The sequence below is a fragment of the Ciconia boyciana genome, chromosome 9, assembly GCF_034638445.1.
Source record: "Ciconia boyciana chromosome 9, ASM3463844v1, whole genome shotgun sequence".
Taxonomy (NCBI): domain Eukaryota; kingdom Metazoa; phylum Chordata; class Aves; order Ciconiiformes; family Ciconiidae; genus Ciconia; species Ciconia boyciana.
Genome location: NC_132942.1, coordinates 13315132 through 13437027, shown reverse-complemented (window position 1 = coordinate 13437027; position 121896 = coordinate 13315132). Strand labels below are relative to the sequence as shown.

Below are 121896 nucleotides of genomic sequence, written 5' to 3'. Positions count from 1 at the left end.
TAGAAAGGCAACATTGTGAATGAGCTGTGAGAACAGGGGCTGGGGTAGCCATACATCATACACCTTTTCATTAATACTGCAAAATATCAGAAGCCATTGGTCTCATCTTGGCTTAGTAAACTTGCTGCTGGCTGCAAATACCATGGCCTCAGCTGTATTTGAGCTTGGAGCAGGGACACACAAATACATTTGGGCACAGAGAGAACTGTCGCTTCAAGGGTAGGTCAGGGGCTGTAGCCGTAGGCAGTAAATCTGTCAGCTTCCAGCCTCCTCCTTTACCAAAGTTTCCAAATACTGCAGTTCCTCCTTCCTCAGGTAGAAAAGTGCCCCATGATGGAGCACCACAGCCAAATAAGCTAATGGAAATGTGTCAGTCTTCACCGAGATAAAGAAAGATGCACTTGTGAGAAGCTGTGCTCAAATGCAATTAGGCAAGCAGAGCCCACAGCCCTGCTGCCTCTCCAGGGACCCGTTCTATCGCTTGGCACTTGCCAGCACCACTCCAGGAATACATTTAGGAAGCTATTCCAGCAGCCAGGCACAAAGCTGCTGCCTAGACTAGATAATACCATTTCCCCCCCCTCTTCCTGACATCTCACTTCACCGATGCGTCAGTCTGCAGCGAGGGTGTTGCTTAGGAGCACCTCCCGCACTGCTGCGCAGGGGGCTGGACCAGAGACAGGCTGCATTTTATATGCCAGAGTTAGAAACGGAAAAGAAAAAAAACCTGTCCGACAATGCATATTTATCCCAGATGAACGGGCATGACTAATGCCTGAGCAGTTGAAGTCTCATTTACTGTGGCTGGTGGAGGGTCATGTTCTTGGTCAGCAGCTGTGGGGGACCCACATTCGTGCACCCACAGACCAGTGCCCGCCCAGTCACTGCAGGGAGCTGACTGATGCGGTGCAGGCAGTACTGGGAGCCAGGACCAGAGTAACAGTCTCAGTCAGGCTAGAATACCTCTTTCTGCTGCGTCCGCTTAAGGAATACTGGCTTTGTAAATGATCTTCGCAGAACTAGCGGATGAGAAACGGGCAGGTCTGGGGCCTCCAGGCTGGATTCCTAGCTGCAGATGGTGAGGTTTCCAACTGGGGGGGGATTACCACTGAACACACAGAATCAGAAAAATGTGGTTTATTTTAGTTTTCAGTTGTTTTAGAACCTTTAATCTATAAAGGACTTTGCTTTGTCAGGGTAGGCTGTAATGACTCTGGCTTAATGCCACAGCAGCAGAGAGCCTGACAATTTACTGCGCCTCGGCAGACAAACAGGCTAGCCAGAGCCTCTGCTGATAAAAGATACTCCCCAGCAATTACATCCTTTCGAGCAGGAGGCTGCACAGGTTTAAAAAAAATTAAGATGCTGAACAAGAAAATGCTGGGATTCTTCCAAACAGGGAAAGCTTGTGAATGAGCAACGTATTAATGCTGCACATTAAATGTGCCCCTACACATCTTTACCTACTGTTAAAAAGAGGTGGCACTTCGATATAATTGGTTCTTGGCTGCAGCAGCAGGCAACAGAGCTTGGCCGTTGCAATAATCCCTTGGGAATAACACAGCTAATTAAAGCCTAGGAACTGGTGACCAGCAGCTTCTCCTTTCTCTCCAGCTATGTCTGTGCTAATCAGAGGTAGGTAAATCTCAAGGAAGTTTTGTGCTGAAATGTGCTAATCAAGGAAGGAAGGATTCAGTGTCGAATGTTGGTGCTCTATCAGATCCTAAATATCCCAATGCAATGAGCTGAGAGAGATTTCAGATTCCTGCTTAATAGCTGGGTGGGAGGGGATTGGCAGCACTGCGCTTATGGTAAGTCATGGGCATGGCATATGTCAGTCCCAAGGCCTCTTTTTTTCAAGTATTGCCTCCTGCTGCCTCACTTGGGGCTGGTGTTTTGGGAGACAGATCTTATGATGAGAATGGAGAGCTGCTTTTTTCTGTTTGTTTCTTTTAAGAGATGCTAAATACCCCAAATCTTTGGTGAGGTTGAGGGAACTACAGGTGTTCAGCTCCTCTGAAGGCCAGGCCTTGGGACGCTCGCAGTCAGAATCCAGAATTAGCTGGAAAAAAACTGCTTTCGCCCAAGCAGCCTTTTGCAGAAGCACCACGCTCCCAGGGGTTCGGCAGAGCCTGTGCAGGTCAGGTCACCGATGTTTTATGTCCCTTGAGAGTGCCCTGCAAGCTGAGCTCATTTTGTGGACCTGATTTTATTCTTTTCCTAGGGGAAACTGATGGACTTTGCTTTGCTGGTTACTCCTGATTTGGAACGCGTTGGGCTGTCCTGTGTTTTATAGCACCTGCCTCAGAGCTGGGTGCTCTGGTAATGCCAGTTAAGGGCAGGCAGCTGTGCTGGACGCAGTGCAGCCAAGCTGCCTGCCAGTCTGCCGCTGAGGGTACAAGTGGTCTGAAGCGACAGTTCATTGCTCCGTGGAGCCAGGTTAATTTGCTAGCAGGGGCGCTGGTCCTAGAGGAGACCTGGGAGGAGAAGCAGCGAGAGGCGAGATGGGACACGCTGCCCGGGACACTCGGTGGTGGCCGCAGAGCAGCAGGGTGCGCAGCCGGCACAGCCCGCGCGGGTTGGCAGCCGCAGCTGAGGGAGCCCACCCGAGTTTGTGGTTTAATGCCGGGGGCTGAGGGAAGGCGAGAGCGTGCAGAGGTGGGCAGCAGCACGGCTGCGCCACGTACACGGGGGAAAGGGACAGATCCGGTGCATCTCCTCATTGAGGAGCCAAAAGGCAAGAGCAGGCGGGAAGGAGCAAGGTGGTGGTAGAAAGAGGGGATGAGGCCTTGCACACTGCCAAGGGCAGAAAGAGCCAAAAGCAAAAGGGCGTCCACTGCACGGTAACAGAAACGACCCTGGGTTTGTTCCTCTGCCAACCTGGTCGTGATGTTCTGTCAGGTTTGCTCGCAAGGGTATGTGGTGAGGTGTGGCCTTGGGGCCAAGGGGGAGAGACCTTCTCAGGGCATCCCACCTGCTGCTGCAGCAAAGTGATGTCAAATAAAAACAAACAGGATTTTAACAAGGTTTGTGGAGCCCTTCTCTGTAGCTGGGCGGATAGCTGCACTTTGCTGAGGAGACAGTAAGATAAGGCTTTCTCTGGGGATAAGTGAGTGTTTGCTTTCTCAGGAACCCACGTATACACCTTAGAGCTTTGTGGAATGTCAATTTCAGAAGCCCTGCGAGTCGGCCACCACTGAGCATGGAAGTGCAAGGCTGGCTGGGTTACAGAGACCCAGCAAGGGTCTGCTACTGGGGATAACCACAGAAAGGAGAACAGATTGAATTACTGAGTATGGGACACTACAGGGACCCTGTAAAGTTATTTATAAAACCTCAGCGATTCTTCCGATCCCTTGAATAAATGAAGACAGACGCTGGAAACGGCTGTAGTTCACTGCATGTCTTGGGTTTATGGCATGGAGAGCTCCATCATGGGGAAGGTCATCTTGACTGGGCTGAGTCCAGCATGCAAGCCCTGCTGGGGCAGCTCACCTGCTGGATTTTTAGTAATTTAGGTTTTGTGCTAACTCAAACACCCACTCTGAACTCTGTGTCCAGGTCTGACTCAGGAGGTGGAGCTGGCTTGAGTGGCAGCAGAGAAGTGGAGGGTGAAGATGGCGCTCTTGAGTATCCTGCTCCTATCACATATGAAGAGGAAGAGGTAGCAGTAACAAAAGTAATATAACCTGAAATTTAGCATTGTAAATAACCAGTACTGAATTATCAGAGAGCACATAGAGGTTTCTAGTTCCTCATTCTTACTCCTAATATTTCTGTACAGTAAGAACATTTGCACAGTTTCACAACTGAGAAAAAATAATGATATAAGCTTTAGAATATGGCAATGCAGTGGAATGACTTAAATGACTGGACTGGCAATTACCTATTCAGGAAGGGTAAGTGAAGGAAGAAGCAGCAGCAATTTTAAATACTGTAGACTAAAATGGCTACCAAATATCAACAAGTGTGATGATGAAGCTCAGGAAACAGGACTAACGGGCCCACCAGAAAACAGATGAGCTACTTTTCAAGCACCCTTGTAATGAAAAGATAAACTGCTGGAGACATACTGGGCACTCTGAGTTTCCTAGAATTATTTCTAGAAAGGCTTTCTAATATGAGATCCTGGATATGTTACTTTGAGCGATATTATAATGTCTAGAGAAAAAAATCAGTGTCCTGGAAGTTGGTGGTTATAGACAGAGAGTCTGGAGTTACCCACAGATCTATGCACTTCTACCCACATATAAATGTACATATTTTTTTCCATTTCTACCCCTGCTTAAAAAAAATGTAAAACTAGAAGGAAAAACTGGGTAAACTTGACTAGAAATAAGAAAATTAAAAAGAAAAATGTAAGTTTCTAAGATGCTAGACAAAGGAAATATAAAATGTTTTTAAGACTATAAAATGAGGTAATCTTTGGCTATATGACCAGGAGATTCAACAGTGATAGGAAGGCAGCAATTAAAAAATAAAAACAATGCATATGGGAAGACAAAACAGGTAGTGGCTATAAACTTGATGTAAGAGAATACAACCTTGATAAGGAAAGCTTAAAAAAGACATGACTAACAAAGATAAGGATGATACAAGAGAAATTTTAATCTATTAGGAACAAAAGCAGTGCTCAAAATGCAGTGGTGGCTGTTGCAGACCATAGAAGTACTGGTGTTTGGTATTTCTCACTTTAAAGCAAGTGGGATGATGTATTTGCCATTCTGTTAGCAACCAGGCAGAACAGTAACGGGACTGAAAATAAGCCCAGATATTTCACCTAAAATGGCCAACTGGCTCACCCACTTCGCCTTTAATGTGTGCTGGATACAGAGACAGGTCAGTGGAGCAACAGAGGGCAAAGATGACACCCCAGGTAAATATAGGCTGGTTAATCTGACATCAGGGATAGGAATCTGAAAACAGGATCAGAAATCCATTAATAAAGAATTAAAGGCAAACATGCAATTAAAGTCCATCAAATATAGACCTTGTCATTCAACCAGGCTTAGTAAGTCTAATTATAAAGATGCATCACCTGGCCTGGCACTCCACAGTATAGGCAGTATTTCAGATAACGATCTACAATATAAAATAAATGATGCACACGTGGATTAAGATTGTCTCCCTGACAGATCTCAAACAGTTTGCCACTGTCCTTCAAACAGGGATGTTTCCTGTGAGATTCTGCTCAGATCACTGCTAGACCTCATACTATTTGACACTTTCATCACTGATTGAGAAGCAAATCTAAAGTCACTCCTCAAAACACTGGTAAGCAACAGCATGGTGGGGAAACACACAGAAAAACATATATTGCTTAGTAAGCCAGGCCTGCCAAACAACGTGTGACTTAATTTTGCATTTAGCTGCATTAACACAAGGAAGAAAATGTCCACAGCTGTGGGAAAGGGGAGTCTGTATCTCAGCTATCCCAGAAAAGGCTGAGTGGAAGTCTAAAAATTAGCTCATCTGTTGCCAAAAGGGTTAAGACAGTCTTTGAGGGCATAAACAAGGAAGAAGAAAGAATGTCATGCCTTGTGTGTAGAGCAGAAGGGAGACAAATCTCAGTGTCAGTTCTGATGTCCCTTCCTAATGTCAAACAAAGGAAGGTCCGAGACACAAACATTATGGAAATGCTGGAGAAAGTTCTTTGTAGGGAGAGACTTAAAGCAGCTCTGTCTCTTCAGCTTATGGAGAAGACCAGCAGGCCCCTTCGTTACTATGTAAACATGTTCAGGGAGAAAAGGCCAGGTACTAAAAGGTTTTTTATTTTGCAGGCAGAGTAAGAAGGAACAACGGCTGGGAGCTGAGGACAGACAAAGTGGAAAAAAGACACATGCTTGTTACAATAAGGGTGAGTAACTATTGGAACAAATTAGCAAGGAACTCGTTGGTTTAAGAGCACTTATACTTAAAAGATTATGTTTCATAAAACATTTTTTTCCCTATTAGAGGTTGTAAGCCCAACATGTGTGACTCAAAACACCCTGGCACTGTGGTGGAATTGTGGCCAATTATACCAGAAGGAAGTACCAATTACCTTTCTGGTGGCAGCTGTGATGACTACTTTAGACATAAAAAAAAGAATCCCTTAAAAATAAAGAGCAAAACAAATACAATTGTTCAGGATTTGGACAATGCAAAATGACTTTTCAGGCAATTAATTGGAATTCTACCTAGAGGAGAACTTGCTGTAATGGCAGATAACGCATTTTAGAGGTTTCTGTTTTAGCTAGAGAGTGGTACTTTAAGTAGGTATGACCTATACATTTGAGTCCTCAGTAATAGTTTGCCCAATTTCTAGTGACACTAACCCCCTCTTTCACACAATGCAATTTAATTGCAAATAGAAGTGTGGAAAGCAAATCAGCTGCAATCCTTCAGCTTCATTTGTTCTTCCCTTCATTTTAAAACTATAGGTACACACCAGGCATCCAGCAGGGAAGCTGCACACTTATTTGATGTTGTGTTTGCACAGCAGGTAGTAATTTCAAAAGTTCTGTTGTGCTTTTATTTTCCAGAATAAGTTAACCAGCCTCCACCCAAGAAGGCATATTTGCAGCCCTCCAGCCCTTTAAAGTTGTGAAGCAGGAACAGAATGGAAGCAAGAAAATTTGTCACTGAACTCATTTGTAAGACAAGTACCAGGTTGCTAAAAGCCACTGCTTGTAACTTTGCACAACAGCCATACACTGGTAAATAATAAATATACACACACAGTGTGTGTAAAGATAGCAATTACTTGGTAATAACAAAGATATATAGAAAATTTAAAGTATCCATAGTAGCTTCAAAGTGGTTCCATTTATGTATGTTCTAAGGGTGTGTATGTATGTTGCAGTTGAGTGAAATCCAGGACATAGACCTAAGCTGTTTCACATTCAGTGATGCAGGACTAGTGCTAATGTTGGTAAATGAAAAAAAAGCCTAGATGAACTCCTTTCCTCACCCTTCAGCCCCTGTGGAAAGTTAGCTACTGTAACTCAAGTGTCAGTGAACTGCCTGGCTCTAGGTGCAAACAGATTGTACTGCTTCCAGGCCCAGCCACTTTTTCCACTCTCAGGCAGCATGGAGCCTGCCACAGCAAGAACTGACATCTCTACCTGGCCCGTGCTGAACTAGGAGCTCTAGGGAAGCAGGATTCAGACATACTTGAGTGTCTTGGTCTGGGCACAAGCCAAGCTTAGGAGCTCCAGCACTCCTTTGAAGCAGCTTGGACATCTTTGCTCTGTAGCATTCCAGGTTTCAGGAAAGATTATTAACATTTATACTAGTCCCAACACTCTGCCCAACCCAATAAGTGTTCCTGACTCTGAAGAGCTCAGTTCAGAAAGCAGAGTGGTTTCACAGCTAATTAGTCTATCTAGACCTGCACAGCCTCTTGGGTGTGAGCACACTTCTCCTCCCAGCAGTCTCCCTCATATCCACAGTGCCTCTGGCTGGCAAACCCTGCTCCAGCCACTGCTGCCCTGTGGCTGCTCTGAGGAGCAAAATCTTTCTTTAAAACCTCCCATCCACACTCCTACCTGTTTGCCCAAACTTTTTTAGTAGAGGAAAGTCAGCCTTGCACATTAGAAACTTTACTCCAGTAAAAGCACGGCACAGTTACAGTTTCAGCATGTGGAAATCCTAGAGGCTGTTTGCTCTTATTTACTTAAGTGACATTTTAATTATGCAGAAGATGTTAAAGGCTGCACAGGCCTCACTCTGAATTAGGGCTTCTCTCTTCTTTTGCCAATGACATTTTAATTCCCATAGACTTAATACACACTCACTGCAGACTTGAGATAGTTTACAAACAGGTAACCACAAAGTCGAAAATGCAGCAGGACAGAGTTAAACAACAATCAAAAAACCCCTCCACAGCTGCAGAGACAAAATGAAAATAAAGCACCAAGAACACCTTAGCTTGAGAGACTATTCCTTTCAGGCATATCAGTGTAAAGACTGGAGCTCTATAACTTCAGTCCTTAAGTACACACAAAGAGACTTCCTGAAATAAATTTAAGACAACTACTAATAGCCAACAGGCAGCTACCACTAATTATTTAATTAATCATGTATTGAAATCTGCATGGACACAACTGAAAAAATCTGCCTCCAATGTAAACATTTCAGCATCAATATACAGAACAGTAAGTAGTAATTACAGAAGACACCCCTTCTCCAAAATCTGAATGAACTACTTCAACAGTACCTATATAGATAGATAGATAGATACTTCAAAGTCTTCAAGGTCTAGTACACTATGAAGATCCTTTGCAATCAACTTTAAGATCACTTATTTGTTTGCCATTATGGATATCTGTAATATGAATGAATCTCAGACAAGCAAGTTTAATTAATTTTATGGTAGCATTACAAAGTGTGTGTGTGTATATATATATACACACATATATATCTATACACACAGAGGCACAAAATTTCCTTGTTATGTTCAGAAAAATTAATAAAAAGTAAACAAACTGTGGTGTAAGAGTGACCTGAGGTTAATTTACTGATATTGCTATAAGCAAGACAAAAAAAAAAAATCAAATGCTTCAATTTAATGTCTTGCAAGTATGGTATTTGTGGGTGGCTATAAGCACTTTTAAAAACAATACCACCATGGGAAGGACTGAAATAAGGCAAGAACTCACAAACCAAACCGACAGAAATACCAAGCCTTTATTACAAAGAAAAATTATTCCACAGAAGAGGTTGGCTTGCTTCCATGCATGCTGTCAGTCATATCCACCTGCTGAGTGTGGAGAAGTGCTTCTGCTAGATTCATTAATTCCCCAAGACACCATTAGGCTTTGTTCTTGGCTACAGGTGCGTGGGCATTTTGATTCAACTGAATTGCTTGCTAGAATTTTGTTGCCAGCATTGAATGGGCCAAAATAATGAACCTGACTGTTGGACAAGCCAAACACTGCAAGGCAGGGGGGAAATAATCACACACTGGACACTTATCACTAAGAGAAGTCAAATGACTTACTTTACATCCACATTGTAAATAATTTCACAAGCAGGGAAATGAATATGCTTGAGTCTTATCTTCACTTGGGGAGCGTGAAGAATGTTTGCTGAATCCTTTTATTGGTACGTGCAAGCACACGGTCACAAAGCCTGAAAGCCAGCAGAACTAGACTTAATTAATGTTACCTATTGTTGTTTGGATTTTGAACAAAATTGATTGAGTATGAACCAGTTGATGAATCCTGTTTTATCTGGAAATTTTCTGTTGACAGGCCAAAGGGGCGGAGAACCAAATTCCCAAGATCCTTCAGTTTGCCTACAATGAAAAGGAGAGATAACATGTTAAGTATTAAGCAGAGCGAAAACTCCCATTGAATTATGCTCAACTACACAGTCCAGCTCTATTAATTTATGCACTAATTTAAGGCAGATGCTGTGGAAATCTCTGCAGTTTGTTGAATATTTAGGCTCTTACATGAATTAAAACATTCCCAATTGTGATATAGTTACTGTCAAAACTTTGGGGTTGAAAACAGATCACCATGCTGGTTCTGAATGGTTTGTCAGGCAACCCTGATGAAGAGCCAGTGGCTGTGGGCAGTCGTGGCTACGTGGTTACAGCTATCCAGAAGCACCTTACTTCCTCAGTTATAAGCTCTTCAGGCACGAGAGTTTAACAGCTGACAAAAAAGCACTGGTCTCCCCTGTACTTACGCTTTGATATAACTCTGATAGCTGCCAACATTCATTATTCTAATACAAGTTTTTCAGTTCTGGTCACTTTTGATGCAGCTACGGCTCTATAAACAATCAACCAACAAGCCAGTTTCCCAGACTACCAAAAGACACAATGAAAGCCAAAGTTCAAACCACTCCTTTGTAATTATTAAAAATACCTTTCTAAATGTGTATATTGATATAAAGAAAAACAAAACAAATTAATCCTTGCAACTGTGTTTGTACCTGCAAACTAAGCAGTTCCATTGGAAGCATACAACTTCACAGCCATTTTGCCTGCAAAAAACTCAGCATGATGTCATGTGACATGACATCATTAACTCACTTTCAAAACTACAGCTCTCCAGGACTAGTCTACCACTGCTAAGAGCAACTATTATTTAACAAGCATTGTTAAATATACATAGGGTATGACAGTTAATAAAATCTAAAGGCTTCTACCAATATATATGTATCATACATGCTTCCTGACTCTAGAAAATGAATCTTGCTACCACCTATAGAAGGGGAAGGGCAACAAAAGGACACCATTTTTAAAAAGTCGTATCTATACAGAGATGATAGAATAGATAAAATGCATAAAATTAAACAGGAAGCAGAGGTAACAACTTCAATGTTGACTAAAAGCAAGCTGAGTCCCTGGCATGACAAGACAAAGGAGGAAGATGGTCAGTTTTCTAAGAAAAACATTATTTTCCTCCTGGCTTCAATGCAGAATTGTAGAGTAACTTCCCAAAGAACAAACAGGAGAAGTTTTGACAAGTTTAAGCCTACCCTAGCTTTGCATCCACAGGCTACACACCACCTTTCAAAAAGCATTCTGCCTTTACTAGATCTTCAAAGCAATGGATTTTGTTTTGCTGGGAGTTTTGTGCATGCACACAGTGGGGAAAAAGTGACAACCACAGCAATAGCTGGCACACAGGAAATCCAGTTAAGCAACTGAAGTAGTCACAATCATGTAACTAAAACATGCAAATGCCACACCTATTCCTATTTGCATGTGTGTGCTTTCTGCAAGCCATCTTAAGTCATGAGAAATATCTCTCTTATTCTAGTCATCTTCACCTTTATTTCTATTTCTAAACTAACATCTAACTGCAAAGTCATACGAACACTTATAATTTAGTTTCTTTGCTTTTTCTAAGTTCTGTTTGTTCAAAACCCCTGTTTCTGCCCAGCAGTGCAATCATGACTACTGCTATTTAAGTAAGTTTCCTCACTACAATGCACCAGCTAGAATTTAGTTCAGGCTTTGTTGCTAAGCCATACTGAAGCGGTAACTTCACAGCAGTGATAAAGTAGTATAGAAACATAAAGAGCAAAGCCATATGTAAGTTATTTACACAAAGAGACAAGCAGTATTTAAGTTGCATAAATGGAGTACAAACAGATGAAGAGATTTGCCTTGCATGACACTGCAGGCCTGTGACCGTGCTCAAAACAGAAATCATATCCAAGTCTGAACTTATCCCATGGAAGTATGCCCCTTATCTCTTACAATCTGGCAACAGCTCAAGTCAGGCTGGACACCATCACCATAAACCAAAATATGCTATTTTTTCAATCACATTTCCAAAACTGAATTTGGGGCACGAGGCGCTTTTTTGAACACATTCACAGAAAACACAAAAAGAAACAATAGCCAGGGGAAAATGTAAACATTTTATTCTAAGGAACAACTAAGTCCTGCATAAAGAAACTAATAGCACTACTATGGTACTCCTAAATATGCCAAAGTAATTAAGATCTTGCATCAAAGTGCTGGTTCACAACTGGGTATCTTTCAGAGATCTGTGTAATTATTTTAAAGCAAGATTGGTCTTTGAGAGTCAACATGGAAATTCCGTGGCCTCACACAGGAAAAAAAGACAACCTTAGCCTACAAAAGCAGCTAGTTGGTGAGACAGAATTTTTCTTCAATTTGATTTTTTTTCTGTGTGGATTAACAGATGAGGTGGTTGAGTGATCTGGCTAAAGTCATTCCAGTGAGCGGCTCAGCTAGGATTAGCTTCTTTGTACTGGTGGTGTGGTTTTTTTTGTTGTTGTTTGTTTTTTTGTTTGTTTGGGGGAAAAAATAACAAAGCTACAGCCTGTTTAAGCTAAGTTAACTATTAAGTTCATAATTTTATACTGCATCGTAAAAGCATTTTGGTTATAAAACTATAAAGTTGTTCATAGCATCTCTATGACTGGGATGAATAGTTGCTATTGTACTTCTAGACAAACATTTGGTCATTGCTTAGCTTCAGGTTTGGGGTGAGAAGTATCTTTGTCTACTGGTGGAAGAATCCTGGCATAGTCTGGCATTGCTAGAGCCAGTTGTAAACAGTTCACAAGTTACCCAGGCACTGCAGCTGGCTCAGGAGCAGGCAGACGAGTTTGCCTGTTTCAGGAAACTGTGAAAGGTCTTTTCTAATTGGAGTTAGTACGATGGCTCTTTTCCGGTCATACTAGAGCCAATAAACACAGAACAACTGCCTTGGTATTCTTGCTTGTAGCTAGGCCAGCTCTTTGGGGGAAGCTAAAGACTATATGATAAATTTAATACTTTATTCTTCATCTCACTGGGATTGAATAATTAAAACAATACAGTCATAGGTCACCTTCCTGTTCTATCACTTTAAATCCACATACAGCAATGCCTTTTGGTGCAGCCACATTTAATAAATTGTTAATGAAGCAGAAGAAAGCCTTGCCTTTTCCGGGAACTCAAGCCCAAAGCACTGCTCCTGCTGTCTTGGCGCACATAAACCCATCATTGTAGGAAAGCACTGTTTCCTCCTCACCCACTCTCCTTTCATCCCTAAATTAAGATCTGTAGTTAAGTCCAACCTTCCCCTCCCCCCAAAGAAAAGCTCTCTTAAAACAGAGACTGTGTTTGAAGGAAGGAAAAAGGCATGTGGAGCTGTGACTCAGCTGCAAAGAGTTCTCAGCAGTGAAACACTCATTTGTCCCCAAGCAGGGTCACATTCTCCTCTCTCAGACCGTATTTTCATGGATGTTGTTACTCATATTTTAGAGAGCTTACATCTACTTTTCACCTGGAACTCCAGCATGTTAAGTTTCTTCGGCAAAGCAATATTCAGAGGTTAACAAGAAAACTAACTGGTAAAAATCAATTTAGGGCTCAGAAGCCTGTGATTCATTACTCACCTAAACTGCAATGTAACATCCTGTTGCAAAAGGCAGATGCACAAAAAAGATTTCTCACGATTTACATTAAGATGGAACTGCCAAAATTAATTGCTATTCAGTCTTTCTGGCAATAATTCTAGTATACTTGCTAGTGTTAATGTAGTGTTTGGAAGTTGAAAAGCTATATATTGTTTGTGTTAAGAATTTTTTTTTTTTAATAAAAGACAAATTTCCTGATGAGGTCTCATCTTCATATAACTTTCTGTATTACCAACATTTCTTAAGCAATTAAAAGAGCGAGGGCAAATCCTTGTCCCTTCCCTGGAAAAAATAGCTCATTAGTCCATTAGCTCTGGTTTGAACTATTTTAAAGTGACCTCCTTGTATACAGTATTGGGGTTTAGCAGCTTAGTTGCAAATACAACATATCCTTCAGTATTAAAAAAAAAAAAAACAACCAACCAAAAAAACCACAAAAAACCCCGAACCTAATTCTTTAGGCACTAAGCCTAATAAATACCTTCGCTGATCTCACATAGCTGGAAAAATCTCTTATTGGCAGAAAGGCCCAGGTGATATGCTCCGATAGGCCTTTCCATTAATCATTGGTAATCACTGATAATCAAGTACATTTCACTATTTTCTGGAATCCACTCATTGATAAATTAAGCTGAAAGTCCCAATAGTTTTTAATCAGATTTGATGAACTCTGTGTGTGTAAAATGGGTTACACAGATTGGCATATGTTCCATCCCATTTTTTTTACATCCAATATAATTGGCTCCCCTCTAGCCATGAAGAACACAGTATTGTTGTCACAGCCCCAAGCTGCTAAACCTTGCTAAAACTATTCCAAACTTCCCCTCTTCTCAGACCCTCTCCCCAGAGGAGCTGGTCCTAGTTATCACAATAATTATAGTTTCTCTAAACAAGACTAGCTTGTTGCACAACAGCTGGAAATCGTTGGCTTTAAAGTCAGAAGAGAAATAAAAAAGAACACAGAAAATGGTCAGTGTATGTTCATGTCCTGAGCAATTACTAAGGCAGTGGATGCTCACATTAAGAAAGCATAAAGGGAAAGAGCCACATGGATTTAAAAGCTACTTTCAAAGTGTGCTGTAAGTTAAGCTTTCATTAATGTGAAACTAAGAGGTTAGTTCATACTGAGCAAACTTCAGTGGCAAGTGGCAGCACCAACCTGCAAAGGTTGAATGGAAAATATGAAAATAATTTAAATACAAATGTCAGCTTTGGAAAAGTTAGACCCTTGCAGAACACATAGCAGAAATGGACTTGGTTTGGCAACAAAATGTTTTTTCTAGTGACATCAACTTCATCAGTCACATGCATTACCACTTGCACGCAAGAATTCATAGTTAGGTAGTCTGGAAGAAAAATCCAGCCAAGAATGTGTACTCTGATTTATTTACACCCAATCACTTAAGAAGTGGTTTCAGCTTCTGAGAAAACTATGTGGCAATGAGCTGTAGCACTGGAAAACAGGAAACACACTTGGGGAAGGAGGAAGATGCACTCCATTTATTTTGGTTTGTTTGTACACAACTCCAGTTTTCATGACAGTGTTAGTTGGTTATACCAGGACTTAGTTTTATTTGAAGAATAAAAGCCTAGAAAAATGACGTTACTGGCCAATTCACTGACTAAAATAAGAATTCAATTCAATATCCAAACTTCAAAGGAGCCAAAGCATGAAGTGTGACATTCTTTCTAAAGATTTTGTTGGTGATTAAGTTTAGTGTCAGTGCTCCTGGACCAGGCCTAGCCTGGAACTATTAGGATGCATCTGACTTGCTCTCCTGGAACCAAAAATCTGGGGTACAACCCGGACACCTGCGCTGACTCCCCTGTGAGAAGGTGGTGGAATGAATCCTTGCACACCTGGCACTGTTTAACCAGTAGTCAGATAATCTCCTAACAGATTACCACAAGACATTGTCTATTCTGGCACAGTACTCAGTTGGTAAATAGCATTAACAAAGTTCTTCAAAAAGAAAAGTTGAAACAGCTTAAAACAAATATATTGTACAACAAAAACAATGCAAAGAAATCTCTTAACCACCACACTATATCAAGTTTGTCTTCTTTCACTCCTTCCAGAACTCCCATCTAACCCCTCTTCTTCAATTGTAAGGGTTTTTCCTTGACCTCAGACAGAACAGCAGCATTTTGTAAACCTTGGGAAGTATTTCCTTCCCAGGCTCTTATTGTTAGATCCATGACATCACTGCTCTCTCTCTTACTGACAAGATACAGGGAATTTTATGACACTTAAAAAAAAATTAAGTCTGGTTGCTGCCCATATTCCTAACTTTATTTCAAGTGTTCTATTAAGCGAATGTATTACAGAAAAAAACCCTCAATTTGTGTTACACTAGTGATCATAAGCAGTGCTAAGAATAACCTGCCCAATTCACACTATATAATTTTAACGATATATGTGACAATTTATATGAATCCTCTCACACGCAAAGGTTGTGGATGAACATAGGGTTATACACTGTACTACTCCACTCTTAGTCTGGTTTTCCTGGCTGTTTACAACAGTAAACATCAATGTATCTCCTTGCATGTATGTAACATCATTGAGAAGGGATTCCTTTCTCGAGAATCCCTGTATAAACAGACTGAACTGGTTCCCGAAGACCAGTTCAGTTCTGAAATCCTAACTGCCACTTGATTAACACTTTTTAAAAAGATCACATCTAGTCTGAAGTCTAGGCAAAAATTAGCGGTACAGAACTAGGTTTGTAATGGCAATTTATAAAGCTGAATTTATTGTTTCAATATAGTCCCTTGTGATTAGTGAGGCCCTTCAGACATTGGTAACAATGGTACAAAGAGAGAGTTCAAAAAAGATCAGGAATTGTTTTCGTATTACTTTGTGTTGAAACCCATCCCATGTCCTACAAATGGGCATGATCCTTCTCGAGATTTTCTGCATTTGTCATTTATTTATAGCACTATCACACTTAACCTTCTTTATTTACAGCTTCTTCTAAGTACAATGGTGGAAACAGAATCTGATGATGTAAAGCTCTAGAGAAAGCCTCACTGCAACTTTACTAGGTCAAAACAGGTACAAAGCAAGAGCTAATGAGACTCCGTGCACAGCAAGGAAAAAGCATAAAGTATCAGCTTCAGCATAAGCCCTTAAAACATTCTCTTCCCAAATATTTTAAGAATTAGTGTTACAGTATACAAGACAGACTGAGTTTATTTAACCTGATTCTCTGCAGAATAGCAAAACAGTCTTCCCCTTTCCCATCCCAAACCCTCAAAGCCTACTCATCTTAAAATAGCATTTCATCTACTATTGTCACACCTAGAATGAGTAAACAGATAACTACTGAAAGCTCTTTCTGAAACAGGTTAGGTACAGTTAGTTTCTTTTTATCTTATACTGTCATTTGTCCTTGCTCTTTTGTGTGGATTTTCTAAACAGTACAAATGAAAAGATTATACAAAAACTCATTTTAAAAAGCACCAGAATGTCAGCGTGGCTTATGTAGTGTCTGAACCTGTAAGAATTAACAAACCCTATTAACTAGGAGACAGTAGACAATGTTGACAGCAGTCTTTTTTTGGGCAGGAGGCTCCCCCAAAAACTGTTAGTTTAACCATAACACTGAGTGGTGCAAGGAAGTGCTTTATACTTCACATTACACATGAAAACCAATCTTGCTTGGGCAATCTTAATTAAGTAGTTATCCTTTTGAAACACATCAATCCAGTTAAGATATTATCCAAGCGATACCATACAACATGATGATGGGGGCACATACATTCAAATCAGTTGTATTAATTAAATTATCTTTTTACAAACAAGTAAAGTCAATAGTATCCTTTGGTACAGAATTGTAAAAAGTCAAGAGCCAATGAGCTACACAGTTAGGAAATCTAATTCCACTCCTAGCAAGGCCAGATGCCTGTTTGTAACACTAGGTACGTCTAATTCAGCCTCCACACAAACAGAACTGAAATACTATATAAATCAAGGTAAACATGAAGACTTGCAGGTCTATAGGTTGGAAGTGCTACAAAAAGAACCAAATTTCTTTCTTCAGACACAAGATCAAACATGCTCAGTTATTACAGTTGGTTGACTTCTTTTACATAAAGGTTTAGTGAAAACCCTGTTTTATCCCTTTCATGGGAATGGTTCCTTTGAAGGTTTACTTGCAGAGAACAAGGGCAGAGTAGTTGGTCTGTTTCAAACCATTTTCCCCTGCTTTTACATGCATCAATATTAAATTGTTTTAGAAGGTCTTGAGTATTTCTTTCTTTAAATTTAACTAATAGCCTTTTCTGTATGGGAGAATTATTTGGCTAGAACTTACTGTGGGTGAAACCAAGCAACAGAGAACTACGAAGAAATCAGGAGTTTTGTTTAACACAGAACAAGTATTTCCTTTAAGATTTACCTTCTTTAAATTTTATACAAGAGATTCTACTCACACATTTTTATTTTTCTAGTAGACTATGAAGATTATAATGCAAGTTATATGTACACACTACTTACCTAACATTTCTTTCTTTAATTTTTCATTCCGTTCTTCAATTTGTCTAGGTAGTCGCTGTGGAGGGAGATAAAAATTGGAATCAGACCCATGCTTTCAATAAGACTGTAGGTTAAGCTTATGGAATTTTCATACACATACCCAGGATACACTGTTTATGGCTTAAAACGAATCCTTATGTCAAACCACACTTTCATCTTATTTTGGAAACCTGTAATTCATCAGTTCACATAAACAGTAAGTGTCGTAACTTGTAAGTGCAGGTTTCATACATTTTTACTGCTGAAGAACAGATCTGATCCGTTTGCTTGGGATTTTAACTAAAAAACTTACAGAATTTAAGAGACTTACAATTAAAGTATATTTTAGGCCTATCTCCTCTGCTGCGTGCATTAAATTTGGTAAGAGAGGCTAGAGGAACTAAGCAAGCACAGCACTTGACTTCTGAATATAAACACAGGTGTAATGAGGAAAACATCCATAAAGTCAGTTCTCAGTAGCATCACACTTCAGGGAAATCCACACTGTGAAAACATTAATATCTTCTAAATACAAATATTTTATCAGAAGATCACTGAATTAACTGTCTATGAACTTCAGGACATAGTTTAACTAGCAGCATCTTATTATGGAATACGTGGCAGAGTTCTAAGGAGGACAGGGTATTACAAATGAGGGTCTTGATTTGGCAATTGATCGGGGGGGAGGAGGGGGAACTCCAACAGTTCATCCTATTAGTCCAAGTAACAGTTCATTAACATGCTTTTTCCCTCCTCAGAACTGGCACCAGTGTTAAAATCTGTTGCACCATCACAGACCAACTTACCACGTTTCTAATGAGCATTATGTAGCTGCATGGACTATGCATTCCTAACGATTTGAGATTCCCATTTATGCCTAGAACACCTGTGACATCCTCCATCCTTACACAGTACTGGTGTTTTGCTATATGATTGTAATGATAATTTTTAATTAGAATTTTATATTCACTACAACTAAATTTTGCATTTTCTATAAATTCTTCAAATATTCCATTATTCTTTCTATAATTTCTTTAAGTTTTGCATTTTCTATACATCAGTTAAATACAATATTAAAACAAAATACATTACCAATGACAGTCACTTTTTATACATATTTTTCATATTTTCCAGAAGTACTATTTCAAGCTTTTATACTATGCTTATTACTGTATAATTCTGGCAGTTCTCCATGCAATTATATGCATAAGTATGCTGTCTCTTCTTGTGGAGTTCATAGCAAATAAGACAGATCTGCTGTAATGGTGCTATCAGTAAATTCATTACAGTTGCAGACTATGGTAACAGGTGTGGAATTCAGTCCTGATACACTTCCCTTGTGGTAACTGGCTTTTCAATGTAGTTAAAGAATTCATTTCCCTATCTTGTTCCTTCCTGTCATTTACAGGTCCAGTCATCATGGATAGGTTTGTCATCCTGATATCATTCCTACAGTGAAATAAGATGTTCACCTCAAGAAAAAGCCCATTGACAAGGCTCCCTGACTATTCCTCTCCTCTTCAATGCAGGATACACTGGTGGACGCAGGCAAATACAGTTCATTTTCTATAGTTATGAGGAAAAAAGGTGGTATACCCCAGAAAAAAAATAGAAAAACGAGTACTAGGGAATACAATGCAGATATATATGGATGGCTAAACTTGAAACCAGCCCAGGCCCGGCATCACCACCAGTGAGCCAGATCTAATTAGCCCAGTCAGACCTCATCTGACTCCTGCTGACCCAGAGGGGCTTATTAAGTTGGATGCAGATCTGGACCTAAGCTGCCTGCATGAAAACATGAGTGGATATCCCCAGGCTCTAAATTCAGTTTGCATTGTGGCTGTGAGATTTGCTGAATCTTGGATGAGTTTGGCATACACAGAGTGCGTCTTGCACATTTGGACATTAGGCTTTAGCAGGAAAGGAAGACACAAAACCTTGATCTGAAATACATACTCCATGTTTTGTCTGTTGGAATGCTACTATTCCAAAGACTTAGCATTTCTCACTCTGGAAATGTATTTGCAAGGTTAGTTATCTATAGAAAGTTGTCCGTAAGGACAGCTATTTATCTGGTGTCTATGATACTTATCTCAAAGTACAGCTTCTTTTGGTAAATAAGTTTATTGGCCTGCCAATCCCTCAAAAACTGTGTTGAAACTAGAATTCACACAACACTGTTACACACCTGCTAAAAAAACCTAAAGATTGATACCATATAATTAAACACATTCTGGAAAAGCATCAACAGGGATTATTTGACCACAAAACATTATAATTTCCAACTGTTTAATTTGGCATTGAAGATGTCAAAAGTAACTAAAGTGTGCAACACTAGGGTTTAAATCAAAACACTAGCACTGTACTCCTGAAATATAAACAGTACTGAAATTTTACAGCAGCTACCAAATCAGGAATCAAAGCAAAGAACTACAGTGTATTTAATATTTTTAAACTGTCATATAACAAGATCATGACATTCCCTAAAGCTGTATGTGAAATATTTCCTATGTACAGGAAGGAGAAAGATTTGCTCTAACAGTGAGTGAAGCTAATTTGCAGATTCTCTTGATGCATCATTTTCAATACCATTGAGGGTGAAAAAATGCTGCGGTATTTCTCCAAAGAGCAATGCACTTTACCTTACAATAAAGCAAAGCTTCTTGTCTCCCACATATTAGATATGTTAACCACATATGTGGAGTCAACATTACAGCTGGAATTGGTTTTTTTATTATGAAATTTAGAGATTTATTATTAATATTTTAAGAAGCATAAAACTAGCTATCAGTATATCCTTCGAATTTTTCAAGAGGGGAGTTTTAAGCTTCAGTCTCAAAAGATTGCTTCTACCCTGAAACTTGACAAAGAACAGGACCAACTCAGGGCAGAATGTCCTAAATCCCACTGCAGTGTAAATTGAGGGTATTTTGTACAAAGTGTTCTGTACCACATGTGAGCCTGAATCCTCTGCCTAGTAAAATGAGGTCAAGGAGCAGAAGGTGTATGAAACAGTCAACCTCTGACTGAACCAAGTTGACTGAACCAACTTCCCAGCTACAAAAATTAAGAATAAATTACTGATCGTTCTAAAACATTCCTGAAAGATGGCCAGGAAGAACAGCACTGTTTATGATTCTCATCTAACCCAAATGTCCACTGGTTACAGAGCAAGGGCTCTTTTGTGAGACTACTAGAGGCATACTCACTCAAAGAAAACTGTGGTTTTGCAAGAGGTATAAAGGACAGTTTCTATACTTTCAGGGGGTTCCAACCAGCCAAAATATATGTATTTTAAACTCCTTACATTTCGTAGCAACTACTTACAGTGTTCCCAAGTCTTAATCTGTGGAGTCCTGACTGGTGGTTCATAACAATCTGTCTGATCTTCACAGTTGTGCTTTGTATGATGAGCTGCTATAATGCACTCCTTATATACTAATACTATTTTACCAAGTAACTGGCTAGATTACACTAGGCCTCACTCTGGAGCTAGTCTAATGCTAAAAGACTACAAGCTACAAAAACTAAACCCCATCGTTTCCTTTAGAAATGTCAGCAGACTTCTTGGCTGAATTCCTGGATCAAATAAGCCATAGTCTCAGCTAGGAGACTATAAACAAGGCCAACACAAATACTCTTTTTCTAGTCTGTGATGGACCCATCACATTCACTACCCATGCAGTAATCATGTTTGACAACCTTGTCGTTTATTAAGCCATTGCCAAGAGATAGGTGATAAAGTGCTCTCCTGCTCTCAACCAGATGCATGCAAAAAGCATCAGGGGGTTGTTTCACAGTACAGTAAACTGACCTTGTCAGCGGGTGCTGCCAAAAGGGATGGCCCCAATTCCTGCACTGCCTTGACCACGTCTTCTTTCCTTCTCACTAGCATTTGCAGTAGGACTTGTCTGACTGCAAAAAGCCAAGGCAATATGAAAGTATTTACTTTGGGGCTTTTTGGATGCTGTCTTTTTTTGCTCACTTGTTGCTGTTTTTCCCTTTAGCAGATTAGTTGTCTGCCAGACTCATATATAGAACCAGCCATCCCCTAGGGTCAGACATGAGCTAGTACCAGCGCTAGCAAAAGGAAAGCAACTGGACAGCTTTCTAAGTAGCAGGCAGTTAGTAGATCAGTTTAGCTGTTTTGTGAAACCATACCCTTACAGGAGTTACAGAATTAAGCAGAATATTCTTCTGCCATCAGTGGAACTGATCCAGTCCCAAAGGAAGTAATTTCAGGCAGGGCTTCTTGTCTAATATGCTATAAAAGCAGTTTCTAATCTATCACTTAAAACACCGGGGGGGGGGCGGGAATCACTACTAATGATTTATTTTCCCAAATGGAGAGTTAAAACAGTTAAACCTAAGCCTTTCAAAAATATTTATCATCGACATATTCAAAGTGGTTTTAGAGATAATTTTGCAGGTGAAGCAAATGATTTTTTTTTCCTTTATGGGGCAGAATATGTTGCAGGTTCACTGATGGGAAGCTGAACTAAAATAATGATGCCCTTTGAAAATTTAACCAGATGTAATAAAGTCAAGTATTGGCGTTTGGGTGCCCAGCTAAGAATTATGTTTTAAAATTGCATCCATTTACCTTAAAATGGAAGTAAAGAATAGTTTGGCTATGTTTTGCATGCAGAAGATGGTCAGTTCTTTCCAGGCTCTCTGGTGCTTGCAAACCATTCACCTCCCATGACCTGAAGCTCCCACTTTGATAAAAAGTGACCACCATTGTACTTTTTGTAGTGGCTACCTTTCATTAGCACATGCTCCTTCAAAACCACAGGCTGTCTGGCCACATCTCTACCACATTTGCCCTTTCAACACAGCCTTCATAACCTCTTTTCAAAAATAATAACAGCAAGTAGCCTGTAAGAGGAGCTTTCTGCGCAAAATAAATTTCCGTTCTTGTTACCCTTGTGAAAAGAACCTCTGAACTTGTCAAATCCACAGCTATTTTCCACACTGAACATTAACATACTAAATATCAGTAGAAAAATCACTTCCTGCTAGTATGTGTAGCTTAGCTACACAAAGAGTTACTTAAAACCTCAAATCAGCAGGCTGTGGCAGTGACTTTAAATCCCCATTGAGTAGGGATTATTTACATGTTAGATTGGGGTTTCAGGAAGTGCTAGGGAGTTACCTTTTTCATCGAAGCTGACACATCCTAAAGGCCAAGGAAACTTTGAAAGCATTTCCTTACACTTTCAGAGATATGGCAAAGATTCTGCAAGAAATGTTTAATCCTGAAGTATTTGTAATTTGTTTGAAAGTGGACACTGGAACACAGTACTAAGCTGCAGAATTCTTTGGGTTTTTTTAGAATGAAGAAAGTAACTGAATCAGGAGAGAGTACTGTTTGCAACCACAAGGTGCCTTTTTCTTCAAGTGAAAGGCTAAGTTTTTGAAGATTAATAGCAGCCTTCAGTCACTATTAGTAAAATAACTCAAAGTGGCCAATATACACATAAGGCATAGCAAAAAAACCCAAGAATAGAAAACAGCTAAATCAAGAAACAAAAATATCAGCATTTTAAAGTAGATACAAACATAGATACAGACTGATAGAATCCTGTCTCTTTGCCATTCTCAAAGTTATATAATCAAGTCATCAAAAAGTAATTATTTTATAAGTATGCCATAAAGGCATTCAACTGCAAATTTAACAATCAGAAAAATAATTCTACTGAAAGAAAACCAGACTCCCACTAATTAAACAGCTAGCAAGAATGGTATTATAGGTTGCTTGTATTCTGATATCTAAATTGCAGATCCGTATTGAAGTGATGGCTACTAAAATGCAGCAGTGGTTCAGGCAACTGTTCAGTAGCACACGCATAAATACAATTCACAGCCTCAATCAGAAAACTAGAACGAAGTGTGTGCGTGCATACGCGTGCGCTATTCAACAGCTAAACACGTAATTACATGCTTATAGCTCAGAGCACACATTTACAAAGGTAAAAAGAGAACTATGCTTTATGGACCTGAGACTTGTCATGGAAGTTGTGGCAGTTCATGTAATCTTCCTTACATAAAACCAGATGAGAAAACCAGTACACTTTCAGACTCAAAAAAAAAAAGTTATCACCACTGCATATGAAGCTGCTTGCATAAACGGCATTGGATATTTAGAATAGGAAAGAAAAGACCTTGGTTTAAAGTTAGGCCAAAGTATACTAAAAAGGCTTACCATGCAAGCTTCTCTGGCTTGATGAACTGATGGATCTTTTTCTAGGACTGCCTTATAATCTTCCAGAGCTTCATCTAGTTTTTCTGTTTTTTCATATAGTTCTGCTCTCCTCAGCAAAGCTCTAATGTAGTTGGGATCTAATTCCACTGCTAGAAAACAAACACAAAGTACAGTATTTTACTTGAAACACTTCTACACCCCTCAAATGAATTCTTAAGTGTGTATTAAATTCTTAATAGTTATCTTTATAAAGTAGCTTAGAATCAGAGTCACAGTTTAAAAGCTAAGTCATAATTCAGAAAGGCATACGTCTGCCTATCAAACTCTAATGCAAATGATCATATTTCATTTAATGACTACAATCTATCACAGATCAAAATGATTTATAATGCACAAACATATAATTTTGCAATACCATATATGCAAAGATTCTAAGTGACATTTCAGAAATTTTAAGGACTTGTAAGATATTTTTCAGCTTTTGTATATTTAATAAGTGTATATTATTAGACCACAGCTAAAGTTAAATATACCTAAAGATACACGTAGCGGGGAAAATAACCATTTCCCTGCTTATCTCAGTTCAAGTTGAGATAAACTCCAGGAGAACTACTGGTGTTCTTCTGAATTTAATATCAAACAGTCAAAATTGGTTTGGGTATCCACAAACGGTTATATTAGCTCTACGAGTTAGCAGAGGGGCATACGGACTGAATTTAAGCTTTTCCTCTCCTTATTCCCTTGGCAGCCATGATCATGTTTACAGATGCAGTTAAGACTGAATGCTAAACTTAACAGTAACCTGCAAATACTAATCTCTCAATTAATTTCTTCATCCATTTTTCATCATAGAAAGAGGGAGTATGAAAGACTGCCCATTTTATAATTACTAGCCTATTAAAATGGTTATCAGGACAATTAAATCTAGGATAATCTAGCTAAATATTCTAGCTTATTTCTTCTGTAAGGACAAAGACAATGCTACAGTCAGCAAGTTGCAAGTTAGTGTGAATTGCTCTGCTGTGCTCCAAGTGTTGCATTGCAGTTTGTAAGCCAAGTCCCTGGGGAGCGTCAAGCGATGGTAGGTTTAAGTCTCACTGCTGCAAAGCAGACCAATTCCCTTTCAGCCACTACAAAATTAGCAGGAGTGTTTTTCAAAATGCACCACCACCAAAACAAGGCAAACCCCCAAACTGACAGAGGCCAACTAGAATTTGTTACCTTCAAGAATACTTTTAGCATGTACAAACTCATATTTACTGTACAAGCAGTACCGGCATGCAGCCACTGGATTAGTTTTCCGATTGGTAATTTGGACTTTTTTCCCCAGCTGTCAAGGGGAGTTTAACAAATATTCGAGCATGGGTGAGTGGGTGGAAGCAATAAAGCAATGCACAGCTGAAATGATTTCACCAGAAGTTGCAGAGAGAAAACTATGCAGGACAAGAACGGGAGAGTATAAGCTCTTGTGACAAAGCAAAAGCCTTGCATAAAAGGGACTTGATAATGCTTTTAATTCTATAAGGCCTCATGGTTCTTTGGGATTAAACCAAGATTTGCGGGGAAATGGTAGGTGGAAGTGGGTTTAAAATAGTCCATAATAAAAAGATTTTCCTATTAAAAAAGTACAAACAGCAGCCTTATTGGCACAAGAGAATAGAAAGTAAATTATTACAGACAGGAAAAGTTTGATAGACATTTTACAAAATAAATAATATAAATTATTCTAGATTCAGGTGTCTTCCACCACAGCTTTTCTATAAATTCTTTAAAGACCCTTATGCCCAAAATTACAGCTCTGCAGTAAGGCACTGACTGGCATAATTTATGTATGAAAGATCTGGCACAAGAGCAGCACACAGAAATAAAAGTCATACCTTTGCTGCAGTCACTTAGGGCAGCTTCCACCTTCTCCTAGAACACAAAATAATTTTGTTATATTTAAGTCGTATTTCTTGGGGAAAAAGATTATTTACAATTGCAAGCAAAAAGGTTTGCCTGGCATTCCAAGGAACTGGGATGTTCATGTAATCAAGGCTTTTCATACCATTGCTTGTGATGTAAAGCTCTTTACCAGTGATTAGCTTCCTCTCTGTGGAGGCTGCCAGTGTTCAAATTGCATGGCTGCCCCACTAATCGGTCTGCACTGAACAGCCGGCAGCAAGCTACAGTCAAAAGGCTGAGTCACATCTGCAGGCCTTGGCTTAACTGAGCTACAGCTTTTCTACCTTTGTCAAATAATTAAGGGGTTGGAATAGATGGTTTGGTTCCCAAGACTCCCAGATAAATTCTTGTCTGTACGAGCTAAGACATTTGGAAAGAAGATACTGCCTTTAGCATTAATACAGCTTTCTCTACAAGGGACAATGCATGAGAGTTCCAGACGTGGTAGGGACAAGATTTTAGTGCACCCAGACAACCATGGTTAGAAGACGAGAGACAGGCAATCTGCTTACAATGAGACAAGGGAAAAAAAAAACCAAAAACAAACAAACAAAAAAACCAAAAAAAACCAAAAGAGCTGAGACAGAGATCCTATTTTCATTCAAACTAGAAGGGCTTAAAAATACATACATACATACATACATAAATCAGGCTGTTCTGTACTTGTACTGTCAATCTGAGTAGCAGTAATCTTTCTACACCCAAGGAACTATTTTCTCCTCCATAAAACAGAAGCTGTCTCACAGAAGAACAGACCTTCTTCTTTAATGTAGTGCAAAGCAAATGGGTGCAGCAGGTATGGAAGAACAAACTTAATCGGGAAGTTATTAATAATAAGAATCTATTTTCAGAGTAATGTATTGGTCTGCCAGGTTCCCCTGATCTATACTGGTGAGATACAATAGTTTGCACACAGTTCTTCTATCATCTTGGGCTCCTTTGGGGACTACTGGATTAGTTTTCCAGTTATATGAATAGTTAACATCTGTATTATGAGGAGGTTTTTCAGTTTACAGCTTTCATATTTGAAAGGTTCCAGCATCTGTTACTACAGATTTTATTCCATTTTTTCCTTGTCTGCTCAAACAATTCAGTATCCCAACAGTGAGTTAGATAATTCTAGCTGAACAAGAATACACTATGATGAGTAAGAATTTATTTATTTATGCCTAAATATGGCTGCAAGGTACATTTCTAAACAGAGCTGCATCTGTCTCAATACTGGAGGAAAACTGCAAGAAAGTTCCCTTTGCAGGAAGGTGAACTGAGGATAGGAGTTACTGTGCTATCTTTCTATAATAATTTAATCTTAAAAACAAAGGCAAAAATAGGGAGTAATTTCCCCTGAATTCTTAGTACCTCCTCTTTCTAAAGAAGTGAAAGTTTCTGTTCAGACAGATTGTGTTCTATGCCTTCCATGCTACGTAACTGCATTGCAGATTCTGGTAACATCTGCACATTTGTCCCTGGTAAAGGAACAGAAAACATATGAAGAAAGCTGTAGCCATTCTATCCAGACCGTGCCCTACTACATAGATCTGTCCTACTATGTAGCAACTGTGGAGGAAGCAGACTAACTGAATTAATAAAGCCATAGTTAGGAAGTCCTGCTTATGCCTCAAAGCATTTGAGCCAATTAAATGAAGATAAGTGTATGACAGTCCAGACTTTTAGAAAAAAAACCTAACTAGCTACAATTCTAAACAATCTAATACATGGTCTGCATACACTAAACATGCTTAAAGACACCTGTTCCACATGAACTTTGAATTTCATTAAAACAGAGAGAATGAAAGAAAAATCAGTATGTTAAACATAATGCAGCAGAGCAACTTTGAACAGCTGTTCCAATTGTAACTTTCAGGTTTGTATTCATCCTCAGTAACACCAAGCGTACCAGCATTTCTACTGGGAGCATGAGAGACTGAGCAAGCAGCAAAACCTGCAAACAGCTTTATTCCTTTGCCCTCCTTTATGCACCCCTAATGACTTCATTATTGCATTTGTCATATAATCAATACATGGTGTTTCATAAAATAAAAAGAACATTCACCTGTTTCATTTTTGCAGCAGCTCTGTTTGAAAACAAAACAGCCCTATCTTTTTGGAAGCAGGCTGGACAAATCTGCAGAGCCTTCGTATAAGAGTCTTCCGCCTCTCCATAGCCTGCAGATGCAATAGGAAAAAAACCAAAACAGACCATTTATTTCAAATGCCAGTACAGTCAGTGAACCACATGGCTAAGATTTCTTTGGAAACATTTCTCAATACATGATGCAGTATTAAACCAGAATCAGTAGCTGCTCTCAGACAAAAGTGCATTACTAAGCAGTACATAGATCAATGACAATTAATTATTTTAAAATCAACACCCTTGTAAAAGCAGAAATATAGTCCTGAGCTTAATGTAACAAGTGCAGCATGATATGCATATAATTCTCATCCCTGAAATTGTTTCATTCTATTTGAGTACCAGCCTTAGAGGTAGAATCTCTTTAGATTAAGTGCATCCTTGATCTGAAAGAAAGCATGTGCTGAAACATGTCACTGCACTGATACCTGTTCAGAGCAGCTACGGAGATATTTTATTTGCCACATCATCTTCAATGACTGACTTAAAGGTCAGTTGCCACAAATCCATTATCACCCGGAGGTCATCCATCATCAGGTCTGGTCTAAAGCAAGGACCAGTGGTAAACCACATGGGATTATCAAGTTATTCATTTTCTAATAAAGGTAGAGTCAAGAGTGAACAACGCTCTGCCAGCTGACAAATGCATTGTCCTCAAAACAGAGCAACTCTTTCTGTGCACATTAGCTGGTGACCATCCAGGTGCTTAACAGGTTGTGTATTTCTGAATAGTAAGCACTTTGGCAGGCACAGGCACACTGAAAAGATCTGCCAAAGAATCTATCAAGAAGAGGCTATGGATGAGACTTCACAAGATGATTCAGCCAACATTACAAGCTTGCTGCTTTCATGGTCCAAGCAGCTCCCTTCTGCCTGCTCTGATGCTTGCCTGACTTGGTAAATCATTCCCCGAGAATCTTGCTCTCTTAGCACACAATAAGAGACCTCCAACAGGAAGGCCATTGTCTGGTTATCAGGGTATACTTCAGGGAAGGGGAAGTTAATTGTTTGTGTCCCTGTTGACTGAGGAAAGTATGAATCTACTTTTCCTGCTTTCTTTGTGAATCCTCTAGCCACCAGAACATTAAATGAAAGGTAGGTGTCAAAATCACTTCCCTCTTTATGTTTTTTAATTAAAAGCATTGTTACTGTTATTTATTATTGACCTCAACCCTGTTGTTATGTATTAACTATGTTCAGAACATGTCCAGTTCTGGCATAAGCTAGAAATTTACATAACATATTAAAAAAAAAATCTAGAGGTATGTGTGTGTACGTGTACATCTCTATATATACACATATACATGTGTGTATCTCTCTATATAAACATATACATGTATGTATATACATGTATGTATATAGATGTACATGTAAGTACATATAAATGTACATGTGTGTATATGTATATATAGATGTCTGTATGTATACATACACACACATTCATAAAGAAAATGTATAACAGAGTCAGTGGATAAAAAGAAACGTGCAAATGTACAAAGGTATGAGAGAGCACTGAGCCACTGTGTCCTGCATCAATTCTAAGCACATGCATTAGCAAAACTCTGACCCTAGTGGAAGCCTTTTTTGATTAGTAAAAGAAACCCTGGCACTTGGAAGGCAGTCAATTCTGTATCATGTTCTTGAATTTAAACACTTAGCTTTCATGAGAATCCTGCTTTAGTAATCCAAGTCTTTGTGATTTAAAACTTAACTCTTAAGGAGATCTGCTATCTCTTTCTGTTCTCTAGAGCTGGATGAAAAATTACATAGATGATAGATTTGAACAATGATAGGTGTGAGATCTTCCTATGGGTTTTCTGCAACATCACCATGATGGCGAAGTATTAATCTAAGATTCTCTAACATCCATATGGTGTTAAAAGATTATCAACCCACCTCCTTTCTTGAAGTGCTCATTTCCCTTCTCCTTCAGTGTTGTGCTCTCCTTTCTTCTTTTCTACAAAAGAAAAGACAATGTCTCAAAGTATTTAATTGAAATGAACAAGTAGGTCAGCTGCAGTTCCAAATAAAGTATGAATGGAAATCAGAATAAAATATAACCTGAAGAATTTTAACTAGTACCAAGACAGCTTGCGTGTAGTCACTGTGACATGATATACTTTATATATCCATGAAACACTGGAGTATAACAACAAGGCAATTAAAAAGCTCCCGTTCATGAACAACAGTATGCAGCAAGAGCATTCATAGTGAATTACATGGTTTAAACTAATACGTTAGCTCTTTAGCTGGCTGTTTGCTTCTCCTTTCCAACTCAGTTTAATTCAATCCATACAGGTCAACTACATAGAATATATTTTAGATGTAAAGTCTCAAAAGTTTTGCTTGAAATAATTCCACCTCAGAAATTCATAGTTACTTTACTTTCAGAGATGTACAAAGCACGTTGAGCTGACTGCACTAGAAATAGGTCCATGGATAATACTGCCCTGAAAGATTTCTTATGCAGAGTGACTAAACCATCAGACGCAGAGACAGGAAGATTGTTCTGTTATACAGTGAAAATTGCACATGCTGAGCAGAGTTGTGTTTTCAACCATGAATATCTTAACAGTACTCTTGGCACAAGCGAAGTTGACATGAATGCTCTTAGCCTCTGACACAGAAAATGCAGGATGTCATCAAGCCATCTCTTCAACCTATTTACAATGGAAGTCTTTCACATGCAGACCTACCTCACACAAGTAAAAACAAAGCAGTATAAGTAAAACAGTAACATCAAAAAGCAATGCTCATGTTCATGAATCATTTCTATGGTAGCAAAATGATCATTTGACCACTGATTTTGCCCCCAACACACATGCTTACACAAAGGATTTAAATCAAGGTGTCTATAAATTACAGGTCATTGAGCAATTAAAAAGCCAACACTAGGAAAAGGAGCAGTTTCCTCTCCTGCAGATTGTGTAAATCAAGGATTAATGCAATTATCAATATCGCACAGAACATCTCCTTGGAAACAGCTAAATATAGTACTCTTTGTGGAACGCTGCACCATCTCACAGCTATGCAAAGTAGCTGACAAACAATACAAAATCAGAGGTTCTCTCCTCTTGCTTTTATTGGTTTTGGAAAGTAATTCACCCGACCACTGTCACCATCTTAGTAATAATAGATCACAATGCTCTGAAAACTAGGCTCAGGGGAATGGCATTCAGTTGTGACACACAAAATTACACAGTAAAATATAATCTGACCCTTTAGATACATGCCTAGATCACTACTGCCTATTAAATATGTTTTCTAATACTCATTGCTCCTCACATTTAAAAAACCAAAAACACAGGTCAGACAAAACACGCACCACTATTTAGAAACTGGCTTTCCTCCAGGGTGGACTGACAAACCTGCACAAGTCCTTCCGCAATACCACTTGCGCCAATGTAGACAAGCCAGCCGGTGCTTTCTAAATATGAGCATACAAACAAATTTAAGCACTTAAGGCACAAGCTGCATTAAAAGCCCAGATTCTTTGTATATATGCAGGATTCTGCTGTTCAGCACAGGGAGTACGTAACTGCATTTGAAAGCTGTACCCAAACTTTCAAAGTGGCACACAGAACAGCTCCAGCAAGGTCACTGCTACAGGCACAGCTGGCACTCCACAGAACAAAATTTTTAAAACATCTTTAATGCATATAGAGTGAAAGCACAACAGAATTAATTTTCATACCAGTGAACAAAGCAGCCAGATTTCAGCACAGAATAGGTTTGGAGATGATGATCCTACTGGAAAACATGAAAGATCTACATAGACAACCCTCATTCAAGAAAAGAAATGCTTGAAACACTAGCCCTACTGACTTCATTGCTCATGACCTATTTAGAACTGGCCTTTAAGTGCCATTAACTGATTCACTGTTGCATAAGGTAGAATTACAACTCTACAATAATGAAAGAATTTTTTTCATATAAAATGAGAACTACAGCATGGTCACAGTACTCCTGATGCAGAAACCCTAAAATCAAGGAATACTGGATGAAAAGCTTCACCTGTATTATCATTATTTTGTTTTATTTTATTAAAATTGTTACAAAATATTACATGTTTACACCAGTTAAGTATTAAATACTAATATAAAAAGTGATTTGCAGCAAGAAGGCTTCAGGAGAACAAGCTTTATATAAAAAAAAAAAAAGTAAATGGAACAAAAAAATTCTTCAGTTGTGGGATTCCTTCTCAGGTAGCCAAGAGGATTGTGACCTCGAGTCTCAACAGCACAGAAGGAAGACCAAGGTGGCTGTGTGGCCATGTTCACTGGGGAAACACGGGCAGATGAAAGTTCTGAGCAATTGAACAGTTTAAGGACTGTCACACTGGGAAGCTGAGGATTCCAAACTGCACAAACTTGAAGGATGGAGAACTATTAGTCACATAACTGCTACAGACATACAGTGACAGTCTTGCAGTCACTTCTGAAAACTGTAGTCACCAGAAAAGCTGTTGTCTAAGCATGTTTCAGAAGCCATCAGCATTAAGAACACCGTATATGGTTTTGCAGCTTACTCGGCTCCCTGGAAAGCAGCAATGAAAGCAATGCAGTCCTGGTTCAAAACCAGTATTTCTGTTATAGCTTGACCAACATTTTCAAGATATCCCTGTATGACGGGTTTCAGGCTGTCCCCTAAGTTCCAAACTGTACAAGTTTTCGCAGTATTTTTCAAAAAGGTGAAGTCTATAGGGTACATCACGCATCATTCTGGATTTGCATTTCAAGTATGACCCATAAGCAATACATAGTAGCAGACTATCCCTAAAAGCAAATTCTTCTGGCTTTTCCACAAAAAGTAAAAGCATATGTATTAGCACATCACATCCTAAACGCACTGCCCTATAAAGCACACGATGTATTTGTGAAATAAATACATCATCTATTCCCCATATATAAATTTATTTAACAGAAAATCCTAACACAAAAGCAGTGGAAAGTCAACTATTTTGGATTAATTTACATTTAACCTGAAAGGGCTGCTCCAATGGATGCTGTTAGAATATATCTTCTATTCAAATTCAGGGTAAAAAAACCCAACAAAACAACCAAAAACTAAAGTGCTGTTAGAAGACATAACCTTTTCACTCAGTATGCTGCATTTCCAGCTTCGATGCACAATTGCAAATTGACTGGTCATCAGTTTGCTGTGATCATATCAGCCCAGAGTGAAAAAATTGCAAGTGACTTGTCCTTGGGACAAATTTTGCACAATGTCATTTCAGTGTCCCCACCCAGTAATTTTTCAGCAAAAGATTTAAGTAGCTGCAGGGCAGGCTACCCTTTCCTCAGTGAGGGAAGTAGGTCAGACTGAACTCCTAGAATGCTCTGCCTAAGGAAAAGATATCTTGACCCACTATGTTCCCTGAGGCTGCTCATATACACCATTGGGGTCAGGCACAACTTCCCCAACTTACACTCCATTATGATCTTCTGCTATTCAAAGTCAGCCAAATCTTAAGGTTTGTTTTTTTGCAAATTTTATTAACACAAAGATGGCAAATTCCAAGTGGCAGGCATTAGTTTTTGATGTACAAAGTAAAAAAAATTATTTTTTAAAGTCCAGAATAAATAACTGGGTTTAACAAGTAATATGATTCTTAAAGGATCTGATTAGGAATGTTTACAGATTTGGATACTGCATTACAATTGTCCCTATTCTGAAGAAATTAGGATCTTAACATAAACCTGCCTGGCAAGCAAGAGGTGCTGAAGATTAAGGCCTGATCTGAAGTAATGAGAAAAGACAGCTTGGCCTTCTGACCATTAAGTACAGCAATTCAAAAGAAGGGGCACCAAATACAGTCCCTGGACCTCAGGTACTCTGCCAAAAACCTCAGGGTTAAAAATAAAAGCATTAAAGCGTTATTCTACTGTCAGAGAAGAAAGCAACCTACACATTTTCACTGTTTGTTTTGGAAGTAACCAACACAATAAAAGTGCTGGAAGTGAAATCCTTAAATATAGCTGGTGAGAGCTGAAGGACAAACACCCTCAGTTTGTAATGCTTCCAACTATGCTTCTTCTGGCTGTTCCTATGCATTTTATTTGATCAATTGATTTAACTTTGCTAGGAAACTGGTTTTGGCTTCAGTTTTGTCAAGAGCACCAAATGTGTACTCTCTTCTCTGTAAGGCTATTTATACAGTGTGACAATGCACATCTGCATCTCATATACCCTTTTGTAAGGTCATCAAGTAGCAGTCAATTTAAAATTACTCGGGTTCAAAGGGTGCACAGAAGCAAGGAATTTAAACAGATAAAGAATGTATTTTTCAGCTTCAAATACCAGTTCTATTTCTAAGTCAGCCATTAGTAGGCATCTGCTTCCCCCTGCAGTTTTGTGAAGCTATTGCTGTATCATGCATTCAACGATTTGAATTCCAATTTAAGGTTGTAGTCACTCAAAAAATCCTTTTTCAAATCTTGCTAGAGTTGTCACTTGAAAACTGTGCCAAAGTTGCTCTCTACACTTAAGAGGTAGAGTAATAAGCACTCCTAAACTCTGGCCGATTTCTGCTCATTGTAACTCCATTGGGAAAGATGCATTAGTCTTTCTACTGCCAAATCACTACCTCTTCCTGAAATTGTAAGCAGCACTTCCAGAGACAATAGGTCACATACATCCTTGACAGTCAGTTTAAGTTAACATGCCAGACTAACTGTGACTATTCCTGAGCGACAATACACGCCATTCAGTCGTTCCTGTTCCAGAGGCAACAGCCTCAGGCAGAAAAGTGCAGCTGACCACTTAATCCATCACCACCACAATTCAAAAAGGTCTCAATTTGACAGTATCATCATCTTTGAGAGAAATGCAAAAATGAATATAAGACTAAAATCAGATAGCAGCACTGAAAGAAAGATGAAGGTATACTTTTTCACTCTATTAAACTGCCGTGCACCAAAAGCCCTTTTTTAGTTTAAAAATGTAACTCAAAGAACTATAAATCACATAGGGAGATTCTAACTCCAGATTTTACCAGGTTCTTCTTACCAGCACTTGGAATTAATTATTCTAGCAGATACAGAGATACTTCTCAAATGGAATTCTCCAAGCTTGGATTAATTCAGAAAATGTAACAGGATGTTTTGTTCTATTTTGCAAGCCGTAAGACAGGGCAGTTTTAGTCTGGCAATCCATCTTTTCCTCCAGTTTGACCCAAACAATAGCGTATTTACTATTGGTGCTGTATTGTATACAGGACTCAGGTTATTAAAGTAGGTCATTTGAATATGGGGATTACCTTTTATTATATTTCACAAGATTGCATTGCGACGCCCTCAAAATCCAATTGTCTTTCAAGTTTTATTGCTATACAAAATAATTTTGAATGCTGATGAGAATTGTTAACGAAAGATATATTCTTTATTGGTATTTGTCAGTAATTTATGTAATAAGTTTTACTGCTGTGCAGTTAGTTGGATTGTCTCCTGTATTAATACTCTGGTTTTTTTGGTCCAACCACATCATTCTTTCTGGAAAGAGTTCTGAGACCATCTCCAAGTGATGAACACCTGAGGACTGCTCCAAAATATGACTCGCTTCGTTGTACCCTATCTTCCAGTTTGTACCCTAGCTTTTGTTTTGTAAATACAAAAGCAGTAACTTTGACAGATTCAAGGTTACCATACTATATTGGAGAGATGGAACTAGGAAAACACCAAATGCTGAAATGAATGACTACACCTGAGAAGCCACCTCAGAAGAAATCCCAGATCAGTTCTTCAACCCCTGGAAAAGCAAATTCTATACAGAAGCTATAATTTATGGAAGAACAATGGGATCAGCATGAAGCATGGGGAAGAAAGGATGAGGAGAGCAGCAGCTTAAAGGAAATTTCTTGATTAAGACAACATTCTCTAACACATCCTAGAACTTCTGGATAAAATGGGGGGGGGGAGGGGAGGGAGTTTTACTGTTTAGCCCAGAACTGAAAAAAATCTCAGGTATAACTCAAAAACACTATTTCTCAAAGATCAGTTTCACTTAATTCTTACAGAGTTGCTAACAAGATACTAATCAAGAATCTCCTCTACTAGAGCTGTGTTCCTTGTCTTGCTGACACATTTCCTAGCGTTAAAATAAAAGTTGAGCATGATTACAGCCAGCTGTAGCTCTAATGCACATGCAACAGCCCAAAGAAGGGAACTGCTTTTGAGGAATATTAAATATTTATTCCAGGGTCTTACAGCAGCTAGAAAGGAGTGTTCTATATCCAAAATAAGAGCTTACTAGGCCCGGTGCTTAAGTCTTTGCTAGACAAGGTCCAAAGAACAAGACAACATCTGTCATGATAGAAGAGCATGAGGGATTCAGAATCTTGCTGCTGGATAAACTCATAATTAATGGGTGTCCCTCCAGAAGAGGACCGGGTCAGACTGAAACAATTACCATGTAACAGCTGTTGGGTGTCTTCTGATTAATTCTGCAGACTAGACCAATGTCAAAGCCATCACTGTCAATGACAACTAACCAGAAAAATCTGTTAGTAATGCATCAAAAGCAATTTACTGCTCAGTGCCTCCGCTGAGGCAGCAATCAGCATGCTTTTGAAACAGCAACAACAACAAAAATCTTATAAAAGTGAATTTTGTTTCAGGCTGCTTAATTCTTAAAAAGCTCAGAGCTGCAAGTCCAGGCAAGTAACCAGGCTCTATGCTACATCTATTTTTAAGAATACTTCTTGTAGGTTTGTGTCTTAATATCCCTTCAAGTTCTTATTTTGCTTCATTGTGCAGAGAAGACTTCTTACGGTATCAGTACTGGAAGTAATTCCTGTTGCTTAAAATTAGAAATCTCACTGTATGGGGCTCTCGAAATATAATTGAGAGAAGACAGACAACCACTTGCTCCTTCCTTTTGATCTCAGCAGCAGCTTCTGCACGGGTGAGAATTCCTACTCAGACCTGCTACCATGAAAGCTTGCACATAGGATATGCATAACTACACAGAGCAAGGACTAGAATCTGTCTTTGCATCTCCAGAATAAATTAGAGACTTTCTTTTCTACAGCCTAGTTATTGGAGAACATCACTCAAAAGAGCTGATTTATTAAAGCTGCTAAAACCTAACAATGGGCTTAATTAAAAAAAAAATACAACAAACCCAAAATTATTAAGGTGTAGCTCCATAAATTTGATTTGAGCAGGGCTAACATCCAGCTCTCCTTCTGACTTGAGTACATAGTTTACGGTTGGTGGTGCTGCAACCACAATTCATAGGAAGTTTTTCTTATTTAGGCAAGTAGTCTAATTGAAGAAAATCCATCTACCCCCGTACGCTATCACAAGGCTGCCATTTGATGTCTACTTCTACCAGCACTGCCCTTGATCTAAAAATACAGCATTATTTTTCATCTGAATCATTCCCTGTAACTGGTTCACTGCACATTCACACAGAGAGGTGTGCTGGCACAATGAAGGAGGCAGCAGGGGGCTGAGAATAACTGATCAAGGACTGCTTAAGTAGCAAACACAGCACTGCTGCTGAGTGTCTGGTCACAACCTAAACAGTCAAATAAACAAGTTCTGAATATTTCTTCCTCATTTTCTCCAGCTGAAAAAAAAAAATCATGTTGCTCTTCTTCTCAAAAATGACCTTTTGAGTAACTGGAAGGAGATTTAAAATGTTTGAAAAACTCTGAATAAATGGATGTACAGCAGCTGTTTTCAGACCATAACTGCAGTATTTTTTTCTTAAAAGCTGCATCATTAACAGATTCTTTTCATAATCAAAATATATAGCACATTTCACTTTCAAAAATTAAAATAAAATAAAATTTGTAGCCATCAATTCCAAATACTATGAGGCAAGTCGCAGTGGCAATTCAGGAATGACCCATCCCCGTGGTTTTACTACACAGAGAATGTAAGGTGATTCAGGGTAAGATCATGCAAAGGGGCTACTTCAATAGTTATAACAACTGCTGTAAGCTTCTAATTCATCTCTAGTTTCTGGATTTCTCAAGCTCTGCTTATAAGAGATACCAACAATATTTTGTTAGAGAAAAAAATAGGTATATTTTAAAGACTGCTTATATAATCCACTCAGAAAGCTCTCTATGGAACATAAATAAAGTTCACAATATAAGTATTGCCAATCTAATAGTTATGGTGATACTAAGAGATGCAATCCCTCCATTTCATTAGGTATAATCATAAACCAACCTGAAAGGCACAATTACTCAATACCACTGGAAATAAACCTACAGAAAGATGAGAACTGCAGCTGTCTCCATACTTTCTCTAAGGAAATATTTCCAGCTTTAAACAGTTATTATTCTGTACTCCCATAGCACCTTTCAATGGAGTTCCACAAAGCTGAATGCAAGTATTCAACATTCATGATTCTTTTGCTCACTTTAGGGACGGCAAAAATTGATGTGCAAAATTAAATGATTACCTAACAATAAAACAGAAACAAGAGCAGCACGAAAACTAAGACACCCAATTTCCAGGCCTGCTGCTCTTTCCAGAGTTTAATTCTATGACATAATTTCCTCCCAGCTTTTAGCATTTTGTCTATGAAACTCTCAAGCTGCCTTCCAAGTTATAGAAGCTGCAGAAGCCTCTTCATGACTCATGATGACAATGTTCCTTGCTGTACAAGCAATACATACAAGTAGAAAAAAGGGACTGTTTAGTCTAAACTGGAAAAGACACAAGGGCAACATGATAACGGTTTTTCTGTGTAGTGAGTAGGTCAAGAAGAGTCATTATTGCCCTCTGCTCAGCACCTGAGAGAATGCATTTGGAGAGTGCCCAGTTTTGGTGTCCTCTCCACACAAAAAACAACGAAAAAAAGACATCGACTTCCCAGAGGGAGTCCAGCAGAGGGCCCCCAAGATGGTCGGGGCAGTGGAGAGCGTAACCTAACCAGATAGCCTAGAAGAACTGAGTTTGTTCAGCCTTAGGAAAAGGCGGCTCAGGGGAGACCTAACTGCTAGAGATAATGGAGATGGACTCTTCCTGGAGGTATGCAGAAAAAGAAGAGCCAGTGGTCACAATTTGCAACAAATGAGATTCTAATTAAATATGAGGAAAAAAGTTTCCACCATGAGGGTAGTTAAACACTAGAACAGGGGCCCAGAGAAGCTGTGCAATCTCTAGGCTCCAAGATGTTTGCATGCCTCTGGGCAGGCTGATCTATTTTATCTAACTTTGAGCAGGGCGTTAGACTAGATGACCTCTCCAGAGGCCCTTGCACCAGTTAACGTCTTGAGATTCCCCCTCACCCCCATTATTCCTTATTAGATCTCAAAGTATTACAACTGGCAAGCATCATTACACCCATTTTACAGATATCAAAACTGAGAGACAGAGAGAGAGATATTAAGTGATTTCCACAAGATGAAGCAGCAGACAAGTGTTACATTTGGTCTCATTCCTACTTCAAAGAGATTATATTCCATGTTCCACTTCCCCACTAGTCCCATATTGCTTTTCCACCTGAAGGAACTTCTATATTAACATGACAATCTGTACTACAGATTAAAAACTACCTTTTTTGTCTTCACTGATGTATTTTGGTCAGAAATCCCACCCTACCAGCAAGCGAACTATTTGAGTCACAACTTGATTAAATTTCTCTATACTGGTTTGTAACAAACAATTTAGATGTTTGGTTGCCTCTGGCATCTTAGCTCTGCATGTTTCTGGTCCTCATTCTCTATTTATAGTAGATGGCAGTAAGACCATGGCATAGTCAAGTTACTGCCAAGCCCCTCCCTCTTTCCAACTTTTTTGGGCAATGTATAGCCAGCAATTATTCACTTACACAACACAGATGGGGCTAGCCAACAGTTAAGAAAGTGTGGTCCAGCTTTACCAAGTCAGTTGAATTTGAAAAGATCAGCCTGCCTGTACAAAAGAGTAATAAGCTCCTATAAATTCACTGAAACATTAATAATATTTTAAGCACTTTCAAAAAAATTAATTTGATATGACCATTCATTTATTTTTCATCAAATGCCTCATTTTACTAGTACTTGTCCATTACAGTAGTAATTTCTTCTACTGCTCCTGATGATTTGGGAGTTTCCGGAATAATAACTATACAGCTATACAATACACTATCTTCCGTTATGAAGTAATGCTTTCCTAAGATGCTGCCTACCTTCTCTTGTCAGCTGCCATTCCTTTCTCCACTTTCTCCTTCCCTCATCATAACCAGTTACTCACTGTTACCTATGATCCAAATTGTGCAGCTAACCTTTCAGTAAGGACTTTATTTCCTTTATTAAAATAAGATCTAATTCATGCCTACAGGACTACAAGATAAAGTTTGCTGAAGTATTCCCTTCACGTAAGTTACAATACATCAGAAGTCCATCTTTTCCCCAACTGCCAAAGAATATAGTAGTACTTTTTGTCACTATTTCAATTTTCAGTAAAAGTAACTGCTCATTTGCATAATTCAATCAGATTTTAAGAGGCTGGATCAGTTCTTTGAAACGTGATCTGTTCAAGAGGCCAAGCTATATAACTTGTCAAAAATAGAGTGTTCAAAAAAAAAAGTTTACAAGAGTTTTATGTTGTGACACAGATTTTAGTTTAATATCTTTACCCCCCCACCATTTGCAAACTAAAGTTGAAAAAAATTAGGGGGGAAAAAAAATTTTCCATAAATCAGTAGAAAGCCTTCCACCATTTGCTACGAGAACATAATTACCAGCAGAAACCACCGCATTACTCAAGTGAACAGAGTTTAATTCGGAAAGTGATTTAACGAGTTTTCTCAAAGTTAGAAAAAACCCCCTCTATCTTTTTATCCAACTACTTGATGACCATAATATCTTAGAACCCTGAAAACTAACTGCTGTCAAGCGACACCACTGACTGAGGGTCAAAAAAACTTGTTCACACAGACTTACAGGGGAGTAAACACCATTACAGAAGCTGTTAGACTTCCCCCCAAGACCTATTTCGTTATTCCCCACCACATTATCCAGTTTGTTACCGAAACATTTTGTCCCATGTAACCATACTGAAAGTAAACAAAACCACACATTCAATGTGTTTTGTTTGTTTAAAGCTTAAGGAATCTATAGGGATACTTTCAAATTTAATCCCAATTAGTTGTATTACATAAACCAGCTTTTCAGATATGAAAACTGTCCTGAAACTTGCTCTGAGTTTTGGAAAAGCACCTTGCAGCTAATCAGGTGAAAACAATGAATGCACACAACCAAGTAACATGAAACAGGGAGATTTTTGTTTCTTGTAATCTCTCTGAGTCACAGTAACCTTACACAGTGGTGAAAGTAGACAAAAATCTGCAATGGAATGTGATGATTAAGAACAGCAAGGAAAGCTAACAAAAGTATTTGTTACCTAACAGAAGACATTAAGAACAGTAAAAGTAGACACATAAGAGTTTTAAAGGTCCATTTGCATGCTGGTCACAAACCATTCAGAAATGTGACACCTGAAAATATATCTTTTTATATTCAACACTGTTACCTGTTTTTCTTCCTCTGGCATATCTTTTTCTAGTTCTAGTAAGTATTCTTCATCTAGTTCTGTCTGCCTCCTTGAGCTATTCTCATCATTCTGTAAATTCCCTTCATCATCCAGCATAGGTTCTTTTGCCTCAAAGGAGTCATGACAGTCATGGAAACACTCATCTGCTGTTGTGGGATCTTTGGCTGAAGATGGAGTATATCCACTTTCAACGTTTTTGGGATTCTGTGCATCTTTGGGGCCAGTCTCTGCAGACTTCTGAGCAGAAAGCTTTAAGTGATCAAGTAATTCTTCAGGTGGACTTGCATCTTTAAACTCTTCCATGCTGGACTCCTTGGAGGGGTTACAATTTTAGAAATGAGAAAGAAATAACTCTCAATAAGCATAATATAAATGCCTTGTCAGCAAACGAATCTCTAAAGTACTTAAGAGTACTCTTGACAACACCTGAGGGAAACTATTATCCCTCAGGGGAGGGAGCAACTTATACATGCTTCTTCTATGCACTGTACAGCGACATGGGGCCACTACACTCTTCCCATAAAAAAGTTAATTCACAAGCTCAGGTTCCCAGGACCGGCACGGCACAGCACTATGCTACGGCTTTTCCTTTGCAGTGGGACTGAAGTCGCACACACTTGCCCACCCTCAGGCCTCAGCACCCCGTCGCCCACCCCGGCCCCCTGCGGGCCGCGTGCAGCGAGCCCGCCGCCGCCCCAGGCCCTGCACCGCTCTCCCCTTCAGCCCCGTCACGACCCCCCAGAGCCAGGCCCCAGGCAGCCGTTCCCGGCTCTGTCATCAGCCCTATCCCGCCCCCTGAGATAAGGGGCCGGGCTGCAGCCAGCGCCCCCCATGACGACGACAACGACGACACCGCCGCTGCTGCCGCTTCCCCCCTGGCTGGGCCGCGCCCACCCCCGAGCGCCCTCCCGGCCCCGGGCAGAGACCTGCGCCTTGCCTTGCCTTGCCTTGCCTTGCCTTGCCTTGCTTTCCCTTCCCTTCCGGCCGCCGCTCCTCACCCTTCACCCCGCAGATCGCTTCCTGCCGGCGCCAGCCAATGGGAGGAGGCCGCGCGCAGGCTGCTGGGATTTGCAGTCTTGCGAGGGCGCGTGGCTCGGAGCGCGCGCGGGTCGGGGGTCTCGCGGCGGTGGGGCGCGAGCCCTCCTCAGGCAGGGGCCGGGGTGGGCGGCGGCCGTCCCCGGCAGGAACGGAGCTGAGGGGCCTCGGCCTCGCCCTTGGCCTCGGCCCCGGCCCCTCTCTCTCCCCGAGGCCGCGCTCTGGTGTGCGCGGGGCGCTGAGGTCGAGTTTTTCAGCGCGGTCCGGTTGCGCCGCCCTTTTGCGCACCTGGAAGGGGGTCTCTTGCGGGTATTTGGGCTCACGGCGAGGTTAGAAGTTACACCTTGAAACCACCCCTGCGGTAGCATTGGGGTAGGCCCCTCTTGGACTGGGTGCAGGGTAGCCCTGAGGAGACGGGGAGGCTGGGGGCTGCCGCCCCAGAGGCTGCTCAAGGGATCAGGCGCAGTTAAAGCTACGGGCAGTCCCTGGGATGGTAGAGCCCTGCTCCAGTTCTCCCCATCCGCGGTGAGGGCGCGGCTCGGGCTCACCGGGAAGCGGTTAAGGGATGGGGGTGGTGGTAGATGAAGCACAGGGCATAGCTAGGGATGATGCGGGTGGACACTGGGAGAGGTGCGGTTTCGGGAAAGCACCGCCTGGCTTGAAAGGATAAATCGGGGTGAAACCGTGATGAGCTGAAAAAAAAAAGTGAGAAGATAATAGGAAAGTCTTGGTAGATGGGCAAAAAGAGGGATGATATCTACAGCAGCAGATTAGTGATGTTGGTTCAGGTTCTGTTGCCTGCACTTCTTTAGCCTAGTGGTTCGTTTATCTAGTGAGTGACTATTTAGCATGCATGTGATAGCTGTATAACATCTAAGGCACCATGAATTGGTTGTTTCCAGTATGGAATTCGTTTTTGTTTGGTTTTTTTTATTCCAGTGACATGTGAAAACTGAGTTCTGTGTAATCAAGCACTGGAATAAAACTCCCTTTCATCTTGTTTTGTATGCATTCCTTGTGTACCCCACAAATGTTAATCCCTAAATTTTGAAACAAAACTGAATTTTCACAAGTTTTGAAATCAAAGGCCTGTGAAGCAATGCCTTTTTATTGAAAATCACTGCCAAGCCATGAGGCAGTTAAGGCATATCCTTACGAGGTTTTCCTTGCTCTAAACAGCTTTTCAGTAAGCATGGTCTGATGAAAGATAAAGTTCAAAATGTTCCTCTAAATAAATTATTAAATGCTCTAATTTAAGAAAAAAAAGCCAATATCAAAACCCAACAATAATCAAAAAGCCCCTGCACTATATAGACTGTTCCAGATTTGGGTTAGGTAGAATCTGTTCTGATCAGTAGGACATGGTCAAGGATTATCCTCAGAGAACATGGGTTCTTAAAAACAGAAGGTAATGAATCTTTTATTGAGAGAGTGATTCTTTTTTCCCTGTCATACTGTGAGGAAATAACACTGTTAAAGTCATATCAGCTCTTTTGGGGTTACCAGCCAGCATTGTTAAAATACCAAGAAAGTATTAGATCTGGCAGAACTCTGTTAGTGGACTGAAGTGTACCTATCCCATATGAGGGTGCCAAGGCAGAGGTGCATCTTTAGAAATATTTTGAGATGTGTTCTGACTTCTGAACTTCTTGTAACTGATGTCACCAGGCTTTGATTCCAGCCTGAAGGGCCTGGGAGATGTTTGGCATTTCAAAGTTGGGGTAAAAATTGAAGATTCAGATGCCAGATTCATTTTTGGTCTTAATTTGTTTGATGACTGCTTCTGAATGAACATTTCTAATGACTGAGTCTGTTGGTGCCAGTGGTGGATGTGGGTATTAACGAGAGACTGGAACACTTTGCAGTAAGTTGGCAAGAGCATGGCTAGTTACAATGAAAGCAAACAGGAGCTCTATGGCTGATTTTTCTCCCTCTCTCTCTGGATAAAAAGGTGGATTCAGCACTCTGCAACATCCCAGCTGCAATGATTTAGCCCACAAAAATGTGCCTTTCTACTGTTCTGCTAGCACCGTGTAATTTATTTTGACTTACAGAAAATATTTCTGAACCTTCACATTGTCCTGTTAAATATGTCATTTAGGGAGAAAGGAAATGACAGCTGTGGTACAAAATCAATCCATGCAGTTTTGAATTTCCTGAATTGCTATTTAAATCTCCTCTGGCTGTGCAAAGAGCACAGGGGTTTGAATAAGTTACGGTGTTTCATCCCCAGAAGGAAGTGAACTGGTAAGAATAATACTGGATATCAGGGATCAGCAACCCATCCAGGGTGGTGTGCCAGCCTTATTTTAACTTTTCCAAAAGAGAGTTTATTTGCCAGAAAAAACTCTACAGGAATTGGACCTGCTTAGAAGTTTTGAGCTGCTGCTGATCAGTGGCAAGATACTACCTTGCCTCTGTGTGAGGCAAGGGTTTCTAGTTTCCACACAGCTCTGAACTTAGTGGGAGCCAGGGCTCAGAACATTTGCTTTTCAGGAATGCCATGGTTCCCAATTCCAGTCCCTGGCCAGCCCTGTTACGCACCATCCAAAATCTATCTGCCGCCTTTGGCCCTATCCTATGGGGTTACTATTCCAAAGTGACTGACAATTTTTCCTTATCATCACATTTTAAAATAGAGTTGATGAAACATACCATCATATTGACTCCATAGGAAGAAGTGTGAGAAAAATTAGCAAATTTTACCACACAAATTTTCTGCCTGCATCTTGTCTGATCTGGAGACACTTTGAGCCTGCCTGAACTTTATAACTGGAGTGTATTCAGCATTTTGTTCACACAACATAGGGGAAAAGATGCAACTCCCCAGAACCCCAGTTCCCTGCTGTCATTTAGGGGTGATTATTCCTTTATGAATCTTTACCCTAGATCTAGCAAGAAGGGCAAGCTTTCCTGTGGTCCTACTTTATTAAAGATGGGGATTTCCCCAGGAGTCCTTTTTAGCAGAGTGACCTTTGAGCCTCATGGCTGCTGTTTAGGATTGTTCAGTTCCCCCTGAGGTTAGCTCTGAGCAAGCTGCAGCTCAATGAAAGTCTCTGAATCTCTCTCCTGTGGAACTGCTCCTCAGTGCCACTATGAAGTAAAATCCCAAAGGCTTCACTGCTATTCAAGGAATAGACACCCTCCAGGAGAACCAGGGGCTCTCTGCCCAGCATCAGGGGACCAATCCTCCAGCTAGAAAATGAAGAGGCAGAGACTTTCTAACCCCTCATTAGGTATCAACGTAGTCAATGCATATGACTTCTGTCTTTAAGGTTTCCAAGTGCTGACTTACTGTCTGTATGTCTCACTTTCTCTTCTTTACACTGTAACTTTGCTTACAGGAGCATTGTGTTCGTAGGTTACTTTATGTTTGGAAAATACAAGAACAAGTTGTCTTGTAGTATTTTCAAACATACACATCTTAGTAAGAAACACTTACCCCGGAGGTTATAGGGCAGTTGCCAGTTTTTACCACTAAATCTTACTTGTTCAAACAGAGAACATGTTACTGCTTTAATCAGTCTTTTAGAACCTCTAATTCATTGCTGTAAGTGGAAGTGTATGAATAGCTGAAGATTGTATATATACAAAAAATGAAAACTCGGTATCATTTGTTTAATCTTCTTGGTGCTAAGGGATTTTTCAGAGCATTGGTGTTTGTTTAAGTGAACACCTGTTGAAAAAATCGAGAACATATTATCCTGAATAAGTAGATATGTTTGGATAAGAATTCAGGGATGGAAGTCTTAGCTTGTATTGTTGAGATTTACTCCCTGTTTCGAATGGGCTTACCTCTCCGGGTAGGCACGCAGCAGAATCCAGGGTCACTGAGTACCTCAAGAGAATCACTTTAATACTACAACACTTATGGAGCCAGGCGTAAGTTGAAGAGGTAAAGTCAGAGAAAGAGTCTATATCTCAATACTTTCCTCCAGCAAGAACTTCTTTAGCCTTCCAAATTTTTTCCTGTTTCTTCCCAAACTGACAGGGTGATGATGGTGATGTTATCGGGTGTGATCAACAGACTGAAGTACAATGTAGAGTGCCAAAAGAAAAGCTGGAGGAAGTAAATAATGTGTTGACTCTAGCTTTCTCAGTAGTGCTGAAAGAAATATAAAGAGGACCAAAGTGAAAGAAAATTTGTATTCTTTTGTTATTGACATGGAAGTTTTCTACTAGATTATATAGAAATACTTTTTCTTACTGCTTTATAGATAAACTTAGATTTTGCCTACCTTTTATAACTATTAATACTATTGTAGAAGACAAGAGGGCAACTGGGAGGAGTAGAGCATTTTACTTAGATTGTTAAAAACACATATTTTAAAAATTCCTAACAGTTACTCCCTATTTTGCAGCAATGCCTAATTGGCAGTTGGTGAAATGACTCTGCTCTTATAATAAAGTTATGGAAATTCATAGTCTAATATCCTTGAGTTTGCTAAAACATCTTCTAACAAGACCAAAGACAGTGAGAATTTGTCATATTTCCAAGAATAAAATGTTCATAAAATGTAACAATAGACATACAATAGTTTAAATATTACAGGTCAGCTGATTTTATGCTGAACAAAATCCTGAGAACAATACCTGGCAACTAAATCTCACACTGGGAGTTTGTAGCTCCAGTATTTATGGCCACATTTTCAAGATGGCTCTGCAGGCAATTAGTCATCTAATCTGTGTGCATAATTACAGTGATTTCAGGGACACACTGGGTGACACTTTACTGCTGAATGTCATGTGTTTGCTCATTTGCTTGATGTATATGAAAAAGCAAGAAATCTGAGCATAAGAAAAAAGATGTACCTGCATTTTGAAAAAATCACCCTTAAAACATTCTGGGTCTTATGATAAATAAAAGCAGCTCTTTGCTTGTTAAAGCTTGCACTCCCACCTGCAAACTTGTGATATGCACATATTTCATTTGTCTTTGTGGATAGCAATTTTCTAATATTTCATTCCAGAAAGTTGCATTGTTTTTCTAAATGTTTCCATGAACTGTGAGTTATTCTAGTTCTGAGCTCCCTGATGAACATTTCACATTTATCTGTCTCAGGAATGTGTGGATTTTCCCATGTAACTTTGAGATGATCCTAAACTTGTTTAGTCTCACATACCATTCTAGTTTCATGCAATATTAAAGGTGTTAATGTATTTCAAATCTGAACCTGAAGGGAGGTTTAAATTTTGCCAGTAGACAGAACCAAAACCCTGGATTCAAACAGCCAGAGACTATGAGGATATGCATTTGAATTTCGCAGTCTTTAGACATTCTTAAATACTAATATTTACGGCAGAAGATTCACAAGGTAGAGCCAACATGAGGCCCACAAACTGAGCAATATGTATCGCCTATGCATGCTTCTTGTTTTTCACAGAATGTCTTAGCTTTGCAGGAGGAACACAGCAGGACTAGAACAAATTTGGGTTATTAATTCTGCATATTAAAAGGATCTTTTCTCTGTAACCTGCTTCGGGCTTGCTCCGTTGCTCACCTGAGTGCAGCTCCTCTCAATTAAGTGTTGCACTAGGATCCCTAGGCTGGACTCTCTGTTTTTACCCAGTCATGAAAGCACGAGCCTTTGTTGTTGGGTGAAAATGGCTAATTTACACTCAAGCTTATAAAGTATCTGATGCTGGTAACTCCTGATGTATTTTAAAAGTATGCATTCCTTCAGAAAAAAATCAGGCTTGTGCTGCTTAAGACAGGAATAATGTAAATGAACAGGCATACAACAAGAGTTTGTTAATGCGGTTGTTAAGGCACTTCAAGCCACATTGGGTGCAATACTGGTACAATACCAGCACTGCAAAGATGCATACGAATTATTGCACTCACAGCTAGGGTGCAGATAGGCTGACTGGCATGTACTGCAGCTGAGTAGAATTTGGGTTGCTAAAATTCAGCATTTCTGGAAAATAGCTTCTCTTTTTTTATTATTATTATTCTAAACTCATGTGTTTTGCACAAGAGATGAATTATTTTAGGAATGAAGACTGAATGAAAGAGTTTCTACCAGCTTCTATATCTGGAAGCTTTCAGTCAAATGATGTGGTGCTTTTCACAGCTTTCTTTTTTTAATAGGTTCTAGTCCCAAGTTGCCTGAACAGCATTCTCTCTTTTTAAAAATAAAACAGAATAAAACTTCAAGTCACGTGAATTTCTGTGGAAACCAAATTGCTACCTTATGTAGTTTAAGGAGAGGATTTTTAAAAGCATCTGCAGAATTTAGTTAGTTGACTTCTTTTTCTGTAAGCTTGCCAATCAGCTTTACTTCATGGATCTTATTGTAAAAAAGAAATGTTTCAACAAATCAAACTGAGCTTTGGGAACTCATAATTTCTGGAAGAGACTTAATTGAAATTGAAGATAGGAAATCTAAGTTCTCTTGCTTCCTTAAGAAAAAGTCTTCCTGATTTACTGTTAAAGAGGCTGAATTCGTAGTGTGTAAAATCCAAGGAACTCTTAGCTGGATTAAAGTATTTGTGAATCTCACCCAGAATAGAAATCCAATAGATGGCGATGTTGGATTTTCAAAGACAGTTACCCATTCCTTTCCTTGTAAAACTGATCCAGTTCTTAATGAAATAAGGGCTGAAGCTCCCCTGTCTTACAATAGTGCAGGACCAGACTCTAAGCTAACTAGAAGAAGAGGGATGAACTGTTCCATAATTACCTCAGGCTCCAGAGCATATGCTAAATTTACTTTTTGGGACAGCTTTTTTGATCTTCACAGTGAAGAAACCAAAGCTCAACAAATCAAGCAAAGAAAAAATTATTACCATTTTTCAGAGGTCATATGAAGTTCAGGTTCTTTGCTAGAATTAAACATTTGCACACAAGTCTCAGTGGAATCAAATTTTTGTGCTTCCCAAAGAACATTTTAAAGGAAACTGTGAAATAGGCAATTAAGGGTTTTTTAATCACAGCTATAAATTTAACTTTTACTACATCCACTTTTTAGGTTGACTTATTAAAAAAATTGTGAAGGATTCTTACTAATTTTGAACATCTATTCTCTTTTTCTCCATGTCTTGGCTGGAGTCCTATAAAGATTATGGGAATTACTAGATAGGGAGTGTGTTCTTCATTGGTCAAGCTAATATATTTTGACATGAGAAATTTCCAGTAACAACACCAGATTTCCTTTCCCTGTCACCTTCCACTTATCTGAACGACCCTATCCCAGTATTTTTTCAAGCCTGCCATTGTTTTCATCAGTTTGACTGAAGTTCACAGAGTATAAAATAAGGGTCCAACCTGTTAATTAAGACTATTCTTTGCCTTTGTCACTGTTTACATGTTTTGTAGAGGCAGGATGCTTGTTATTCAGCCAGTGTAAATGAATTTGTCTCATTTGAGCTCAAAACTATGCCAATTCACATCATTAGAGTACCTAAAGCGGGATTTGCTATAGTGAAGTTGCTAATTCATCTGGTGGGATCGCGTGCCCTACCAGCGACTTTCATTTGGGACATGCTGCTTCTTACACTGGTTTCAGGCTCACACCCTCAATGGTGCTAATGGAAAAGTGAAGTGACTGAGACACGTTTGTAATCTCTATAGAGTTCACTGGTTATAGGAATAAATAAAAAATGGAACTGTAACATTAAGCCAGTGCTTGATTAAAATCAGCAATAAGCGTATCATTGTGAATGACCTAAAAGCAGAAAAAATTGTTTCAGATTAGTCTTATTAAAACTGTGTACTCAAATTTGAATGTCATATTCCTAAAATTATGGATATTCTAGGAAAAAGCCAAACCATAGATTACAACTGAGTATAAATTGAACCTAACCTTATGCTTTTACAACCCAGGCAAGAGAGCAGAGGAATGCAGATGCATTTGTCCATGTCGTAGTGACATGAATTGGCATAATTGCCTTGCTTTTCCCTACAAGGAGGCTTTGCTTATCTCCTCATTTTAGTTATAAATCAATCAGATAAACATGGTATAACAAGCTGTCCTGTGACCATTAGGATGAATAAAGGCTGATTTATGGATTTGCAACCTTTATCTCTTAACACTTCTCCCTTTCACTTGCTATTTTCAGCACCTTAATTTGTCTTCCATGTTGTCCTCCCACATGCCCTGTTCCTGTCTTATTTGCCTGTCTTACTGGGCAAATGGGAGCATGTGGCTTAGCTGCTTCCGGTCCATGTGTGTGCTGACTAGCTTAGTCAGCATGTACAAGCTTGGTAGCCAGCAGGCTTTGAAATTGGTCAAGAGACAGACTTATAAAAGTATTCTCCTGAGAAGAGGCACTAATTGGGTCCCTTCCTTCTATTCAGCCACAAATTTTTATAATACAGAATTGATTAGCTTTCTTAATTTAACTTCTTGTTCAATTTGGTAGAAATCAATGAAGAGGTTCAAGGGCTAATAAGAAGAGGATGGGAAAGGAAGCTGACGGATGGACAGACAGAATAATTGTGTGAGCCTCATTTCTTTAAAATACCAGGGTAAAGATCCATGCAAGTTAATGAGCAATACGTTATTTGCAAACTTTTATATATATTCATGTATTCATCTACAATTAAAGGTGAAAGCAGATTTGCATAATATATTGGAATAAGGTCTCTGTTCCTGAATCCAGAATTTTCTATGAATAGGCTAAACCATATCTATTTTTATATCTAGATGTCATTCTCTCTTTCCCAGAAAATGTTACACACTGTTGAATGTATATGAACTTTGTTGATGCCTTTCAAACGTCATGCTTGTTCTCAGCTGGCTGGCACAAATATCTCTACACAGGCAGGAGAATGGAGTAAAAAATTTCTGTACACTTTACCGCAGAAAGCATGGTTAATGATGCTTTGATTACTATGTGTTCAGAAAGAAATTTCTCTTCCATTTCATTGACAAACCAATAATTACACATCCCAAGAGAATAACGAGGGAGTTTAGAGCTGTTTGCATGTATAAGTATACAAACCTAAAATAGTAAGTAATGGCTAGAGAGAGCTTAAGAAGATACATCATTTCTGTCTGCTTGTAATGTCAGCTGAGCAGATGGCTCCAGTGAGCCACTTATATGTAAAATAGCTGTTCCCCTTTCTTCTGTGAGCCTTTGGAGGTTTTCTTTCATACTTAACATATTTGCTGAATGTTATACATAGGTCTGCTAGAAAGTATTAAACTCTTATAAGACAAGTATATGGAAAAATATTTGATAAAAGAAAAAATATGCCTGCATAAATAAGGGTTATCTAGGATGATAACAAAAGACAACAAAATACTGTTGTCTATGGATTGTGTGCAAGGCATGGAGAGAGTTAGGTGTTTGACAATGGGATCTAATACAGACTACCTGGGAGAACCTAAGCTGAAAGCTGCCTGCTGGCATGTACTAGGACATTGCTGGGAGGACAGAAGGCACCCTGAAACCCTGCCTTGTCCGAGGACCTCGCTGTATGCTGCAGGAAGGTATCTCCAAACTCTTGGGATCCACAGTCTAGATACATGTGCTGAGAGTAGGCACTTTCAGCTGTTCTTTGGAGGGAAGAGTAAAGCTCACTCTTAAAAAAACAGTTAGAGGAGGCCTAACAGTTACAGAATAGCAATTGGCATAGCAGTCATTCTGTAAGAGGGACTCGTGGGTTCCATTTTCTCTTCACTCTAGGGACTGCCTTAAACCCTAGATAAAAAGTTTTGCTGGATGTTTCCTGTAGAAGCCATGCCACTGTATAGCTGGGACCTCAAGGTGCATTGTGCAAGGGGGAGGGAATGTCCTGCCACAGTGCTGTGCACAGCCATCTGAAAGGGAGGAGTACTGATCTCTGCTCCTTGCATTGTCTGTGCAGATTATTATACAGCCTGGAGGTGAAACATAGAAACTGTTGTTAAGGCAGAGGCTGGAATTTTCCTAGGTTAGTGCCCTGACCACTGTTAACTGCTTCAGGTGTTTTTACGGATCTTGGAAATCATGACTTACCTTTCGCACAAATAATATGCTTCATGAGGAAGGTAACTAGTACCCCTTCCAGTCACAAAAAAGTCATAGTGGGTGGAAACATTTTTTGGTTCCATTCAAGTGACTTAAACTAGCGAGATGTGTCTGCATATTCTGAAGTATTTCCTTTTGACCACTTCAGGGTGCAAGTGGCGTTCCTTTGTCTGATGCATCATCCCTGCGATACCATGCGCTGCCCTACGAAGTGTGTGAGCCATAGCATTACCAGCATGGTTAGGGAAAAAGGTAAGTGTATCTGTTGTTGAGTGTATCAGAACAGAATCCAGTTTATTCTTGTGGGAATGAGCTGGTTAGTTTGTGGTCACTAGACAGGAATAAGCAGTTGTTAGTACACCAGTACTTTCGTACCATAGCTGCTGTGGATGATCCTCTCCTGTGTTGTGTAATTTTATGCTCATTTGTATCAGGTGAAAGTCAAGCACAGAAACTGAGAGCAGAGAGCACATCTGTTGAATAGAAAGTTGCTATTTTTACATTTTCCAAACTAGGACCTGCACTTATAATAGTAATCTCCCCTCTTCTCTCCCTGTCACATTTGGAAAGATAATAGAAAACTGCATTTCCAAAGGGTAAAGAATGTAGAATGCTCTAGAGTTTCAGTCTCATTCAGTTGGATTGATTTTACCATAACTCTTTTCAAAAATAAGAAGCACTTGTGATAGCTGAGTGCATTGAAGCCTAATGGGTTTAATTTATGTGCAGCTGGGCTGTAACAATACTCTGAGCCATTACAGCTGTGCCTCTCAACTGAATGGCTTTATACAAGCCCCTAGTTAGTGATTAAGCTCCATACAGTAGCTTAACCTGGAGAAATTCACAGTGTTTTATGAACACCTTCTGTGCTAAATGGCAGCAACTTCTCTTTGGAGGCAAATTATTTGTCCACAAAATGGGTTCATCAGAAGCTCTGTTAATATGTATAAAAAATATGCATGATGGAGTATAGTTGCATCTGATAGACCACCATCATGTGTCAGTTGCCATTTCAGTAGATTGTGGATGTTCTGCTTGTCAAATTAATTTTGGCTGTACTAAAAAAATGGGCTAACATGGGCTTGTTCCACAAGGTTTGGTGATGATGTCCTGACCCAAACAGTTTTTCTTTTAAAGGAAAACATTGCAAAAAATGAAGGACTAACAAAAGGAAAAGGGTGATTTGTATGGCCTCATTTGGGCTGGCTTTGCCTGGTGGGGGTCATAGAAGATTCCAGTGGTAAAAATAAAGACATCGAGAACGGATTTGTTCTAGGGGAGTCAGGTGGCCTTGCAGGGGTTTCATATTTTAAGGTGGCATATCAGACTTCCTCCTCTGTAATCTTTGTGGTCTCTCCATCAGATCCATGTATTTTTTTTTCCATTTTTACAATCAGTTTTATTGCCTGTACCTTCATCGAAACTGTGGCTGGAGATGAAGTAGGTGGTGTTGGCAACTTATGAAAAGATGTGACATGACTCTTTTGAGGTCTTACATAGTTTAGCATATTTGCATGGATGGGTCCCCACTGGTACAGTGTTGCTTGGCATAAGAACAGGCTGCATGGGGCCCTACAAAAATGGGAATTCATGAGACGAAAAGTAAAAAGCTTAGAAGAAGAGCAGTCATCTGTTTTTGGGAAGTTGTGTAATATCGTGCATGGGTATGGAGAGCCTGGCATGGCAAGATATGTAGATGACCTGGAAAAAAGCTTTGAGAAGAGAAATGTATTTTGGAGAAATATTAGGAATCCTTCCATCTTATATTTTTTACAGTTACAAGTTGTAGGCTCTCCAGTCTTAAAATGTAATTGGGTAGTGATTAAGAATGAGACACAGTTTGTTAAAATTATATCTGAAGTATATATCGGGTATTGCCTGAACTTGTTCTCACTTCTTTCTGTTATCCCTGGTTGCTGTGCTGGAGCCTACAGTTTGTCATTCCTTCATCTGTCTGATGCTAGGGATTGTATGAGATGATCCCTTAGGGTGTGGCCTAATGAATACGCTAAGAAAAATGGGCCTGATGTAAATGTCTGTCTTAGAAATGGCAGACTATACTTGTTTTGATTGCCTGTGATGATTTCCAACTTCTTGTTTTCCAACTTCAACATGGTGAATAAACTTTTTTCCCCTTCTTGTTTTCCCTAGTATCAGAAATCCCAAAGTAGAGCTTCTCTTAGTTTCCTGTTTTCTTGGCAAGGCAGCATAACCTAGTCATGTCCCCAGGGAGGTTGCCCTTAAGATACTTGCAGGACTTGGGCTGTAGGAAGGGAAGCACTACAGGGTAGAGATCCTGTGGCTCTTGAGCCACATATGTTTTGCATGCAGTTCAAATGTGCCTCCCACGCTAGGCAGGACATGGGAAGAGCAGCAGTGCTGTGGCTGGCTGTGAGAGAAAGCAAGCTAACAGGGGTGGATGAGTCCACGTTGCTGTCCCTGCAGAGTTCAGCAGCCTTCCCAGCTCAAACTTACAGAAAAGCAGTGTAACTCTCGGGGAAAAATACTCCTCTCTGCCTGTGGAATGCCATCTCTTCTCCACTCTTTAAGGCTTATGGGACATGTGTCTTGGGGTTTTTAGTTCTCTGAGGATTTTGGTATATGGTTCATAAGGTTAGAGGCACTGGATATTCTAAATGGCTTGGACGAGCATTATGTTAATGCGTATCTTCTCCTTCTGAATTACAGTGTTTAGAGAAAGCTGTTCTTTCAGTACTAAAATGGCTGAAATTGTCTTTCTATAGATTTAAAAAAGCAGTAAGGGAACTCCCCTTGCAGTTTTTGTAACATTACATGTAAAAATGTACAAAGATGATAAGTACTCATAGATCACTTCAGTATGGGATAAAAGCCTATCTGATTTCATAGGTAATTAGAGAATTATGTCATTGTTTAAAGAGCTTAAATGATAATCAGAGATCATACAGCCTTTGTTAGGACTAGAAACTACTTAAAAGAATGATCAGTCTCTGAGAGCTACATAGTTAAAGTAGCTAGTTAAAGTTAGAGTAATGGAATGCTATTTATTCTGAAAGTTTGCAGTATCACTTAGAAATTCTCAAATATGGATAGCATTACTTGGATTTACTTTACACTATACAAGTCATGTGTGACTCAATATGTAGCTGAAGCGTGCTGTCAGGTGGTTAGATTAAACAAATTTATTTCCAATTAACAGTTATTTTGACGAAGCTTTACAATACCCAAAAGTGTTTGACAGACTACTGTAGGTTCCCTCCAAAAATTACAACAATAGGTTAGAAATATGGTTGTCTGCCATTTAGAGGCCCAAAGAGGATAGCTTTGTACTAGTATATCACAGCTAGATAGAATATTCTTTATGGCAACCTCAATAAATGAGGAACAAGAGTTTGTTTATCTGTTTTATAATATTTTTAAATTTTATAAGCATTGTTCTTTTAAGAGGAAATTGCAGCCTTCCCCACAATCAAAATGGAATTATTAAAATAGGAGATTGGCCATAACTTCAATCAGGATAAGACTCAAAATATACTTATGTGGTTCTTACTATAACACATGACCATGGGAAGACCTTGGAACATGACTTTCCTATCATTGCTCACTGAGCTGGGGGATATTTCATCTAACCACAAGCCACATCCATCCCTGTCAACTTAATGAGAGAATACACATTTAAGGAAACAAAAGGAAATAGCTCTCCCTTGGGACCTAGCATTGTTAGATTGTCCCTAAGTGTTTTTAGTACATCTGTTTATGGTTCATTCTCTGTTTCAAGCTTTAAAAAAGTCACTATTTTTTAAAATAATTCCTAATAAGGAAAGTCTTGGTTGGAGGAAGGAGTAAATACCAGTTTTCATAGTTTGTACCACTTCATGTAAAAAAAAAAACAGTCGTTAGTTTAATGATTCACACTTAATTGCAAGAGATGAAAATAACTTCCAAACATGACCTAAAATGTCCTAGAAGGTATTCTCAGGAATTCTGTTACAGCACTGTATTATTGAGCTGAAAAATATTAATGAAAATGAAATTTACACTGCTCCATTGTTTTGACTCTTGCTATCTGAGTGGCAAAGTAAAAGCCTCTAAATGTGCAATACTATTTTCAAAGTGTGCTAAAAGAACCGGGGGCTCAGCGTATTTGTCCTAAGGCTGGGCTTTGGGCCTCTAGCAGTCAGTGCTCTTTTGCGCTGTGTCCACGACGCTGTTTATGAGGTATTTGGAGTGATTTATGAGTGTTGCTTTTAGAAATCAGATCCTCTGGTAGCCTGTATGTTTACAGGACACTTACTATTGTGCTGAAATGTAGATTGTGAGCTCTCATCATTGCTGGTATTTTCAAGCTTTCAAAAAAGAACATGGTGAAGGATAGAAGAGTTACATATGTTGGTGATAAGGGAATTGTGGAAGGGAAGCAACTGCAGAGCGATTCAAGAACATCCGAGGAGTTACAATGGCAAACTTAGCCCCTCTGAGTGTTTTATTTTGAAGTGAAAATTGTGATGAGGGAACTTGGCTGAATTCCAGTCCTATAGTACTAGATGCAAGTGTTTAAATTGTTGCAAAATTACTTTAATCTTTGACATTATTTTCCACTTCTAAAGTGCTAATGTACAGTGAAGTACAACAATAAGAATTTACAGGCAAAATCAGCAGCAACTAGTACCCTGGAGAGGTACAAACAACACTGCATTGCTCACTTCCACGCTCAGGCATCCATACACGCGGCTAGCACACATGTACACACACACATTCATACACATTTCCCCTGCCCACCCCCATATTTATACATTCTTTCTATATACATATGTGTTTGGCTGTTCCACAGCACTTCCACAACAGCTAAATAATTGGATGTGCACTTCCCTGGGTTTATGCGGCGCCTTCCCTGCCTCCTGTTCTTGCTTCACTAGCCTCTCTGGCAATTGACTGGAAATATGGTCAGCCCCTACACTTTGCCGCCCTTGTGACATAAATCTGCCTGTTCCTCACTGGCTTCCTTCTAGTACTATACTGAGAAACTGTGCAAAGGTCCATTTCTTCACCTGGGCTAAATGTCAAACAGGTTAGTGTACAAAGAGAACAGACTGTTTAGAATCTGTTCATTCCAGCGTCATGTTTGCTCTACAGTCGGTTTTGCCATTCAGTGTGTCACAGATGGCCTCATGGTCCCCATTGCTGGAAGCTTGGCTGCCAGCAGGAACGTGTCCATTGCGCTCTGTTAAGAGATTGAAGGTAAAGAATTGGCATGGGTCCTTTTGTCTGCTTCCTTCCTGTAAGGGGCTCAGGAAGGAGCTGGAGTTTTTCCATTCCTGGAATGTGCACATCTCCATATGTGGGTGAGTGATTTTGCCCAGGTAGCCGGGGCTGGGAGATGCTGAAGATAATGTCCTCTGACTGCCACTTAGGAAACTCCCACTGTCTTCCAGAGAGTCCTTCCTAGGGTGTTCAAAGGAGCACCGATTCCAGTTTCTGTAGCTGTAGGCCCACCACCCCAGCTGCTTTCGACGGTGGCACTGGCATTTTAGGATTTGTATAAAAGCCCTCTTGAACTCTTTGCTTGAGCAAGGGTAGATGATTGGATTCAAGCAGCTGTTAAAGTATCCAAGCCAAAAAATCACCTTGAAGATCGTTTCAGGGGGCTTCAGAGCCGAAAACAGAGATCCTGTCCAGAAGAAACAAGCAGAGACAATATCTGAGATACTTGGTTTGCCTGCCTTTAGGAAGGGTAAATGTCCCATCAGATCACTGTTAGAATCTGTTTATTAAAAATCCTTAATGCATGTGGCTTTCATTTTTAGTCTTTTGGTAATGTTATTTTTGTTATTTTTAAAGCTAATAAGGAAATGCTTTCCACCATCTGAAAGCTAAAAGAGCACATAATTAATGTAGAATTAAAAATGAAAAAGCAGTCCTTGTGTTTATATGTACACATCTGTTGCCCTAACATCTATTGATCCCAATGAAAGATCAAACCTCCATTGTCCAAGCTGTTGCACAATGCACACATGGAATAAGGTGGTGCCTTCTTCAAAGAGCTTTCAAATGCCATTTTTGGAGAAAAAGATCTAACTGTTCCCAGGCTTCCTGGAAGGAGTGTGTTCAAATGTACCTTATAACTTCTAATACATTCTCTGGCAGCTCCTAAACATCACCCCATTTATCTAGATTGTTATGATAGTACAAACCTCTTGAAACCTGAAGTTAATTGTGGTACTTCCCACATCCCAGGCATTCATAACAATGGTGTAACCCAAACAAAGAGGTTATTTTATGAATACTTCCTCTTCCATTCACAACCAAATAATTTCCCTAAAGAGGCTGTCCAAATGAGAAACTCATACTGGGAAATCCATTTCATGTACTTTTAGTATTAAAAACATGCAATTGATCAGCTAAATTTAGCAAATGGGGCTTTATAAAAGAATGTATGACATTTTTTAAGCAAAACAGGCATTCAACAGTTATCCAGCTGGGAAAACACCTTTGTGTCTGGCCAAAGTAATCAAAGAGCAAGGATTCAGGAGAGAATTCTTCTTTCAAGAACTGGAGTTAGATTTGAACAGTTTTTCAAATGGAAGGTGACAGTCAAGCCTGAACGTCACATCTCTGAGAAGAGCGACCTTTTACACCGGAGTGGTTTCAGATTCCCTGGGCTGTGAAAGCAGCTGAGTCAGTTGTGACTGTCAGGATGCCTTAGTGGGGAGGGATATGATTCTAGGCATATTTCCCATCTCATAGCAATGTAGAGGCCATAGCCTGGGCCTCAAAACTATGCAAAAGGACTTCCTAGCTTCTTGGGTAAATAGCTCATATGTGCCACAGCAGATACTGCTGTTTATCTAGCTGACAATGCTGGCCTGGTGCTGACTATAGGGGTCTGAGTCTCCTTAGCTCACAGGAAAGCCAAAGGGGGGTAAGTATGTATCATTCCTCACAGGTCCCACACACTGCCCTCAGTGTGTCAACTAGTCCCTGAGCTGGCTCAGAAGAGAAAATAAGATGCTGAGATGGCATCAGCTGTCTGGAGAGACTCTTCCTCCCCCTCACTTGGGCAACAGGAGTCAGGAAAGTTCCTGTGAATCCAGAATAATAGATTTTTTCCCTGGCAGTGTTTTGTGATGGTGCCAGCTAGCACTAGCTCTACCTGTTGCCTCGGAGCTAAGCAACATGCTAGTCCTTAAGGTTAAAACGGAGGTTTTACATTACAAGGTTCATAGTATTTCTTTCATGACTTCTGCACTTTACTGACTTTTTCTCCATGTGCAAGACTCTTGTAAGTTGAACCCATGTCCCTTATTGCTTTGTTGCTGCTAATGATTTTCAGGGTTTGACAAATGCCTCTTCTGTCCATCTGATGGAGATCCTACATCTGTCCTGATTGTTACTGCAGAAAGTACAGAGTACAACGTCTAACATCAATAAACTACAAATTGTATTCAATGAATTTCCGACAGATAAATAAAATCAATGCAAGCACTTAAACTGTGTCTTGTGAGTGTTACATACTCTGATGAAAGATTCAGCGGCAATTCATGTGATTCTATGGAATAAGCTGTTAAATGGGTGTCAGATTCTTGTAAAGCTTTAGAAAAAATGATCTAAGTTTGAAACTGCAGCCAAGATGAGGAATATGCTCCAAAACCTCCCGCATGCACAGTTGCAAACCTTTTCAGGATTCATTTTGTAAATAATTATTGCTGATATTTTCCCTTCAATTTAGGGAAAAGAGAAGCTTTGTGACTTTACAAAACAAGTACAAAGCATGATTATGTACAACAAGGAGCTTTTTGGAGCTCATACTGATAAACTTCTTAAATTGTTTTCTGGAACTCCTTTAAAATGCAAATGATTTTTAGCTCTTAAAGCCCATTAAACCTCATGAAGTGGCTAAGGAGCTCCCATTTTTTCTTATGTGTGAATGGTGAATGAGCAGTGGTGAGTTTTTCTGGATCAGTTGGTTTGCCTTTCTCTCATACTGTAGCAATTGAAAATCTACAAGACATTCCTCTACCAGATTTAAATATTTTTAGGTTCATTAAATACGGACAGAGTAAATTATATGGTATAGTTTTCAATAAAATAAAAAAAAAATATTAAGGAAGTTTACTGACAAATTTTATGAAATTCCTGAAGGACAAATAAAATGAGCTAAGCTATAGAGAAGAAAACTGGGAACCAATGCAGATAAATGAGTTGTGCTTGTATAATCTATGTTGCACATGAACTGAATATAACTACATACAGTAAAGACTAAGAGACTAAGTAGGGGAAAAAGGTAAAAAACCGAGTGCTGAAAAATGGCAAATTTTTGTAAACTGCTTCAAGAAATCTGTGTTCCTTAAGAAAAAAAGGTAAGGAGCTTATGCCTATCTTTCATGATAATCTATTTTTCAAATGCCATTTGAAAAAAATGACAGCAGGCCATTTTCAGCAGCTGCAGCAAGCATTTTCAAAGCTCTTTTATATTAAAGGGCAGCAACACAATAGAGCAGAGAATTTCCTCACAGCAACCCTGACTGACGGAGGCACCTTGTTTTCCAGCCTGATTCTAGAAGAATCACTGAGCCCTGATCAATCATTTAAAAGCTATCATGACCCTAGCTGAGTCATTAGCAGAAAATCTGGAAATAGATCAGTTTGGAAAGCTATGTGATGATGTGATTTAAAAATAAAGATCAGCATTTAACTACAATAGAAAAGTTTTGAAACGAAGACATTCAGGAATAAGCCTCAAGGAGTTAATGAAAACACTGATCATTAAACACTACTTCATTCTCCACTTTTTCCTGTTTCTGCAAACAGCACAATTCAAGTGTTGCTTGACTCTTAAATTATACACAAACTAGTAGATTAAGTTTTCACAAGAAGGTGAAGAAGGATGCTTTTCTGAACAAGGAATATTAATCTGATAAATAAGCCATTGATTTATAGACGGGTGTGTTAATTGCTCTTACTTCAGACTGATGTATTAAAACTGGATAGAATTCTTAACTCATCTACCCTTCCTAATATGTGTATATAGATAGATAGATATGCAACTGCTCTGATCAGAGATGGATTTCATCTATGAATTTTGTCTATGGTGTTATGCGCTATTACTTCCTAGTTTTTTCAGAAATCAGGTGGTAGACGATTATTCCAAGAAGGCCCTAGCAATAAGAGAGGTCACTGCAGTCTCAGTGAGAATAAGTTCATATATAGGGGCCACGACTCATTTGCTCTCAGATAGCACTTTCATCTGTCAATCATCCTGACTTCGTGCCATCCTCCTGATTTTACCAGTGGGCAATCTGAGCTGGGGGAAGGTAAAAGCAATCAGCTGAAGGTCATGTGCTAAATAATTTTCACCATTAAGAAAGTTTTTGTTTTACCAGGAAGAGAACCATGAGACCTGGCACGACTCTCTTAACCACTAGAACTCACAGTGGGTAGTACAGCACATTCAGGGAATGCGTTTGGTGGGTCCTGCTACCTTTGCCACCACCCAAGAAAAAGCAGAATTCAAGAACATTTTCTGAGATTAACAGAAACTGATTGATGCATGTGATCAGATACATTGCTGGCCCTGCAGAGGCTACATGCGATGACTACATGATCATAGCAAAACTCCACCTATGAAGGGATCCATGGCTAACGAAGGGATCCTCCACCACCAAAAGCTACAGATGATCTGAAATGTAGTAGTTTTGTAATAGAACTTCCATCATGGTGAAGGAAAAAGGACTGAGGAGAGACATGACAATTTGTCTTTAAAAACATAAAATTTACCTGCAAAGAAGAACGAAATTAAATTGTCTTCCACATTCACAGCGGCAAATATGTGAAGCACAATGATTTGAATTGCAGCAAGACAAACTAAGATTATGGATTGGGAAACACTTTCTGTCTTCCAAGACAGGAAAATTCTGGAACAGACTGCCTAAGAAGGGTGAAAAAATCCAACCCTGGAGGCTCTTAAAAACAGAGTAGACACACATCTACCGATTTATGAAAAGCTGATCCAGCCTTTGGGTTAGAGGATGCACTGAATTATCTCTTCAGATCCCTTCTAGTCCTAGTTTCTCTGATTAACTCTGCAGAATATAACTGTGTTCCTCAGGAAAACTTTATGGCTTAAGTTTTGGCAGCCCAGCAGAGTTTTACATTTGCAGTACTGAAATCCCACTTACACTGTAGTCTTAGATCCCCTTTGTAAATATATCCATTATTTAGGTTGAGGATTTACTGTTAGAAAAATTGCATGTCTGAGACAGATACTTATTTGGGCACTTATTCTCTTCAGGGCTTAGAAAAGTTTTTGAGTTTTTGTATTCCATCCCTCCTCACTGGCTGGAATTCGAGCCTGAGTTTTCTACAGATTGAGAAGGAAAGCTGTTCTTTATGATCCAGAAGGTGGTTTAGATGGATGTTGCTATACATGCCATGTACTTCTAAGTATAGTTTAATTTGGTGACTATTAAGCAAAGCTCCACTGCCTTTCACCATATAAAGATATGAAAAATATTTTGATTAGCTTGTGTATTTTTAACATTACCCTTTTCCCTACCTTATTCTTGGAATTAACAACAATACCTTTTATTTAGCTGCACACATACTTTACCTCATAATTAACCTGTCAGGAGCAAACAACTGCGGGCTATTTTAGTACCTTGATAAAATGATAAAGCTAAGCCTACTAGACACACTCTCTAAACATCAGACTAATATTTCCTCCCCTAATCTCCAACTACTTTCCCATCGCAGTCTGATAAACAGATTAAATATTTCCCTGTACTGATTTAGATTGCTTTTCAAAATGTCTGGAAAATTTTGCATATGATTATCTCGTCAGTGACTGATTTGTGATGAGGGTAGCCAGAGTGACTTCCCTACTCAAACTGATCACTCTCCTGATGCTTCATGTTTAACAGCTTCATTCTAAGGGGATGTATATTTTCTATTCTCTTACTTTACATAGCATCACAATCTTGCCTCTGATTGCAACTTTGACACCAATGAAGTTTTTGCAAAGCCTGTGTCCAGCACAAGTGGAGAACAGGAAATATTTCGGAGACTCAGTCAACTTGATCGGTTTTGATTGGTTTTTGCCCATTAGTTTAACCAGCTGTGCTCCCCAGACTTAATAGAGCTATTCAATTTGGAAATACACTGAGCAACAGCAAATATCATAAAAAAGAAGAAGTATTTTATTTAGTAAAAGCTAATTTCATTTAGGGTCTGACTGGTTCTTTATAATGAATGCTTTATTACACACAAAGTCAGTAAAGCACCCTCAATGAAATTAGGAAACATTGTGGGAAACAATTTCCCATATTAATTGTCTTCACATATTCTGCAGAATATCTGGCCAGAACGTCACTGAGCTGTTACAATTCAGAATCCACTGGAGTCGGTGGGAGTCTTTGAAAGCCTTTGTAAAGGCCCATAAGGACTTCAGTGGACTTTGGAAGAATCCTGAAAATAGCAGGGTGAGCAGCAGGAAAATCTTCTGAACTGGCTTAATCCCCATACTCTTAATTAAGGAAAACTCTTCACTGAAGGAGGTTTTGATGTAGCCCTCTGCAGAGCAGAAACACACAAGTGCACACACGCACACACACTACTTTCTCATATTTCCTGCTCTGTTATTTTTCTTCCATCTAGGTATCTGCTCCTTTGCTGCCTCTCGCAACCGACCACTGTATTCCTACAGAAAGGAGGGTGGGAAAGGTAAGACCTTCTATTTAAGGATCCTTAATGTAATGGTTGGTGAGCCTCTTGACAAAAGTGTAATACACAGGACATGTTTGAGTTTCCACTTCCATTTTATGGAAGAAAGAACTTAGCATCAAAATTAGCCCTGCCAATGCAACCAACCAATGAGACAAAACCCCCCAAACTACTTCCAGGAGAAGGGAGAAAACTTGCTACTCCAGCTGTGTGCATACACAAGGTGATCAGATACTATAGTGATTAGCTAGAATTTAAATCTGAAAAATAACACGTAAGATAATGTTTATGAGCTAAAACTTTTAAAATTGCCTTTGATATCTCTCTGCCATTTTGCTCTGTGTGCTACTTCCAGCCACACAGAGGAAATAAACAACTATGTATAAGTGATCAACAGTTGTTTGTGATGACAGTCATTTGTGAAATATCACTGGGTTCCCTTGTGTGGTTATATTTCCTCCCTTTATCCTTCATGCAAGGGATATATATATATATATATATATATATATATATATATATATATATTTACACGTGATGGGACTGAAAGCCAAGAACTTAATAGAATTACAGAATCATTGCAGTGGGAAGGGATGTTACGGGGTCTTTTGTCCAGCCCCCTGCTCAAAGCAGGGTCAACACTGCATTAGGTCCCCTGAAGCCTTCCCTTCTCCAGGCTGAAGAAGCCCTATTCCTTCACCCTCTCCTCACACCATGTGCTCCAGCCTCGTGATTGTTTTGGTTGCCTCCACTGGACTCACTCCAGTTTATCGTTGTCTTCCCCTGCATGGATGCAGTACTCTAGACACGATCTAATGAGCGTTGAGTAAAAGGGCATAATCACTTTGCTCCATATACTGGCTCTGTTCCTGTTACATAGCCCAGTATGTTGCAGCTTGCATCCGACAGGGACATTTGAATAGTTTTACATCCTATGTTAACGTTTGTGTGAGTGATCTTCATGGGAGAGGGTGTTCTCTGTGTGTGCATTTTCAAGAATGCCATATATTTATTATTTGTACCTGGTGGGAGGAAAATTTTAAACTATTAATGATTTTTTAAACTAAAATTAACCATTCTCCTTTACTGTCTGCCTTCTCTTTAATATCTCTGCTTTTTCTTTTTCTGTCCAGGCATGTTCATTTTCCAGTTACTTATTTCCTTTCTTCCTCTTAACTTTTAAATATTTATTTCTACTCTCCTTATGTCTTATTTAGTTTTTAACTCCAACTGCTAATCTCTTTTCTAATCACTTTATGTTGTGATAATTGACTTTCTATTAATTAAACATCCATTTTTGATAAGTTGTGTATTTGATATCAAGTATCTAAATTACTCATAGAATCATCAGTTCTGTTCAGAATCAAGTATTTGATACTTAGATTAGATAATAGTTGGGCAGGAGTACTGTGAATTTCCTGGATTTAAGGAGAAAAAGTCTCTATGGATGAGTTTTGGGTTGTCAGGTCCTATGTTTTCTGCCCGTTACAAAAAATCACATTTCAAAATCTTCTAAATCTAGTTTTGCTTAGATGAGAGCCAACCTAGGGTGAGTGTATGTTCCTGTTTACTGGAACAAATACAACATTTGTTTTTATTGAAACAAAATGGTCTGGAGTTGTTTAAGTGCTTTGCAGTGTGTCAGTTGATATTCCAGTAATAGCAAACTAGCTACAATAAAATATATTGTGAAACAATAATGGGGTAGAAGGAGAGCTTCACTGCACAGGTTTTTGTCATTGTCTTAAGATTAAAGAAAAGCCATAAAATTTGAAACTACTTGTCTCTATTCGTAACAAGTAGAAAATTAAACGTTTCAAAACTGGAAACACTGAGTGAGGGTATTCTGGGGAGAAAACCACGTTCTTGTTTGAATACCATAAAATAGAAATAGTTAGAGAATTGGTAATAAGTATTTGGAAGTTTTGTTATAGAGTCTGGTCAAATTTAAAATGTTAAGATAACCTTGTAAGGCAAACATATTCTCCTTCATTCAGAGGAGAGAATTACTCCATTTTTGTGCAGATTGGAGTAATTCTGACTGGAGTTAAATCTGAACTTTTCAACATTCTCCACAAGAGAAAATTCCAATGTTTTAAAAATCGCTGTAGTGATGAAAAGCATTGCAAAAAAAAAAAAGAAAAAAAAAGAGATAACAAATGAGTTCTGAAACATGAAAAACAGGAAGCTTCAACAATACCAAACCCTGTCTCTCAAGCTGTTCTCGAGAAGACAACTTTTGCAAAAATGAGTATTGTTTTGCAAGACATTCGTTTTATGATGGAACTGCGAAACTACGAAAAGTGACTTGATCAAATTTGTAATGTGATCAGCGAAAGACTTTCCCAGTGCTAGGCAGTAGATGGCTGCTGATGGCCTGGCTGGGAACCTCCGCTTCTCCCCTGCAGTTCACGCTGTGATGGCTGCTGCAGCCGTAACTGCTGGTAGCTGCTAATGGCTGAGCTACGGCCACTTCTTAATGAACAGGGAAAGTTCAAATGCTACATGCGTATAGCTAGTAAAATTCTCCCTGTAAAAGTAATACGCTGCCTCTGACCAGAGTTGTTATGAGTATGAGTTTAGAGAATGCGGAAAGCATGTGTTCATCTTTTATTTAAGCTTTCTGCAGTCCTTTTTACCACATGCTTAGCCAAGTCAGCATGCCAAAGTTTTAAAGCTAATTGGATTTCTAAAGCTCCTGATTTCTTTCCTTCCAGCATTCAGTGTTTGTTTACATTCTCCCAGACTTATTTAATACAGGAAAAAAACCCACAGTTTACAGACAGTAGAGGATGAAATAGAGAGTATGGTTATAAAATTAAGAGTTGATCAAGCTGGGAGGGACTGCAGGCCTTCTGGAGAAGAGGGTTAGGATAACAGTGAAAAAAGATCTTGAGAAATAGGAAGAGCATCCAAAATCAACAGAATAAAATTAAATAAAGGAAATTAAAGGAAAGATGTTTAAATTATAACTGCTACAAACCAGTAATGATGGCTAGCGTTTGGTTATGGCTTTTGAGCATGCTGGTGTCTCTGTGGGATGCCTTGGGGTGCATATCCCAGCAGTGCCCGGGCTGCCAGGCTGGGGGACACCATGGGAATCACAGTAGCTCGCAGTCACCAACATGCTGCAGAGCTGCACTCCCGTGTTTGTGGGTAACTTATGTGTGTGTGTTGGGGGGTAGCACTTTGCTGTTGAGGAAGGAGGAATATCAAGTAAGGAATAACTGACTAGAGGATGATACTGCAGAAGATAGTGTGGGAGAAATAGAAATACAAATACAATGCTGTTGCAAGTACAGCAGTTCTCATTCTTCATTGTGTTAATAGTACATTATGTAATATGTGCAAGGATCTAGGACAGCTATTAAGAAAAGTGTCCTCGTTGTGAGGAATTTATGTCCTAGAACTGACTGCCTATAGCAGTTGCGGGATTCTCTTTGCTGGAGCCTTCTGGCCCTACAGTGAGCAAACACTTGTGAGGGGTGATGAAGGTATCATTCAACCAGTCCTCAGCCCTTGACTCTTTCATTTCCCTGTTTTCCAGTTGAGTCACGGAATTCACACAGAGAAACCTCCCCTAACTGTCCTGACAGGGTAAAAGTGGTTTATACTCATTCCTGCATCCAATTCAAACAGGGAAGTAAAAGTCTGCAAACCAATACATTATTGGTATTAACTAAACTTAGTAACTCCTACCAATCTAAGGCCTGATCCCGTGTAGACGAGTTTTTAAACAGGCAAATTAAAGTAGCAGACATACACAAATCTGACCATAAAGAGTACTTCCCCTTACAGATACGTTCATGAGTAAGAGCAAAGCCTAAGGAAAACATTTTCCTTGCTGTCTTGTAGGCTGAGAAAGGTTATTGTTTCTGTTTTCTTATCCTAATTAAAATCCACAATTTCTTACCATCCACACTTTCTCTTTCTAATAAAGGGTGCCTCATATTTCAGATTAACAAATCACTTCTATGAGACCTGCATTAACTTCATTCACAATGGCTCAAATTTGAGAGCCTTTTAAAGGCTCCAAAAATAGAGACTCATCTGCAATGGCCAAAATAAAACCAGGACTTTATCTCCCTTGAAGCTTTGCTGATGGAAGTTGTAGTACAGATAGGGATCAGGTCTTTTTGCGAAAACCCAGAGTTGCTACACCTTCTTATATTACAAGCAATTGCAAAGTAGAGTAGCTATATTTGCATTTTTAAAGGGACAGCGCTTACATATTTAATCACAGAGCTACTAACATTGGCAGTCCTGGCATGGTAAGATTGTCTCCGATAAGCAGAAGTTAAGAGATAATCTATCATTTCCAGAGATCCTGCTCTGGTCTGCAGTCCATGGCTGTCCTTCCTACAGTGTCATACAAAAGATGATGATGCTTAAAGCATTGAGAGTTGAAAATTATTTTTAAAAACTTACGGTACAACAGACCATTTGCAAGTTGATATTTAGAAGAACAGTAGAAAAGACAAATAAGAGCTTTATTTGCCCAGCCCAGAAACAAAAAGAAAGAGGAAATCTGTAGTTTAAGAAAGAATAATTTAAAAAAAGCAACAGGATTAAGGTTTTTCATGCCCCATTCACAGTTGTTATATTAGCAAAAATTCCGAGTATGTCTTGAATAACAAAATATGGAGATACAAGATATGGAAAATACATGACATATGGAAAAATTCCATCAAGCACTTACATTTGTGACACAAACCCTATATATCCTTGTATATACTAGTCCTCTCAGTCCAGAATAGCTATGATGACTTATGTCAGTCCAGAATAGCTATGATGTCCAGAATAGCACCTCTCAGTCCAGAATAGCTATGATGACTTACACCATGGGGAAGATTCACTTGTGTTTAAATTGTGTTGCCCTCACATAAATATGATAAAATCAAGATCAATTTTAGTGAGAATCTTGTTGGGTACTCTAAAACTGACAGTAGATAGGGACAGAAACATGATATTATTGCTAGTTTTATTTTGTCCAAAAGAGTTACAGACACTTGCAGCTTGCTAACTAGAAAGAATATGGGCTGAGCTTATGCTTGTTTTGCAAAGGATTAGCTGATTAAGGGAGTCTAGAAAAGCTAATCTAAGTCTACTGACATTTCATTTATTATACTTAAATATCTTCAATTACTGGGCACGCTTTGGTGTCTTTTTCTCCCCTTCTCGCTTCTGACTTACAACTGAGGCAATCTGTCTTGGACATCATTGGTAAATAATAGGACTCTAGCATGGAATTGAATAACACAGCTACAAAGATATTGTATGAACTTCCACTATATTTTTTCTCTTCTGTTACTTAGAGACTGATGGTTATTGCTTTTCAGTTTCTAGGTATCACTTGAAAGCCCATCAAAATAGCTCAAAATCTTGCAATGGGCTACGGAGCATGACTTTAGTGAAGATACTAAAAAACTCATCACTTTTTGTTCATGTCTGTATTTCACAGGTAGGTACACTAAAGAACATTCAGCTGAGATTCTGAGGTATGGCCTCAATGCTTCAGGGCCATATGCACATGTATAACTTTACTCAGTGCTTTCATCATGACTACCAACCTGAGCAATAGCATATGTGTTTGCAAATGCCTTTGGCATAAGGACCTTGTGTCCACTGCCTTGCTGGATGCTGAAATAAGTGTTTCCTCTGAAATTACCACTTCTCTCCTATCTTTGATTTCAATAGTTTTGAGATTTCCTATTGCTGCCCAGTGGCTCAGTCCTGAATATTTTTCCTTGGAGCTTTCTGATCACCTGAGACAGGAGTTGCTGTCATCCCTGAGGCTGAATAGTCACCATGAGTCAACTTCTTGGTATTCAAGTTTTTCTGTATTGCTTTGCATATTTGTTTTTGTACGCTTTAAGCGTACAGTCTTACAGGGAAATCTTAAAGATTTCCCTTTGTTTCTCTGACCTGCAAATCAAAAACCTATATGGGAAGTACCCAGTCCTTCAGAATTTATGCAGTTTCATCTGCTTTGATAACAAACAACTTTGTTCTAAAAAATAGAAGTCTGTAAGTAACTGGTAATTAGCATCCTTTGTAAACCAAAAGGCTTAAACCAGGGCTTAAGGGAGGCTATTTTAGTAGTAATATGAATAATCTTGAAATATTCTAGTCCTTCATGTGTGACAAAACATGGTGTACTGGTCAAGAAATGCCCTTATGATGTTTAGTTTTACAGGAATTGGCTAGAAAATAGGAGGAGCAGATTCCTGCTATCACCCGTGCAATTGAACATTGTACCACAGATTGACCTGCAAGTGGGCAGAGGGTCAGATTGCCACATATATCATTAATTTGTCCAAATTCTGTATAACTATTAACTTGAGGGCATCAAATCTAGAGAGCTAGGTTAGTTAGAGAGGGGAAGAGGGGGCAAGACCAAAATGAGATGAAAGACAAACCAGGCCTAAAGCCTTGCAGAAAGCAGAACCCAGTAGCATTGACAGCGCTGGACCTAATGCCTTGAAGTGTTTCCCATGGGAAACTAAGTGGCCTAATTTGGTATTCTTGGTGCAGAGATGCAGAGGTTGGCCTGATGTAACATAAATCTACATACTGTACTTGAATAACATTTTATTTTAAGAATAATTTTGTATCATCGGCTGACTTATAGCATGCAGAATATTTTTGTATTCTTTTTTATTATTTTATAGAGAGGTTTCAAAAGCTTAATATATAAGGATAGTCAAAACAGTTGTATCTTCATTATGAGGCTCTTGGGACCTTATCCCACTGCCAGTTAAGTTACAAGAATTTTGTTTCTGACTTCAGTGGATAAGATCACAGGTTTTGTGGGAGCAGGGAGAGTGAGGCTCTGAACTGGGAAGTGAATAATGCTCTGCTGATCTCCACTGGAGTTAAGCACTAGGCTGGGGAAGTTAATATGCTTTGGGTAAAGTGGTGGAGGTGGTGAGTTTTCCCTTTACACTGAGTGTGTGTGTGCGTGTGGGTGTGTTGTGTGAGGTCTGAGTCTGCGAGAAGACTGGCAAGCCCAGTCTGATATCTTATTTAACAGGAATGAGACTAAACTTTCACCTAGTAGCCAGGGGGAAACATATGATCCTTCATTTTGGTTTCATTTTTTTAACACAAGTATTGGCATAAAATTGGATATTCCTTTGTTCAAAGGAGAGAGTTTTAATGAGTGTTACCTTATTTCTGCAGGGCTCTAGTCTTTCTTTAGATAAAAATCATCTATTTTACTCAGTATTTTTCAGCAATGCATATTTAATATAGTCCTGATGCCTAAGAAAGGATTTGTATGAGGGGGAAGAAAAGAAACATTTATTTTAAAGAAGCAAGATATTTACTCTTCAAAGCTGAGTCACTGAATTTATGGCACAAGAAATTGTCTCAAAGACATATATGTTGTCATTTTATTTTTTATGCTGTACCACAAATAATTTTGAGTGGCAAGACAACTGTTTACAAAGCCATGGAGCATTTATGAATGTCTGCAACAAGGATATTCTATAGCTCTATTGCTGTCTGGAAAGAATATCTGGTAGCTACTGGAATAAAAACAAATTTCTCAAATGATTCTCTTTCATAGCAGTTTTGCTGCATCATCAGGTGCTTAACACTAAAGGCAGCATGGTTCAGTCCTACAAAAAGAGATTGTGGGTCATTCTTCGTGCTGATCATTTCATGATGCTCAGTACATCATAGTGTCAGTGCTGTAATTCCTCTCTGTAGCTGTATACAGAGCTCTGTCAGAGAGCTTTCCTTGCAAAGCCTTTTGATTCTTGCTTGAAAAACACTCTGTAAGTGTTAATATTATTTCTTTTCCTTTGTTGTGAAATATTTATTCAAGCAATATCCCTCCTTTCAGCACTGCATCAGTTCCCAGTATCTATCTGTCACCTGATGCAATAATCCTTTGTCTGGGATATCAAAATGGGTAGCTGCGGAATATATTGAAATGCCAGAGTGGAAGAATTATAATTTTGTCTGGGAAACTAGTAGAAGAGCTGAGAACACTTTTAACATGAAGGAAACTCCTCTACATGTAAGCAGATTTGTTAAGACATGGTTTTGGGGTGTTGCAGAAATAACGTTTACCAACTTGTCAAATCTTTTGTGGTTGGATCCTCAGAAATCCAGAGCTGCTCTGCTAATGCCATTCTGCAGAGTCATGGCATTACTGAGTGAAACAGGGAGCAAAAAAATAATAGTAAAGATGCAGATGTGAGGGTATGATTTGGGTTAATGGTGCAAATATAAGGTGTGAGAAACACAGGCTAAGAAAGGAGCCTATCCTTCCAGTATATCCTTCCAGTCTGGACTCAGTGGCAGAAAAGATACTGTAGTTTGCAGTCCTGCACTGGTGAGCGAGTGGGTTGTGATTAAAGCAGCCCAGAGCACCTATGGAGAGTTTTGTAAATCATCAGTACCTTTTGGATTCTACAATCTGCCTATCACTGAAATTTATTTCATACCATTGTGTGCTTTTTGTAAGGGTTCTTAATAGTATTTCATTTAATTTTGTGACTTCAAGACACAGAGCAAAAGATTTCTGGTATGAAGAATGCAGCACACCGCAAGCTCCTTAAGAAGTCTTTCTCCACTGGCTCTACCCTCTCCTCCAGTTAAGAACGCATATCAGGAAAAGGTGTTTTCCCCATCTGTTTTAGTGAGCAATGCTTTAGTCATGCCTAACATCATTAATTAGCTTTGCACTGATACACAGCAATGAAAAATACAAGGTTCTGGAGTGTGCTGAATAAATTAAAAAAAGAGATCAGGGACAAGGAACAAACCCAGCCCTATTCCTCGTCAGCAAAACAAAGGGAAAGTACCTACTGTTTAAATGCATTTGGATACTGTATTGAATACTACGTATACCTTTTTCTCCCTGTTTCTTAGAGGTGTCAGTTAAGAGTTGGGCCCCTGAAAGGATTTCTAGACAGAGGACAGGAGAGCCAGCAGTCTATATTGCAATGCCAAGATGCTGACTTTTTCACTCTTCTAATTGACGCAATGCCAACTCTTTCTGAACCTCAGCTCTGTGGGGCACCAGATGCTCACAGCGCTGAAGTGAGCATGTTGGGGGTTACAGGCACTCGGTCCGGGTCAGGTCAGAGCCCACAGCAGTGGGTTTAGCCCTTCAGCCCACCCAGCACCTCTGCCAGCACACAGTGTGCTGTGGTGGAGGCTCTCAGTCTGTCACCTCAGGCATCTGTCTGATGCCTTGAACACAGTTTATATGAGGGATAAAATTGTATTGTGACAAGCAATAAATTCTCCACTCAGGTGTCTTAAGCAACGACTGATTAAACCTCCCAGGAAAGACCAGGAGTTTTGAAATAACTTCTCAAAGGGAAAACTGACACTCCTTCAAGAAACTTAATTGTTTCTCACATTGCTTCTGCCCTGTGACCATAATGTTTTTAATGGACTGGTCTGCATCTGTGTTTGTTGAACAGTGTCAGTAGCTATACTGGCTTCTGCTAGCTAAGGATATGCTCTACTGCATTCACATTTGCTTTTTTTCTCCAAAGTTCCTTCAGTAATTCAAAATCAAGGAGGTAATCTACTTTATCAGGGGATTATGACCTGCTAGCTACTACTGGTACCATATGGTGAAAATATATTTCTATCCACAGATATGCATTTTTGCAATAGTTGGAAATTTGCTCTATGTTATAAACATTCTTTAAGAGCCAGCACAAGAGTAGCCAAAGTAGCCAAAGAGAACTTTGCTCACAGTTTTCCTTCTGTTTGGAATTTTTCACATCCTTAACATTAGCTTTATGCAGATCTTGAATCGTAAAGATTTTAAAGTTTATGAAACAATAAGCTAGAGATTATAAAGTTGCCCTGCAATAGCTTAAGTAGTTGTCTTGCGGTAAAGATTCTAGTCTAAATGATATTACACATTCACTGCAATTATAATTTTATAACACTTCACCAGGACCAGGTTGCTGAACTCAGTTTAGTTTTCTACAACAGTGTCTAAAAATATTCGCTTACCGCTCAATTAGAAATATTTTGGTAGGGTAACTAAGTGAACACGAATACAGAATATTAATAAAGGCTCTTTCTCCCTTTTCATTTTCCACCTCTTTCCATATTTAGGCTGCCAGATTGTGTCTCAGAGAAATGAATTTTGGACAGATATTTTTGAGAGCTTAGTAATTCAATGTCCTGAGATATTCCACTTCAGAGGTCATGCTACTATTAAAGACAATACAAGCAAATTTCACAAGGGCTTGGGAACACAGAGCAATGTGTTAAGGCTACATCAAATGCTTTAATAATATTTTAAAGTTGAAAGTGAACAAAGTGGCTGCCAAAAGCTTACATGGCAATCTCCCGAAATGCCTGAACTAAGACCTATTGAAACCAATGAGAACCTTTCTGTGGGGATCAGTGCGTTTCGTGTGTTTGCTTTTGGGGTTTGATCAGTGACATTTGAACTGAGAACTAGAACTTTTTCAGCTTCCCAAAGCTCAGGGGAGTTTTGCACCTCATAATTAGATCAGGTTCATTTCCATTTAAGACACCTAATAATGCCAGAGGACCTACTGTATTATAGTCTGAACATCTAACAGTAAACTAACACAAGAACATTTCAGTGCTGAAAGTCTTTTTGTGTTTTTATCTAGGATTTTTGTTAAAGCATCCTATAAAAATGTTTCTGAAACCTAATTCAATTCAAACAAGGACCATAAAGGGGGATTTAATATATAAACTCTGAAGATATTGTCCCCTGATTTGACATCTGCCCCATCACTGAGAAGGACTACCAGATAAGCAGACTTTCTGCAGGCTGCACACTTTACAAAATTTCAGCATGACTCTTTGAAAAAGCCAACATCAGAAGTTAATTACCTTCACTTCCCTTCCTTTCATCTGTTCACTGCAGTTCTCAAAATGATATCTGCTTATCATTTATCTGATTTTTTTCTATGATATTTTTGTAGTAAACAACTAACCCTTTTCCCCCCCTCCCCTTGCAATCCCTTGATTACCAACTTACCTAGTGGCAGAACAATGAAGAAAGGTAGCCAGCACAAGATAAACATGCCAACCACAATTCCCAACGTCTTGGCTGCCTTCTTTTCTCTAGAGAATTTAAAAAGTTTGAAAGCTAAGGAGCTCCTGGGATTGTGACTCTTGGATTTGGTGCTGTTTAATGTGTCCTCATGAATGTTCCTGTAATGAATCCGTAAAGTCAGCTCCTTGGAGTTGGACATCTCTTTCATAACCCCAGCTTCCAGGTTTTTAGTAGTCCTTTTTGCCACTATGTAGACCCGACAGTACATCACGAGGATGACGATTAAAGGAATGTAAAATGACCCCAAGGAAGAAAACAAAGCATAGAATGGTTCTTCAGTGATACGGCACTCTTTATCGTCCTTGGGTGCTGGTTCTTTCCAGCCCAAAAGAGGCCCAATAGAAATCACCATGGAAAGGACCCAGACGCCTAGGAGAGCTAAAATTGCCCTTCTTCTTGTTACCAAAGTTGGATACTGGAGAGAATAACGTACCCCTATATATCTATCTATAGAAATTGCACATAGACTTAAAATAGAAGCTGTACAGCATAGCACATCAACTGCTGCCCAGATATCACAAAATATCCTCCCCAAAACCCAGTAGCCAAGGATTTCCAGTGTAGCAGAGAATGGAAGGACAGTAAAACTCAGCAACAAATCTGCTATTGCGAGGTTAATTATGAAATAGTTTGTAGGGATTCTTAAATGTCTATTGCAAGCAACAGAGAGAATTACCAAGATATTACCTATAATAGCAAAGAGTATAAAGGCACCTAGGATAAGCCCCACAATTATCGCCCTACTGATATCCAAGGCAGGTGAATCCAGATTGCTTGCTGTCTCATTGGAGTTGTTTGCAGAAAGATTGCCATTATTTAGTGCAGAAACTTTCAAATATCCAGGTATTGATGAATTGGATTTATCGCCAAGGTAGGTATTCATCTTAAAAATCATCCTCCATAGCAAGTTATGATTGGATCCCTTGCACAACACGCAGATGGTCTGAGTTCAGTTGAAAGTTATCTCTCTACCCAAGAAGTTGCTGCAAAGCCCTGGCCAGCTTTAGGTAGAGAACTCATCTCCCCAGCCAGCTGTCAGCTATAAGCACGTGAAACTTGCACAGCGTGAAGTCCTCTGAAGCCTGTCAGAAATAATAGGCTGTTCAGACTTGCTTAATTTCTCATACGAACTCGTTTAAACAGAGTTTAGCAGGCAGAAGTCTTGGCTGGAGCTCGAAAGTAGCTGTTTCGATCATGATGTCCCTGAAATAAAAGACAGGTTTACTGTTTTCCCTTGTGCATTGTGGTTCTGTTGGAAGGGTGCCCCTGTCTAGCTGCTGTGACATGCGTCTCCAAGAAGGGTTTGTCAGCATTTAGGCAGCTCTGCATGAACTGGCTGCCTGCTCACGCTGCCTGTGCTGGTGACATCACCGCCGCCGGCCCCGTCACAGCGCTAGAGGGCAATGCGGTTCCAGTCAAAACTCCCCATCAAAGCCTGAAAGCTAAACAAATGGAATATATCAATCTTAATTAAAGCGTTTGCCACATAAATCTGATTGGAAACCTTTAAAAAAACAGTTTCATTACCTGAGAAAAATATACTCAGTGAGATGTGGTGAAAAAAGCAATTTCAGTACAAAATGATCTAGCCTTTCTCTCACCAGGAGAATGTATCTGAGTTTATTTTGCAATCGAAGTGAATCACATGCCATTTTAGAGAGCTAATCATCTCCCACCTTCTAAGGACAAATAGGTAGGTTCCAAAAATCCCGAGTTAATTTGTAGATTCAGTATTTAATGATGGCATAAAAAGATACATGGAGTAGTTTGTTTCCAATTGTAAACTTTCTGTTAATAAAGAAAAAGTAACGGGTGATCAAAACCAAAATCTCTATTAAGATCTTTATGTTTGTTCTCTACTCCTGTGTACCAGGCACATCTGTGGCTTCATCTCCTCTTTTCTACCTAGATAACTTTTCTAAGCATAGGTGCATTGTGAATCCCAGCCTTGACAGAGCTGAGCACCCTTACCCACAGCCAAAGTGAAGGCAGTGGAAAGTATTTAGTAGCCTTTTCAAGGTACTCTTTATGCTTAAGTGTCTTCCTACATCTTTGCTAAGGGCTGTGAGATCACTGAGACTGCTGTTAACTCACTCTAGCTCTGGGAAGACCTACACTATCCTATAAAGGAAAAAATAAGTAACAACTGATTTATTTTTTATTTAATAGCTTTGAATGTTGAAAACAGTGGTTTCTTGGTTTCTTCATTTTGTGTAGCTTTGGGTCACCAGGTGGGGAGAAATCTCAGATCTTTATGCTCGGTGCCATTAAAAACAAAAAGTGAAAGATTAGCTGAACATAAAATTGCCAAAAATCTGTTCTCAACTTTCTGTCATCAGATTATGTCCTACAGCTGTTGTCTGCAGTACTCTGGGTTACTGTATATTGATTTTCCTGTTACAAAATGTACTGTGTTTAAAATAAAAGGTTCATTTTTAATAAGGCAGCTATGGCTGAAAGATGCAGCTGAGTGCTGGTTTTAAGGACAAACCATGTAAACAAAAGCTCTTGTTGAATTTTATTTGAGGAGTATATGGCAGATGTTTGCATAGCCCTTCCCAACAGCAGGGACTATAGCAAAGCACTATCGTTCAAAAACTTTTCTTTGAAACATTTACAAGAATGACATGATAACATGTCATGGAGTCACTGAAGGGGAGAGGAACAAACACTCAATTTATGAGCTTAGCCTCAGCTTTTCTGCCTCTGCTCTCTCCAAGGCAGAGCTTTCATTGCTAGTAAAAGCAGTTAGCAGCCTTTGATTTTGGACATATATCCTTCACACTTACCATTCTTGCTGGATTCCACATAACCACTCTCAGTTTTGTTTGTGATTTCTGATTTTATTTCTCTGCCTTGTCTGTTTAAACTGTGAATTCCTCAGGCTAGAGGCTCTCTCCTGTTGTGAAGGTGCAGACACAGCTGTCGGGAGGTGTGATTACAGCTGTGTGTGGCCAGGGCATCTGACTCGGTACCACTCTCATGGAGTTGTGGTAGCGCAGAGGGGTTGCCTGGGCATCCTGGTGGGATTGCATAGCCTATGGTGAAGGCTGCATCTTCCCACTTTTGGTGCTTGAGCTGAACTGATTAAAGCTAGTTTGATTAGATCATTAGGTTCAGATGTAATAATGTTTCAGCCTTTGGCATGTAAGAAAATATGATCACTGCAAAATGTGGAGAGGTTGGATAAGAAAAGATCAGAGAGGGAGTAAACTGGTCTACTTCAGTTTTTTAGCTGGCAACGTGTGGGACATGCCCGGCCTGCAAAGAATACCAGAGTGGCCTGTAACTCCTCCCTGGCTTCAGCCACACCACATTAGGATTTCATAGCCCCGAGGAACCAGATCTTTCAATAGCCTTTCAACAGCCACTTCCAGGAGTCAGCTGGTTCCAGCTTGCTGGCAAGGTCCAGGACACAGTGCCAACAGCAGTGGCAGGAAAGGGCAGAAGGGAAGGGGATAGGGAATCTAACTGGTAGTGGTTGGACTAAAACACATGTTTCTTTGCTCAGTATCTTTTGCTAGCAGGAGTACTGGGACCAGTCTGCTTCCCTTACTAGTGCTGCTTTCTGTTCCCCTCTAGATGAAACAACAGACAGAAAAGTCCTATTCTAGGGGACAAAGAGAAGACAAAGCTACTGCCCTTCTCTTACAGCCCTACTGAGAAGTCTGATGTGTTTTCACATCTCTGTTTACCAGTCTGTGTAATAACATACAGGCTAAATAGTCATGAGGCTCAGCTGATTAATGTTCACAAATTGCTTTGAGATCTTCACTGGCAGGTGCTGTAATAAAACAGAGTGCATTGAAACCCAGACATGGATGCTAACTGTTTACATACCTTTGGATGAATGATAGAATAGGTACTGTGAAAACTAGGCTACTTTTTCTGCTAAGTTCAAGGTAGCACTTCAAGCTAGTGCAATTGAAAACATCTGATCAGGGACATGCAGATCATATTCATTCCAGAGTTACTTTCATTCAGATGAATCATAATTTTCAATAAAAAAGGAAATTTAATGGCCTGGAGATTCTACTCAATATTGTTTCAATAATTATGTACAGCAAGACAGAATGCCCTTTAGCTATTCAATGTACTTCTGCTGAGAGCATGCTGAAGCAGCAAAAGGCTGGATACAGAACATACATTTGAGGAAACATGGAGAAACATCCATGAAGGAAACATCCTTCATATGTTCTTAGACTAGTTCAATATTTGAAATATGCTGAACTTCTAAAATGAATTTTGTTGTATTAGATAAATGATGCAAATGGAGTCCTATTGTCATGGCTCAGTTTGGTAAAGAGCTGTGTTCCTTTTAATCTTCTTTTACAAAGTGGTGTTAAAAATATGTATTGGCATTTTGATCGGATTTCAGAAACACAGCAGAAGCATTCCAGAGCACTTTTGCCACACTGGTAAATAACGATACAGCCTGCTCCTAATTGGGCGTGGGAGTATGAGCTGACATAGAATTTAAATGAGTGTATCTACATATAGTTTTATATAATTCCTCTTAATTCTTTGATTTAATTAGAAACCCTGATAACTCAAAGAAATAAACAGATATGACTGAAGAAAAACAAAGCTATAGTGTCAGAAATAGTTTAGCTTATTCACTCTGACTTGAACAGTATCACGAACATGCTATCATATTTGATACAAGTGTTCTTGTCATACCAGCACAAACCAGAAGCCTTCCTCCCATGAATGAAGTATGAAAAACAAGAAGCAATGAGGAGGGCATTGGATGCAGCTGTAGAACTATCTCACTTCTCTGCCACTGTCTCTGATACTAAAACATTCCCAAGAAGTGGAGTCAGGAGGTGGGCTTGGGGAAGGTTTTTGGTATGATTGTGGATGGGTATGTAGACTCATGTGATGCAGAAAATGTATCCGCAGCTCAGAGAAAATGTGACACTCTGATTGTTTGGCACTAGATTGTTTTCTTCATAATACAGCTCCTTTGTAGATGGTGTCAGTCATTAAAATATACTGATAAAAAGGTGAAACTCTTGTCTGTTATCATTAGAAACATCAGTGTTAGTTACCTAGCTACACTTATTTTATTTCTTGTTTTATTACTTGCAGATGGTGCAAAATGTTACTACTGTTTTGGTACAAGTGTTCTTTCTGAACTCTTCTTCCTTTCTCTAAGGACCACTGAACAACACTTAAAATCCACAGACCGTGTGATCCACAAAATTCTTTCTTTCATTTCCATTACTGCTGATTAGCACATCTTTGTCCTTCCTATAAAACCTCTTTGGCTTAGCCAGGGTTGTGAAAAATTTCCACGGACATTGGAAATACACAGGATTATCGTTTCCTTACATTTCATGGTTAAGCAGAAGCTAGTTTCCACTGAATGTGTGCACACCCCCTGAACCTCAGGAAAGGATCAATTTCCATGATGAGAAGAGAAAAAATGCATTTAAAATGCTAATTTTCAGTTGTCCAGTAATGATATTTAAAAACCTGTGATTTTATTTTCAGAGTAAAAAAAAATTATCATAGGATTGTATTTAAAGCTAAGGTTATTAGCTTGAACTTGCCAAAAGAAGATTGCAAACATTTGCAATTTTGAATAATCTTTTCTTCTGCCGTGATTCAGTGCTTCTCAGTTTTATGTAAATAGAATTTAAAGAGCATTTTCTAAGTAAAATGTAGTCGATTAACTAAAATACTATGCTTTTTATGTTGTCACTGGCTCTTAAATCCTCTTCCAGATTTAGGTTTTGCAGGCCCATTTCCCACACTAAAACATGTTTTTTCTCACACTCCTTTAGCTGTGCATTTCTGCTAGAGCTGTGCTAAAGACCCCCAAAATTACCAATTACTGATATAGGCCCCATCTCAGAAACAGACTTCATGAGGATAATGTCAGTTGAACTTTTTTGGGCAGAGCATAATGGACTATGTATTTAGGTCTGGTTAAAAATCAGTATTTGGAAGTCTGGAAAAAGTACATCCCTGTCTTAAAGAGAGAGAAAATAACACAGCCTCCCTCTCTCCAGCAGTGGGAGGAATGAGTGCATGTTTGTGTGTAGTTTTCAGCTTAAAAATGCTTGGGAAGCTGATGGACCCTCTTAATGCTGTCAGTCTTTAAAAAAATGTCACTGAGCAATTCAATAAAAAAAAAGAAAAAGACATGCCAATGTGGAATTCACAGTACTGCAAATTACATCCTCTCTAAAGACAAACCTAGGTCTTACAGGTCTCTGAGGCACTTTTGGGGGATGCTGCTCTTTTAATGCAAACTGCACTTTATCAGAAACCGTGGGGGCAGTTTGGTGCCCAGGTTCCCTCAGGCTGCCATCCTGTCCCATCGCTCGTGTTACCGTCATTCCGCAAGTGCACTGAAGGGAGGAGCTTTAGACAGACGGATAGTTTTGTGTCTTCTGCTCTGAGACTCTTACCTGTCTTCCACAAAGTACACAGTTTGCAACCAAGCACTGCGCTCAACAGACCCACAAAGAGCAAAGGCGGGGGGAGGACCTGCTAACCTCAGCAGGCTGCAGGATCTCTTTTTCTTTCTCTGTGTATCACAACATAGTATCACCGTAGCATCCGGGAAGCACAGATGACTGCAAGCTGTTTCATCCTCCCCAAAACAAGAGAAAACAAGAGTATCAAGGTGCTACATCTGAGTCTCTCTGCCTTTTCTATATGCTTTATCTAACCTATGCATTTTTTCCATTTATCTCCCTCCATGTTTTGATGACGTGGTCCATGACCATTTGCTCTCTTTGGCCACCTGCCCTCTACTCCCTGGAATTGGGGAGGAAGGAGAGGGCAGAGCACTGCTACTCAGAAGATGGTCTCTTATTATCTTCCTGAAGTTCCAGTAGCAACTCTAGCCTGTATACGCTCCTGCTACAAAAACAAAGCATCACTTAGCCAGTAGCACCAATGAACAGCTATAAATAGGCTCCTTCAGGCTGCTTGAACTAGGCCATTCGGTTGCTGATCTTAAAAAAAAATCTCTCAACACTTCTCCCTGCTCCAAGGTAATATTATTGGCATCTTCCCAGGACAGGACTAAAACTGCTGGAGAAGTAACTATCACAGAGTTAGATAAATATCAGAAAAAATATCACCAGAGGATGAGGAAGAAAGTAAGAACTTGTGAAGTCCTGACTTTTCTTCGTGCTCTGCTGGAAGGCTGGTGTACAGGATATAATTTTCTTATTATTTATGACCCTCTTATCAATTAATGCAGACAACTTATTTTCTGCTTGTGGTTGCGCTGGGACTATCAGTGAAAAAACCCACATGGTTCTATCCTGTAACATCCCCTATTGCCAGAAAAAAAAAAAATCAAAATGTTTCTACAGGAACAATCACTCATGTTGTTCTTTTATAAATTACAGGTCTCTTCTTAAGCGTTTCCACCTACTGGCATTGAACAATAGCACATTTCTGGGAGCATAAAAAGAAATTCTTGTGGTGGAAGAAAATTGCATTTTATTGAGTCTCCTTTGACTTTTTCCAGGAAGTCACGCTGGCTTGGAGCTGATTGCAAACTATGGGGAGATCACAGAGCTATTGGAAGATAATATTAGCTGACAAGATGTTCTGAAAAACCATAATGCAGTAAAAAGAAAATCTTACTAAGTTACTCATATAAAGTGTGGGATATCTTTACTAAAAATAAAAAAAAAAGCCATGAAGCTGTGTTTGACACGTGCAGGATTATAGTGTTGTACTCATTTTTTGTGTGAATGCAAAATAGTGAAAATCTGTCATAGAATATCAATGTAAAGGTGCTTGCAAAAAAGCCCTGTGCTCGGTGAGCTGGTGTGGTAGAACTACCCCTGCATTGTATGTGCTGCTGCTCTGGTTGTACAATGTGCAGTCTTGACTGGTTTCCTCTTTTCTTCTCTATCTAGAATTTTGGTCACTTAGTCGCTATTATACTGCAGTGTGGCTAACCAGAACAACATGGATTAAAGCCGTAAATGCAGAAGGAGAAAGGGAAACTTTTCAACGGGTTTTCCTGTGCCCTCTCAATTGTTGCTTGAAATATATATGCCTTGTAGAAAAACCAGTCTCCACCCCGAAATAGAGACCATATTCCGTATTAACTATGCCTTGAAATTAAAAGGGATGAAAGGAAAATGTGTGTTAGATTCAGGAATCTCTCTCTGTGCTGGTTTTGGCTGGGATAGAGTTAATTTTCTTTACAGTAGCTAGTATGGGGCTATGTTTTGGATTTGTGCTGAAAACAGTGTTGATAACACAGGGATGTTTTAGTTGTTGCTAAGTGGTGCTTGTGCTGGGTCAAGGACTTTTCAGCTTCCCGTGCTCTGCCAGGTGCACAAGAAGCTGGGAGGGGACACAGCCAGGATAGTTGATCCAAACTGTCCAAAGGGCTATTCCATACCACATGACGTCATGCTCAGCATATAAAGCTGGGGAAGAAGAAGGAACGGGGGACATTTGGAGTGATGGCGTTTGTCTTCCCAAGTAACCATTGTGTGATGGAGCCCTGCTTTCCTGGAGATGGCTGAACACCTGCCTGCCCATGGGAAGGAGTGAATGAATTCCTTCTTTTGCGTTGCTTGCGTGCATGGCTTTTGCTTTACCTATTAAACTGTCTTTATCTCAACCCACGAGTTTTCTCACTTTTACCCTTCCGATTCTCTCCCCCATTCCAACCACGGGAAGTGAGCGAGCGGCTGCGTGGTGCTTAGTTGCTGGCTGGAGTTAAACCACGACACTCTCTAATTCCACAAGACTGTATTAATTAGTTAGGAGCTTATTCACCTTCTCAAATCACTGAGATAATCTAAGAATTCTCAACTGGGCAGTGGGAGGTGAAAGTGAGTTAGCTTAGTCTTCAGGAGCCATTTTCACAGGGATCAAACTTTGGATGCATAAACTAAATAGCTTTATTTAAGGCCACGGACTTGCCATGGCAAATACTGGCTAATTGGCAGTTCAGGGTACACAGTGCTCCTGTAATGAATAGTGGTTGATGCTTTGGCTGATCAGAAGTCCTATTTTATTTCCTTCTCTTCTCATCTTTCATCCTTCCTTAATAGTCAGATTTTCCCCCAATCATATCTGTGACTTTTTAAAGTATGTTTAGATTCTTTCATAAACCTATTGATTTGTAAGCTAAGAATGAATCTAAGCTCCAGCGGTCTAAACATTATATACTACAAAGTTTGGCATGGCTCAGGTGCCTGAAGGAAACCCTGGCTGTAAGTCAGTTGCCAGCTCATGACAGGCATCACTTGGCATGTAAGTGACTGAAAAGCTTGGGCCATTTGAAGGACTCACACTTGAAATAAAACATAGCAGAACACAGAATAAGTATTCTATGAGAAAGTTATTACAAAAATAATGATTTTGTCCTTGGTGAGTATAATAAAATAGACCTGTAGCAAAAGTGTGCTGGTTGGTCATGGTTGGCCTGTATCCCATCTGCAATGATAAACTGGACAGAAGCTGTCCAAAAGAAAGTGTAAACCCCTTGCAATGCTGTGCTAAACTGCACCGAGGAAAGAAGATTTCTTCCTGATTCCAGCTGGAGATGAGTCCTAAACCTTGGTGAAATCTTTGACATGTGCAATCTTTCAGAATTTTAATCCAATAAGGGGACGTTTAGGGGAACCAGATGAGTTTCAATGCTTGTGTTTTGCATGGGCTGACTGTTAGTTCACTCAGCCCAGCAGTGGAACAGCCGTGATAGCTGAACTAGGCCACTGCTTCTCCCAGAAAGGCTTTTTAGTCTGAACGCTGACCTCTGGGAGACAGCTATGTGGCTTCTCGGCCAGAGGTGGCTAAAGCCTGGCCAAGGTGAAGTATGGGTGGAGTGAGACAGGTCTGTCCGTGCCTGCCCAGAAGTCACCATGTTAAATGCCATCATGATTTATTTAGAAAGTTGCCACACTTTATTTGAACTGTTCTGCAAAGCTGTGAGCACCTTCACCTCTCATTAAGTCCTACTGGTGAACAAGAGGGCTTATTGCCTGCTGGCCTGGGCTTCCTAGGTAAAGCAGTTGAATTGTCGTGGTGAGGCAGGAGGAGGATACCAGGCTCTCCTGAAATAATCCTTTCCTTTCCTATGCATTTAAACTATCTAATAACTTGACTTTTTTAGAATAGAATTACAATGGATTGAACTTGAGGTTTTAATCTCCATATTACAGTCTGTTCCAGATCATAAAAATTAAAATTAATACAGATTGCTCAGTCTTTTTTATAAAAGGCACATGGCTGGATATATTTATTTACCTTAAATAAACGAGTCTTCATTTAAAATATTTAATGTGACATTAAAAGGACAGTAATTAAATGTTGAAAAAAGAAAAACATTTTAAACAAAACACATAACTCATCTTACTCACTGTCATAAAATAACATTGTGCCAAGAGCTGTGCAAGATTAGAAGTAGATTAGACATTAATGTGGCTAACGAAACAATCACTGATAAACTAGCTAAGATGACTACAGTGTTATAAATCTCCATGCCTCAAGAAATAAACTTGAAGGTAAATTCAGGCTGGGTAGAAGCTTCTCATACTGGCAGATTATGACATAAGTAATTAGTCTCATTTCTGTGCCTTCTTCTGAACCATTTCTTAATTCTAATAATTACGTGCTGAGCCTAGAGTAATATTTTTAATAGAACAGAAATCTGGCTGGGAAAGATTTTTCAAAGATATCTAGGCTGGCTCAATGCTGTAGTTGCAGTGAGTGGGAATTGTGCTGTCTTGATATTTTTGACCTTCATCTTTAAGCACCAGAATACCTTATTGGCCCTTAGAAACTTCTGAAAACTTCCCCCCCGGTCTGTGTACCTGAGAAGTACCTGAGAGCCAGGTACTTCTGAGCCTCATGATAGCCCTCCCTTTGTTTTTAAATCTCCAGATGGTTTATTCTGCCTCTAGCAGGTCACGGCAATTTGGGTCCCGAAGTATTGGAGCATTTGAAATCTAAACTCAAATTTTACAGGTTGGGACATTTTTGTGAAAGACCAATATTTCCTTTTTTAAAAAAATAACATAAACTTATTTTTTGTCTCTCTCCATTTCATTAAGTTCTGGTCATGGTGTGCACAGTACTTCATTACATCTTTATGACATTCAGAATTTGCAATTGCAGCATAAATATCTTATTGCCAGTAAGCGGATGGGGACTCACTGCTGATAAACACTGGAATTAATCTTGCTATGGTGATATACCAACCCGTTCTGATGTTTTGCCTTGATGAAAATGCCTGGGAGAGTCAGTGACTGAGTTTTATGTGTGCAATAATACAGACCTTAAAATATGGACCCTAGATCTTCATTCAAAAAAATCAATGTCAATTTATCATCTAATTTGATCTGTTCCTTTTCATAAAACATTATTTAGATATATTCCAAGATATCTTTATTGGAATCAAGCCATTTTTTTATTCTTGGAGTATTTTTGACTTCTAGTTTTGTTAAAATATGGGTGTCTGAGAAAAGGCAGCAAGTCTAGGCTTCCTGTCTTATTGGTTCCCTGCTCCAGCTAAAAATCCTAGAGAAGCTGGAAACTTGTATTTCTCCTCCATATTCAATAATTATCCAGTCTTTCCTTTGCTGAACTCATTGCAGTAAAAAGGATAATGTTAAATGGCAGAATTGCTTGGAGAAGGATTACAAATAGATAGAAAGCTTTTTTGGTCCAGTGTTGAAAACATTAAGATAATAAAGAAATAAAGGACAAAGAGGACCTCTTTACTATGCAAGCAGGGAATGAAAGAAAGAGAACTTTTTTAGCAAACATAGCGAAAAGAACTGGAACAGTGACTTCTTTCATATCTTCAAATGTGCGACTCCTAATAGTCTGTTAATCTAAGCAGGAGGAAGAAAATTTTGCAGCATTCTGTAGTCTGGAACTTGCTGAGAGAAACTCTCATTTGTGTCTTTTCTTATAAGGACAATTAGAGACTCCTGTTTAAGTAGTGAATCAAGATATTCCCTCTTCCATAGTACTTTATTAAGACTCCACTTGTGAGCCAACTATTTAAGTGTTACAGATTCTCCTCCTTCACAATAGTATTTTGAATGCATATAAACATTTCATAATACTTTAAAATATGCACTAGTGGTTTCACACCACTCAGAGTAAATAAAAGAAGTGCATGCTACTCCATCTTTTAGAGGTGAGTGTAAGAGGAGAAATTAATGAATTTTTCAGTATTACCCAGTGCATCAGTGACAGTCGAGCACTCAGTAGCTAGAACACATACTTACAGATAGAACTGTGAGAACTTCAAAGAAAAGAATTAGAGTTTGGCTTGTATTTTCTGTTAAAATGAACACTGAACTCTTCTTTGAATTAATGTTAAATATTCATGAATCTGCTACTTTTTCTATATTTTATTCTTGTGAGAAGCCATAAAAATCTATAACCACTCTTTATTTCTCCAGAGAAAAATTAGGTGAAAGGAAACATCCATTTCTTGTCTTTTTCCTGTCAAGATTTGGAATAATTATATCTACTATTAAAGCAACTGGGAAAGACCTAATTCTATTTAATTCTAATTAAGTGTGCATTAGATATGAAAGTGAACTGCATTGTGTGTTGTCTAATAGTTGATGGTAGTGTAAGAAAACAATGATGAGAGAAAAATGAGAACAGCTTTATTTTGTAGAACTAAAATAATCTCTGCTGCTTTCATATTCCTGTGGTTTAACAGAGGGACATGCGAGATCTGGCTGCTGCTTACCCACTTGTCCTGTGGCAGTGCAAATAAGGAGAGTGCAGATGGTTTTAGAATCATTGCATAAATGGGTTCAAGCCAGGGAAAGCACCTGATCCCTCCATATTGCAAAGGAGAGAAAGAAGAAAACCCACAAACAACCTTTGCAGGTCTCACTTTGATTATTTAACTACTCAGACAGGTGCCTAAGCAGTCTAAATGTTTATTATGGATTACATAGGTATGTTGTGCCTACCAGTGCAGTGCCCAGATTTGTTATACATAATTTGGAGTCAGAAGCATTCACCATTACACAGAGTTTATGCTCTATAATCCTTTTTAGCATGAGCAACTAAAACCAGGCAGCAACAAGAAATACTCTCCAATAGGAGAAAAATAATCTGATCATTATCAAGAAGCATGGACAATGCTCCAATTGCCCACTCTGGCTAATGCCACCAGGCAGGAGGGCTGGCTCCTGTGAGCAGCCTGACCCTATGTCCCAGACCCTCTGAAGTTTCATCACTGGGACAGTTGCCTGAAGCATTCTAGTGCTAAATGCAGATTGTACAGCAGAACAGGGAAGGAAAGCTGATGGAATCCAAGCTATTAAGAACTTTATAGTCTGTAACCAGCACCTTGACTATAACCTGGAGGTTTGCTGGCAGCAGTGTAGAGTTTAGGGTATAGCAGAGATTGCGTAGTTCAGTAGCACTCTACTTTAGATTCCTCACAGAGCTATCAATAATTTATTAAAGGTAAACACAGTTATTGATTTGTCATTTTCTTACATAAACAATATAGCTGCAACACCAGGCATACAAGATAGGGGCCTTTTCCTGAAAAGGCCTATAACCGCACGAATATCTGCTCTTGGATTTATTTACCAAAAGCAAAGCAGTGTGGTGCTGCAGAATGCAGCTGCTTCAAGCTCCTGCTTAACTGAGATAATAAGTAGGATTTTGATGGAATTCACATTTTTTACACACTCATTGCAAGAGATATTCTTGAAAGTGTCAGAAGTCACTGTGAGTCAGAAATAAAAGTGACTAAAGGCAGCAGTTTTGACCCATCAGGAGTAGTTTCACTTTCAGAGAGTTTTCGCAAGATCATTCTACAAGCTGTCCTCCACCACATCGGGCATGATCCACAGCCAGTCATCACCACCTGTCCTGGAGAACATCTCATTGTCTTGCTAGTGTTTGGTGTAAAGAACTAAATGACGAAGGAGGACTATGAGTAACTGTGTCTGGGGAAAGATCAGAGAAATACCTGAGAGCTCTGTGAGTGAAACTGTCTGCATGAATCTGTCAGAAGTATGTGGAAGGACATACAGTGGGAGTCTTTTGGAGAAGCTGAATGCACCAATGGGTACGGTACATTGCAATGTATGAAAAAGGACTAGGCACTTGACAGCATCCTCAGAAATTCGTGTTTTGAGATATTGCCACTGATTTCTGGTCCCTGAGTTTTTTAATTATACAAAATACATGTTTCAAACAAATAGGAAATTATCCTTTAGAAATAATCTGTTGATGAGCTGATATATAGGGTGTCTTTTGGATAATTTGTGTCCCCACCAGGCAGTGCTTCTGCAGACTTTGTCCATTCCAAGTCTATTACTCAGGTTAATATTTGTTGTAATTAAGAATGACGTTCTTGACTCCAGCACCGTACATGTCCATTAGAAAAAACAATTCAATAAGGCGTCGACTAGCTTACAAGTTAGTGATGCCAAATGAAGTCATTAGACTTCTCAGTCAGTCTGGCACCACTCTTCTGATTAGCAACTTTCCTTTTTTGGGTAGGAATCACCCAACATCTCTGTGGCTTAAGGAGATTTAGTTGTGATCAGAAACTACTCCAACAGTCTCTGGTTAAAAAATAACTCACCTTTGTTTAAGGACATCTAAGGAAAGAGCATTCTGACCTACTTCTGACAGGAAGCTACTCACAGCTTCTTTCCTTCTGACCTTTTGGAATGAACATGAACATTTGCCTGTGATGAAGATAATGGAATAAAATATGTATGAGAATGAGTCACTGAAATTTTTGTTCAGAAGGCAAGATCCAGGATCCCAAGAGATCTTTATTTATAGCCTAAGCAAACTCAATGGACAGTTGCAGGAGGACAAATGAAACTGTAGAAGAAGCTAAAGTAATGAATAATGGTAAGTTGAACATGCTATTTCCATCACAAATTAAATGAGCACATTATGGTAGTAAAACTGCAAAAGAGCTAAGACAGTTTTATTCTGTGGAGCCCTGCAAGACTTTTTGGAATATACGTTGGAGAAAAGGTTTCATTTCACTTGCTGCCTTTATCTCCATCTAAGCAGTGCAGTAGATGTCTAGAATAGAAACAGCTACAAATCTGGAGAATATTCAGAATAATACTATGGTCTACATCTCATCTTTGTGTCTATCTGTCTTCAGTCCTACCACCTCAGAGTGTGATATTACCATAAATGTATTGAAATATATTCAAGGACAAAAAGTATTTACAATTGCAAAGATAAAATCAGACTGCCTCAATGTAACACATCTGTCACTCTAATCCTCACTGTGGTCATAAAGTAACTGCAGCCCGAAAATAGATCCTGGACTTCTGCAGAGGTGATGGAGGAGAGAAAAGTTCCTGTCATGCATGCTTTTTAATGAAAACAAAGACTCACATGATTTTATGTGAATGATTTGCCTGTGTATATATGTAACAGAAAGGCACTATCAAGTTAATAGCAGTACAATGTACATTAAGAATATCACAAATGTCACAACACCCTTCCTCAGCCTTTGGGCTGTGATCTCTTCTGATGACACTGATTCTCTGGTACACCCCACCTCTGGGGTCTGGTGTGGAGAAGCAGTGTTGCTACTAGGTAGGGCACTGGCCTGAGCATGAGGAGGTGGTAATCATAGTCTGAGCTCTTCTAATGGGTTGCTGAGTGAATTTAGACAAGTCATGCACTCTCCCAGTGCCCGAGTTTCTTTACCTTTCACAAGGAAATGATGATGCCTGTATTTTAAGTACAATACCTTCAGCCATTTAGCTGAAAGGCGATATTTCAGAAAGATGCTACTACTAGCTGGGAGGAAAATACAGTTCTGTGAACACCCAAGCTTTCCCCCTTCCCACATGCATATATATATTTTTTTTCAGACCCACTTTAGTACAAGTGTGATTTTCTTCTGTTTATACTTACAGTTATGATTCCTGTGTCTCTGCTTCTGCTAGAGTGAATTTTTCACAGAGCCTCTGTAGCCTTTTACGCATACTAACAGGGTGAGTGCCTGTTCGTCTGTTGTGTGACTCTGAGGCTATTACAGAGAGAAATAACATCAATGTTTAAAAATAAATGAGCAACTGAGAACTTTAGTGATGTACCTGTCTCTGTGATGTCCTTCAGGCTTGGAAAAATGGAGCGGCTGGAAATACAACTTAGGTCTTTTTGGTGGTGGACGGATCAGCTGCAGTGTGTGCTCTTGCTGGCTGTAACAGGAGTATTTTTGGAATGGATGAAGGGGTGATTCTCTTGCCTTGCTTTGCACGTCACTGTGATCTCAGTGCTGCCGAATATATGGTGCGTCTCAAACTGCAAGTCTCGCTTGCAGCAGCTGCTTGATGAATGTAAACTGCTACTAGAAGAAATGAAGGTAACTCCCAAGTAGGGGATAATAGCTATTTTTTTCATTGTTTATTGCTGGATTGTACCATAAGAGGTTTCCATATGTCTGAAACTTAAACTGCGTCCCTGGTAAGCAAACATTTTAGAGATGCTGACCAGAATTTTTCCAGTGAAACAGATTTTAATCACAAATTCTTTGAAATCTTTACAAATTCTTTTACATTCTTTATAATCCAAACTTTCCATAGGAACATGGAGATTTTGCTAAACTTTCACTTACTGTTATGTGGCAGGGTGGAAGTTCTGATCAGTATCAGAGAGATAAAGGCCCATCATGAGAGAGCTCCGTGACAAAGTTATTCATCTGAATTATGGGTAAGCCAGCATTCAAATTCGTCTTCTACCTGTCTGAGAGTGGGACATCCAACTGCTCACCCATATGGCTCTTATATTGCACTTCTTTCCCATGGTTGTCAAGAGATTTTCCTTCCATCAGTTTTCTCCTTTTTGCCTGCCTGTTCCTGGCTGGCACCATTCTGTGAATGCTTTCGGTTGGGTACCTGGCTAGTAGATGCAGTCTCCAGCATGCTTGCAGAAGGGTTGGATAAATGTTGGAGTGGCAAGTTGGTATTTAGCTGTACCTGGAGCAGGGTGAAAACTAGGGTTTTTTTTTTCCTTTTAGACTGAAGAAATCATAGAGCTTGGTTAATAGCTAGATGTCCCCAGGAATATGGGAAGGTGTGTACTGGAAGGGAGCTGTTGGGCACTTCCAGAGATGGTGGAGGCTGCTGATCTGTGATCATGGCAAGGGTTGGAGTGGAGGTCACTGCTAGCGCACAGATAGGTTTGCCATAAGGTTGCCAGGATTGTCTTGATGTGTCTGCTGTGTTTTGAGAAAGAGCTGCTGCCTACAAGTGAGGCAAAGCCATGGGCTGTGGAGGGATCTGAGGGGAAGCAACAGGGTGGAGGGGACTGTAATGGGTGAAGCCTACTCGGAGGGAGGCTTAGAAGCTCCCACTGCAGGGTAGTGTTTGACAGTAATGCTTACTCCTCTGGTGGGAAACTTCAGATGGACAGTTAATGTGTTTTGCTGTTGCTGAAAGTCTAACAACTATGCTTCTAATATCTCCAGTGTGATCTTCCATCATCCATTAAATGATGGCCCAGACACCATTCCTGCAGTAGCAAGGGGAGCTCCAGAGGAAGCGACTCTGATCATGTGTTCAGCAAATTAAGAGCAGTGGGGTATTTGTCTAAAAAGTTCCTTATTATAAATGGAGAAGTAGAAAGCAGAAACACTGTATAATTTGCAGATCCATGTCTGAACTTACATTAAAAACCAGTAACATAAAAGATCATTAAATACTGTACAATGAACCTGATTGATTTTGAGATTTTTGGTAAGTGGTAATAAGGAACCTAATTAAATTTTCATGACTTAAGGCATATTCCAATTTTCTGAAGCTTTGCATTTCCCAAGTTCTTATTTGCCATTAGTAAAGAATCTGAAAGTATTTTGCAAACATTAATAAGAATATATTCACAAAACATACATTTTCAATAAATATCTTTGAGAGCGAGGGGGTTTATTCATGCAAGTGAAAAAAGCCAAAATAAACATTTTCTGAATACATAGGACTGCATTAGCCTGAAGTTATTACAGGTTTAGAAAAGTAGTAATATGCAGGGACACGGACAGGAATAGAGGCTCATGGGATAGCATTATGGACTTCTTTTGATTGGCTTGTTACATATTCTTTTCAGGTGAAATTAAAAGTAACAATACTTTGGTATTGGCATTTATTCAGAATTGGACTGATTGAACTGCTAAGATGAGTGCTGGAGTTCTCAGTCGAGTTGCAATTTACTGCTCTTCCCTGTTGGGTGAGTGGAAGTTTAGCTGAAAGGCTGCGGCTGTTTGCTTAGCTGCTGTCCACGTGGACATGGAGATCCAGAGCTGTGGCCGTGATGATTTAGAGCAGTCTGACCCAAAATGATCTCCTGAAAATGACGAGATGTGGCTTCAGTTCCTGGCATTCTCACAAATAGCAGTACAGTTCCATATGTTAATTTTGCTTTGAGATGTAGAGTTGTATTTAGAGAATTTATGTCAGAGCCTGCGTATTCCTTAATCTTGGAGTTATGGACACTCATCATAAAACATATTCTTTGTCTTTCTTAGGACTTTTCTAACTGCATAATCTAACGCCAGTTTTCCAGGTAAAATGTTCGCCCTGTAAGTAAATGGAAATTTAATGGAATTAAATTAATTCCATTATTGTTTTAATTTATTAAACAAAAAGAACTAAAGGGGTTCAAAAGAAAATGTTTCACTGCAGAACTTTTTTTATCAGCTATTTCATTTTTGCTGTGATGCTGTCATTACACTAATTTCAGTGGTTTTTTTTCCTTTTATATATAGCCACACTTTCCATAAATCAGATTCAACCTTCATTTCAGAAAACACAAAGCTTTCTTATGCATCTTTGATCTTTTGTATGTTAGCCGAAAACACTTTCATAGGAAAAATGGATCTTATTAGTGTACTTGCATGTCTTAGAAAGAAGATAGTTTTCTACACTAAATGGATTTTGCTTGTTTATTGAAAATAATGGGTTTAGTCCTGTATATATGAAATTAGTTAGTTGAACACACTATCTTGAACTAAATAATTTGCTTGCATTTCTTACTGTTCTACTTATAAATGTTATCTCTCCATACTCTAAAAGTACTTTAGTATAACTGTTACATGTAAAATGCATTTTAAGGAGAAAGGTGTGATTGTTACTTGTTAACTGCTTTTCTTGTTGCCTTATCTAGAAAAAACAAGTTTAGTTAGTAGAATGAGGATAAGCTCCTCAGAGTTAATAATCATAAATGACAGAGTCTTTTAACAACTGGTAGTAAATAATAAAGCTATTTTCTTATGACTGTCATTCATGTCGTACTGAAGTCTGCTTTATTCCTTTATTCTTTATTGCCACCTATGTGAGTGCAATTGGCTAGCTGGAATAGTGTTTATTAAATACAGCAGGTACAGGTCTTACCAATAAAATCTTTAAAAAAAATATATTAGACAAAGAACATGATGGTACAATTTTTATTATATGCAAACCTCACATTCTGACTAGAGTCACCTTCTCTACAGCTTCCTAAATAGGAAGGATCCTTAATCAGAGAACGGTTCTGGAACCTGGGTTGTTCATCTCTCTGTGCCCAACAATAAGCAGATGCAGTGTTTTATTTGTATATGATGATTTCAGTATTGCTTCTAAATACTGCATAGATAGGTTACAAGCAAAAAAGAATATGTATGAATGAATGAACCAGTGCTCCTCAGTGCTCCTGTTCTTACAGATGTCAAGGAAATGAGATTACTCTATGTGAAAGTAGATATGATAAGTGTAAAGAATTGCAAGCAACATTCAGATGTATGATTATACTACACCATATATATGGTAGCTTCTTTTCTGTATCTCAAAATGCTTTCAGTTTTATTTTGCAGTGCAGCATTTAATGAATACTGAAAGCCTATTCCCTGTCCTGTCACACTGTTCCCTCATCCCTGCTAAGTTTTTGTTACTGAGTTTATCCTTTCATCCTCTAACAGATATATATATATATATTTCCTGCCTCCTAGACTTGGATGAATATATGCAAAGCATTATTAATGTTCTTAAATAAGGAACAATGTTAGCATTTCATGTCATAATATTTTTTTTTGTTAAGCATTATGCCAGCTGTTCCATGTTTTACGGAGGTTTAAGCAATGATAACATGCTGTGTCATCTGTAGACATGCTGTTGACCTACTTGGTTTGACAGAAACAGAAATTATACTAGACTGGATATCTCCAAAATGGTCTGCTTCATTTGTGTTCATCCAAAGGATATGATGCAGGCTGCTTTCTGCTTGTTTTGTTTATGAGCCGTCCCACATTTCAGAGGGTTTTGCTAAGCATGCTACTTGAATCTAGCTGGGGATTTCAGCTGATTGACCCGGAGAGCTGCTGAGAAAGGCCAGCCAAAAATGAGAAGTATTTTCAAGAGCTTTGCCAATGCTGGTGGGAGAGGTGCCCTGCAAAGGCATTTGGATTTCTGATTCACAGGCTTGTACGATATAAATGTAGCACTTCTGATACAGAACATCTGGATGGAGAAGAGCTTGGCATCTGCATAGGTCAGTACCCTGAAGGACATGATCCTCTGAAAATGTCACCTATGTCTCATCCTGAGTAGCACCCATTCCCATGACCTGCCTGTATATGTCTAGGCCAGATCAGGGTGTGCCAAACTCCGCAGCTACTGAGGAAAAAATATGAGCCCTGGGCCTCTCAGTCTGAGTCTGTGAGCACACTGATGTCCTGGCAGCCAACAAAATCAGATGCATGTTGAATGAAATCATGAAAGAGACTCAACATATCCTAGAACTAGGAGAGCTAGGAGTTCTGGTATTAGAGTATGGAGTCGTGAGGCCATGACAGCTTTCTGAGCTCATGTGGAAAGGCTGGCAGAAACTGAGGTTATTTAAGAACTGGTGCCAGAAAAAAAAAGACAGTGTCATTTCAACCCTCTGTTCTTGTAACTTATAAACTCTCTCTTGCTTCCTTTCCTAAAGCTTCAAACTCTATTTAATGAAGTTAGTTCAAGTTTATTACCCCCCTGAGGCTGAACTTCTCCAGACATTGTTTCATTTGTGTGTTTTACCCGTTCTGTGCTGTAATGACTACTGTTTTCTTTCCTATTACTTCAGTCAAGTCACAGCTACATCAAGCTGGTTTAACACAGCAGTGATTTACGTTTGATGAGGAGACTGCTGGTGCAACTCACAGCTTGAGCACTGCTATTTCTACAGACTCCTGTTTCTGATTAATCGTTCTCCTCCACTTTTTATTCAGACATTTATGGATTGACTAATGAGTATGATGGGGTTTTACTTAGATGAGTTTTCAGCAGACTTATGGCAGATATTTTGACAGAGGTATGGATGTTCTGGGTTATATCTAATGGCAATTTAATGAACATTTTATTAAAATAAACTTAGTTAATGTTTTGTGGTTGCATGGAGCAGTAACTGTCTACAAATTTGCAGTCAGGATAGCTTAAAGTTCATTGCAAATTTCCTCTTCCTAGAATAAGATCTCCTTTCTCAGCCAGAAGGATATAAATGCAGTTAAATGCTTGTTTTACAAGTGAGAATATAGTGCAGAATTTTAGCCAGTTGTGAGGAATAACATTTGGTATCTACTGTTGATCTGTTAAGAATGATAAATGAAATTTCAGCACATCGAAATCTTGTGCTGATGCCAAGACTGTATCTTGGAAAAGTGAAAAAGATTCCAAGATTTTGGGACTTTCAGAAAATGACCCAAGTAAGAGTCAGCGTTACAGGCAGACAGTATATTGGTGATGCAGGACTACGGTTTGGGGGAGAGGGTATATTTTTCTCTCTCTAAACAGAGGTGCCTGGGTTATACTCAGACTCTGTCCAGTGTCTGATCTGGACTGGGTCTCCCAAAGCAACTGAGCCAAGTGACAACTATGTTGCTGGCTGCTCTTTGTCTTGAGGACTCTCCAGAGCAGGCCTGCAATGGGGGCATGGGAAAGAGTAACCCATGGAAATTCCTTTGATGTCCTACAAGTTTTTCAGGACTGGCTTTTTTGCTGAGGGCCCAAGGTGCAGCCTCTAGCACATAACGAGACCTGCATCTGTCAGCAGAGTGGATTAGACTGTTGCACGTGTTCATGTGCATCCCCAGGTACCTTCAGGGTAGGATGGGTGACCGATCCTTGCTGTACTCCTTGCTGACCAATACTTGCTGATCCTAGTTATTCACCAGTACTCTTCAGCCATCTTCCTGAGGCAGTGCTACAGCATGCTCTCGGCATCTAAGTGTCTGACAGTCTTGATTATAGAAGTGTGCTTGCAAACTGATTTATTTTTAAAAGGTTTTCTAACATCTGCATTGTTTGCAGATGAGGCTTGACATTCAGCAGGGTGAAAAGCCCTTGCATCTTTTCACCTTCTAGGCAGTTCTGGTTTGGCTGTGTCACTAACAGTAAAAAACCCACAAATTCTCTTCTCTCACTCAAGATTCCCAGGACAACATTGGCAGGCTGATAACTATAAGCACTGAAACTAGACCCGGACTTGGGTCCCCCTCCCCTGAGGTCAGCAGCAGTACAAGTTGCAGTGAGGGGTATAAGGACCAGACCTGATTTAGATAGTCTTACCAGCAGTATACACCCACTATATTCCCAGTCTCCCACTTTTGCACTTTGGCACAACACCTGAAGTAGGGGTTCCTAGGAAGAACGAATTAAGGAGTGTGAGGTGGGATGAATTTTCCCTTTAATGTATCTGTATCACATAAGCAGTTCCAGCAGTCATAGTAGGAATTATCAGTCTATCATAATTGTGTGGCAGCAATTACATTTACTTTTAGTGTATACCCTCGTCTCCTTCAATTTTCAAAATGAATGAACAAAGAAAGAAAAAGTTAGCTCCAGCTTTAATACATGTGACATTTCTAACCTTTAGGAGTTTGACTTTGCAATTGTAATTATTTTAATTTAAATTTGATTTTCAGTGTATATATGATAAGCTGAGGAAAAGTAGACTACTAATTATCATTAAGGACTTGGAGTCAGGTCTGGGATCAAACCTGTAGCCTAAACTATGAAGTTGTTTGCAGCTGTGAGGAAAGTCACCACATTTCTCTGTACTTCAGTTTAGTAGATGTTAAGCTTTTCATAGTGCTACAATGGGATCCGTGTCAAAGGATGTGAAGTGAAGCTCTCGAAGTGTGAGAACATCCTCGTGTTTTCTGCTGACACCACTGGCAACCAAAATAAAGGGCTGAGAGTGACAGCAATAAATGGGATTCTCTTCTACATGTAACAAGAACCTGAGGAGAGGGCTGAGAGCAGGCACTCACTGATATTCCCACATTCAGTTTTCACATCTTCAAAATGCGTAAGAGCAGCATGGATGAGACTTTAGCCAATGTTTGTAAATGGAGTATAATGAAAATAGGAAATGAGTGATAGTAAACACTGGAAGGAAAAAGCAGAGATTTGGAAGGCTACAAACCCTCCTGGCTCACACTGCAGCCCAACGATCAGGGATTAGGAAAGATTTTCCTCAGATTCACTTCACCTGAGGAGTCAATTAACGGTCTGGCACCTGAGGTGGTGTTAGCTGTTGTCAGGCTGAATTTGGGGCTGGGTGGATGTGCTCTCTTATGGGGAAGGGTAAATCTTGTCTCCTTTTGATATTCTGATTGAGAGCACTGTGTGTATTCAAAGTATTTTACATGTTACAGATGTAGGTCTTACAAAGCTAATCTCACTTTATGTAGGTGCTGTGTTCAGAAAGACGCTTCCCTGGGATAATGGATGCTAGAGATGATGATTAGGGGCTACTGTAATGCTTACTGCAGCCAGCAGAGAGACTTACTGGCTTCGGTGGGCCTGAGCTAGCATGGATAGGATAAGTTTGCTGCAGGAAGCTTGCTAGTTTTCAAAGCTATCAAGGAATATGTTTTCAGAGTTATCAAGGAATGCAACCAGGGTTTTTTTTGACTAACTTGTTGCTATTCTGCTAGAACCTTTTATGTGGTGTCTGCCTCTCGTCTGTGTGTTTGCCATGAGTCTCAAAAACTATGCCTAAAATGATCAAATCCCAGGGACCAGCAGTGCCTAGGTTTTTAGAAGAAATCTAAGTGGAAGAAAGTAAAACTCCTAACTCTGTTCCTGTTTGTGGCTAAGAGTTACTGGATGTTTCTTCCCTATCCAGCAGAGCTGTCTGCCCTCAGGCTGGCTTTATTTGAATGAATGAAATCCTTAGAGATTAAAAATACTATAAAAATTCTGTATAAAACTGGGAGGCTATGTGGGAGAAAGGATACAACTAGAGGTGGATTAATAGTACAAGTAAATAGCTCCAGGCAACACATGTCAGTAATTTCCTTTGGGATCTGCTCGACCCTTGTTGAATAGGAAGAGAAGCTGGCTTTGGCCTGTAAACCCACAGATATCTCATGACCTTTGTGGAAGTTCATTGCCTAAATGCTATTTCTTGGACCCAGTGGCATCAAGGGACCTACAGAAGCTTTGCTGATGATGTGTTTCTATGGACTGCTGCTTCCAAACCTTCACCCATTGGCAGAGAGAGGGCTCACTGCTTATGATAGGGAACATGATTTCATTTTATTTTTCCCATCATTGTGCTTTTGACAGAGCTGAACAGGAAAATTATCTGTTAGCTTGGTAAAACAATCAGATTCAATGCAAATGTCGCTAAGAGAGAAACTTTGCAGTTTTACCACATGCAAAGTATATTGTGTCTAACAAATAAGCCAAAGAGTAAAATACCTGCTTTTAAAACTTAGCTGTATTTGAAACACTTCTGGTCATTACAAGGAAATAGTGAGTAATCTTAGCCTTTTCTTTACCCAAACTTGAATAAGGTATCAGAGGGTTAGCTGCCAGAAATAATTCTGAGAACATAAGGAATCCACCTGAAGAGTCAAAAGGTTTTTTTAAACCATCATTTCACTAGCTGCTTCCCTATTGCTATATCTGCTGCTCCAGTTAACCTAAGGTACGAGTTTGCATTTGTTCTTCCAACAGCTGAAAATAGCTAGAGTGTCTTTGCTTTGTTTTAGTGATCAGTGTAAACTTCTGTTGGAGCACGTCTCTAAAGTGAGGTATAGTCATTGAAATGGTTTCAACTTGCGTCTGTGGAAACATATTTATTTTTGTATCCCCTGACCTGTGGGAAAATATTATTTTGAATATCAGGATGAGGTCATGGGACTGGATGGGGGAAAACATCACAGAAAGAATTAGTTTGGTTTTCAAACTAATCAAGATATATTATTCAATATTGTGAGTCAGACGTATTATAACTATGCTAGATTTTCTAAATAAGCTACTTACAGAAATACAAAATCTAGTAGAAAAGATTTATTGGCAAAGTACCACGTGAACACTTATTTACTTTCATCTTCATAGACACTATTTATCTTCTCCAAAGAATGAAACAGTTGAAGCCAATGGGAACGATGTAAGTTAATAGGCTCAAAACACGACAGTTTATTATGACATATTACTAGCAAGACTGCTTTTTTACACCATTGTTACATCAGCTCTAGGGTCCTTAGTCTATGGTAAGAGTATATTATCACTCAGACATTTCGTGTTTCAAGCAAGGATGCTTCTACAGCTATAGGAGCCACTGAGTTTCACTGAAGATCTTTTCCATAAACTGTTACACGTAATTTTTGAAAGAGAAGAATATAAGGTAATCAACAACATAGCTAATAGAATTTCTCTTCTCCCAGGAGAGGAATGATCCTACCGAAATGTTTGTAATAGCACTAGAAATCATTTGGTTCCTGTAGCTAAGCTGCTTCCAATACCAGACAATAGGAAATCCATCTTTAACAATGATGAAACATAATAGTTTAGTATTCAGGATGGCACTGTCATCTGCCACTGAAACTATTAAACAAGTTTTACTGACTTTAAAGAAAAAACAGTGGAGTTGCAACATATGCCAGTCACAGTAAAAGCTTTTCTGAAGTCTGCTGTGTGCATTTAGCTGTCAAAAAAATCAGTTGTTCTTCACAGCCTAACATTTAGCAGAGTACACTACAAAGTGGTCAGAATCCAGTTTCACTAAGGGAGTATGAGAGCAATATATCTTTCTTCCAAAACAATAAGATGACAGCTGAGCTTCCAAAGGACTTGGATTAGCATCCAGAAGCCAAGAAAACTTCTCACTGTGTTTTGTTCTTTGAACTGATATTCCAGGGAAAAGTAACCAACAACTGCCTATAGTGTTTGAATGCCTTTTCATTGGCTGCAAGGTAATAGTGGTTACTGTGAAGAGGGGACATACTTTCAGACGCGTAATTTCAGGTTTATGTCAGGCTGATTTGCTGGTGAAGAACTGTAAACATGGACATGTAAACTCAATAAGTATAGCAGTCTTGCCTGGAAAAGTGGTAGCGATTTCTGGTTTCAAAAGGAGCAATTTCTGCCTCCTTCCACATAAAATTTCGTGTATAGTCTATCCAACACAAGGGCTGCTTTTCCTTCCTGATATTTTTTCTGACATTATAGCGTTGCTAAGAAGAGAGAATCAGTCTTGGGAATATATTGAAATCTAGCTGAAGTAAGAAAGTTTAAAAGACAGCTAGACCTATTGAAGAAATCCTATCCAAACAAGCATAATTTGGTCAGCACCGGGCCTCTTTTAGAGGCCGTTGTGAACATAAACCCTACTGAAATGAATTCCTTCTGAACAGGGTTAGCCTTAGCATTTTTTTCCAGGCTTTCAGGAGCAATTGGTCAGCTGGTAAGTGTGACAGCAGGAATAATGGTTGTGTGTGTCACAAAATCATTCCCAGGACTGCTGTATAATCCTGTTATGGTTTGACTTGGGCTTCTCCTTGGGAGCACTCTATGCACAGGTTCGTTGTCCCTGATTCCTCCAAGGCAGCAGAGCTCTGCTTTGCTTCCACCTTGTGCCAAGTAAGGGGATGCTGGACAGAAGTACGGCTTTGCTTTTTTTGGGGAGCAAGGGATGAGGAAGGAGAAAGCCCTGGGAGACAAGGAGTGGTGGGAAGATCTGAGTGCAAAATCTAAAGCTCAAGTGAGGGGACAAGTTGCAGATAAGGAACAGATAAGGATGTGAGCACAGAATAGATAAAGCTGTTCTGCAAACTTCTCCATAGCTGTCCAAACCTGCTGGTTGGTCCTTATCAGCCCAGCCCCCATTTTACTGCTTTTGTCTGCACATTTACCAATCAGACTGAGAAACAAAACCTGAGATACTGCGGTCTTAATTAAGAAGGCCAGACACTCATGGAGGGCTCCCATGAACATCTTTGGCTCTTTGATGGCTCTTCTGGGTCAGTAAAACAGCGACACACATAGTACCAAAGTGGGGCAATACTTTCCACCCACTCCCAGTGGCTTTTGGACCATGTAGCACTCCTCATGTTCCCACTGGTGAAGAAATTAAAGGTGCTGACATGCAATGTTCCCCTTAAAACATTTCTTGACTCAATGAGGACTTCAGACAAGTTTGCATCAGTTTATTCCAAAAGTCGTATCACTCAAAAGAGTCTTATTCCTCAAGAAATTGCAACAAAAATCTTCAAAACAGACCTGTGCTTATTTCTATATCAATGCCTATTTGTTTCTTGTCTCTTTGATTTGTTTCTTGTCTCTTTGGTGGTGTCTTTGCTAGCTTCTGAATTATCAATAGCACAGACCAGATCTTCTAGTGTATTGATATAGGAGCTAAACACAAATCCTAAGCTTTGTAGTGCAGCGTGGTTAACTGGGGGTTGTATTATTTATTATAACTGTCTTTTATTCATGGCTGAGAAAGAGATTTGGGGGGGAAGTGTTTTTCTCCCCTGAACGTGAATGTTTTCCCTATATTATTTTCACAGTGGACAGTGAATCAGTATTTCCATTGGTAGTCACAAGAATAACATTAAAGTGATTTTGTTATTCATAAAGATACACTTCAGTCTTTTGTGGCCCTGCAGCATAATGAGTTTCACATTTTTGTGTTTATATTACAGGTAGTTAACATCAATGTGGAAAGTCTTCAAAGACAGTTAATTCCTGTTTTTATATGAAATTTACCATTTTTAGTCTATGCAACTATGGGATGACTTTTCTTGAGAAATGACAGACTGACTTTGTTATAACCAGGAAAATGAAATGTTTTACTTAGCTTCTATATATACACCTCTTTCTTCTCAGAGGTTCAGATTGGAGCACTGAGCTTTCTGATAGCTGGGATTAACTTGTCAGTTGGAAACACAAACAAGGATGCACTCATGTTTTATAAAAGTAGTGATCTAAAATTCCTTTTCATATATACGGACTGAATCTTCCATTGAGCAGATTCAATTTGAAAATGCAACTGTTTCCTGGAAAAACATTCAGGAGAGCAAATGGCGCCTGACGTGGAGGAGAACATGAGAGATCTACTTCAGTGGACTGAGGTTATTCACTAAGAGCCAGCAAATTTTAGCTTGCTTTCTCAACAAAGCAGAGAAATCTAGCTCTAGTCGCTCTCGCACCTGGGAGCTGCCACTGGGTTTCCTCCCATCAGAATTGCCTGCCCTTCCCTCCCTCTAGCATGGAAAGGCTCTCGGTCCACTGCTGCAGCCTGAGCTTTTGTGTGCTACAAGAAAATTTATTTACTGAACCAGAAGGAGACTGGCAAAGATAGCCTATTACTGTGAGTGTTTACTGGGAAAATGAAAACAGATCTTTGCTGCAGTAAATCTGATGAGATGAAGATAAAGAAGATTATTGAGATGAAGATAAAGAAGATTATTGGTTGTTACCACTTACATTTGAAAAAAGGAGTAGTTCACTAAGAAATTGCTTTGCTTTCGCCATTAACTCTACCATCATGTTGTTATATTTGCAGCCAGTGGTAAGACCATGGAGTTTTACCGGGCCTGTTAATGCAGTGGTCTCTCTTGTAAAGGGAAGACTTGAACAATACGTGTCTCTCAGAAAAAATAGCAGGATCATCATCTTAGAAAAACTTTGTTGGGTAAAGAATTTTATTGAAGTATTTTTATTAAAGAAAAAAAAATCTTACCATAAAAATTATCTTAAATTTTGAATAACTATAAGGAAAGAAATGTTACCAACTTTCCCCTTGCTGGAGGAGCCATCCGTATTATTTAATTTCAGGGCAGTTTTACATTCCAGCAATTGGGATTTAATTACTATCTCCTTTTCTAATTCATTTTAATAACTTTAATTATAATTTCCTTCAATGGTCAATGCTTTGGACACTTCATATAATTATAAGGAATTGCTATGTGACTTTGCATTAATGAATATTAACTGATTATAGGAATTTCAATATCTTTTCTTATTAAAATGTTCCAACCAGAATAAAATTCAATGATAGCTTAACGACAGAGTGCAGGGCCATCATTTTTGGGTGATTGAATAAATGAGAAGATCATACTGTTTTTCAGCTTCATATCTGTTTCAGGAAGAAGATGGACAGATCAGTGAGATGGAAAACATGAAAACAGTAAAACAGATATTTAATTAGAAAGGGGCTGAGACACAAGAATGAGACTTGAATATTAAACATATCAAATTTTAGGGAAGTGAATAGTTTTTATTCATCTTCTGGATTCAGATAAAGAGGGGGAGGAAAAAGGAGAGTGAGGAATTCAAGTTCGAGTATGGATCAGCGGTACTTGGCAATGAGAGCTTGGCTCAGACTCCCTGTGTTTATTTCTGAATAGAAACAATAATTGATGTTTCTCCAGTTGCACAACTGTTCTGCATCACTATGCCATGCAAATCAGGGTAGCATAACACAGCTATATGTACTTAGGTGTACATAAATACACTTAAGATAATTCTCGAGGTACCTTCATTGCTGCTTTTCCTTTTGGTGCTATGAAGTGACCTAGAACTATATTTAGAAAGAAGTCTGAAATGGCACAGTAAGCCTCTATTAAAGTCTCTGGAAGTTTGTTTTGGTTTGTGGTTGGGTTTGGTTTTTTTTTTAATGTATGGGAGGTCAGGAATGATATATTGGTCAGATTTGCTTATCTTAATCACTAGCCTCAATTATATCTCATGGGTATTGCATATTGCGTGGGCGAAGTTTTGTTTGTTTAAAATCCGTAAATAAGTAAAAAGTCTAAATTTGTCAAACTGGAAAGAGAAGAACCAGCAACACTGGGAAGAGTAGTGAAAACTGAGATTCTCAGAGATTCCTTCTTAGCATTTAGCCTTGGGAGTGTTGAAAATGGTGCTCTTCATACTAACTTACAAAACTCAGGGTTTGCTAAGCAGAGCTGAAGTTTTCTTTTTGGAAATCATCAGCTGGGTTTCAACCCCTTCTCTCCCAAAGCACATCTTCTTTTTAGTGGTGGTTCAATGAAAGAATAACTGTTCTAATTGGTATAAATTGTGAATACAAATATATCTGTTCTAAGTTACAAACATGCATTTACCTGGTTATTGCATTTTATAAAAATGGGAGGTCTGCACTGTGAGAAAATGCTTATAAATCTGAGGTTGTTTTCCTGTCTAAATATTGAAGATTTTCTGATAACAGTAAATGTGTTCTCTGTGTGTGTTAGAGTTTCATCAGTGGTTGTTTTTCAAATGATCAGAAGCTCAGCTAACTTTGTAACAGATCCTACAGATAACTTGTTGGCACTGTGCTCATCTAGTGCTAAAGTTTATGGCTCCCTCATGTCATTCAGTAACTACTTTTTCCAAGTTGTAGTGGAATACCAACAAAACTAAATATGTCAGAAACGAAGTTTGGCATGTACTGTGAAAGGGTGTGAGAACAAAGTTATGTTTTCATGAGAACAAGTGTTCTGTTATGAAATGAAGACAAATAATGAGAACAAACATTGCATTAAAAAAAAAAGAGGATTTAATGAGCTGGAATTGTGGTCAGTCCCAGGGAAAGGTTGTTCCTTCCCCCCCCAGTTTTTTATATTCTATTCATTGCTAGTAAATGAGTACTTGAAAGGATTACCCAAATTTATATCTGACTTCTTGCAAGCATGTACCAAATTGACATTTGTAAGATCACGTACTGCACTTTGCTTAAAATAGATTTCAGGATTGTGTGGAAATTTACGGCTAATTTCCAGCCAGAATGGTTGTTCTTTTTTATAAAGCATTATGATTATAATTACAGACATATATTTATAAAGTCATGATCCACATTCTTTCTGATGAAGTTAACATTCCATGAATGGAAACTCAATTATATCAACTTTTCCCATTCCATTCTCAAGTGTATACCAGTTTGCTCACAAGAGTTTTCAGGGAGGAGACCGTCATTCCTGGTTGGACCCCACTTTCTGGGACAGGGAATATTGGACTTCCATGAGGAAGGCTCATTTTGTAATGCTTTTGTGTCCGTGCTAACCTAGGAGCATCCACCATTCAGGATGAATTACTGCAATGAACTTCTGAACCTTGTTGCAATTTGGTTTTTATTAACAGCAAACATTATTCTTATGCTCTGGTTTAAAACAAAACCAGAGAAAATTAGGGTCCAGTTCTGGTATCTCTGAAATGCGGAGGAGATTAGCTTCAGAGGAGTCAGCTCTGAACTCTTCTTCACCTAGGGAGGTGTTTGGGATGCAGCATAAAAGGTGGTCTCTTGTCCCTTTTGTTTGTTTGATCTCTTCAGAGTGATAGGAGGAGAACCCTTTACAGCTGTTCTCAAACAGCGGCTGTTTAGCTCTCTTCCTTTGAAAAACATCTTGTGTTTCACAGAATCATAGTTTTAATGGGCAGATGGACAATTAGATCATTGAGTCCAACCTCCAGCCTAACACTGGCTGTAGAAATTAATCTGGTTTCAGATCATCAGTCCCCTAAACAATAAAATGCTTGTTTTACAACTTGGAGAAGGAAACAAAACATACTTTGCTTTAGTGAAAGCATCTGTGTGACCGGTTTATTTGTGAGATTGGTTTATGGAGCCTATTCACACTTACTGTTGTCTCCCAGACACCAGCCGCCTTCTAGCTCACAATACTATGGAGAGGCATAAATTTGGCATAAATAATCCTGGTCCACTGAAAACCCACCACTTTGGGCAGGAAGCTTTCTTTTATCTCAGCTGGTGAGGGTGTGTTTGGCTGTTACATGAAAACCTGTCAGTAAGAAGTTTCAGCTTTGAGTGCCTCTGCTGGGACTGCAGCAAGTGAGCTACAAGCACAGCTCCGCAAGCAGAGTGCACTGCTTTCCCCAGCACGGCACCGATGCACAGAAGCTGCGGGGCAGGCTGGCAATCACGGCGCTTCTAGCACCCAGCTCTCCCTGCAGGAGGATATTAGCAGTTGTTCAAAAGTTGAAGCATGTGCACAAAGCCTGGAAATTTAACACTAGAAGAAAAATTTGAAGCTGTTAAGGAAGAAAATCTGCTTCAGCGAAACTGAAATCCTTTATTGAACTAACAAAGACTGTCTGCTACAAATTAGAGCCCCAGCACAGGGAGAGAGCGTGGTATAATTGCATACCACTAGTCACCGAAAGACTATCTCAGCGTTGAAGCAAGCTGATAATTTTCTTTTTCAGCTAAATATAAATATTTCTGCCAAAGTAAGACTTTTACTCATCATTCATGAATTTACAGTATCTTAGCAAAGGGACGGAATGTACTGCAGTGGCTGACAAGCAAATAGTTTCATAAATAACCCTCTTGACACGTGTAAGATGTTAACATTTTTTGAGGTTTAGGCAGGGTTTGGGGCAGCAGATAATTTATTTGCTTGTTTCAGTTTTAAGGCAACCGGGTCTTTTATTTTACCTCTCACCAATAGGTAGACTATTTCTGTTGGCTTCTCTGGTCTTTCCCCCTTCCAAGCAGGCATTCCACAATGACTGACGTTTGGCTATAGGTGAGAGTTTCCAAAAACATGTATTATTTAATTTCAGTAAGACAGATATTATTTGATTGATAATGTGGTATGATCATGAAACAGGGAATATACCATGAGTTGTAATTAAGATTTACAGTTGTTCAGTATCTTTGTGCCATAAATCTATATATACCATATACGCATAGAAATCTACAATGGATGAAGTAGAGTAAGAGTGTTCTTTAACAGAAAAAAATTAGTCAGTGCTTGCGTTAAAAAAGTTATGATCTGAGAGGCATGGAGACAAAATAAATATTTGTAGTAGAAGACCTGGAGTGAACTGTCAAGAAAATGCCTATGGGACAAGACTAATAACACAAGGTATATGGGACTGAAGCAGCATGCTCAGTCAGACAAGAAACTGAAGGTTATTCCAAGGGCTCTATTTTTTAAAAAAATAGACAAGAGGAAAGAGCTGAAAGGGTAGGATGACAAAGTGGCAAGGAATTTGCACAATACACACACATATGATGCAAAAGGAAGATACTAGTCTTTGGTGAGCCTGTGGCATTACAAAACTATTTACATTTGGATGCTTATCTGACCTGCACTTAGCAAGGTAGGGTAGAAGCTAGAAGTGCTATCGGAATTATCTTGGAGAGGTGCAGTCTGAGTATCTCCCCGTGGCAGCGTGCTGCCCAGGCTGGGTCCCTGAGAGAGAGGAGGCAGTGTGTGGTGGGACTTACTGCTCCCAAGATGTCCAGGAGGAAAGCCTGCATCCGTGAGAAGAAGAGGTGAATACTATGCAGCTTAAGCCTCAGTGTGATGCTGGTGATGAACCCGAGTGAAAATGACTGACATTTGTTTGACAAAATTAGCTTTAATGAGAAAATTACTTGCTTTTCAGGCTGTTTTTTAATGGCAATAAAAGCCACAGTTTTCATATAGAGTGGATGCTTTTGGAGAATAATTCTTTGGTTTATGAATATCCAAGAATATAATTTCCCTCAAGAAACAATTTTTAAATTGTCTCTGCTAAAGCTTCAACAGACTTGCAAAGGCTTACTTTTCTCCTTTTTTATTTAACAATCAGATGAGACTTAGAGCCCCTTCTAATAATCTCTAATCACAGAAATGCCTATCAACGATCTCTGTCTTTTTCTTCAGGCCAGTGACTATTTCTTTCATTGAAGGAATGTATAATGAATACAGTTCAATGAAGCAGTAGTGATATGTCCAGCAGTGCCAGGGAAAATCCCACCTATTTGATAGTTTAAAAAGAAATATCTGAACATCCATTGCACATCCAGTGCCCACAAGGTACAGAAATTACAGGGAGGGAGTTGGCTTTAAATGGTGCCTCTGTACCCACAAGGGATAATCATAGATATATGGTCTCCCCAGCCAGATTTCCCTTTCCTACTCTGCAGACAGCTGAAGATATTATTCTGTTCGTGGTGTTGTGCACTTCTGACTTCACCATCCCTTGCGACTGTCTCCACTGACACTTTACAACCCTTTTTTTCCAGTCTGTGCTTGTGGTTTTTGATTGTTTTAAGGGGCTTCTTTGAATTTTTTTTGGTGTGTGTTGTTTTTGCTTCTCGGCTAGGTTTATCTATTGTTTACTTCACTTTTTTGGCTTTTGAGACACTGTTGTTTTCTCCTCAGCTATTTTTAGAACATCTGTTGTAGTCCAATTCAAAATAAATAATCTGTGTCTCTCTATTAGGAGCTTTCTCAGCTCCTTTTAATGACAGAATAGTGCATATCAACAATTTTTGAATGACCATGTGATCATCCCAGGAGAACTGGAATAGAACAAAATGTCTTAGTGAAATGAATTTTTTGGAATTTAATCACCAGCTGCATACTGTAGATCAGTGAGGGTGCATGTTCTTTTAAGCTACAAAAGTTAATTACATTAATAAGAGTGGCTGTGCTTCCAGCTGCAGGAATCAGTTCAGCTGACAGTGGCTGTTTGGCCTCTTGTACTGCTGTTTTTACCAGAGGGAATGTTCATCAAAAGGGAAAGCATAGTTCAGGGACCGTCTACTAAACAACATAAATAAGAAACGGGAAACGAAATTACAAGTTCAAAAATATAAGACCACAATCCAGGAACAAAAGAGACAAAGCAATTAAAAAAAAAAAAAAGGAAAAAAAGTGTGTGCCTGTGTACATATTGTCTGTAAGTAGCCAGTTTTTTTAAGGGACCATGTTACGCTTATTAAACAACTGCAACCTTGCAGAGTGAAAAGAGAGAGCATAGTCCAGTTAGGAAACACAAGAAGCTATTAACTATTTAAAGCTAAAACCACACAGTGGTTACTAGAAAGAGCAGGAAAACCTTTATCCTGATGTGTGATGTGTACGGTGTGGTACGCGTGGGCACAGTGACAAGAGGTATTTATTCCATCCAGTGTTGAGGAGACAAAGAAACCTCCTCCAGCTCAATTCAAATAAAGGGTAAAGTAAAATCTGTTCCTCCTCCTATCCATGTATGCTGATGCAAGCAAGTAGTAACAGTCTTCCTTGGGGCTACAGTCAGGCACAAGATGCAGTCGAATTGGGAGCAGATGGAGCTTTTACACGAAACTCCGCCATTCCCTCTGCACGCGGTGCTGTCCATGCAGTGGTCTACAATGAAGGTGATTTTGCCTGTTGCAGATTTCCCTGTCTGCAGGCTGCCAGGGATGTCACTGCAAGAGGACGCCTTGTTCAGCGCCCACTCTCTTGCTTCTTTTCCTTTGGTGAGTGTGCGCACAGAGCCCCTCTGCTGTGCAGGTCCCCGGAGGGACAGCAACAGTTGCTCCCCTTCCAAAGGGCTCGAGCAGAAGAGAAGTGACAGACTTGTCCTGCCCTGTCTCATATTCTCCCAAAACACACATAATGGCTTCAATCATTGGAACTTGTCTCTTGTTTGTGTCTCTGTAAACATCCTGAGATTTGCTCTGTGCAATCTACAAGTAATTCTATAGTATTCTATAATATTCTATTTGAGAATGGTAGCTGTATTTATGAAGCAATTTTTACTAGAACAGAATGTTCATGATGTAATAGAAAGCCAGCCTGTCGCAAGTTGTTTCTGATCCAAATTGAACTAACAATATATGGAAAGAAGGACATGTGCAGCTGCGCACAAGTCAAAGACATGCCGATAGTGCTCCTGGGCCTGGGAAGAGGCTTCCTCTGCCGGTCCTGCTACTAATATTCCTTGCCTAAGCATCTGCTACAGGCTGTTTTTGGGAGATGCTGAATGCAGTGGACCTTTGGTCTCACTCATTATGGCAGTCCTTCTGAGAAGTCATCTGTGTCCCTGTTACAGATCTGTTTTGTGGTCCTGGCCAAGCATCCCAATAGCAGAGTGAATGACAAAGCCTAAAAAGGACAGGTGGAAGAGGAGGGGGATGGAGTTAGGAACTGCGGGTGGAGACTGAAGCATATTGGCAGAGCTACTCTGAGGTAGGGCTGGATTGCACAGGGGTGCGGGTCAGAGCCTCAGCAGGGAAGCATGTGAGCGCTGGCCCACTACCTTCAACACTGGCCAGTGCTGTCAACTACTGAGAAGCAAATTCTAGGAAAAAAGGAACAAAACAAGAAATCTCCTCAAGTCACTCTAAATGAGCATGATTAACAAAATGTGCATGAAATCTTAATATTTCTTCAGATAAATTCTTAGGTTTCAGAGTTTATATTTAAAGTCATGAGGTCACCAATTATATGCAGTTCCAAGAACACATATTTTCCAAACTGAATACCTTTTTTGGTATTGCCCTTCTAAAACCTTGACAACTAGAATAACAACAATGTCATTTGAACTGAGTGACAGCTGAACATAGGGAAGAAGGGAGGGTGCATTAGAGTGGAGGACTCTTAGAAATGAGTGGAATATTTTACTGTCATTGGCATACAGCAGAGAGATGACGTACTTCTGCGAATGAAAAAACTTTAGAGAAACTGTCTTGAGCCTGTCTGCTTGTATGTCCCACCTCCTGTAATGCAGGAAAAAGCTCTGTTTACAGCAATGTAAATTGGCTTCAAGTGATGCAAATTGCTTTGAAACTGCTGAGTGCTGTTATGCCACACTGCTCAGAAGACCTTCACCAACCCTTCCTGACAGCTTATCATTTTACATCTCAGCAAACACATCTTGTCTTGGAATTACCTAATGCCTTGTAAATACCATTAATATACAGAGCGTCACATTTTGCTTTTGGATGACTGTCAGAGTCACAATTTCATTAAGAAACAGAGGATAGGAACTAGTGTTCTTTTGTACATTTAGATGGGTGCACATTTTCCTTTCTACAAATTCTAGGGACCCAGGCAAGCAATCGCCAGTGATGAAGGTTGAGAACTGAAGCCCTACTCTTCATATATACATACCATGAATAATAATAGGTTTCTTCCATAAGTTCCTATATTAATCATAATAGCTTCTGTAAGTGCCTTGTAATGACAGAATAAAAGACATTCCTTTTGGCACACTGACTACCCACATCTGAGTTCAGTACGCCTAGGTAAACTTCCTTCTCTGTGTATTCCTGCATTCTGCAATGAACATAATTCTGAACTCTATCGCTATGGCTGCACCTGTACTAGCATGTTGAAATGTCCCAGAAGAGATACTAGTGCCCTCATCTGAGACAGTTTGTCCTGCCTTTTTGTCTTCCTGCCCAGGCCTCCATCTGGACTGTGCCGGCTGGCATGTCTTAGTGAAAGACACCTGAAGGGGGGGAATAGCTGGTGAACATGTAATAGGATGCAAGTGGATTAAATGTAATCACTCCTGTGAATGCAAAGGAATCTTTTTATCAACTTTCAGTTGCAGCTCGTAATTCAACTTGATATCTGTGGAAACACAGTGATTTCAATTTCAGTATGAAGTGCTATACTGAACCCAAATTACTGTCTCAGCTGCAATGGATGGGATTTATACTTCTCATTTAAAATCCCTTTTTGGTTTTTTGTGTGCAAGAAATTGACACTACCACAAAATTAATATTTCTGGGGTTTTTTTGTTTGTTTGTTTGTTTTTTTTTTTTTTTTAAGTGAACAGAGTTAAACTAAGTCAGAGTGACCTCTCAGTGTGGCTGAAGTCAGCCACATGCAATCCATAACATTTGTCTTGGGAGCAGTCTCACCAAAGAGGCACACTCGGAGACCAGCCACTGGGCTGAGAGTCACCCCATCCTGACCTGCAGGAGTAGAGGTGTCCTTTACAGTGTGTCTCCTCATTGCTTGTAGAGAGTGCCCAGACAATGAACTAATCGTATAACTTGAGATAACCAACATTCAATGGATAAATCTGACTTCAGAGTATAAAGCTCTAGGCTTGCTTTTAACCATGCCTGATTTCTGTTGTTGATCAGTCATGTTGCAGGAGCCACCCTTAAATTTCAACATAACAGTAGATTTTATAGGAAGGCCTGTATTACAGCAAAAATTAGCTATATCTTAGGGGATAAATAGTAAATTAATCAATAATTAGTTAAGACAGTCTAATTCAGACAGTAGTTGCTAAAATCTGTCATTGTTATATGCAACTTGATGAACATCTGCTGGACATGACTAGGATGTGCTGTACATAGCAGGTGATGTATGTCTTGGGTGCTACGTGGAAATTCCTAGGGACAAATGAATTCAGCTGGTGTCTTCAGTGTGCTCCTATGTGTCACATCAGGCTGGTTTGATGCGGTAACTTGCAAGCTGTATTTAACCTCCTTGGTCTTCTATTATTTCAGAAACACGTAATTAACATTATAGCAGGCCAGAGTGTTAATTTTTCACGTCATTCAGATGTGTGTTAGTGGGATCTCACTTGCCATTATGGTCTATGGTTCAGAGTCCCTGGTTAGAAAGGCTCTGTGTACTGGCAGCGCTCAATGACAGTGAAGTTTATGGTTCAGAGTCCCTGGTTTGAAAGGCTCTGTGTACTGACAGTGCTCAATGTACTTCCATGTCTAGCTATGCTTAAGCACAAAGTTCAGTGGTACAGGAATGGTGGCTATGTACAAAGGAACTGATATGATCAAATGCAACACAATAGATTCAGTTTTGGAAGCTGCTAGATTCCCAGTCGGTGTCCACCAACTGGAGGGAAACTTCTAGACACAAATATTCACATAGGGTTGAATTTTTTTTCTCAAATACATATACAAAATTATGTACTCAGCACCAAAAGCCAGCCTCAAAATTTTGTTGTGAATTATTATGCATTTTTCAGGTTAACTCTAGAAAGGATAATGTTGGTAGATGTAAGATAATGTGGAGTATAAATTGAGAGGAGAGATTTCTCTCTAAGGCTTCACTTGTATGGCATCAGCTAGCAGACAGAAGAGGAGAGAATGATTAAAAAGCTGTATTTTGCTAGATAACTGCAGAAGTATTCGTCCTACCATGCAGAGGAGATAAAGTAGAAAAACACCTTTTTCAGCTTGAAAAAGAGCAGCCTAAGTGGAATCAGTTCAATTATTTCAGCTCAGTCTACAATAAGAAGCAGTTCATATGTTAGAATTACAATTACATGGTAATGTGAATTGCAATTTCTCTCCTTATTAATGCAATATAACAAACAAAATATGAAAAACAACAATGCATCAGTGTTTGAGACTAGTTTCTAGGAATTTGAAAAAACACTTAGCCACAATGGATCTTCAAGCATTATCTGGCTTGACTTTGTTATTATAATACAGTGTCTTGAACTGCAAATTTATAAGATTGGTCTTGTTATTTGAGAGTCTGCAATACTGATATAGCATCTAGTGCTATAATACAAGAAGACTCTTTCACATTGGGAAATACTTCTCATAACTAAGTGACTTACTGGATCCCAAAATAAAGGGACACTTTGTGCTAATTACTTAGTATTTACATTAGCAATGCCAAACCCATGCACTGAAAAGGGAGTTCAGAACCCAGAAAATTCATGAAATGAACTTCTAAGTCATGAAGAAAAAAGCAAACAATGTAGGATCTTTTTTGCTTTGCCTTTTTTGGAGCCTTAGGGTATAAGGCTCCTTGTGTTTTCAAACCTTTCACCACAAACATGTAGCCTAGAAGCTTTCTTTTCAACTGCTGCTGGCTTTCTCGCATAATTACACAAGTGGGGCCTTAAGGAGGTACTATGCAACTTGCAAGAAAATAACTAGATTTGGCACCATAGTCAAGGCAGACACATACATCATTAATCCAAGGAAGCTGAGAACCGGTTGTGTCAATAACATCCAGAGCGCAACTATATTATTTTTAGTTGCCTTTTAAACATCATGGGGCCAGAGCAGAAAGGAGGTGCGATAAGGAGACAAGACAGCTGTGAAATCAGCTTTCTAAGTGATAGCCTGCTGCCAAGCTGGGAGACAGCCCAGCCCACAGCATTAGCTGACTGGGCACAGACAGGGTCTGAGCACAGGCTGCAGGGTGCCAGGACATGGCAGAGGGGGAGGCTGGAGAGAGCACGAACGTGAACATAAGGATGATGAAAAATAGCCCATGAAGTACTTGGACAGGTGCTTTGAATGTCAGTTTGTCCTAGACGTATTGTGAAGAATAGTTGTATGTGCCATCAGTCAACACACCCTTCTGATCAATCGGTAATGCATTCCCATCCAGTTAAAGCAGTCTTGCCTGACAGACACCCCAGAATTTCATTTTCTTTCCTCAAACTTATGCAAGGTTTGTGTGGAAGATATGTGATACTATAGATACAATAATTATTGATAAGTAAGTGGATTTTTTGAAAACGTGGATTAATTTCTTCCCCTCCGTTGCTGTGTTTTCCTGTTTGTGCTTCTAAGGTACTGGCTTTTCTCAGGCCATGAAATAAATGATGGGGAAAAAAATTCTTGTAGTACTGTGAGCCTGCCCAGAAGCAGGAACAGAAACCTACCAAAACATTACGACTGTAGATTCAAGGGCCAGGAGAACAAAGAGACACCTGAACTACAAGGCACTTGAGAAAGACCTGGCAAATATCAAGGCTAATAATACATGAATTTGAGGCTGAACACAGATACAAAAATGGTAGATTTTCTGCCTTTTCTTTCTCATTCTTTCAGGAAAAAACAAATACTCCCAGAACCTAAGATAAAATGCACATTTTCCAGCAGATCATAGTATGTAAACAGACATGTCATTAAAATTTCATATTGAGCAAGTGTTAGATATGGGGTGTATAAAGTCATCCAAGATAGCAGAAGTTTATCAGGAAATATAACGATTAAAATTTCTGTAGTTGTATAATTATCCAGTTATCTTTGCTAGTATTGGGTCATGGATAAACAATTAATTTAATATTGTCTGTAATTTTTTTTTTTGTACCGTGTACATGTGCACAAATTTTTATCATAACTAAAAAGAAAGCATAAGTTGTACAGTCAGTAAAATGTAATTAGTAACCACTTCTCAACCACCAGCACATTTTGTCAAAAAGCAGCATGCTTTTGTTAAAGTATTTTATTAAACAATTCCATTGCTTTAGAGGTAAAAACTAAAAAAATCCCCAAATGAAAACAATTGGATTCTGTTCACAATTGCTTTTCCTGCTGACCATAACTGCCTTAGAAGTTTGTCTCAATTAGACAGGTGTTAGGCTGATTTCTTTTTTTCTTTCCTATCCTTAATGCATTTTGAGAAGTGTGCTGGTGGTTTGTTGGTGACTTGCTTTTCCTCAGGCCTGACATGTATAGCTCGGGAGCAAGGGGCCGTCCCCTTGCGAGGCTGATAGGACTTTTGGAATCAGTGTCAATACACAGAACTGTCTGTCTGAGCAAACAAGGGGTAGGATTTTGTCCAGAGGAGGGTTAGTTTGGATTCTTGGAAGAAGCTCGATTTCCTTAATCCTAAATTTTCTGAAGAGAAAGGGTGGGTCCAATTCCCTGTGCAGTTCTGCAGCAGCCTGTCTTGGCCCTTGCACTGGGTTTAGCTTCAGGCCCTTTCATTGGAAAGGCATGTAAAGTGGTCTCCTGTGAAGTGATGTAAAAGCTGTATATGCACAACTAAAGTAAAGGAGAGAAAGAGTGAAGTTTATATCTAATTTTGCTTCAGGATCATTCATAGGGAAAAGAAATGAGAAAAGTAACAGACATTGCATTCACAGCTGTTGTGAGTCTTCAATGGATTTTCTCTCACGAGTTTTTCAATTACATTTCAACCTATGCAAACTTCTGGCATCTGGAGCGTCCCATGGCAAGGAATTCAAGCTCATGATATGAAGAAGTATAGTTATTTTGAATCTGCTATCTGCCAGTTTTGCTAGATGCTCCCTCATTCCTGTTTTGGAAGATCCAGTGTGTAATCATTCCTGCTTTGCTCCCTCCATGCCACTCATGGTGACCAGCTCTTTGGAGCACGTTCCTGGAGCTTTTCCAGGCTGAGGGCTCCTAGTCTGTGTAAATGTTCCTTCTACAGAAGAAGATCCATAACTTTCAGCAGCAGCTGTGTTGGCAAAGGGGCAAGAGGGGGACTGCTCAGGAAGATTTAGTCCTTAACAAAATCCCAGCTAAGGATTGGGTTTTGAGTTTCTACGCACAAATCTTTGTACATGATTCTTCAATACATACACTCACCAAACCTTCAGTTTAAAGCTGCCCCAGTTCAGGGCAATTGTTCTTACTTTATTTTCCTGATTGAGAAATAACTGGCAAAAGTGACATTGTCTATCAGAAAATGCAAGTCTGTTAAAATGCGCAGTCCTCAAAATGATTAAAAAAATCAATTTTGGTGGAAAATTTGCAGGAAAAAAAATCAATCCAAATGTAATTACTTCATAAAGTTAAACACCCTGAGGATTTCAGATGCTAGTGCCAATTGAGCCTTAGCTACAGCTATGCACTGGTACTGTTAACAAAAATTATTGAAGATAAAAATGTTGCTGCAACTTATTAATATTTCCATAAAGCTACAGCTTAATATGTCCAAATTCACAATCTAATTTTGCAAGGTAAATCTGTATTTCATAAGGCTGGATTTTTTTTTTCCTTTAAAATTACTGTCACTAGGCATCTCAGCTATTGAGGTGGCTTTGGAAATTTTAGATGTCTTTTTCTAATAATAAATTATTAATAAAGTTTAGCTGAAAAATGTTTACAGCCTCAAAACTGACTACACTAATACAAATACAAATTAATTATATTTAGAAAGATGCAAAAGATGAACTATAGAAATGAGATAACACCACTGCTAACCATTACATTTCTTGATTTCATGGCAAATTAATAACTCTTTTAATTCCCAACTTTTTATGTTAATGACTGCTTTTCCCACTCTCATTCCAGTGTACTGGGTATTTAAATTTATAGCGTTGATAATGTATTTTTAAAATAGTTATCCCTTTGCTTTATTTTCATCCTGCCATGGCCCAATCCCAGCACATTGTCTAGTGCTAAAATACTTACTGGTAAGCGAGTTCTTTGCTTTTAAAACAAGGTAATTTGCAATTAAATGCAAAGGCAAAAGAGGGTTAAATATTTCCAGATCATGTTTTTTTTCACTCATGTTTTCAGACAAATCTGAAGCAGTAACACCAGGAACTTCAGAGGCCGTGTACTGCAGAGCAGCTGGGACCATATGCTGCCCTTCTTGGGTAAGCCCTTGTGCTGATACAGCAGCTCACTGACAACTCATGAACGTGCAGTACCAAACACTACTTTTTGCTTCTTAATCGGTTTCTTTCAACACCTCTTCAGTCAGTCTGGTATCTCTAGAGAACATAGGCTGCCTAGCAAATAATGTTGTTCAATGTTTTACCAACATGCTTCAAGCATAATTCAGTGATTTATGAAAAGATCCTCTATTTAAAGTCGAGTGAGTGACCAAAATATAAAACAGGAAGCATCTCAGTGATGCAAGCAGTTGACATGGAAACTTGCTCAGGCCAACAACTATTATTTTCCACCAAATCTTTCAAAAATCATAAATATTTAGTGTCATGAACAGCAAATACTCCAGTGCTGCTCTTGAGAAAGCATCCAGCATTTTTCTTTCCTATGAAGAGGTTTTTGAGTATTTGGAGCTCAGTCCTCTGTTGGTGGCAGCAAAGGGATTTTCTGCCATTAAAATCAACTTGATCTCTATGAAGGTCTAACACTGCTTTGTTGAATACACCTTCTGCTATAGTCACAGAAATACGTAAAACTTGCAAATTGCCGTCTACAGTATGTTTTCTAAGGAAAATTAGAAGTACCCATTTTTGTGGCATTTGTGGCAAGCTAAACACTGTATAAGTGGACTTCAAATTAAAAAGCAACAAGAGAAAACAAGTATTGTGAAGGCTCTGACTGTATCCATGCATCAGTTTTTACTGTGAAGATAAACATTACAGAGAGTCAGAAATATGGTCCATAATCTCATAGTTAGGAACTGCTTGTGCTAAACATGTCTCTGTGTGCAGGTAAGGACCCTGTTATTTACTGGCTATTTACAAGGGTGCTGATAAATATAGTTTTCCCCGTTCTGTGCTCAAAGCATCCCAGTGAACTTTCCCACATTAATGAAAGTGGTGACCTCCAGCACATATTTTACCACATTTCTAAGCCAGTTCAGAGTGCAATTTCCTAATGTCAGCTGTAGCGTAGAAGATCCCATGACCTTGAATGGGACGCGTGAGGCGCTGAGCTACACCTTCTGTTCATTGCCAGTGTGAAGGGGCAGTAGGGTGGATTCCTGCACCCTCTGTTTTCGAAGCTGTCTCCCTCCATCCTGCTGCAGTCACAAACCTGTTTCTGTTCGGCCCCACGTGGACACTAGACAAGAGTAAGTTTGTCTTGTGAAATACCAGCCTCACCTGAGCTCAGGTGTTTTATCTAATATAAATATTCTGTATTTAAATATTGGATGCTGGCACTAGTGAAATCCTAGTCTAATTCTTCCTATTCTAACTTCTTTTATTTCCCAGCCACCCATATAAGACAATATTGACCAAAACACCCTTTGAATATGCTGCTTTGCTCAGCACGATTGCCAGCGTGCAGGGTCTGCACTGGCCTAGCTTCATTGTTCCACTGTGCACTAGATACAAACAAGTAATTTTCCTATCAGGAGCATAGAACAAACACAGAAAAATGATCTACAGAAGTGGATCAAAGGTGGAAGAATAAATCAACTTTTAGTAAAGACTTCTGCTTCCTGGCAAAGAAAGACTCTGAGAATATTCCAGATTGCTGCCCTAAAATAATCGATGAGAGGGAAAGAACACACATTTTGAAGGCAAAAAAGTTGCTGTGTGAGCACAAACTGAATTACACACATCCTATCAAGTTAATCTGATTGTACCTTGAACTGTTTACAAAGTTTCAGGGGGAGATACTCAAATATGACCACTCTCCATGAAAATGCTTTTGTAAATTAAGCATTATGAAATATTTATTGAGGTTCTTATCAATTTTTAAAGATACTAAGTGGAAATAGCAGGTGTCATGGAAGCCTCTGTCACCTCATCATGGCCATTTCTAATTAAAAATATTTCAAAGAGAGGCTCCACCTCTTCTCACTCCCCCACTCCCTCAGGACTGAGGGGCTCTTTTTGGGTCACTGTGCTGCCTTGTTTTTCTTGAGTGTCACCCAGAAAACATGCCAGGCACGGGTTAAGAGAAATGGGTATATCTCATTGCTGAAGGGTACAGATCACAAGCACATTTCTGACATACCTTACATACATAGGTTGCTGCATAGGTTGCTCATTCAAAAGTTGTTTTCAGGATAAATCTAAAAAACAGGGAATGCTAACTCTCCTTAATTTAAACTGTAACTCAATGAATCTTAATTAGGACAGCCTGTCGGAGGGTACTGCTATTTTTTACAAGCTAGTAAAAACAAAATAAGCTACTATCCAGTAAACAACTGCATTCTGGGTATTTAAGGATGTCTGATGATGTTTGTATCTTCATTACCCCTGGGATGGCATCGCTCAATTAGATACAAAGCTTAGCTCATAAAAGGGAACATAAAGAGTTTTCCATATCATCCTTTATTGTGTGCTCACATCTGGGTCAGCACGGAATTAAAAACAAGATCATCATACCATCGCTTTTGACAAAAGAAGCGTATTGTGCACATATTATTCTGGTTATCTAATGGAAAAGGTTTGGAGTTGTTGGGTTGTTTTATTCCCCACAGCCCATACAGCTGTCTCAGAATTTTAGCACTATCAGATACAACATCCAAAGCTTTGACTTATTCATATATTTGATATGAATAATGATATCATAATACTAAAACAAATTAATACGAGTTTGAAAAAGCAGTTAACCCTCATGCTTCATGGTATAAATTATGTCTTGGGAGGAAGATAATTGTCCATTTTAAGATTTCTTGCACCTTTCTCTGTAGTTACATGAGAGTTTTATCAGCTCACATATTATTAAAAAGATTTTTCTGAACTAAGCATTCTTCCTCACCACTTCTTGGAATGCTCTGTCAGATAGTTAAGTATTATCTTGAAAGTAAAAGCTAACTGAAGGCTTACAATCCATGATTCACTCTCTACAAGCATGACAGAAAGTTGAGATGTAACTTTGCCAATGATTCCAGAATGACTTGTGTAACCTTTGGCTCAAATAAAATGTTGTTTGTCCCCTCCTCAGTTGTGTAATAAATAAAGGATCAAGAAGTGAAGAAATGCAAATAATGTTATCAGTGAGAATAATGAGACCCTGAAACAACTTCTGAGAGATCTGGTAGTTTCTTCATCTTAAAAGGCTATTAATTACAAATTGATGTCTGTCTATAGTCTTAAGTTCAGCTCCAGTCTGTTGAGCTCTGTTCAGGAATTACTGGATAAAATACAATGAACTTGACTGGGCTGGAGTACGAGTGTATGACCTAAATAGTATTTCCTATTTTTAAAATTTCTGAGGCAGTATGTACCCAAAGGAGGTTTACATATTAACAAAATTACCACTGGAGGTGTTTCACAACCAGTGAGAGGTAACCCTCAAAGGGTGGAATAAAAGGTAATTGGCACTGGAAGAAGGAGTCACCGTAAATTGTGTTTCACTCTAAAGCAGAAAAAATCTCACCCTCCTTCATCCTCCCACCATCTGTCTCATGGTTAACTATTTTCTGTTAACCTCTAAAGGCAAGCACAAAAATAAATGCCACAGCTTTATAATTTTTATCAGTTGCACATGAGCTTATTCTTTCTTTTATAGTAAATACTAGGGCATAGGGTCACCAGAAAACTTGACTTTGAAAAAGTTCAGTCATCAGAAGAGATACGCAAATATTGCCTTAGAGGA

General features: G+C 39.3%; 2 protein-coding genes and 1 long non-coding RNA gene across 8 annotated transcripts; 1 reads left to right on the top strand and 2 right to left on the bottom strand.

Annotated features, from left to right (window-relative positions):
• The first annotated feature begins 956 nt into the window (after window positions 1-956).
• On the top strand, window positions 957-8463 carry LOC140656995 (uncharacterized). Its single transcript, XR_012044187.1, has 4 exons — window positions 957-1078; window positions 3562-3664; window positions 5781-5857; window positions 6525-8463. It is a non-coding gene; the product is annotated as an uncharacterized lncRNA (long non-coding RNA).
• Window positions 8464-8650: 187 nt separating this feature from the next.
• TTC1 (tetratricopeptide repeat domain 1) lies at window positions 8651-42237 on the bottom strand. Of its 6 annotated transcripts, none has more exons than XM_072873389.1 (8): window positions 42125-42237; window positions 41157-41489; window positions 29578-29638; window positions 27604-27716; window positions 25484-25520; window positions 23607-23755; window positions 17381-17435; window positions 8651-9280 (listed from the first exon to the last, which is right to left on the bottom strand). In XM_072873389.1, the coding sequence occupies exons 2-8, from the start codon at window positions 41478-41480 to the stop codon at window positions 9147-9149; spliced, it is 873 nt and encodes a 290-aa protein (XP_072729490.1). In that variant the 5' UTR covers window positions 41481-41489; window positions 42125-42237; the 3' UTR covers window positions 8651-9146. The 6 variants fall into 6 exon arrangements, with proteins under 6 accessions (XP_072729490.1, XP_072729491.1, XP_072729494.1 ...); XM_072873390.1 differs by having other exon boundaries at window positions 42130-42171; XM_072873393.1 differs by having other exon boundaries at window positions 42135-42162.
• Window positions 42238-57228: 14991 nt separating this feature from the next.
• Window positions 57229-75832, bottom strand: ADRA1B (adrenoceptor alpha 1B). Its single transcript, XM_072872765.1, has 2 exons — window positions 74860-75832; window positions 57229-57816 (listed from the first exon to the last, which is right to left on the bottom strand). The coding sequence occupies exons 1-2, from the start codon at window positions 75830-75832 to the stop codon at window positions 57254-57256; spliced, it is 1536 nt and encodes a 511-aa protein (XP_072728866.1). The 3' UTR covers window positions 57229-57253.
• Between the last annotated feature and the right edge of the window lie 46064 nt (window positions 75833-121896).

Bases quoted from the DNA above. Each gene is read 5' to 3' on its own strand.
- ADRA1B (XM_072872765.1), bottom strand. From the start codon at position 75,832: ATGATTTTTAAGATGAATACCTACCTTGGCGATAAATCCAATTCATCA. The intron at 57,817-74,859 runs GTAAGTTGGTAA...TCTTCTGGACAG, and splicing joins CTTCATTGTTCTGCCACTAG to GATCTCTGTTTTCGGCTCTG.
- TTC1 (XM_072873389.1), bottom strand. From the start codon at position 41,480: ATGGAAGAGTTTAAAGATGCAAGTCCACCTGAAGAATTACTTGATCAC. The intron at 25,521-27,603 runs GTGAATGTTCTT...TTTGTGTTCTAG, and splicing joins CTGCTGCAAAAATGAAACAG to GAGAAGGTGGAAGCTGCCCT. The intron at 9,281-17,380 runs GTAAGTAGTGTG...TTTTCATTGTAG, and splicing joins ATTAAAGAAAGAAATGTTAG to GCAAACTGAAGGATCTTGGG.